Raw genomic sequence first — 144,179 nt, forward strand, 5'->3', positions numbered from 1 at the left:
TTATGTAGGTGTGTTAAAAAGAAACTCGGTGAAAATCAAGGGACATCACATACATTCTACGTGAGTCACGTAAAACTGAGAGGAGAGGAAAAATTGAGAGCTTACGTGATATTTCACGTAGCTTCAACGTGTAGATTATTTTGAGTGTACATGAAACGAGCCGTCGATCGTATCGGAAGCAGCTTTCAACAATCAAGGCCGAGAAGGTGGTACGATGCAAGTAGGAGTGGTGATCGGTTTGAATGCAATACCCCATCGTCAGTCGATCGGAGCACGGTGGAGCACTACCACTCACGATTTTGACACCAGGGACCAGCGATTCGTAACAGAAGATGGTGATGGAATGGAAGCTGTCAATCACATGACATCCCATGTAATCATAAGCATAAGTCCAACGCCTTATATCACATTTATTTCAGCATACATATTTAGTGCTTATAAGCCCTTAGACACCACTGCTAACGATAAGAAACCATTAATAACCATTGCTAATCTTATATTCCTTTAATCAGCACTGCTAATGCTATGGGCATTAAATCAGCATTATATGAGCCCTGCAAGGGCTTGTTAAATTTTAAAAAGTGAAACTACGTGGTTAGTATTTGTGTGTAATGACTTATATCACTCGAACATTTTCAACAATGGTCTAAGTAATATAAGAAGTTCAAAATGAAACTCAGTGCTTGCTACAGGGAAGCCGACCAGAAAGGAATAACTGAATAACAACATCATTATATAAACTCCTGTTATTATTAAAAAAAACTTGATAAATTTTGTTTCAGGGTCCCCCTACTTTCCCTATATAACCTATTTAATTTTTTTCCTTACGTGTAATTTTGCAATCCCTAAGCATATAGTACATCGCAATCATTAAATCACTGTAATTCTCGTTTTTAAGGCTTATCAATTACTTGGGTAATTCTACTCTTCGCATAAGTCTTTTAAGTTAAATCACCAGATTAATTAGTCCGATAAAATGCAAAGTGATTATTCAAATCTTGTGTGAAAAAGCATCCTTCAATCTTTTAATCAATCAATTTATTCAAACGCCAATGTTTGTATTCGTGAAAATGTTCACTACTACACACAAACGACCACGAGGTTTTTCTGTCAATACTGTTTGTGTGATAATGTTTGCACCATCGTACAAATAAGATTCCCGTTTCACCTGTGCATACAATGCCTTGGCTTTCTTTGCATGTACGAATCCTATAGCTCATACCGTAGTAGGCTGTGTATAAAAGAAAATGATTTACTTAGTTTGACAGTTGCACCATGACGAAGTGGCAGTGTATTCGTGATTTATCCCACGCGCAAATGTCGCAAAAAGACATTTCAATCGCCGTGGGAGTGTCCCGGTGGACCGTCAAAAGGGTTTTAGACCGAGAAAAGAAAGGACAACTATCCACGAAGGTGGCCACAGGTCGTCCGAGGTCAGCTCGGGTTCCGAGGGTTATTGCTGCTATCAAATGGAAGATTCGGGTGAATCCAGTGCGTTCAATAAGGAAAATGGCAAAGGAACACGGGATCAGTGACTTTACGGCACGGAAGATCGTAAAGGAAGATTGCGGGGCGAAGTCGAGGGCACGGAAAAAAAAATCACACGATTACCAACCGCATCCGGGAGCTTCGAGTCGAACGATGCAAGAAAATCTTGAACTTCCTTAAGTGAAAAAAATCCGGTAATCCTGTTCACCGACGACGGCATGTTTACCGTCGATCCCGTATCAAATTCCAGAACTGACCGGTATATTAGTTCCCTTCCGGTAAAAGACGTGGCCGACGAGCACAAGTACGTGTAACAGACCAAGCATCCTGCTAGCGTTGTGGTGTTTGGATTGGTGGCTTCCGATGGCACAAAAATGGACCCGGTGTTCATTCCAGAAAGCGACAAGGTCAACACGGAGGTCTACATCGGGATTTTAAGTAAGTATGTTCTTCCGTGGATCAAAGAACAGTACGGTCCGAAGCCAAATGTTGTATTTCAACAAGATGGGGCTCCGTACCACACCTTGAACCGCAGTGGTTGCAGGAACATCTTCCGTTCTGGGCGAAGGATATGTGGCCGACATCCAGCCCCGATCTTAATTCGCTGGATTGCTCAATATGGCGCGTCATGAAGGCCAAGGCCTGTTCTAAACGCCACCCGAGTACAGCAAGCCTCAGACAAACATTGACCCACACCTGGAGAGAAATGGATCCAGACTACAATATTAGAACCTGCCGTGCATTCCGGAAGCGTGTGGAGGCCATTATTGCAGCAAGTGGAAACTCGATCGATGTTTAACATAGTTTAAAACTCTTAGAAACATCCCCTCTTTGAAAAAATAAAAAAAAAACTGAAAAACGAAATTTTTGAGAATTTTTTTAAATTTGACATTGCTCAATGGTGCGGTATTTACAAGCCCTTGCCCTGCTTAAATAATGGTGACTAAAGGCCCTTAGCATTAGCAGTGCTGATTATAGGCTTATCAGCACTAGTTATGCTAAACGAAAGGTGAATTAAGGCTTTGCACTTATGCTTATGGTTACTTGGGTAGAGTACGGCCCCAGCGTAGTGGTTAACATCCATACCTCTCACGCCAAAGTCACGAGTTCAAATCTCATACCCGGACAAGTCACGAATGGAACCAAGCATCTGAAAGTGACTATGATAACCAAAAAAAAAAGCTCGGTTGGAGCCAATTCAAAATTCACTGCAGACTATCACTCACATAGCACATGGAATCAAAAACAACTGCCTAGAACACCTTATAAATGCCTAGTGTAAATCCGAGGGGTGAATCATTCAAATCATGGTCTGTGTAAAAAACTGCCCCTAGGGAAGCGGGGGTGATTTTTGTTTCCTTTCGTTTATTGTTTAGACCCACCTGTTTCACGCTTAATTCTACAAAGTCAAGCAACGATGAAAAAAAGCAATTGAATTAAATTTATTCGGACACAGTGTTTGATCCGATCGAGTGGGGTCTTTATCGCTTCTTATTCTTCCTAGGTGGCGATCTTCTGTTTTGCTCTGCTCTGAATCCCGTGCAGGGCTCTACGTTTCCGAAGCTCTTAAATGAACTCGAGTTTTGTTTCGTGCATGCAACGTGTTTATCGCACCATTTCTATAACGCCTAGCTAGACTATCAGCACGAAACAAAAATGAAAAAGAAGCACGCTTTGAACGAAAGACTTGCTGCTGATTTTATCGTCTTTGCTTTGGTCACCCCTTTCAATGAAAGTAACGTCGATGTTCGAGTTGAAACTAAGCCTCATTATGGCTTTCAATCCCTTTAATCGACACTGTCACCTGCTCTGTCAATTTGTTTAATATTCATTATGTCCCATTTTCGTTACTTTTTATAGATAAATATGCAGATAGAATATAAATTAAACATATTACGCGTAATCTTCGACTGTTTTCAGCTGAGAAATGCGTTAAATCTCGCGCAACACGAGAAAAGGGCCTATCATTGTTGATCGATTCTCTTCATCGATTTTCTTTTTTGCGAATAACCCGACTGCAAATTAATTTCTTATTGAGTGTGTTGCTTCAGGCGCCAGCTAACATCATCTTCTGTCGAATTGTGCTGTGACCTTAGCGAGAAATTCGTTTATGTTGGCGTGGTAAACCAAAGAGAAAGTCGATGAAGAGAAGCGATCAACGAGGATAGGCCCTTTTTCAAATGTTACGCGAGAAATATGTATTTTCATTTTCAGTTGATGTGTTTCATGAAAGACGAAACGATCAAAATCGGGCGCTTTTCCAATCGTCCGCTTCATCGAAGCTTGAAAGAAAGACGAACGAAGCGACGGGAGAAAGAGGTCTCTCTTTCTCCCGTCGCTTCGTTCGTCTTTCTTTCAACGATTGAAAACTTGTTTGCAGACGCCAACTGAGGTGCTAGAATGCAGCGAAGCCGTAATTTTTCCGAAATTTCAACAGGCAAATTGAGGCAGTTCAATTTGATGGATTACTATATGCTGTCAGTTTTAATCGCACCAATACTGGCAGCATGACGCCCTCTTCCTATGGAGACAAAGTTAACCAGAAAAATAATTTATCGAATAGCGTCGCCGGTGGTGTAGAGGTAAGCGTGATTGCCTCTCACCCCAGCAGACCTGGGTTCAATCCCAGTCCGCGCCGCCGGGATGTTCTGAACAGAGTTGTGACCTATCACAATCACGATAGTCAAACAGCTGATGGTAGTGACGCTTGGTACATTCCTATCAACGTGCTTGTCGAAGCACTCTCCATGACCATCCATCAAGTTGACGAAAGAAGTAAAAAGCAACTAGTGAATGTCGTCAGCGGTGGTGATTCATCACCCATCTGATCATTCCTGACAATCACGACACTCATCTGTGCTCGTTTTGAAGCAGTTGCTGCTTTGCATGCTTATCTGAGTGCGAACCCCTCATTTCATCGGTCAAACTTTCATAGCGAATCAAAACAAACATAGTGTAGTACGTTAATCGATTTGTTTGGGACCAATAGGCTACTCAAGTAGTGAGCCAATTTAAAATCGTTAGTTTCCACCGGTTGATCGTACTGCAGAAGTCTTCACTGTTTTCGTTGTGCTTTTCATCATCAGCAGCGAGTGTTACGTTTTGCCTGTGAGAAGCGACCATTATTGGTGATTGTTGTTTGCCATGGCTCTACCTCTCACTGCGTGACAAAACGTTCTGTCAGCAATAGTCGGTTGATGCGTTGACGAGTGTCGAGTGAGTTTCATGATATTTTGCATCACTGGTTGTGAGGCATAACATCTCTGATCACGTCTTCCTTCGGAAGGGAAGTAAAGCCGTTGGTCCCCGGTTCATGAGCTGATGGGTCGATATGTAGGTTCCAGGTGTGGAAGCTGCCTCCCTGGTGTCGGTAGCATTGGTGCACAGCACGGATTATGGAGATTTGCCAAAATTATCGATTTTGGAAGCGAAAACAGTAGCGCGTAAAAAAGTGACCCAGCACCTGTACCAACACATTCGTTCAGAAAAGGTCCATATTTTGTTAAAATCAACATTTTCCGGATTTATAGCTGCACGCAAACCAAAAATTTATTACATTCAATGTTAGTTGCATTTCCTATCATGCTACGCAGCGAATACCGCAGATAATGATATAAGATGGCCATTAGACTGATGCAAAATTTGACTTTTTCGCTCCACAGTGCTTAAATGGTTTCAAATCGGGTCCTGACTAGCCTCCCAAAGTTACAATTCATTTGGTTAGAAACAGACTTCGCACAAGCCATTTGAAGTTTACATGTAAATTACTATGGGAAATCTCAACTTTTTGTTCATTGCCTTCTAGTCTTTTTCCATATTGAGCTGCGAAACAGTTCGACAGCCATTCTTATAGAAAATTTTCTCAGCTACAACTTTGCTGAAGATCGTTTCTATGTAAAACGAGACAGGAAAAAGTTATTAATTATTTAAGAGATTGGTAAACTTATGACATGATCAAGCAGCTGCTCTGTAGGCAACACTGTATTTTGCAGTGTGACATAGTAGCCATGATTTTTGTGTCCTATTCAACGCCCCAGAAACACCAATGTTGCCTGCTGAGCAGTTGATTGAGCATGATCATAAGACATCAGCGCATTGAACCATTGATAACTTTCGATTCTTGCATTTAATCAAAAAGTGGTCTTCAGCTAAGTTGTAGCTGGGAAAATTTCTTACAAGTACATTTGAAAGCTTTAGAAGCAGACCTATATGGTGAATTATTAGATAGACATGAACAAAAATCTTGGTTTTACCATAGTAATTCCCATACAAACTTCAAATGGTTTGTGCCATCTCAGTTTCTCACCAAATGGGTTCAAATTTTGAGAAGTTATTCAGGATCCGATTTGGAATCGTTTAAGTACTGTGGAGCGAAAATTTCAAATTTTGCATCACTTTAATGGCCATGCAGATGATGCAGTGATTTTTAATCTTTTTATTTCATGTTCTGCACGGCGAATGAGAACGACTCAAATTTGAGTTTAGTGTCTACGCTTTCGACAATACCACCAAGCTTTTTATTTATAACATTGTTGAACGACGCACACACTTAATACGACACTTAATACGATTCTCTCCATTTCCCCTTAAGCAGAAAAAGCATGTGAAATCAAATGATCGTGGTATGAGCGCTTCTTATTCGCTTTTAGCCTATACATGATCCGAAGCAGTGGAGAAATCACAGGTCTGATAATCGCATCTTCCTTGGTTCGAGTCCAGTCGGCATCTTTTTTTTTCGTTATAATTATTTTCTTTCACTTATACACTTCACATTTTTCGGTCTAAAATTTTCTTGCATTGAACCGCAGCTCGGTGTATTTCATCCTCCGTTCATACGGTATCTACTAACATCCTGCGATGATGAATCCCGCATAATCGTAAGCAAATCTTACATCCACCAATTGGATGTAGGCGTGAAATTTTTTCCCAGAACCTGTACCAAATATTTGTTCATCTTTCGTTAAAATGAACATTTTCTGGATTTCTGCATACAACATAAATCGCCGTAACATTTTTTTCTAGCTACATCTGTTGCAAAAATCAGCCATTTTTTTTGATTAATTGTTTTAAAGCTACTTTTAAACTAAATCACCACTACAATTACATGAATTGATCAGTCGAATAAGATTGAACGTGTTTTGAAATGATTTTTGTACAAAATAGGCTTTAAAATTAAATTCAAAGTTTTACCAAACGTTCACTTGTTGAGATTTCAGTAAACTACAACCAAACAAGACAATACATTCTGAAAGTGTGGGTTATCTGTCAACTTTACGTCAACGGAACGTAAACATATCCATTGTGCGTGGCCCTTTAGATTATCTTCTATTGTTGCTCCTCAATTCCTGAGCTGAATTATAACACTGGATACTCCGGAACCTTGAGCACAAGTGGTTGCTTTTTCTTGGTTTTGTAAGCATATTAGCCTTCAACAACAGCTACGCTGGCTAGTTATTATTTTATTTGCTAATTAGTGCCTAGCTCGGTGCCGGGAAGCTCACAGTCCACATTCCGGAAATCCCAGAGTTTAATTAATAAAAGTTTAGAATTCCAGTAATCACTTATGAACTTCCCTTTCGCCACTACAACCCTACATTCTATCCTATACCGTATATCTTACGACCGGAACTAATCAAGCCATAAAAAGGCTTAATGGAAAATTCCCTTTTCATAGAACAAGCGTAAACACTAATATCTAAAGCGCAACTATCCGGAAAATATGCGTTCCTTTGTCGGCGAGGCATAGTGATTCGTTATCACCGTGGGAATCGTGCCGAATGGCTATCTGTATGCCAAGATTGCTGGCGCTTCGTTAGGAATTTAATTTTGAGGAAAACTAATTTAGATATATCCGCGTGCTTGCACCACCAACACAATTACTCACATAAAACAGCTTTATTGTCACGCTTTGAAAATGCCGTCGTATTTGTTGATCGGCAGAGTTATGTGTTGATTCATGGAGCAAGTTTTTATTGGGACTACCAGATTGATAGAAGGATGATTTATTCCGAAATGCCACTATGTGACGGACGAATACAGATAACCGTCAAACAGTATTTCATTCTGGTTTGAGAGACCATATGTTTTAATTCACAGCTGTAACGTATTTTTCCAAGGTGTGATCCGGTGGAATTCTGTGCGCATCTACGAAGGCGCAGGTCAAAACAAATGGTTCTTCGGATTGCTGCATAGCTGGTGCTAGTGGGCCCTAGCGGACCGACTCCAGCTTCAACAAGTGCAATAGTCAATCAGTAACGTAGGAGTAGCACACTTCAGTTTCGCGCTAGGTTCCGCCCGGTACGGATGTGCTTTCTTCTCATTTTGGAGTAGTTTGAAGTGGACTTGAAGCCGTAGAGGATTTCGGTTTGGATTTGTACCCTCGCAGCAACAGTCTCAGCGGATGAGTCGGTGCCTCAGTGTGGCTCGATTGATTGCGGGAAATCGAGGAGATAAAAGAGAAAAATCTAACACCACTGGTGACAAATGCGATTGTTATTTACGTCTTCGTTGGTAATGAGTGAGGGATAGAACTTTTGAGTTTAGATTGTATTTCGTATCCGTGAACAGCAGAACTCGTATTTGACGACCATTGGGATATAACGTGGCAGCAGAGTGTATGTTAATAGAAAAATCCGCAACGCTTCGCTATTTAGTACTACTGAACTTCGGTGGTTTATGCATTAGGCGACAATACGACGCCGACCGATGTACCTCCCACAGTGCGTGCAATTTAATATTTAGCTTCAGTGATGTGGTAGACATGGGAATTTCATAACCATGGTTTAGGAGTCTACCGTTGGAACGCAGCCTTATTTCGGAATGTGAATTTTATTGCTTGCTTATAAAAAAAAAATAATGTCACTCGAAGCAATGAAGCCGTCGAAGTCGTTGTGGTCGTGAAAAACGAGTGGAATCTCCCATCACCAGCACCAACTTCGCAGGATCAAAGTGAATTATGGGAAATCCTATATGCGATTCTACTCGTTGGCTCCCATGGGCTATATGATATATACTAGGAAAGCCGAATTCGGAAGCAACTGGAAGGAATTTTATTATCGTGTTTCTGTTGAGTGAAATAGACAAATGTTCCCGACAAGGATCTGGATTTAATAAGTGCGAGAACGTTGCCGTGGTGAAGCTGACGTGGCAGATGGATTGCAGTATTGTTTGAGGGTAAGCAATAAGCATACGTGATAGCTGTGATTTGTTGAGCGATGACGTAAATTACATCAAGACATGTTAAAGTGTATGATCCAACCAGATTCAAGCAAACCGTTGTGAACAAGTTCTTAACAATATGGAATTCATAACTTCATGTTCTTCTACTTATTATGTTTGACACGTACGAACTGCATCATTAACCCTATCCTCATTTAAGTAATTGAGAGCTTTCTAAGGATATACAGTAGACTGTTGCGAAATTTGAAATTTTCGCTCCACAATGCTATAAACTTCCATTGAGTGCACGAATATTTTGAAAATGTTATTAAATCACTTGAAAGAAGAGGAGTTGACCTTGAAATACAGTTAAAACCCGAATCAATAATGAAAAAAAATGTCTTTATTATTCAGTAGCAAAAATACCGCTCATTTTTCGGTGATTTGACGCGACTGCTCTTGGGTTAATGTTCCAAATCGGATCATGATAAGCGTCTCAACCAGGGGTTGAAACAGTTGACGTTTTTTTTACAACACTTGCTTCGTTGCCGTGCGTGAAGTCTGTTTGTATTCGTACACTCATGCTCTACCGTCGTCTCTATCACACAACACAACCGGTAGAATAAAATTCAAGCGAAATGAACATTATCGAATAACTATGACATGACATGTGTGACTTTGTTCTAATTCCGCAATTAAACCATTTCTGGTACAAAATGTTATTAGTAGGGCATCATTGCTTGCTATTTTCTGAATTCACACAAGCACAATATCAGCAGCTCTTATTATGAGAAAAACTAAAATACATACATTTGTGACTGTCTTCGATGACAGTGTCGTATGACAGAGCCTGTCATATTACATTTTAGTTTGGTACTATACTATGATAGCTTGTTTTGCAAGTGTCGGCAGTCGATTATCACAGAAAATGTGTCGACTACCGTGACCGCTTACAAGACTGGTCCCAGCATTTGAACTCGTTTGGTTAAAAACTGACTGTGCACAAACCATTTGAAAGTTGTATGGGAAATACTAGGGAGGTTCTTATAGACGCTCTCTAGGAAATACTATGGAAAATCTAAACTTTTTGTTCATTGCCTTCTACCTTTTTTTGCATTGCTCTGAGAGATTTAGCTGAAAATTGTTTTTTAAGTTAAACCATAAATTAGATAATTAAATTATTTAAGAGATGGGTAACCTTGTGAAATGTGACATAGTAGCCATATAGTCATTTCTGCTCTAGTTCAAGCGCCAATAACACCAATGTTGCCTGCTGAACAGTTGATTTAGCATAATCATAAGATAGGCAAGGAAAAAAATAAATAAATTACAAAATCTGCACAAATTTTGAAATTAACAGACTTGAATATCTAGATCACTGAGCTGAAAAAAAGTTAAAGTTTTAGTGATCCCGTCAACATCAAATAACCACTTCATTCGAGCAGTGAAAATGACTTTTACTACCACTCGAACTTCGAAATAAAACAATATTTTTAGTTTGACTATATGTTTAGTATTACTTCTGCGTGATTACCACTTTAGTCTGTTATTTGAAATTAGCATCTTCAACTAAATATTTTTAGATTTTATCTTCTAGAACTACGAGAAAAGCAAAATAGTAATTTGTTGGTCTAGATTTGTGAAATCGCTGGTAGTAAGTCACGCCAAAACTACTTGACAAATGGTCCATTTGCAACTCTTCGTGTCAGACTTTACACGCAAAATGAATGTTACCAAATCAAGCTAAGATTTTAAAAATAGTGACTTTAGTGACATTTTGGTGCAAAAAGTGACTTGAGTCTTGAAAAAAGTGACCTAGCCACTAGAAAAATACCTGCCTACCCAACTATCCCAACTATGTTGGGAATGCTATCTCTCCAGAAGAGAATCGATCAAAGTAGATAGCACCCTTTGCGATGTTCACCGAGATTTGTTAACAATGACTTCAAACGTCAATTTGACAGTCACAGGGTGACCAGTGAATTTTAATGTTGAAAGTCCCGGTTTTGCCGGTTCAAATCTAACAAAATTCCAGGTTTATAATGTTCTGTAAACATTAACTGTCATCAGAAATTTTATGCCTCTGAAAATCCCGTCGGCACCGACTGGGATTGAACTCAGGCCTTTTGGGGTGAGAGACAATCACGCTTACCACTACACCACCGGTTCCGCTCCCATGACTGAGTTGCTCAGTAAGTCATCGAGCTTTGCAAACATAAGAGGTCTCAAGCATAAAAAAAAGCTGCAAATTGATTGGTCATATTTTTTACCCTTCTTACAAAGAAGGGTATAGATATCACTTGAAAAACCGACTATCGATCCGAGGCCCGGAGGGCCGAGTGTCATATACCATTCGACTCAGCTCGACGAGATCGGAACATGTCTGTGTGTGTGTGTGTACGTGTGTATGTGTGTATGTGTGTGTGTATGTAACGAAATGAATGCGCTCACGTTTCTCAGCAACCGCTCAACCGATTTGGTGAACTGGTTCCGGAGATATGGCCGGAATAAGATCCGGTGAATATGGGCCTTCACGCTGGATTTAACGGAAAACGTATCAAAACCATCATGCGACACACAATAAGATCAATGCAAGTCGTGCTAAGTGTTCCAGACCACATTGGACACACTTGGACATGTTCCGGGTACCCCGGGGAAGTTGCTTGAATATGAATTGAATTAAAACCCATTAAATCACATTAAAATACGATGATAAGGTGATTGGTAGCCTCACCAAATAGACTACACCCGGATATATTCCGGGCACCCCCAGGCAGTGGCGTAGCGTCACTGGATGACACGGGGGTGGGGGGCTTGGTCACTGATAATGACAATAAAATAAATAAACTTGAATAAGTAAGAAGGGTCTGATCACACCATAGGTGGATAAATTCAGGTTTTTTTAATATTGGTTTACCAAAAATGAATGTTCCAATCGAGATAGGTACTTAGAAAAATTACCTAACAATCTATGTTTGCTGAGCCTGAGAACTACTGAGCAACTGCGTAATTGAATATTTTTATGGCGACCAGGCCGAACGCTATTAGACCGAATTGTAAACAGTGAGAGATTAAATTAAGAAATTGTTTAAGAAATCTGTAACTTGGTACAAATGAGATCTCGGAGTAAGAAAATAATTAAACACTCCGTAGCCTGTACCAACAGAAATCTTTAAAAAATTCCAAATTTCTAAATTTTCGAGATTTGTTAGGAGCATTAGACTATACCTTTTACCCTTCTTACAAAGAAGGGTATATATATCACTTGAAAAACCGACTATCGATCCGAGGCCGATTTTTCAATATTCTGGCCTTCTCAAAAACCAAAAAAAAATCTTCTAGGGTAGAGAACTACTTCGGCCTAATCGCCCATTTTGAGCCTATCGAGCAGAAAACATCAAATAAATCCATGACTTCAGAGCTAACAAGTCAATTATGCATTTGGTACGATACTTTAGTTAATAAGCTAGCGAACGAAGTCAATGAGAACGCTTGGTATGAAGGTTTGCACCTATTATTCCCAAAAACAAAAGGAGCGCTCCGACCGAATCAATTTTTATCATCATCCGATAGGCAAAAGTGAATTCAGTGGCGTTTCAATGGCTTTTTTCAATGCGTTAGGCCGAGTTTAGAATCCTTACGAACGGTACGTACGGAAAGCTACATAAATTTGGAAGCCATCAGTAATAATAGCATTCCGTTTAGTGCTAAACTGCGCTAGATTAAGAAAGACTAAGTGCGGGTTGTGCTTAATAGGCCGGAAATGGGGTAGTTAACCCTATTATTTTTACGCGAGAGTCCAAAGTGGTGTAAAATGCGCAAGTGGATACTCGATCGATGACTAACATAGTTTAAGACACTGAGAAACATCCCCCTTTGAATAAATATGAATTGAGAGAATTTTTACAATTTTGACATTGCTCAATGGTGCAAACGCATACGGTAGGTGTGGTGAAGACGTAATAGTTTTCTAGAATCAATCAATCGAACCAGTCATTTATTGCTTGGAGATCATATACCCCAGACTTCTACTATACGACAAGCATACACTAAGGCAAAATAACGTAAGAATTCCATAAGAACCACTTATGAATTTTATCCACAAGAAATCGGAATGAATTTCATTGATTTGCCTTATGAAAAATAATGTGAGCAAAAAATAATAACACAGACTAGAACCGAACCATAGACGATGAGGTTACGGGTCCTGTGCAGAGTTGCGACCGATCACAATCACGATCGTCAAAGAGCTGATGGTAGTAACGCTTTGTACATTCCTATCAATGTGCTCGTCGAAGCTCTCTCCATGACTATCGATCAAGTTGACGAAATAAGTAAAAAGCAACTGGTGAATGTTGTCTTCGGTTGTGATCCATCACGGATCAGGTCATTCCCGACAATCACGACACTCATCTGTGCTCGTTTTGAAGCAGTTGCTGCTATGCTTGCTTACGTGAGTGAGCCCAACAGCTTCCGTTTAAGTTTGCCTGCTTTGTTTGTAACTCACACAGTCGCGCGTGCCGAGACGAACTTGGAATGCGTAGGTATTGTTTTCATTTTTTTTCTGTCGTTTCGCTTTTTCTCATCATCGTAGTGCAGAAGTATTTACTGTTTTCGTTGTGCTTTTCATCATCAGCAGCGAGTGTAACGTTTTGCTTGTGAGCAGCAACCATTAGTATTGATTGTTTTGTTTGCCATGGCTCTACCTCTCACTGCGTGACAAAACGTTCTGTCAGCGATAGTCGGTTGATGCGTAGACAAGTGTCACGTGAGTGTCATGATATTTTGCATCACTGGTCCTGTGTATGCACCACTCGTCTGTCAACGCTTGGGAAAATGGAACGTATAAAGACTTACACTGAGTCAAATAGACCTAAGAATTTCATAAGGCTCGACTTATGAACAACATATATGAAATTTATAAGCGCGACTTATGAATGATTTTCGGGTAGCATGAGGTAGTTTTTATACGCCTTTAACCATTTCATTTTCACAAGCGTTGAAGGACAAGTGGTCAACATACGGGCCCCCTAACCTCAACGTCCATTTGCCGGTTCCAGTCTGCTCCGATTTATTATTTTTTCGTCAACATTATTTTTCATAAGGCAAATCAATGAAATTCACACTCATTTCTTATGGTTAAAATTCACAAGTGTTTCTTATGGTATTCTTACGTTCTTTTGCCTGCGTGTATAAGAGCTACCTCACGTTAGACGAAAATCTTTCATGAGTCGCGTTTTTGAAATTCATATGTGTCGTTTATAAGTGAAGCCTTATGAAATTCTTAAGTCTATTCACCCCAGTGTATAACGATCGACTCAGCTCGATGAAATCGGAAAATTATTGTGTGGATGTATGTTTATTTATTTATTTTTTCATTTATTTTGTATACGGTGCGTGTCACGATACACCAAACATTTTATTGCCATTAAAACATTGTATCTCTGTTGTTTGTTAACCAATAGTTATAACTTTTATGACTTATGAAATAACCAAAATGTCATTACTCCTCATAATTACAATTGTTCTGATACGCACTATAGTAAGGAGTTAAAAGGCCTCAAAAGTGTGACCTGCTTTATTAGTTAGTTGTTTATTAATTTATTTTAAAAGGCTCAAACGAATTAACTATTCAGAGCCGAGGCTTCTTGGGCACTATACAATACATCTTAAAACTACAGTCAAAAGGTACAACACAATAAACACTTTATCTTCCACTATGCAAAAAGTCTCCTCCATCAGAACTGGAGCCGCTTCCAGTGGTTTCATTGTATGGCAGTTACGCCATCGGGGAGCAGAGCGCTTCCATTGCAGAAATGGACGCAAAACGTGGTCAGCACTCACACACTCATCACGAAACGGTTGCTTTCCAAAGTCGACGACGCATCGACCGAAAGAACTGCTGATGAAGAACAATGAGGAGGACCACACAATGGTTGCTGCCAAGAAAACAGACGATCGCGTGGCACACATCGAGAGTGGCCTGCTTTTGTCGACAGCCGAGTGAACACTGGCCTGCTTTATTGTACTGTTAATCAACGTGTACCCCTGGCACGGTGTGGGATTCTTAACCACTTACCACTTAAAACGACTCGTTACGCTCTCCTCTAGCCTGGATTCTACCGGGATCTCGAGAAAGCACTACAGCTGTGCTCATGCACTGCTCTAGATCGCTGTTCGTCTCTCCATTTACGTTACAGCACCGATTGAATTTGCGTGAAATCTCTGAGCCGTTGGTTCCCGGTCCATGAATTGATGGGTCGATAGGTAGGGCCCAGGTGTGGGAGCTACCTCCCTGGCGTCGGTAACATTGGTACTCAGTACGGAAAACAAGATCGACGATGAAGAAAAAAAAAATCATATGCAGTTTTTCTTATTACCTAAATTTATAATAAAATTAAATGAACTAAGCAAAATAAATCCATGCAGCCGTTAAACTGTACAAGCATCGATAGCCATATCAACCTAGATAACAATAATGTGTATAAGAACTCGCGACATTAAATTAAACAACTTGTCAAGCCCTTTTCACACAAAACGAAGGACGCCCCGTAAACCAAGAGCACTATCGGAAAGGGTAGAGTTTACCTTACCTTGTTGGTTTGCGTGGGCGTACTTCGGATCACGTGAAAAAAGGTTTAACAAGTTGTTTATAAAAGTTGATTGGTCCTTTTTTAAAGTTACGCGAGCATTACGTCATGTGTTCATTTTTAGTAAACACGGTACCACTCAAATCTAATCTAATAATCTAATCTAATGCCAACACAGCCAGTTCTTGAAAGCATTCTGGAAAATAATATATATACCTACATCATTTTTCTTGTCTATTTGATAAATGTTTCACATCGAAGATGCGTCACACATATCAAAACGGCCAGGCCTACTATGCAGCATTTAAGGGGCAAGAGATTCAGAAAACATCTGGCCTGTTTAAATCGGCTATAGCGCCATTACTCGCTTTCTGACAAGTGAAAAGGGAAAGGAAAAAGAGTAGGACAAAGGGAAAAGGATTATGTAAAATCTATGAACATAAACAATATTTTTGATTTGAAATATACAATATAGAAATGCATAACGGCGGGGTGGTCACTATCCGAGTCTTGTCACTATTATCAAGTCATAAAAAGTAACAAGGACTAAAATGTGATCCTTTGATTACTGGAAAATTCTGTTTCCCTAGTTTGAAGGTATCACGACTAGGGTCCGGTGGTAGATCTTATACCAGTAATCAACGTTACTGGTTTGAAAAGATAAAAAAAATACAAAATGGAACGAACTCACCAAGTTTAGCCAATTGAACCTGAAGGCTCCCTGACACGTGTTTATGTAGAAGTCCAAATTGTAGACGACGTGTTGACGAAGATCAACATGCACTAGTCCGGTTTATGGTAGTTGCGCGGAATGTGTTCCTTCACATCCCGTAACCCTATTAGTTTTTTTTTATATAAAAATTCTAATAAGCTTAAGTCTCAGAATCGTTCTAAAAGCTAATTACTGCGTTTGTAACAGAGTAATTCGTAGGTTGCATACTGGCAACTGTCATGTATCTACTTTAACGTTCTTATTCTAATTTCTTAAGGAAAACTATTTGGGAGTGAATAGCTTTCCATTCAGAATTCAGAACAGGAAAAGCATGAAAATAGCCATTATGGCCAGCCCCATCTTCTCCGTTACGGGGAAGGATATTGTTGGTGTACCATCTACTTAACGAGAGGCCAGCGACTCACCGACGCCCCCATATATGCTACGGAGTTGGGCCAAGATTCGCTTAAGCAGGCGATGCGACATTAGGAATTGTTTTATTTTGGAGGAGCTTGGGAGTAAACCCACGATCTTCTACTCAGTAAGCAGCCACCAATCTTGCCAAGCTCCTCAATTTAAACCCTGGGACATAATCTGGTAAAGTTTTTATGAATAATAATATAATTATAATGCAAACAAATGAAATAAAAAGGAAGTCCACCTCTTCGTGAGTCTTAAGATCCATGGTTCTCGCAAATGGAGCTCCATCTCTTTGATCCTGATAATAACAAAATCAGTATCCTGTTGCTCTGGCCTCGGGAAGAAGTGCTTCGGAATAAACGCACCGTCATTGCAACATTGTCGATGAACCTCCAGATGTTGGCTCACGATCCCCGTTCCGATCAGTTCTAACTGTTCCACTCTCAGATTCAAACATTCCAATACGCAAAAAAAAAACACGGTGCCGCTCAAATGCTAATTTTTTTGTGAGTTCACTACGTGCATTGCTCAATTAAACCGTGTTTGTTTTCAAACTGACAGATGTATCTGTTCGCCGAAGTGAGACAACAAACTGCGTGAAATTTATTGGGTTTGGTATTGGTAGCATGAAGATTTATAATCTCACCCCTCGATCGTCCGAATAGTGATACCCATAACGATCTCACAAAATTGTCCCATGGTAGTGACGAGTTAGTACACTCGTACTTCTGTATCCTGTCAAAAGGTTAGTACACCTTTTTCCTCTGTTCGGGACATAAATCCACTGCGACCAGTTATTTGATCTATTGTGGTTTACCCTGTGTCCTTAGTTTAGTGCATGTCGTATTACTCCATTTCTATTGAGAAATGAAGAAGTAATCGGTTTTGAGACGCGATGATCCTTTGTCAGTCAAAAATTGATTTCTTCGCAACAAAATCAAGCAATTACACCGATAATAACCATGCATCAGAATCCTAGTCTTAACCAATTCAAACTAGAGAACAGCGAATAAAAAATTAGAAATCACGTTGGAGAAAAATAGCTACTCAACTCATTTTTTCCTTATTTCCTTATCCAAGCCATGTCATGTCACTATGAACAAGGCATAACAAGTAAAAGGGACTGTTCCTTTAATTACTAAACCAATCCTGTTTCCCTAGTTTAAAGTAGATCGGACTAGGCTTCAGTGGTAGAAAGGTTTGAGCAAATGTTGGAGTGCTCCCTTCAATGTCGAAATCCCACATCGATATTGATGTTGATGGTTACCCACAGGGCGAGGTGATTAATTCCAATAGCCCAATGTCCATTCGGTATAAGAGGAGTCCATCCATTTGTTTATCAGGAGAAATATATCAATTCAAAGATTACTTAAAACACTGATTTATTCAAAACACAGAACATTCTATTGACAATTTATTTTACATATTTACTATACAAAATATTGGATACATGGTTCCTTCTTGACCGCCTGCTTCGACGGGATGATCCATTCTGGTTAAGTATTAAAATTTCTGGTCACAAGTTGGCAGAGTTATCATCGGCCTTGATGACGTATATTTCAGGATCACTACTCTGTCTGTGATGTAACCATCTCTTCCAACCCCAGCTATTGACGTAGCAAGGGATGCTGTATTGGGTGGGTGATGCTAGTTCCAAACAGTAATAATAACATTTAGCTACTATTTCAAATAAGCCTAGAAATTGTTATTTTAAAAGCATTTTACTGTTTTGGAACTCACAACCTTAGAAATTGTGCACCGAAATTTATATCACATCTCCGATAGAGGAATATTTTTTTGTTTTTGCTTATACTTTTACATTTGTCAGCTCACGCAACAAGTAGAATATTGTTGAATCCATTAAATTTGGGTAAGAGTGGGTGTGACCAAACCCGATTATTCAATAGTTAAGCCTTCAATCAGGTGTCCATATTACCCCCACTGTTCGTCTTACCTTGAACACCCCTATACGAATTAAAAGCGGATCGAAATGCAAACGCGTCCACGCTCGAAGACAATTCGCGGCGAAAAAAGGTACGCAACATCGTCGGTTCAAAAACACCATAGTCATAGTCCATGTCTCGTGGATGGTCTTATCAACGTTTTGCGGAGCATCCATAATGCGTGTTTGGATGTCTCTACTGGTGTCATTATCGGCGGTCACCAGTGAGCCTAGATACAAGAACTCGTTGACCATCTCGATTTCATCACCGTCAATCTGAACTCGTGGTGGGAGGCTTATATTATCTTCGCATGAACCTCTTCCTGTCCTGTATTTTGTCTTCGATGTCACGAGTTAAATTCGATTGGCCTTTAGTCTGATATACGTTTTCGCTGTCATCTCAAAGTTTCATACCATGATGTCAATGTCATCGGCGATGCCAAGAAACTGGACGGACTTCCTGAGAATCGTACCACTCGTGTCTATCTCCGCTGTTTGGATCACACCTTTCAAGGCGATATTACTTAAACAGTAGACACGAAAGCCCATCAGCTGTTTCCCTCTTCGAGATTCGAAGGGACTCGAGAGTGTCCCCGACAAGGATAACGCATGGTCTTCTCGACCAGCCGCTTCAGTAACACGTGTAAATAGTACGTCCTACAATCTATTAGCAGCACAATAATGAGTCAAATTGTAACAAAACGGTCTACATCTGATTGGCGGCAAAAAATAAATAAATAAAGTTTATCCGGAAATCCCTATTCGCGCCTAATTTTCCACAGCTGGTCTGTGTGTTGTCAGTAGTGGTGAGATCAAAACTGGCAGCTTCAGGGGGGTAATCGAAATGTTCTAGTGACATGCCGTTTGTTGGATGAATTTATTGTTATTCTGAAATCAATCTTCTAATGATGAAGTCGGATTCAACATAATTTCACAATCTCCGGCTTCTGACATCCGAACATTGCGGAAATATCTAAAAAATAAGCAAATCATTATAAATATCCTTAAAATGGCTTCATTCAAAGTCAATGAGCTATAACTTATGCCAGAGCAAAGCAGATCCATCATTTCCAATCCAGCAGGAGCGGTTCGTTTCTGTTCGGTTCGATGGAAAGAAGTTAATCCCATTAATCAATAACATCAATCAAATAGGTGCTCCGTGGGCAAGGATCCCATGCATGCATTCAATGCCTAGACTATTGATATTAGAAATAATGTTGCTGACAGACTTCCGTGAAGCGAAGAACTGTTTATGGTACATTAGATTATAGGTTGACTTTTGCTATGAGCTTCAAGCTTACCGTAGCGCACCCCACTGACAGTCTCCTAAGTAAACCTATACATTTTGTGAAATATCGCCCTCGATTCAAGTAAACTTGTGCGTTTCATGTTCTTCATGCTCTGTCAACTGGATATGAAGAAACCATTTAGGTTTGGTGTCACATTCAAGGATAACCATGGTGCTGCGGTGAAAATATCAGCGTACTTCTCTGTGCTGATATATCAAAATACAGGAATCCCCCAAATAGCGCATTGGGTGGTGTAGTACACCTCCTGTTGTTTCCCGGTTGTCCTCCAATCGGGCGAATCCTGTACACGGCGAATGAGAACGACCTAAATTTGAGTTTAGTTCACTCATAATCGCCAAAAGTGCAGGAACTCAGCGATGAGTAAAATTTGTCTCATGGTTTCCTGAGGAAAACGTAAAAAAATCTGCCGGAAAATGAGGAAATTGACGAAAATTTTATTCAGTCTCGCAGTAGTACCAATAGACTGAGTGAATCCAATCTTTACATTTCTCAAATTCGAGAATTTTTCCCTGAACAATCTTGTGGAAAAACCTGGGAAAACATGAGGCAAATTTACTCATCGTTGAGTTCCTGCACTTTTGGCGATTATTAGTGAACTAAACAAACAAATTTGGGTCGTTCTCATTCGCCGTGTACCTAAATCATTCAAATTGATGCCAGGGGGTTGCAGAAAAAGTCGGATGGGATTTGCTTGCGGGAAATCTTTGGCCTGTTTGTTGGATTGTCTTTTTTTTTGCTTCTGTAGGTAGCTTTTAAGGGTTTTGTGTTTGCATTGCTTACAAATCCCCTATTCGTGGGAGGGCTGGTTGAGTTTAGAAAGGATATCGTGGAAAGCATCAGAAGAATGGAAAATGTGGAAATATGCCATGTTTGATGTACATTTTTTTTTAGGTTTCAGAACGTTTGTTCGGTTTCCAGTGAATTTATTTCCCATGCTCAACCAAGATTATTAGCTGGTGTCAGAAAATGGTGTACTCCTGATTTGGATATGCCGGATAAGTCGGATGTGTGTGAGGAGTGTATGTGTTATCCATCTATCGACAATGTGTGATCCAATTGCACATGGAAAAATTTCTCGATGTGACTGTTGAGAGAAAAAGGCGAGAACACATTCATCAGCTCTTCTTACTTTTGCCAGCTTATACCAATATCATTCAGATTTCGACTAAAGTGAAACTTTTTCTCAGTAAATTCATCATTTCCACGTCGTTAAATTACATTCTAAATTATACCCTCACACAAAATTGATTGCATAACTTCAGCACCGATATAAGCCGAACAACAATGTACAGATTTGAGATCATTGATACTCGAAGGTGATACTGAAACTTGGCTCACAAAGCATATACCAATAAATTTATCGGAACGTTTACTTGAGCTCAATGGAAGTTGTGCGTATCATATTAAGGCACGCCTGGATTCAAGCACCATCGAATGAGAGGAGACGGAACATTAATTGAAAAGCTATATGGTAGATGTACCAGTTATGGCTATACGTTCGTACACCCAACCAGGGGATGTAAGATTTGCTTACACTAATGAGGGATTCATCATCGCAGGATGTTAGTGGAGACCGCGTGAACGGAGGATGAGATTTACCAAACTGCGGTCAAATGCAAGAAAATGGAGAAAGAAAAATGTGGAGTGGTGTTTAGTGAGTGAAATGAATAATATCAAAAAAAAAAGGTTGCCGACTGGACTCGAACCACGAACGTTGCGATTACCAGTTCTGTGATTTTTCCACTAACTCACCGACGTTGTCATAGATGCCACGGAGTTGGATATGGTTAGGTAGGAGAAGGGTCATGATTTGCTATTAGTAAGTGATGCGACCATAATAATAATAAATGGCCATTCATAAGCGTTTAAAGCTTGACACTATTTCGTCACATTTTTTTTTATTCGTGCTCCGTATAGTCCACAAAGACGTAGTAGCATAAAAATCGATAATGGATAATTTGCAGCTCCTAACAATTCTAAAAAATATTAACAATAATACAAATAATAATGAACGACGTAAATTTCAAAATCCGCAAGAAACACCAAAAACACGTCAGATAAAAAAAAAACGTAAATTTCTAACTTCACGGGCAAACAAAATTCGCCACAGTTTATTTTTTCATTTTTATCTTCGAGCGCAGAGTGGGTCAGTATAAGCGCAAGTCAATCCAAAGCCCTCAAAACCACATTCTCAACCACAATTCATGATTATTTTTTCTATTCCAGACGTCCCTTTTCTATTTTTTGTTTGCAAGATATCCTAAACATCCCTGTTTATCATTCTATTTATTCCGATCTATTCTTTCCATCTCGCTCGCATGACATAGAAGCGCTTCCAAGTATTTTTTCGTATCGTAAAATACTTGGAACTGCTTCTATGTTATGCGAGCGAGATGAAAATAATAGATCGGAGTAGACTGAAAGATAATCAGGGTTGTTCAGGATACATATATTCGTAGACAAAAATCAACAATCACACTACTGCGGTTGATATTGCAAGCTGTGATGTCGCAACTCGGAATATCAAGCTAACAAAACTCGCAAGCTGCAAATCTTTCCAAACTGTGGTGAGATTGAATTTCTTGATTTTTGCTTTACACCCGAACGCAACCGAAACTTCCTTAACAGTTAGCAGCAGTCGCGTCGTGTCGGTGAAGATAAAAATGAGATAGCATTATTATACCTTCTCTTTCTAAGAAAACGAGTTGCAACGGAATCATTTTTGCGTCGATTCAACTCTCAGCTTCAACATTACACGTTGTGAATAGTCTCGCAATATCAAAAGAGCTTGTAAAATCAATATCAAGCATCATATTTTGCTCCAATATCACTCGTGGTATTGAGAGCGTATGAGAGCGGGAAAATATCAATTTGCTAATGATCATGCCATTACTGATTGAAATAATTATTTGAATTTTTAAGGAAATTTGTTTTAAAAGTTTCAGAGTTTGTAGATTTGTCTAACTTTACTAGGATGAACGAATTGATTAAGCATAGTTGTACGGAATATCCTTTGGATTTTCAGACTAAGAAAGTTTTTGAACATTACATGAGACTATTTTCAAGATTTCAAGGTTGACCCACTTCTTTATACATCGTCTTAAAAGATCTCAGATTTAAAAATAAAATCAGAGCTCCTGCTATTTAGCAAAATTTTAGCATTCAGGCACTTTGAAACATTTGATAATGAATTATGAAAAGAATGCAAAATAAATTGAGGAAAATTGTGGAGGAATTCAAGGGATAATTTTGGGGAGAATAGAATAGAATTTGACTTAAAATTTGTGGTTATTTTGAGAAATATTTCAAGAAAATTTGAAGGCAAACTATAGGTCAATCTTTGGCGATTAGGAGTAGAATTTCTTGGAATTCTGAAGTGAATCAAAAATAATTTTAGGGAGCATTCTAAGGAAATTTGGAGAAGGAATCAAAGAGAATGACCCCTACAACAAAATTAATGATGATATTACTATAATCCTGAAACTACGCCTAACGATGACCTACGGCTGGAATTCTCTTAAATGTTGATCAATAAATTAAGTAAAGAGAAATTCTGAGAATAGCTGCAAGGAAATATGGATAATAGTTCCAAGGGAATTTAACTCTTAACAATGTTAAAACAAATCTTTGCAGAATTTCAAGATAGTTTGAAAATAGTTTCAAGAGAATTAATAAAAATTTTTAGGGATATTTAAGGCGTTTCCGGAAGGAAATTTTGAACACATTTCAAAAGCTTTTTCAGTAGTGTTCCAAGAGATTCAGATGAAATCTGCAAGGGAACTCAAAAGAAAGTTTTAAGAAAATTCCATTTGTTCTAAATTCCAGCTCAAGTGGTCACACTTTCCATTCATGAATGAAACTGTCATGTTCTTTCATCGTACTTCTAAAGCATAACGTTTTGGCTGTATCCCATAGGAACGTATTTTTCACTTTTAGGACCACATTTAAATTATGGGCAGAAGTAAATAAATGAGCTTGTTATGATTTCATATAATGAGAATCCTGCCCAGAACATGTGTAAAATAACATAAAAATATTATTGTGCCATTGGCTTGAAGGAATTGAAGAAAAGGTTAAAATATTAAATAGCATTGATTTCCAACCAGAAATCCTCAAAACTACTACTTACTCATATGGTCATATCTCAAAAACAATTTGTCCAAATCATTTGCCCTTGGAATCCCATCTATTAGAAGAGTTTTCCAAAAAGTGGTGAAAATTTGAGCCCAAAATATTATCAAATACAAAATCCCGCCCATGGTGAAAATAGGCCATTTTTTGACAATTTGGATACCTGCCTGTAATTAGCCTGTTTACTGTAGTTACTTAAACAAAATCAATATTTGGGTGCATTTATAATCTACATTAAAAAAACCTTCAAATTGACGTTCTAAGATAACGAATACCTTATTTTGTTGAGGAGAAAAAATTGAAATTTTAATTTTTTTTAAAGTCCAGGGTTGTAGCCCGGAGGATCTAGGCACTCTAGAGCAAAATCAAAAAAGGCGTTTGTTCAGAATGCCAAAATAAGCGTTTTGGCCAAGTTTGGCTCAAATCGGTGACATCGACCACAACTTTTTTTTTTAATTCTGTGCCCACTTGAGCTGGAATGACCCATATGATATTGTTCTAACTCCGAGAAAGGACAAATTAAAAACCAACTAAAACTTAATAGAAATAATGCATAGCATGTAAAGTAAAACATTGTAACCGTTGTATGTAATCAACTTTTGCTTGACGAAAAAAAAAAATAATGTTATTGTTAAAAAACCGATTTTGGTTGAGTGACCACATACTATCATGAGTAACTCAATCATTCTGCAGCATGCAAGCAAGTTTTTCCATAATGCAATTTTTTGTATAAAACAATCACAAGATGAGTTCCTAAACGCAATGCAATTGGGGAAACAAAATTTGTTCGAAAAATAAGCTAACGTAAAAATAATAAAATTATTTTTAAAAACTTCTGGCTACCACATTACAGAATCTGTTCATGACGCGAAACATTACAAATTATGCATACTTTTTGAAGAATTTTCGTAGAATCACCCCAAGACGTCTTTAGAGTTTATTTCTTCAGGATTCTCCAGAACTATAGAGGGTCTAGTGTATGGATAGTGGGTGTAGAGGAGCGGGTGCCAAACAAACTGCCTTGGTAACATATGCCTAGGTGTTTTCTAGCAACACTGCCAATGCTATCAATATAGGCATTGCTCGATTGGCTCTGGCTTTGACAGCTTGTTTGGCACAAAATCAGCCAGTCCACTCTTCTCTTATACTAGGCCCTCTCTATCCAGAACCAGCTTATAATACCTTCTGGCAGTCGCTTGAAATTTTCGTGCATATCAACCTTATACATTATCTACATACCTCTTTAGGAAGCCCATCTAGGAAATTCTTAGTAATTCTGTAGTATTCTTAACAATTCTCGCAATAATTCCTCAGGATTGATTATTTTATATTGGAAAACTAACCATCATGTCCAATACTCTAATAGTCATCCGTTATCCACAACTTATGACCCGTCCAGTAGCCCTGAGCCATCACTTAATCAAGTGGTACATCAGATAACTTAAAAAAAATTTGAGTACGGAATCTCAGTTTATACATTTTATTCGCACAATAAAATTAATAATGATGATGGAAAAATGAACAAACGCCATTTGTTGGAAGGATTGAATCCATTTAGAAAATCTTCAAAACAGTAGTTGCGTTATACTCATATACCCTGGAGTCGCTTTTTACGCGGGTGATACGTCCCGCGTAAAAAAAAAACCGCGTAAATTCCGGAATCCGCGTAAAAAAAACCGCGTAAATTCCGAAATCCGCGTAAAAAAAAACCGCGTAAAAAAAGACAGTGTAAAAAAAACCGCGTAAAAAGCAACTCTAGTGTATAATGATAAACCGCGTGAATTCTGATATCCGCGTAAAAAAAAACCAAAATTCGTGTAAAAAAAAACCGCGTAACTTCCGGAATCCGCGTAAAAAAAACCGCGTGAATTCCGAAATCCGCGTAAAAAAAAAACCGCGTAAAAAAAACCGTGTATAAAAAAAAAACCGCGTAAAAAGCGACTCCAGTGTATAACTTGACATATGTTTTATATAGATCCCACCTCTTGCGCTTTTTTTTTGCTATAAATGACTTGAATATAAGTGACTAGATGTAAATTTTCACAGCTGAGATTGTCATAAATAAGTTATGTAAACCAGTTTATGACAAGCTGAGTTGCTTGGGTAATGATTCTCTGGAATATTCCCGTTGAGCTTTAATAAATAAACAATGTGAAAAAAGAATTGTGTAGCGTAAATATTTTTGCTGTTAAACCAAATTCACCGTTGAATAAAAAATCTCTAGGAAACTTATTCAGCAACTTTTTGAAATATGTTATAATCATAAATCAATGTTCGTTTGCACGGTATACGTAAACAACAGTACACCGTGTTCATTCGCTTTTTGTTGCTGGAAAGCAAACAACTGGAGATGTCGGTGGAAATAAAACTGACTGTTAGATTTAGCTTCACAGCTAGCTGTAAAAACCCGTCAATGGACGAAATTGCAACCTTTGTGAAAGCGGAGATTAAGGAGATTTTCAGCCAACAGGCTAGTTCATCTCCGCCTTTGTTAAAGCTCTGGATGCGGATCCCACTAAGATGATCCCTTCATACCTAACACACCAAAAAATTCTGAATTTTAATGGCGATGTAAACATCCATGCATGCAAACATTCATGCATGTAAGCTTCCTTTTCACGTAAACTAGCAGCTTGCAAGAAATGTTGCAAACAAAGGTGGAAAGTTGCATACAATGTATGGAATATTACATTACATGTCTCATAAATTTACACGAATTATAACGTAAATTTGTATGATATATGACGCTCCATTTATGTGCATCATAGTAACGGAAATTTACACTACTTTTTTTTAAGCTGTGTATAGCGGAGGAAAAATCTATGTTCATTTAGTTCAAATCAGAGAAATCCATGCTTTATTGCTTATTGCACAACTATGAACAATTAATTTTCCATTATGCCGATGGGAAGTCAGTCGAGGTACGCATGTCGCCTGCTGGGGGCACCGTTAAATACGTGAGAGTATACGACCTCCAACCAGAAGTCCCGGACTGCGATCTAGCATTGGTGCTAGGGAAACACGGTGATGTATAGCGTGTAGTACGGGATAAATTTCCAACTGCCTTGGGCTTCGATGTACTGACAAGTGTACGGAGATTTTACATGGACGTCAAAAAGGAGATTCCTAATTCATTGCATTTCCTCAATCGGAAGGGGGACATATTCTACCAAGGGAACAACAACTTGCTTTCCATGCGTCCCATGCGAAAGGAACGGAAGCAGTCAGTAAAGCAACAACAGATGGATTTAAATTCCACGGATGCCGACAAGAGAGGGGAAGAAGCAAGCGCTGCTGAGAAACAGCAGAGCCGACGCCGGTGGTGTAGTGGTAAGCGTGACTGCTTTCTAACACCCCGATGGGTCTGGGTTCAATCCCAGCCGAGGTCGGTGGGATTTTTCTGAGGCATAAAAATCTCTGGTCACGTCTTCCTTCGGAAGGGAAGTAAAGCCGTTGGTTCCGGCCCATTTGTGTTGAATGGATGCGATATCCTACGCAGGTGTGGAAGCTGCCTTCCTGCACATTCGATTGCCGTCAATGGATGGCAATCGATGTCCATCGGTGATTGGCACTAGATTGCGGAACAGAGACCGACGTTAAATAAAGGAAAGAAGAAGAGAAACAGCAGCCACCTGTTTTCAAACATTGGAACGACGCGTATTGGGATAGTGGTTTATACCTAGAAGGAACGGATAAAAGATGAAGAGGAAAGATTGACCAACAATTGGAAGAAGCAAGGGAGTAGAGGGCACGGCTGAAAGGAATATATGTTTTGTTATTCAAAATAATACTAGTTTTCAGATCCGTGGAATTCTTTGGACATTTGAGCCTAAAAAATAAACTAATTGAAAGAAAAAAAATAAACCATACGTAGCGGAAATCTCGTCAGCGCAAATTTAATTACGCATAGGTGAAGCAAAAGCAAAACTGCAGCAGTATCCGAACCGGGTTATAATTTATGGTAAAAACTTTCAAAATGCATTCAAGTTTGTTTCATTTCGTAAATGCATCTCCTAGTTTACATTAGGTTGCCATACCTCACTAACCCATTTAGTTGGCTAGCCAGGTTGTTAATTACCATACAATTTTGTTTACCCAATTTATGCTACTCAAATTTTATACTGATGGTTTTATCGTTCTACATTAATTGAAATTCAAATGTTTTGCTCCGGCTACGCCTACATGGTTGCGGAGCCATCACGATTAAACAAAAACTTTTCCAGTTTCATCAACATTCTCTTCACTTCAGACAGAAAGGGATCCTCCACCGTAAGAAGAGCCAGCCCACCAGCATGATTGATGGGATACATTTATTAGATTGAAGTTGGGTGGAGGTATGAATTAATCACTTCATTCGAGCAGTTAAAATGACGTTTCCTGCCCGTTGAACTTCGGAATAAAACAATGAGATTTTTTCTTTTAGAATCAAGAAAAAAGTAACCATAACTTTTTCGTTTCATAAAGAATAGTTAGGTATTTGATCGTCCAATTTTGTAAAATCACTGGTAGAAAGTCTCGCCTAAACTGCTTGACAAAGTGGTTCATTATATATCTAAACAAAGAACATAGCACATTACATACACAATCGTTTGAAATAGCCGGCGCCGGTGGTGTAGTGGTAAGCGTGACTGCTTTCTAACACCCCAATGGGTCTGGGTTCAATCCCAGCCGAGGTCGGTGGGATTTTTCTGAGGCATAAAAATCTCTGGTCACGTCTTCCTTCGGAAGGGAAGTAAAGCCGTTGGTCCCGGCCCATGTGTGGTTGAATGGGTGCGATATACTACGCAGGTGTGGAAGCTGTCTTCCTGCACATTCGATTGCCGTCAATGGATGGCAATCGATGTCCGTCGGTGATTGGCACTAGATTGCGGAACAGAGACCGACGGTTAAATAAAGAAAAGAAGACAATCGTTTGAAAAATATTGCTGGGAAAGACGGCCACTCAGGGTAAGACTTGAATTATTGAAAACAATCATTTATTGAAATCAAAAATGATGTAGAGTTGTTTGTTACATTATTATGAATGTTGTGAAACACATTTTAGCTACAACAGGTAAAACGTCAAAATTAACAACAAACACAAACATTATGTACGACAGCTTGATATTTTTTTAATTATTTATATTATTTTCTATTATTTTATTTGACATGTAAAAGTAAAGTTATTATTTGAAAAACACAAGCCTGTTCGATGTTCTAACAGAAAAATGTAAGTTTTCCAATATATATACACGATTCACGAAGTTCACATGTGCACTTGTGTCGTATAATGTGTAAACTCTAAATTTATTTGTTTATCATCTGGAAGGTCTGGGTCAGCTGAAAAACTCTGCCAAACACTGCAATTTTTGCAACGATCAGATTCTCGATATACGGTCTATACAGGAAGTTCACACGCTCACTACTGTGATGTGTAAATTGGGCAATCCAGATATTCCACGTGAAGTGAGACAAATGTGAACTAATCTGCCTACCATCCGGAAGCAGTGTTGGGAAAATATCAAAAAATCAAATCTCACCAACGCCCATGATCACGCTTGATTTTCGTAGACAAAAATCAACAAGCAAACAACTGCGATTGATTTTGCAAGCTGTGATATCGCAGCTCGGAATATCAAGCTAACAAAACTCACCAGCTGCAAATCTCAACAAACTGTGGTGAGATTGAGTTTCATGATTTTTGCTTTGCACCCGAATGCAACCGAAACTTGCATAACGGCTGGCAGCAGTCACTTCGTGTCTGCCATCGGTGAAGAGTAAAAAGAGATAGCAAACTATACTTTCTCTTTCTAAGAAAACGATGCGCAACGGAATCATTTTTGTGTCGAGTCAACTCTCAGCTTGATTTTTGCACGTTGTGAATAGTCTTGCAATATCGAAGGAGCTTGTAAAATCAATATCAAGCATGATATTTTGTTCCAATATCACGCGTTATTTTGCGAGCGCATGAGAGCGGAAAAATATCAATTGGTTACTGATTTTGCCAACAGTGTCCGGAAGGTTGGAATGACTTGCACAACTCTACCGAAGACGGATAATTTCTAGATGATCAGGATATCAAGGTATAACTTATACATTAAGTTCACATGCACACTTGCGCTGTGTGTATTCTAAACTAATCTGCCCTCCATTTTGAAGGCCTTCGTTAACTTTCCCCAAGACGGAAACTTACTAGATAATCAAAATCTCAAGTTAAAACTTATAAACGGAAATTGACTTGTACACCCAACCAGGGCATGTTAGATTTGCTTGCAATAATTAGGGATTCATCATCGCAGGATTAGTGGAGACCGCATGAACGGAGGATGAGATATGCAAAGCTGCGGTCCAATGCAAGAAAATGGAGAAAAAAGGTTGAGTGAAATGAATCATGTCGAAAAAAATATATGCTTGATAAAACCCCAACATAATTAAACTGGTGCGTTTAACCCCGGTGGTGCGTTTGATACAGTTCTCCTCTACCCTTCACCTGTACACCTCTCAAAATGGTCTCGACCAAAGTTCAAAGACAATGTAAATTATAAAAGTTTTTTTTTGCAGACAGACTCAAGCTTCCGTTGCTGCAAATCTGACAGTTAGGAAATAAATTTTGTTGTCACTTTTCCGTAACTGATCAGATTGGGATGCATTGAACGTGGCCCTTCTGTGGTTTAGGCCCTAACAAATGTAGGTTAGCTACGAAATTTAGATCATGTTGTTTGGAGTTAAGACATTTTTCGTTACTTTTTAGAGCTTATGTGGATGAAGTTGAAATATGTTTAGCCCATTTGAAAAAAATATAAGTAACAACAGTGGAATTACGGTTCCACATATATCACGATGCATTTCGAATGATTTGAAAACTTTTATCTATCATTGATTTATTTAACCACATGTTCAAGTAAAACAAGATCAAACATTGTTATTGAATGTTTACGATGGTTAATTGTTACATATTCACAATCAAACGCCGTGAAATGTTAGATTCAAAAGGAATTGTTTTTAAATTATTGTGTTTCTAGTCCCGTGGGGAATAACATGGGTATACCACAGAGAAGTGTATTACTGCCTTCTTTATTTATTATGTATATCAATGATATGTGCGATATGTTGATGATACTAAACATTTGGAATAACAATAATTTGGAAGATGTCACTTTGTCTATTGTTAAATGTCTTTATATAACGGGCGTTCAATAAAAAATGAGAATGATTTCAGTGCCGTCCAGCGCTCTTGTGAGAGCATAGCGACTATTTTGCGTCGTACGGCGGATCAGGGTCCCTTCTCCAATATTCATTGACGTTTTTTTTATAGAATAAACATTGTTTTTAATAAAAAATTCTGCATTCGTTGAAAAACAAATTTATTTTACTTTTAGCTATATGACTGAAAAAATTCTCATTTTTTATTGAACACCCGTTACTGGATGCTGTAATAAGAAACATGATTGAATTGTATTGATCACTGGGGATACTTAAGAAACATATGGAGTGTACCCTATTTTGTGGGAATTTATTGCCGTTATCCGCATAATTGTCCCATGTACTATTCAAACCTTATGGACCGTGAGACTGTTATGTATATAAAGGCAGTATATATCTGTATATTAAATCAGTTTGCAGTCTTTCCAACCAGATTAAAATTTATTCATTGAAATATACTTAAGATATATCATCTAGCTCAATCTTTACTAGCAGTGTAGGGGTAAGTAGCAGGACCATCGTCATCATCGTCAAAATTTGAGAATGCGTATTGCCTGTTATGTGATGTGCACCAATAGAAAGAAGGCATGATTTTCTTTGTATTCCAATCAATAGTTATGAATATAGTTATGAATATAATAACTGAGGTATATGCAACTTGCAAAATAAGAACCTTCAGACAAAGGGTGTGTCACCAACATGTTTTACTTCTAGTAGCACTTCCTTTTCTTATTCTTATTTTTATTGTTCATTTCTTCTTCTTCTTCTTCTTATTTTTTTGTCTTTCAAGAATATTGCTTATCACATATCAGCTTATTTTGGGCTCTAACTTAGTGTTATAGATGAAAATCCACAGTTATTACAATCATATTCTTTCTATGCCCAAGAAAGTAGATATTTTCCAACCCGAAAAATTAGCGGCGGTGGTGGTGTAGTGGTAAGCGTGATTACATTTCACCCCAGCAGGCCTGGCTTCAATCTCAGACGGTGCCGCCGGGATGTTCTGAGGCATAATATTTCTGATCACGCCAGGGAAGTAAAGCCGTTGGTCCCCGGTTCATGAGTTGATGGATGAATAGGTAGGGTCTAGGTGTGGGAGCTTCCTCCCTGGCGTCGGTAGCATTGGTGCTCAGCACGGAAAACAAAATCGACGGAAAACAAATGATAATGATGATGGTCCCACCTCTTACCCCTACAAAGGTTTGAGCTTGACGATTTATCTTTAAGATAATTAAATATGACAATTTAACCAGGTTTGCAAACAAAATCGAACTGGTTACAGTTACAGATATAAATCCCCTCTAGAGTTTACAGTTGCTTCACAGTGATATGTGAAAAAGCTCAGGCGTCCACCTCTTAGTTCGCCTTTTTGTCCACCTAAAATATTCATAAGTATTACAAGCAATCAAGAGTTAATGCACAATCGAAAAAGCATCCTATTGCACTAGAAACCCCGCAATCTGATCTTCCCGTCTCGAATGAACTAAATTCTCCTCTTGTAGGGGAACAGTTTAAAGAGACGTTAATAGACGTATCCCCGCAATCTGATCCTATCATAATTTTCAGCAACGTTAGGAATGCTCATGAACCCCCAACCTTTGCCAGAAAACTTAGTACTAACTCAAGGTGTCTTCCAAATAAGCTTCAACATTACATTTTTTTTTATCAAATGTTAAATTCAGTCCTTTATATCCGTAATACGCACGCGAGGCTCAATCCTTTGTAGAATACTTTTTTTTAAATTAATCAACTACTATTAAATCAAATATTAAAAATCTATCATCACCATCGTGGTGAACAAAAATAGTATTTGCAGTGATACAATAATTATTTAAAAGTCATTATGACAGCTATCCATACAAAATAATCCGTTATAGATAACTTCGTCAAGATACATAATTTGTTTATTGATAAAAAATCCCTCGATAACTGTTCAAACGACAGTTTTAACGTGTAAAATGCAGTGTCTTTTAAATTCTGTAAGTGTTGCTGATCGTTTGAAATGTGTTGAAACGTTTTGAAAACATTTATTCCTTTGAAATATAATGAATTTTGTGAAGCACAAGTCAAGAAATGTGGTGTTCGTATTTCAACGGCGTTTCTAGTTTTATATCTAAGATATCACTTCCTCTTTCAATTCAATTTAAAAATCAACACCATAGTCAAATATAAAATTTTTTGCTTCACCGACAACCATTTTAAGGCGTCTAGCATCAAAGTTGAAGAAGTGAATCTATTACATCTCAAAATCAAACGCATTATTTAACTCTGCAAGCGCTGTAATCTCGATATTTGTGTTGCATTGGCCAGAAATAAAATAGAAGAGCAAAAGTCTAGGTTAGGAGAGATGATTGATTTGTATAGCTGTATTTTACTGGCAATAGTTAAATCGTTTTTCAGTCGACATAGAATTCCATACTTCTTGGCAATTTTCTTAATGACATTTTCAATGTGAGAGTTAAACTTAAGTTTGTCATCAATAATCACGCCAAGATATTTAATCTCCCAAACGTGATCAATAGTCTCATCATCAATTACAACAGAGACGTTCTCATTTAATCGATTCCGCGAAATTACCATTAATTTAGTTTTACTTGTATTCAATTTCAACTGCTTACACTTCAACCATCTACTTAGAGAACGCAAATCTTCATTCAAGTGTAAAACGGCATCATCTTAATCCTTAGCTGCAATGAATAACACAGTATCATCTGCAATGTCGCAAAATCGTAAAACACGTCGCAAGTCATTAATATACATAATAAATAACAGGGGCCTTAATACACTTCCTGGAGCACTCCAAGGTTATTCGCCACGGGACTGGAAACAGAATCATTAAAAACAGTCCGTTGAGTTCTGTTAGCTTTCATACTATTTATATGCAGTACTCGTAATTCCAAAGCGCTTGATTGATCTTAACAGTAAGGGCCTAGAAATTGTTTCAAAAGCGCGTTTAAGCTAAAAAAACAGAAACAATTGTATCTTTACACTACAAGTTATTTTTCCACTTCGCTAATACCAAATTCAACGTGGTTTCACAAGAATGACCTTTCCGAAATCCCGATTTTTCTGGTATCAACAAACTATTACTATTTAAATACTTAAACAGCTGGCCTTTAACAAGTTCTAAAATTTTCTCTAATGTGTGCAACATGTTGATGGGACGATACTCTTCGGCTTTAATCGTTCCAGCAACTTTTTGAATAGGGGCCACTAAGGATTCCTTCCTTGTGGCACATGTCCAGTTTGCAATGATTCATTAATAAGGTTCAGCAAGATGTGGCCAATGACATGAAAGAAATCTTGAATAACTCTAGAATTAACATTATCTACTCCAGCCGATTTTCCTAATTTAAAATGAATAACTATAAGTTCGTTTAAAGGGTGAAGGGTGAAAACCTTCAAATCTACAACTTTTATTAACTGGCAGTTTTATTTCGTCAGGTTCATTGACTAATTCAATGGATTGATTAATCGATGAAACACTGTCTACAAAATAATCATTAAACTTAGATGCAATTACTTGTTCTGACTGTTCTAATGTGCCGTTAAAAGTTATGGACCGCGGTTTGCAATTACTAGGTTTTAATAAAGATTTCAAAATTTTCCATAACTCTTTGCAGTTGTTTTGATGCTGATCAATCTTCCTTTGAACATATTCACAACGAACGAGTTTTCTTTATCGATTGTGAATACTTATTACGCGCGATTGTGTACCTACTACAATGATTTTCATTATTTGATCTACAAAACTTTTTGTACCATTTGTCCCTTTTTTGTTTAAGACGCAAAAGATCTAAATTGTACCAGCTGTTCGAGTTTTTTAAAGAATCAAAATTTTGTTCAACTAGTTGATTGGTACACGTTTTCAAAGCGTTATTAATAACAGCTGTAGATTCATCTAAGTTACCGGCCGCGAATGGAAAATCCACGCTCCTCTAAACAAGATTCGAAACAGCTTGCTTCGAATATTTCCTCCAGCACTTCAATTTTCCGAAATTATCGTTATCGTTAGTATAATCTAAGACATTAAACACTAAGGTCTCATGATCGGTTATTTTCAAATCAGTATTCGTAACTGATCACATGGAATCAATATTGGAATAAACGTCGTCAATTAAAGTTCTAATGTGCCTGTAAATACGCGTATATTCATCTACCGTTTGTTTTAAATTCAAAAAAATCAGTTAAAGTTACTTATTCGAAGTATGTTTATTACACCAATTACCATGAAAATTACCAGCCAATATATTTAATTTAGTAGAATTAAGGAATGTCTCGAGCCAGTTCTCTAAAACTTCAACAAAACGCTGGTCACTATCAAATCAAAGAAAGAAAAAAAAAAACCCGAAAAATTCCTCGACCAGGCTGGAAATTGTACCTAGCCACCTGTAGCATGGTCTTGCTTTCTAGCTGAGCCTTTACCGAATTACGTCGATCGATATTACGTTTTTTTTGCTGCGAATAACGTGTGGTGGCCTCTAGGCGTTTCTGCTTACTGAGCAGAAGATCATGGTCCCAAGTACCTTTGTTTCTGGGAATCCCCAAAGTGCATTGTACGTTTGTAATCTATTACTCCAATTGACATACTAGATTAAAGAAGTACAGTGATACATCTCATCATATCTGTCATAAGCATAACTAACACGATATTAAAGTAAAGAAGGAAAATCTAAGGAATTCTTTAACACGGAAAAATCCTCATGGCTTGGTATAGCTAGCATAAAGTTTACACCTCAAATCACATGAGAAATAAAAAAATTTGAACAAAAATTTCTTTTGTATCTTATGATTACTGAAAAACATACTCTAACATGTTCAAATAAAGAGCTGGACAAAAATCCTCAACTGTTGCTAAAAAATGGATAATTGCGTATATCTTTTATGCAAAACTGCAAGAGAAGCTTTCATCCTCTGGTTTGGTGCGCAGTACATGTTAATGTTGACAGCAGCGAATGTCACCACACGTTCATGTTTTCAATGCTAACATCAAACGATCAATCAGTTATATTAATTCTGCGAAACTTCATGTAGATTTTATTTTTTTTCTACAGGTTGAATTCTACATAAATATCATAAGTAATTCCCCGTCGTGTTCCGCTTTGATCTTCACCTGTCAAAGAGCATTTCATCCAGTATTAAATATTGTAGCATATTGCATATGTATCCAGTATTTTGTAGATGGTGAATTATTCCAGCGCAAAATAAAGCCTATTCGTGTGTTGACAACAAATCTGCAATTCATCGTCCATCGTGGACAACTACCAACTCTGTTCATGGATTGATATTTGACCCAGAGCCAAGTATGGTGTGCTGTGCTTTGGGTATCCAGTAAGGGTATGCAATACATCGAGTTATACCGTTTATTTCGCTTCGAAACGGAATGCCGTGGATTTTTTCGGAATATTTTCAGGAGGCAAATATTTTTTCTAATTAGCTAGCCTAATTAATTACCTAATAAGCAGTTGATATCAAATTAGAAGTTTTTCAAATGGTCAATTCGAAACCTTGGATGCTTTTTTTCGTGCTGAGCACCAATGCTACCGACGTGCCAGGAAGGCAGCTCTCACACCTGGACCCTACCTATCGACCCATCAACTCATGAACCGGGGACCAACGGCTGGATTTACTTCCCATCCGAAGGAAGGCGTGATCAGAGATGTTATGCCTCAGAACATCTCGGCGGCGCCGACTGGGATTGAACCCAGGCCTGCTGGGGTGAGAGGCAATCACGCTTAACACTACACCACCGGCGCCGTTCACCTTGGATGCTTGAAAATGACCTTTGATCATAAATGCTGGAATCATGAGGTTAATTAAATCGAAAATGTTTGGAAGCTCCATCGGTTGCATTCGGAAGTTTCTTTTGCAATGTGTGGTACCTCCGTCAAGAACGTCTGGAATCTAAGCCAGGCATATCTTTTGGATTCCAAACGTTCCTGACAGAGGTTTCAGACATTCCTGAAGGTACTTTCAGACGCACACAATGCTTATTTTTAACATATGGGTCATTCCAGCTCAAGTGGGTACCGAATTTATAAAAAATTGTGGTCGATGTCACCAATTGAGCCAAACTTGCCCAAAACGCTTGTTTTGGCATTCTGAACAAACGCCTTTTTTCTAAAGTGCCTAGATTCTTCTGGGCTACAACCCTGGATTTAAGAGATTTTTTTTTAAATTCCAACTTTCAGAAGAGATTACTCCACCACCAAATAAGCTATTCGTGATCTTAGAACGTCAATTTGACTGTGCTTTAATTTAAATTCACATAGGTGTTATCACATTTTGTTTTTATTATAGTAACTACAGTAAACAGACTGATTACTGAAAGGTATAAAAATTGTCAAAAATGACCTATTTTCACTGTGGGCGTTAATATTCAAGTAGCAGCTGTTATGCACAACTGAAATTTTATATACCTGCTAATCTCCCTGATTTCATCGTACTGTAAAACGGGGTATCTTTGATAATGCGGGTAGCTTTGATAGTACAATATAAAGATTAAATTAAATAAAGATTAAATATTAAGAAACAATTTTCGTATTTTTACCTGTTTGGAAAAGCACTCAAACCGTCACTTATGAAATGTATTTCCGATATAGTCATCACAAATTCAATGTTGTAATCTTATTGCCTATGATGTTTTCTGATTATATACTCATTCAAAGTTTCATATTCAAAGAACTAAAATGTTTAAGTTTCACGCATTTTCTTCTACATTCATCGAGCATTATCAAAGTAACCCCAAATCAAAGTACTGATGTTCGGTAACAAAGCTAAAAAAATAGTGCAAATGCTTTAATTTCCATTAAACAAATTACTATCGAAGTTACTCTTGGATCCTCAGTACTTGTTTTAAAAATATAAAATTTGAAAAATATTCATTGCTGCAAAAAATATTTAGAATATACTTTAAAAAAAATATCAATGTTACCCCGTTTTACGGTACTTCTAAAGCCCAACGTTTTGGCTGTATCCCATAGGAACGTATTTTTCACTTTTAGGACCACAATTAAATTATGGACAGAAGTAAATAAATGAGTGAGTTATGATTTCAAATATTAAGAATTCTACCCAGAACATGTTAATAATAACATAAAAATATTATTGTTCCATCAGCGTGAAGGAATTCAAGAAAAAATAATAAATATTGAATGGCATTGATTTTCCACCAGAGCAGTTTCACACAGATTCGTAAATCGTTTCGGATCGACCTTTTACGGTTATGATGAAACTTTGCACAGTTGTTTGTTATTGCCCAACATGCCATTTTACATATAACTAAAAGACTAACACTTGAAAAGGGCTTATGCAAAAATGATACGCATCGATAGAAAAATATATATCTCGTGAACGATTTGTTTGATCGAGTTGGTGTCTTAGAAGAAGTTGCGGACAAATATTGTACCTTCCAAGAAAAAATATACACTGTAAAAAAAAAAATTTCACAAAAAAAAAAATCAAAATTATCAAAAAAAAAAAAAAATTAAGATTACTCAAATTGCATATTTTTTTAAAATTATTTATTTTGTAGTTTAGATAAAGTTATACCTACTGACACTGTGTGTTTGCTGGGCAAATCATAAACAAAAAAGTTATGAATTATTGAAAAAATAAGTATTTTCCAAAATTCCACTTACAGTTATTGAATATCTTTAAAATAGTGTTAATATTAAAACACATTAAATTTATAACAAAAAAAGCTTGTAATGCTTGAATTGCCCAAAGTTGTTATTTTCGAGATACTCGTAGGTTAAAATTCACCTATCGCATATTTTAAGAAATTTTTGCCCTTTTGAGATGTTTACTTAAATTGCATATCTTTTTAAAATATTTTTTTTATATTTATTTTGTAGCTTAGGTACAGAAATACCTATTGACACTGTGTATTTGCTTGATAAAATCATGATTAAAAAAGTTACGAATTATTAAAAAAAAATAAGTATTTTCCAAAATACTACCGATAGTTATCGAATATCTTTGAAATAGTGTTAATATTAAAACACATTAAATTTACAACAAAAAGCAGTCAGAAAAGCTCAAAACCACCACTCACTCATCTGGTCATATCTCAAAAACTATCCATGTCCAAATCAATTTTCCTTGGAAACACATCAAGTAGAAGAATTTTCCAAAGTGTGGTGAAAATTTGAGCCCAAAATATTAAGAAATAAAAAATCCCACCCATGGTGAAAATAGGCAATTTTTCGACAATTTTGATACCTGCTGGTAATCAGTCTGTTTACTGTAGTTACTATAATAAAAACAAAATGTGAGTACACCTATGTGAATTTAAATTAAAACACAGTGAAATTGATATTCTAAGATCACGAATAGCTTATTTGGTTGTTGATTAATCTCTTTTGAAAGTTGAAATTTAACATGCTAGCCTAGTAAATCATTATCACACTTTAATAATGAGAGAGAGAAGGATTAGTATTTTCCATTTAATTCAACTACTTTATTTGCTTATTCTTGACAGATACGCGTATTTCGTCTACAATGTGCAGACTTCTTCAGTGTCTTGTACTAATCGACTCGTGTATTAGTACAAGACACTGAAGAAGTCTGCACATTGTAGACGAAATACGCGTATCTGTCAAGGATAAGCAAATAAAGTAGTGGAATTAAATGGAAAATACTAATCCTTCTCTCTCTCTCTCTCATTATACAGGTATTCCACTAAGACGCCCACATTCATCAGGATCACACTTTAAACTCTTTTTGTAAATTTAGAATATGTAACGCTTTTTGCGCTTTATAACTATGGGCTGAACAATAGGAACGTAATTTTAAGACGTGTTCCTAACTATGGCCTACGACATTTATTTGATAACTTAGTTTTGGTATTGGTGAAACCATTCGCATTGACAACGACTCTGCAACTATTCACTCCTATAGGAAAACCCCATAGGCAAATGTCCAATTTCGCTATGTGATCGTTTCCACTGAAAAGTCCCGTTGGAAAAAAGTAAATTTTAACGTAAAAAGACGCTTTTTCTTAACAACCCAAATTTGAGTAGGATCTACTCATATTCGTCAAAAGTAGGGTATCAAAAATTGAGTAAACAAAGTTGAACCTGACAGGATGACGAATGGATAACATCGACCTGCACACCACGAAAAATTATTGTAAATTTCTGTTCCCTGAGACCGACACAAGTAAGCGGCCCTTTTGACAAAAGAATCAGTTGAAAGAAACGAGAAAATCAAGTCAATCAAACGTTCTCTTCGTCAACTTGCTTATGTTTCGGTTTAAGAACACTTAATTTTACATGAAATGTTTGTTTACGTTCCATGATTTACGTCTAATATGGATTACGTCTCGTGTAAAATTGGTTATTTCTAAGTGTGTGGATCAACCGTGACGTGACAGCACCATATTTTAGAGTTTTAATATGTCATGAAGTGAGTCAAATTTGCTAAAAGTCACAACTTTTTATCATCGATTGTATGTGAAACATTAATTCCTTTACATAATGCACAGATAGCTCATGTGGTTTAAAATGGCTAAGTTGTAATTATCCCGAGAGTACGCAAATGGAATAACATAGTTCCATAAACTAGTTTGGGTAACGTAACGTAACGTGGGTAGATCACCTTTTCGTGGTACGTTATGGGATGTAAGATCTACCACCGATTCCTACTGTGTTACCTGACTTATAACGAATATACGTTGTATACGAGTACCCTGAATACAACGTATGACTCGTCTAATTTTGCATAGCATTTGCAATGTAAAATTAGACGAACTATACGTTGTATTCGGGGTACTCGTATACAACGTATATTTGTTATGAGTAGGTAACACAGTAGTCTTGACTACTTCAAACTAGGGGAACAGGATTTTTCAGTAATCCAAGGAACACATCTTAGTTCTTGTTTCTTTTTATGCCTTGTTGATAGTGACAAGTCCTCGGGTGGCCTGAACCGAGGATGATCTTGAAACAAGGAAAAAATGAGTTAGTTAGTCTTCATCTATGTGATTCCTAATCTTCTATTCGTTGATATCTAGTTTGAAGTGGTTAAGACTAGGGTTCTGAATCAGAAAGGACACCGATAATGACCATGCATCAGAACTTCTGATGCATGGTCATTATAGGTGTCGTTCCTTAATTTTGTTGCTAAGGAATCCAATTTTGACTGACAAAGGGGCGCGCCTTTGGAGGGTGTTTCAACACTCCAAGGGGTATAAATAGCTGGACCTTTCACCTAGAATCGATTCCTTGCGATGAAGGCAAGAATGACAACTGTATCAAAACCGAACACTTCATCATTTCTCAATAGTGGTGGAGTAATACGACATGCACTAAACTAAGGACACGGGATATGTCGTTATGTACAGTAGATCAAATTACTGGTCGAAGTGGAAGTTTGGAAAAAAAACCTTAGAAACATAATTAGTAAAAAAAAACGCAAAAAACCGAGAAGTCCATAGAACTTCCAAGAAGTCCGTAAAACTTCTGAGAAATCAGTAAAATTTCCTAATTTTCTGTAGTATATCACTTCCAGAAAGTCTATATAATTTCGGAGAAGTTTCAAGATGTCTGTAGAGTTTCCGCAAAGATCGTAAAACTTCCGAGAATTCTGTAGAAGTTTAGAGAAATTCGTAAAACTTCTCATTAGAGGAATTCATAGACCTTCCGAGAGGTCCCTGGATCTTCCTAAAAAAACCTTTGAACTTCTGAGAAATCCGTTGAACTTCTGTGTAATTCGTAGAATACCCGAGATGTCCGAAGCACTTCCAAGAAGTCCGTATGACATCCAAGAAATTCATAGAACTTTTTTTTCAGCGCTCATTTCCTCGCATACTCGACTTCGTTTGCTTTTTCTGCTGGAGAGAATCGAGTCAAGTGTGTGCGTCGTTCTACCATGTTATACATAAAAATCAAGGCAATTGCTTGCTTGTGTAGGTGAAAGCATATATTCTTCATTCCTTTATTTAACGTCGGTCTCTGTTCCGCAATCTAGTGCCAATCACCGACGGACATCGATTGCCATCCATTGACGGCAATCGAATGTACAGGAAGGTAGCTTGCACACCTGCGTAGGATATCGCACCCATTCAACACACATGGGCCGGGACCAACGGCTTTACTTCGACGTGACCAGAGACCTCGGCTGGGATTGAACCCAGACCCATTGGGGTGTTAGAAAGCAGCCACGCTTACCACTACACCACCGGCGCGGGCTGGTGAAAGCATATGCAGAACACGGAATAAAAAAAAAGATTATAAATCATTGCATCGTCTGCAAGGTCAACTTTTTTTTCCTTGATTTGTTTTCCGTGCTGAGCACCAATGCTACCGACACCCGGTAGACTATACGGGGGCGAAAACGAACCACTTTTCTGTCAAACGCGATCCAGCTCGTGATTGGCCGAATTGAAGTGCGTAAGATAGAGATAGATATAGATATAGATAGAGATAAAAGAGTAAGAAGCCAGTTATCTCCTCTTCCTCTTAGGTTTAGGTGTAATAGCTTATTTTGAAATTATGGTGAGCCTTCGATAATCCCGCGAAAAATTCTGAATGGAAATATTACGTTCCGTTTTTTATCATCTACAAAAAAGTGATTTTTATTTAAATTCCGCGGAATGTTTTAAAGCATTTCGTTAGGTTTCGTGAAGTTCCACTTCCTATTGCATTTCGTTTCGGTAAAGAATATCAACAAATTTTCTTTCGCAAATGCCGCGGAATTTGTAGCAGTATAAAAATTTCGTTTCGTTTCGTACCGGAATGAAAAAAATCTTATATCGCATACCCGTAGTATTCAGACGTCAACCGCAGGTGCACGTCTAATGTTGCGAAATTTCAACAATGTAGGGGAAATGCAGATAATGTCGGCCTAAGTGTCCCTAATTTGGGCCCATACATTAATTCAGCAATCGACTAAATTTTCAATAGCAACCAAAAATATCCATTAGTAACGTCCCAATGAAGCGTTCATCTATATAAAATTGATAAATAGCAGATTTTTAGCGATCTTAGATCCATAGGCCAACATTAGAGACATTTCCCCTATACTATGAATTATCAAAAGCTTCCCGGAAATGAAGCTGGATTCTTTTGCACTTCCCACATCCCACGATGATGAATGACGAACGCAAAGACTCATTTTGAACGGTGGTTGGTTCCTTATTGTCCTTGATGATGCACAAACAGGCTGCCCCTGAATAGTGCGAGAAAGGTGCTTTCTCTGGTGTTTAGTGCCAACAGAAATCACCTCAGTTGTCTGGGAGATAGGTTGCCACAATATTCATGTGAAAGCTGTTTATAAGATACCAGATACTATTCATTCACGTTTCTCTCATCACTGAACAAAAGGTTGGTATGAGATTAGAATGCGTAAATGCGTTTGATATGCGAGGCCAGAAGCATCTTTACTTTCTTTTGATGAATATCGGTTATTTCGCAGTAAAGGCCTAAGCACGATACGGTTGCGGAAAAACAATAGTTGTCATTTTGTCGAAACGTATCCCTAACTACGAAATAACCACTGTTCTGCAAAGGAATCGAATAGGTACATTAGCAATTTGATATTGGTAGCGAAGGGGTTCGTAACATACATGAACCATGAACTTCGACAATCAACTTATATATTGTTCCTCTCGTAACGAACAGCCATAAACATGATTTACGGTAGCATGTGCTTTTCCTTGCAGTTATACTTTTTCCGAGATCTGGATCACACTTCCTAAGCTCAGATGAAAATAAATTGGCTGCACCGTAATATAAATCAACGCCAATCCCGTTCTACACGGCAAATGAATCTAACTCATATACGAGTCAAGTTCATTCAAATTCTAAAAAAACGAAGGTCACTCATAGAATGAGTAAATTTTTACTCAAATAGGAATAAATGTCACTCATGAGAGTACATGTCATTCAAACATGAGTGACATTTAATCATATTTGTGTAAAAATTTACTCACCAACGCTTTTGTGAATATTTGTCAAATATGAGTCAGATACATTTGCCGTGTACGAAGCGATGTAGAAAATAAATTTTATAACTCCTTAACCCGTTTCCACATTCTTACATACATTCATATATTTAACAAAGTATGTTTAAGGTTTTATTGCACACTAGAATGGTGCAACCATTCTACTCAATGCGGCAATCTCCGATGAAAAATTTTGATTTATACTCTTTCTGGAGTATGTTACGGCATCGTACGGTTGCAACGTCGGGGTTTTTCGAAGAAAATTGGATTCATACTTCAAGAAGCTGTATGCTTCGAGATTGCACGAAGCCAATCCTAATCTACCTGTATGATTTACGATAAACGCAGGTTGGTAGCATGCTTGTGAGACTTTTATGAGTGTTATATATGGAATGTACACTGTTCGTTTACCATGTTTGTAAACAATTTGAAAGATGAAGGATTGTTTGTTGTGTTCATTGAGACAGTTTAATCCTTCCTGTGAATGTTTCAACCCTTTCTTTTAAATGGTTACTTGAAATTAGTAAGAACATTTTTTTTATATTTTTCTCTGTACAACTTTGTCTCAGACGTCATTTCGATCAGAAGAGTCGTTCCCATGCTTAAATTTTATGAAAAATGTCCAAGAAGCAATTTTGAAAATTTTACAAGCTCCAAAATGGCAGACTTTTAGCAAAAATGTGAATCATTGCCCAACACCAACAATTATGCAAAGTTTACTGAAAATCGGAGAAGGACGAGTTTTTTCGATTCGTCATTTGGCGTGGAACTGCTCACATGCAAGTTTTCACTCTTTTGTGGGAAACATATGCCAAATAACTTTTTACAATCCTTGCTTTTTAAACACCACTAAAGTGTTTGTGTGGTTTAAAGGCAACCCTCTAAGCACCTTACAAAGATTTTTATACCATTTATCCCTAAATATCAGTTCCCACAGTCATTCAATTCAATGAATCAAGCGCTCAAAAACTTATCAATGCATTCATTTTCTCTTTCGCAGATAAAAATGTTCCTGTCACTAATGGCATCGTGCGCGATGCGCTTCGGAAAAATCCTACGCTTTCAATGCCTTACCATCCGTTTTCATTTATAAATAAAGTGTTGTCCCCGCACAGACTTGTGATAATAAACTTACCTGAAACGTAACAAGTGACAGTTCCACCATAGAAACATAGAAACAGCTAACCAACCAAGCGACAATGGATATCATGCTGTCCAGGCTGAATATCAGCCTGGAAAATGTGACGCTTAGTACGAGCACGTTCCGGCAGGGCCTCATCGAGCAGTTTAGCAACAACCGGAAAGTGGACGACCCCGCGTACCATATACTGATTTTCCTCTACAGTATACTGATCATATTCGGTGCAACCGGAAACAGTCTGGTGGTGATGGCGGTGGCACGGAAGCCACAGATGCGAACGGCGCGCAACATGTTCATTGTCAATTTGGCCGTTTCAGGTGAGTGACTATGTGGTTGGCGTGTGTGAATTAGTGGTTTGCTATAGAACTCCGTTTTTATTTGGACTGAGAGTGACGAATTGCAAACTAATTACTCGGAAATGAGGGGGGGGGGCGTATTTATACGTTTTGGTAATATGTAAGCATGCAGCCGGCATTCTATGGTCAGAAAATGAGTCTGAAATTCAGAGCAAATGCCATTATGGGGTGTTTACATCTCTGCGAATCTGCTAGCGCTAGTGTACTAGTCAACTAGCACGAGTTTCAGTTGCTCCTGAAATCTCATGCTGGTAGACGCTGATGCCCTGTTTACATTACGATGTTGAGCTTTTTAGCTAGCAGCTGGCTCATTAGCGCTAGTGAAATAGCATAAGTGTAAACACCCCATTATGGATTTACATGTTACATTTTACAGTTATTACTTGCAACTGGATATGTGGTAACAAACGAGTGGTTTTGTTGAGTTGTGCTGTGATATAAAATCTATAATTTCGTGTTTCGCCGCGGCACTATACACGGAAAGGATTATTCCAACGCGTGCCCGTTGCGTTTTTTAACATGCTAAATAGGAGAACGGTTGCCACAGCAGCTCGTTCTCGTTAACTTTGCATTTTCCCCCTAGGATGTTGTATAGTGAGCTGTGGCGGTAAAATTTCATTTTGTGTTCTCCTACTCTGTATATGTCTGTTGCTAGTAGTGATCGCGTTTTATTTGCTTGATGGATTTGTGGAATGCCTGTAATGATTCTATTACTATTAGTGGGCTCCCAGAAACATGTGTAATTCCGTGCAAGGCACAGTGGCGGGCCTCCATACAAACGTCGGACAAAACCTCATATGTTATCCGAAATGGCTTAAACTCACAGGTTAAGATGATTTTGGTATCCTGAATGTATTTCTGATATGAAACTTTTCATATATTTCGGTTTTATTATATTAGGGTGGTTCTAAATTATGAAAATCAGCTCATTTTGGGTTAAGTAATAAGTAATCAATAATAAGCTATCACGATGTGTTAGTTGAATGGAGATTTTGATTAAAATGGTTATTAAGGGGTTCTGAAATCATTATTGATATTGAAATTAACTTTACTTGTGTATTTTTTGCTCTTAGGGTGGTCCAAAACCTATAAAATCATATAAATTATTAAAAAAGTTCGATAACCTACGTTTTTCATTCAATGGATCGATTCAGCTACACACACATGTTAGCTGACAAAACTGATTGGTATTCTTAGGGACCGTCCATAAACCACGTGACATTTTTAAGGTGCGAACTCAGAGCTAAGTTAATGCTGAAGTTGATCTTATATAAGGATTCATTTCTTTTACGATTTACAATGGGATCAGATAGTCTCAAAATGTGAACTACGTAAAATGTGAACTGTCCCTTACCAATCTCATTTCAACGCTTTCATAAATACATGCTCCTCTGAGTGTGGGCTATAATATACATTGATCTTTTTTTCTCACTTGTCGAAGAGATACCATACAGCGCGCTGCAGCGAACAACAGAATGATGATACCTCATCTCATTTTACTTGTCGAAAGTGAAACAAATGTCAATATACATTCGCAATACCGAACGGAGTTGATAAACAATCATCAGTGATCGGTAAAAAGTAGAGTTCCAGCAAATACTTTCAAATTGTTAATCACTCTTTGTGTGGTTTAGTGGAAATGTGCTCTAGGAAAAACGGTATAGATAACACACAATGAAATTTCTAGTTATATTAGAAGTAATATTTGTTTATATTTTATAGAAGTTTACTTAAAAAGAAAAGACGTATTGGAGGGTGCTCTGAACTGTAGCGATGTGCGTGTAGAGCAGAAACGCAAAGCTGTCGACCAATATGTGTCGCGGTAGAAGGTCGTTTCCAAGCTTTTTAAGGAGTTTCAACGTAGATGGCAGAGTGTGAATCGAAAAAAGGATCAGTTTTTGAAGACCACTGAGCAATGGTTTGTAGTTATTGTTTCATGTTTTTTACGGTTGATTATTTTTTGCTTTTATTTAATTTCTTAGGTTAGAAGAGTTCGTCGTTTTTGGTGAAGCAACATCATCTTCAACAATGCGGAATGTAGGTGGTCGTCCTTCAAAAGATTTTGAAGACGTTTGTGATCGAACCAAGCGGCGAAAAACAGAAGTGTTGCGTAAATCATTTACTCCGCAAGAACTGAAATTTGCTGCAGGAATGGTTTTGCAAGCAGAAGGAAATACGGAATTGGCTTCGTTACTAAAGAAAGGCACCTGCACGACAAGCATTCCGATTGAGCATGCTTTGGCAATATATGTCGACGCAAAACTTTCGAAAAGAAGATACAATATCATTCGCGCACTCGTTAAAAATTTGTATCCATCTTATGAAAAAATATCTTCTTCGAAAAATGAGTGCTTTCCATCACTTGAGCACTTTGAAATTACGGAGACTGTATGTAACATTCAATTACAAGCATTGCTGAGCCACACTTGCTCTCGGTTGATTGTACTTGATAAAGATAAATTTGAAAATCTAGTTCCTGAAGGTTTCAACGATTTCAGCCTTTTACTAAAATGGAGCTGTGATGGAAGTTCTGGTTTTAACGAATACAATCAAAAATTTATGGATCCTAGCTGCTCCGATGCTCACATTTTATTTAACATCGGTGGTACCATTAAGATTTCTTACCGACCGGAAAGTAGTTTGGGATAACCCTCGATCGTCCTATACGCGATACTGTCGCCCTGTTTCATTGAAATTTGCAAAAGAAACTGTCGAGTTAACAAAACAAGAATTTGAGCGCATGAATGACGAAATTTCTAATTTAGAACCATTCGAATTAGAAATTTCAGGCATCAAGGTGTTAATCATATTTGATCTTATGTTAACTATGATTGATGGAAAGACTGTTAACGCCATCACCAATACAAAATCTTCTCAGAATTGCTACCTTTGCTATGCTAAGAGTTCCAATTTTAACAACATTGAAGAAATGTTCAACAGAGCTATCATCTCGGATAATCTGGAGTACGGTATGTGTAGCTTACATTGCTGGATCAGAACATTTGAGTGTCTGTTACATATAGTATACCGACTTAGCTTCCGAAAATGGATAAAAACTGCACATATGGAGGAAAAAAGTTTCTTCCAGCAACTTGGATTACACGTCGATAAGCCTCGTGCTAAATTTGGAAATAGCAACGATGTTAAGATGGCATTTTATAAGACTGAGTTTCTTTGATTTGCACGCTAGGATTCTTCAATATTAATACCTTTTACCTGTTAATATTCTAATCGTATCGTTCTTATTATCTACAGGTAACACCGCGAGACGTTTCTTCAAAAATGCTGAGATTTCATCTCAAATCACTGGAATTGATCTTGATCTTATCATTCGATTGAGAACGATTTTGCAAGCCGTTTCATCTGGAGAATCCGTTGACCCAGAAAAATTCCACCAATATGCAAAAGAGACAGCCAAACGCTATGCTTCTTTATATGGATGGTATAATATGCCTACAACGCTCCATAAGTTGCTTGTCCATGGGTATCAAATAATAAATAACGCATTGCTTCCTATTGGTCGTATGTCCGAAGAAGCCGAGGAAGCAATGAATAAAGAAATTAGGCAGCTTAGAGAGCATCACGCGTGGAAAGGTTCACGCAAGCAAACAATGAAAGATATATGTTGTGGATTGCTTGTTGCATCCGATCCCATTGTTTCAAGTTATCGCCATGGGCAAACGGTAGTGGCAGATGAATTGCCTAAAGAGGTGCAAGATTTGTTGATAGTTGAAGATTGCGATGAATAAATGTTAGTTTGTTTATAGAAATAAAAGTTAAATTTTAATAATTTTTTGGTGTCCCAAATTGATTACGTAATTGACTGTTTAAACGCTACTCAAACTGTTTATCAAAACTCTCAAATCACTTTTTTCTGGAATGAAACCTCTCCAAAAATAACTGTCTTAACAAATAAAGGCTAAATCATTCTTAGTCCTCCTCTCCACCTTACTGTTTTTTTACCTAATATGAAACACTCACCTCCTTGTGGTCTTTTGTCCGTAGAAAAATTCTAAAATTTGTTAGGGCCGTGGTCATGACCCCCTCCCCCTCTGCCCCTCCTCCTCCCCTCCTCCCTAAGACCACGTGGTTTATTGACGGCCATTTACCTACCAGAATAAGGATTACACTAAATAGTCAGTATTCAGATGGTAATTTTATTTATGTTAAGATAAAATACAATCTTCAAACTATTTTGCTTCCTCCACAACCATGCGTCTCCATAGTGACTTGATAAAAAAAAAAATCGCGCTTTGCGTAAAAATGCACAAAGAGTGGCCTATATACCCAAAAACTAGACAAAATTTCGCGTCAGATCCGAGATATGGCATCGTTTTCTGATGTTTCCTGTAAAAGTACTGGCTCTCCTTAATACTAAGTATTTCTCCAAAATTGCATATAAATCAATATTTTTGCACGCTGGAACTTGTTGCACTATAATTTTGCGAATGGATATCAAACAAACCTTGAAATGTTTTGGTTATTTATGCCCAAAAACACCTACAGTATTGTCAGATTATCCAAATTTTCCAATGTTTTACAACGAGCTCATGAAGAAAGCTCATAAAATAAAGAGAATAAAAATTGAAAAACTATCACACAAACCTCAACTTTGAAAAAATCCCCAAGACTCAATTTTTGACCAAATTACTTGAAAATTTGGGATTTTCTTAGTTGAACTATCTGTATTGAGAGAAAAATATAAGAAAAATAAAATAATGAAGTCAATTTTTGAGGTTTTGTCCGACTTCCGGCCACTGTACAACGGAACGTTCAACTTCAATTGTACGGAAATCACTAATAGCGAATTTGTTTTTGAACCTGGGCTAGCTTCAACCTGAATTCTGAACAAAAAAACGTTTTTGGGTTTAAGCAGAGACGATGTAAGAGACGAGCGAAGACTGAAACCAAAAATTCCAATCGAAACGTCAAACGCGGTTCCAATTGAGCAATGTAAATAAACACGAGCGCTTGACGAAGAAAAGCGTGAGGAGTATTGAGATTACGGTTTAATTTAATTGTTGAGATTTAAATATTGATAATTAAGTTTGCGTATGAAAAGTGAAATTGGACAGGGCTGGAATATTATTGTTATTCACCAGCTGTATTCTTGTTATTTCCTCACGAAATATTAGCACAAGGACAACGAAATATATCTACACAGGCTTTGTAACATAAATCAAGACGTTTCCGGTGTATTTTTCAAGATATTAAAATTTATAACGAGATAATCCGCATACGACACAATCGATCGAGATCAGCTATGGCAGATTATGCACGAGTACGGACTTCCGGATAAACTGACGCGATTGGTCAAGGTGACGATGGATCGAGTGATGTGCGTTGTTCGAGTATCGGAGACACTCTCGAGTCCATTTGAATCTCGAAGGAGGTTACGGCAGGGTGATGGACTTTCGTGTCTGCTGTTCAACATCGCGTTAGAAGGTGTGATCAGAAGAGCTGGGATAGACACGAGTGGCACGATATTCAGGAAGTCCATCCAGCTCCTTGGCTTCGCCGATGACATTGACATTATGGCAAGGAACTTTGAGATGATGGCGGAAACGTACATCAGACTGAAGGCTGAAGCTAGACGGATTGGACTTGCCATCAACACATCAAAGACAAAATACATGAAAGGAAGAGGTTCTAGGGAAGACAATGTTAGCCTCCCACCCCGAGTTCAGATTGACGGTGACGAAATCGAGATGGTCGATGAGTTCGTGTATTTGGGCTCACTGGTGACCGCCGAAAATGATACCAGCAGAGAAATTCAAAGACACATTATGGCAGGGAATCGTGCCTACTTTGGACTCCGGAGGACGCTCCGGTCGAGTAAAATTCGCCGCCGCACGAAGTTGGCTGTCTACAAGACGCTGATTAGACCGGTGGTCCTTTACGGCCACGAGACCTGGACTATGCTCGTGGAGGACCAACGCGCCCTTGGTGTTTTCGAACGGAAGGTGTTGCGTACCATCTACGGTGGACTGCAGATGGATGACGGAACGTGGAGGAGGCGAATGAACCACGAATTGCACCAGCTACTGGGAGAACGATCCATCGTCCATACTGTAAAAATTGAGCGACTACGATGGGCTGGGCACGTCGTAAGAATGTCGCACGACGATCCAGTGAAAATGGTTCTAGAAAGCAACCCAACAGGAACAAGAAGAAGCGGTGACCTGTAGACCCTTCGCAGACTACGAGGCTGGCGAACTGTGGCCATGGATCGAGTAGAGTGGAGACGACTTCTTCGGACAGCAGAGGACAACAAGGCCTTAGCCTGATTGGTAAGGTAAGTAAGAATCGGAACCAATCTAACTAAAAATAAGATTTAAGTAAAATAAAGGAGAAATTGTATTCAAATCTTTTATGCTTTTTTATGCAAATCTGTTATAGAATCTTACATTTTTCAGCTGGGTGTGCATACCGTTAGGTTTGATCATATTGCCTACAAGTTTTAATTTTGTCCTGACGCATTGAAATACCATTGGATTTTCTTCATTTCTGTATGATTTTATGTATGAAGGTAAAAATGAAACGAAAAAATGCAGTGTTCCTTATGTTTTTTGAGAAAAAAGGGTCTTATCATTTATACTTATCGTACCACACATATAATTGACTCGTTAACGCCGAAATCATAGATGTTTGTGATGTTTTCTGCTAGATAGGCCCAACATAAGCGAAAATGTCAAAGTAAATGTTTACCCTACATATGTTTGATCGAATATAAAGTCTGGAACGCGCAAAAATTGGTCAACTTCAAATTGGTGTATTTCTGTTTAAAATGCATAAAAAACCTGATATGCTGCATTTGGAAGTTGAGTGCATACACAATGGTTGATATGATGAGTTTTCACCAGTTGCTCTCAAGTTTTCAAAATGACGTCCAAGCAAGAGAAGCAGCGTGTTAAAATTTTGCTCGCGCGGCAAGAGAATCCAACGTTCTCTCACGCCAAGTTGGTAAAATTGCTGGATGTGGCCAAATCGACTGTGACAAACGTTTTAAAAGTGTTCAAGGAGCGTCTGTCGACCGCCAAAAAGCCTGGAAGTGGAGGCAATCGTAATCCAGACGTGGCACCGACGACGAAAAAACTTGGCGGTGAAATTTAAGCGGAATCCTAACCTCTCCATCCGGGACGTCACTGGCAAGCTCAATGTCTCCCATACTACTGTGCAGCGGCACAAGAAACGAGCTGGGTTGTCGACGCTTAAGAAGGTTAAGGTGGCGAACCGAAATTACAAACAAAACACATCGGCAAATCAGCGGTCCCGAAAGCTGTATACGAATCTGCTCACAAAGTTCGACTGTGTCGTCATGGACGACGAAACTTATGTGAAGGCGGATTTCAAGCAGCTTCCGGGACAGGAGTTTTATACCGCATCACGAAAAGGGAAGGTGGCTGAAATGTTCAAAACCATCAAACTATCGAAGTTGCCGAAAAATATCTCGTCTGGCAGGCCATATGCAGGTGTGGTCTAAAAAGCGGCATTTTAATTACTGCGGGAACAATCAATTAAGAGATCTTCGTCCAGGAGTGCCTGAAAAAGCAGCTGCTACCATTCCTAAAGCAACATAATAGACCTGTGCTGTTCTGGCCGGACTTGGTGAACTGCCACTATGGGAAAAAGGCAATCGAGTGGTACGATGCGAACAAGGTGGTTGTGGTATCCAAAGACCACAACCCTCCAAACGGCCCAGAACTCCGCCCTATCGAACGGTATTGGGCCTTGGTCAAACGGAATAAAAAATCTAATAAATCCATGGAAAACGAGCAGCAGTTTAAATATATCTGACGTTCGGCGGCGAATAAGGTCGATGAGACCACTGGGCAAAATTTAATGGAAGGGGCTAAGCAGTTCAGATTTGGCAAACCAAAAAGAATAAACGTTAATATATGAATTGAACTACCAAAAGAAAAATAAGAAGATTTTTGTGATATGAATTTCGACTGAAAGAAACGACATTTTTGTCGACCAATTTTTGCGCGTTCCAGTCTTTACTTCCGGGCAGTGAACAAGCATTGGCTTTAAAGGGCACCCTGGCGTACACAAAAGGAAATTTTTTCCCGACAGGAGCGATGGTGGAACCACCCGTGTGTGTCTACCTATTATAGAATACAATGGGGAAGCTCAGAAGAAAACTTTTTATCACGAACATTTTCTTCTGTTCCAAACCGATATAGCAGAAAAATTTCATTCCCGGAATTCAACACCATCCTTGCAGAAACTTAGGTATCTATATGTCACTAGGAAGCGGATGAAGGAGAGGGCGGCTGAGAGGAATTTTTCGAGAAAAGTGACGTCTATTATAGCGTCTGCTTTAGCTTTAATACACTGTTGGAAGTTGGATGGGAACGTGACACGTTTCAAATTAACATAACTTCATGGGTACTGCGGAAAAGGATTTTTATCCATTTTTAGGCCAGGCAGAAAACCTTCGTAGAAGGCCAGACGCGTTCATGAGGCCACTTAGCAGTTATGAATATTCAGATTATAGGTCTGGTTTTGGATGATTGTTTACCTTCTCAAGTTGTAACGACTTAGGTATCATCTGTTCTGGTCGGTTGGTCTAGGAGAGCAGATTTCCGTTATTTATAGCATCACCTGAAGATGAGCTTCTGCATGCATTTGGCCGAAGCGATGAAAGCAGTGGACCAAGTTAATTGGCTTGCCACGCCGATTTCACACTCTCGCATCTATTTTCCTTTAACCGTAAATTTCACCAGTAGAACGTGATGTTAGAACATGCAAACGAAATATTTTATCATTCTTCATTGCTCAGGCTTGGCTGATTTATTGTAGTTAAAAATATATACAAAAGGGGTGGGTGACACAACCGAATCCGCTGTCTCCCAACTTTTTTCGGCGCTCCGTATTTACTAGTCTTTTCCATTTTCCTTCTTTCCAGATCTACTACTCTGCCTGGTGACGATGCCGCTAACGTTGGTGGAAATTCTCACCAAATTCTGGCCCATGGGCCGGTTGCCATTGCTGTGCAAATCGATCGGAACCCTCCAGGCCACTAGCATCTTCGTATCGACCATTTCCATCACGGCCATCGCGCTGGATCGATATCAAGTAGGTTGAGTTGGGGGGGTTTGCTTGGGAATTTATTGGTTTATTTGGTACCAAGGTGGGTACATATAGGTGTTCTAATGTGTCAAATTCACGATTCAGCCATGTTGGATTTTTGTATGAAGGAGCGGCTGAGATTGTTTACAATTTGCTCTAAAACCACACTCCCTCCCCCCGTGATTTCCTCGTCCATATATAGACAAAGCTGTATCACCTTGTTATACCCACCACGGTTGGTACTTCGATGGTTCCACGTGCGTTCTCGCCGGGTGTTTACTGGTCTGGATTCTGTTGTCTTTGTAGAAGGATGAGTAGAAGATAAAACATTTACTCAATGTCAATGGTTGGGTGTCACAAGGGGAATTTTATTGAGGTGTGTTGCTTTTGGTGTGCATTTTCCATGACACTTGACTCAGAACTTTTCTATTGATTGAAATTTATTCAATTTGTAGTTCACTGACATAAATGGGTGCGTGATGTTAGGCATACACATTATGTGCATAATGTTTGATAATCATAATGGACACAAGTATTCATTCATTGAAAAATCAGAAAATAACCATTTCTTTTGCTCATGAGAAGTTAATTAAGAACAATCTTGTTCTTCGATTTTGACACAAGTAACACAATTGTACTAATAAATGAAAATAAATGCGTGATTTCTGTGATGCTTAGCTTATTTACCGAAGCACATTTCGCCAAAAAAAAATTTACCTTAAGCGCCCACCATACGAGTTAAAAGATTGTAAACACTGTTTTGTCAATAATGTTAATGCAAATATTGATGATGATGCCAATATTGCCGCAGAATAAAAAAAAAAAATCAGTTTTTCAATATTTTCCCTCATTTTCCCCTTCTCTTTGACTACAGCAGCAACTTTTGTCAGAAAGGTTGTTATTTGGCTCGGAATATTCCATCGCTTACACCAATTTTAGTGAGGAGCGGCCCTGTAGAGATGACCCCGTCAAAATATTGATGAAAATATTGACTTATTTTTTTTGTTATCAAATCTTTTAAAAGGTACTGTTATGTATCGAATACCGGACAATATTTGAATCCAGACATTTCATTTTTAATTCACTAGTCAACTTGATAATTACATTCAAAGAGTTTTTCTGTTACTTCATAAAGGGTGTATTCGATAAAAATGGCACACACATATTTACTCACCAAAATCAAACCGATTATCGGATTTTCTAGAAATTTTCAGGGAATGAAGCACTACTAATGAGTTATGATTTACAAAAATTGTTTTATTCAATTTAGCCTTCCATCCCAAATGCCTACACCTTCCTTTTCACTCCACCCATCAAATTTTGTACAACCGGTTTTCCCAGTGTTTTTGTTGTTTTTACCCATATTTTCTTCAAATCCAGCTCTGTTTTAATAGTTTTGGGATTCTTTAACTATATGTTTTGTTTTACTTCTGCGTGAAGTCAACAATTTACATAGTTGAAGATGCTAATTTCAAACAACAGACTAAAGTCGTAATTTTTATACGCTGAAATGATGAGGAGATGAAAGTATAGAGTTGATAGTTCTGTTAGAGTACGGCAGTGTGAAAATTGTATATAGAGAGTAGAAAGCGAGCAAGGAAAACTTTTTAGGAAGGTACAAATCGGTTTGATCATCTCTCTTTACCAAACTCCCCCATTGGAGAGGGAGGGTGAGGGGTATTCTCCTGGCAAAAAAAAGATGATCGCCGACTCGCTCATGTACCGATGATGTGTTTGAAACAGTTCTATCTATTTTACCGCACTCAAGTTGTTATCTGAAAGAAGGCATCCAATCGTAGGTTTGGAAATTGCAGGTATTGTTCCGTCTTCATAATTTCCCAGAATTTTTCAATTGGGCGAAGTTCCGATGAATTTGGTGGGTTCATATCTTTTGGCACAAAATTGACTCCGTTGGTTCGGTGCCACTCCAACACGTTTCGAGCGTAGTGGCAGGATGCTAGATCTGGCCAAAACAGAGTTGATCCGTTGTGAATGACAAGATACGCTTCTTAAGGCACTCTTCCGTGTAAATCGCACCGTTGATTGTTCCAGAAGTGATGAAGGGAGCGCTTATTTCACCACAACCGCAAATCGCCTGCCAGATCAGGAACTTCTTTGCAAATTTCAAGTTTCCGGACGCGGGTTTTCTCAGTGATGTTTTGCTTTTCATTCCGGTTTGGGGCTTTTTGCATATTGTTAACATGTAACCCAGCACGCTTCATGGTTTTCTGCACAAAACCGACTGACACCTTGGAATTTTTAGCGACATCTCGAATTGACATGTTTGGACGGTTCTTGAACTGTTGCACCACTTTCCTGGCCATTTTACTGTCCATTGGACCACTTTTACGATCACACCCTTCCTTCCTTGGGCCACTTAGACGCTCCTTGCAGGTTTTTGTCACATGAGACACAGTTGTATTTGCAATTCCAACCTTTTTAGCGATCCATCGGTGGGACGCCTCTGGATTTTGATTGTAAGTGCACACATTTTTTTGACGGACAATTTCTTGTTTCTACGACATGACTGGAACTACTGTTTGAATGACTATGAAACTTGACAGATGTAAACAATACACTATGAATAAAATTTACACAAATTGTAACCAGTTGGTTACAATCCGTGGATTTTCTTCTGTATGAGTTATTGTTGGTTGGGAAAATTCACGTTTTATTAAACCTAAAACAGTAGACACACACAAGAGCGAGAGGGTTTGTGCCGCTGCAAAGAACGAGAACGTTACTGAAGGGAAAAAAAATATTATAAAACATCTCGCACAAAAATGGTTGTGCGAAAAGAGGGAGAATGATAATTATTGGATAAAATGGGGAGGCCATCTTTCAGTGAAAGATTGTCCACAAGCAAACAGGCGTCCGTGTGCAAAAGACCGGTATTTTTAAGTGCAGTGCCATTTAGTGTACCTCCCTCCCCCTTGTGGGGTTTCTGGAATGTTGGACTGCCTCCGTTCAGGTAAATAGGCTTAAATTATTGTTATCAGCCAACCTGACGGAAATATTACCCTACAATAGGACCTCGTACCGTAAATAAAACGGTCTTACACGGCTCGGCTCGGAAGTCAAGATGGCTTCCGAGCCTAATAGTAAATTATCCTCAATCGTCCGTCAGGGACGATTCCCTCACACCGGTGGCCTTAATTGCCAAGGAGGGTCCCGTCTCGGCTCGACCAAGGTGGCCATGCCACGGTCAGTCGATGCCGTCAACGACGGAAGACGCCTGCCAGCCAAACGAGCCAGCAACGCCTGTTGAGCCACCAGATCCACCATTCTCCCAAAGTTGCACACGGTCTACAGCCCGCGCCGCAAGTTTCTGGCCACACGGTAGTGCAGGAGCAGCCGTGTGGGCCAACGCCAGCGTTGCGACGCTGTAGGAGATCCCGCTACAGCAGTGACTACAGTGCAAATTTTAAACCCTAGCATACATGCCACATATATGTGAAAACCCACACCCAAACGCCAAAGAATAGAAAAATAAATGTTAGAAAATGTGAATATTCCTGTGTGTTTCATACTTTGTCCGCGTAGCCCCTCCGAATACCCAGTAACATGCCGGCCCTGCGACACAGTTCAGGGGTCTCATGCAACTGAGTTAGTTACCCGGGAGTGTCTGGTCATGCCAAAGTCACAAAATTTTCAGGTTTTTACTCTTACGGTTAAAAAGTTACAGATGATTTTTGGTGTGCCAATTTCATCGAATACACCCTTTACGTGAAGTTTACAATATTCAGAGTTCGTTGGAAATGCTATTCTAATATTAACATGAAGCTTTAGTGTGATAATTTATTAACCAGACAAAGTTCTGTAGATGATAGGTTGAATAGAATTTGAAATTGAGTGAAGGGCCATTCGTGTATTACAGTATTAGTCAAACGCACACTCTTTTACCTAACACATACATTCATACATGATGAGGGGACTTGTTTTTTTTTTCCTAAAATCTACAAGGGGGCTGTTAATTGACTATGTAGACAGTTTATTGGAATTCTTAAACCCCCCTCCCCCCCCCATGGACAATTGCCCATTCATTTTTTTCGAATTTGTATGGTCGTGGTAATAGCCAACTTACGACCTTGACTGTCTACAAAGTTAATGAACAACCCCAGGCCTGTGGATTTGAACAAAAACTTTAAGGGCCCTTATTTATTAATGTATGGGTTAGGTAAAGGACTAGTACCACTAGTACTGTCGCATTAATGACTTCTATTGCATTTTCACACTACCGTACTCTAGCGAAACTATCAACTTATCCTCTTCAGAACTTTCTGTAGTTAATAAATTATCACACTTAAGCTTCATGTTGATATTAGTATAGTATTTCCAACGAATAATAATTATGAACTTGAGCTTGAGCTTGATTGACCGCCCACGGTTGCTACTCTGTTATTGCCAGATCAGCTGTAATTACACAGAGAACCAATAGACGATGCTTGGGACTAGCAATCATCCTCAATGTGTAAAAACTGGTGATCTTAAATTAGGCAATACCAGCGCCGGCCGCGCCCGAACACAGGTCAAGAAAGGAATGCGAAGGATTGTGTTGACATGACACTCGCTTTGATGGAAGCCGAGAACACCTCTGCACTTCCACGAGGAATCACTGGGATGTTGGATAAGAGGGTTGGGTTTGCAGCAGGGTTCGTTTTGGTAAACGATAAGCTGAATTGATGTCCTAACGATCATAAAACGCGAAGGAGCTTGGGACTAAACCCACGGTCTTTTGCTCAGTAAGCAAAAACGTTTGCCACTAGGCAGACGAGCACCTTTTTAATCACCGAGTTGCTGTTATTACCATGTAGTCATATTAACAAATAAAACGATTGACGAATCTTGAATGTGGATGGACCTGAGATTAGACTCATGATGTTCTGCTCAGTAAGCAAAAACGGTTGCTCTAAGGCCACCGAGCCCCTCATATCACATAATACCGTTGCTCAAATTTTTGTAGCCATTCAAACCCGGAACCAACGACAACAACGAGTTTCGCAAAATACACGATACACAAGCGATTTTACCATAATCTCTTTGATATGTAAGGACCTGGGACCGCGTTTTTCTGCTCAGTAAGCAGGCCACTGTAACCGACGATCTTTCAAATTCGAAAACTAAAAACTACGAAAAAGTACTTAGGCCTTCATTAAGTTCCACTTTCACGCGACGTTCAATGTTTCAATTTGCTCTTTACGTATTGTTCAGGCTATAAATAGGCTCTTTTCAAAAGTTACGCGAGAAATACGCACAATCGTCGCCTACCTCGCAAAACTGGTTCCAAACGACAACAAAGGCATAAGCAACGATGGATTGTTGAAGTTTGCTGGCTGGTGTAGTGCTGCTGAAAAAAGATAAGTCTATTATTTTGGTTAGTGATCGTTTGGATTTGGGTCACCCCTCGTTGTGTTTAGGTTAGTATAAATAAATAATACTATTTAGTCATATAAATCACCACAGCTCATAATCTTCAGCGTTATCGGTTTTTGTTTCTGGATCTTTAGTTGCCTCTGTAATATACTTACTTGCGGCATACTATTTTGGGAGTGTATATGAGCGTGTACCATGTACGGTAGCTCATCTCTCATCGTGATGGTGGGACATAGTAGACAAATTAGAGAGACAATAAGGAGGTATTAGTATTATTTATTTTATTTTATTTATTTATTTACTTTCGGGATCATTTCAGTGTTAGAGTTATGTTAGTTTTGATCCGTAATCAGCCCTGCTGACCCCTCCAACATTAGTTGCAGGCAGTGGTTGTTAGATAATGCGGCACTGTAACTACTACTATTTTAGAGGTATGATTCGTCAAGTTTATACAACTCAATGTTTCAATTGAGCCAAACTATCTATCTTACAATTACAAAAGCAAACCGAAACTTACAATTATATGCAAATGCAAAATGAAACATGACAAATCATCGTCAATCCCCTTATTACAGGGCAGGGCCTGACGATTTGAATCTAATTTAATTTTGATCAGTGAACGGGCACCATATGGTACATTTTCTCAACATGAACCTATCATTTCCAGCCTATCTGAACTTTTTAATAAATGGAAGCCATAACATGGGTTACGCTCCCGCTAAGCGGGCCCTCCGCATCCTGTCTCTGTCTTATCTCAAATACAAAATGCCAATGGTATGAATGTATCTATATATATTGGTCAGGCTTCAGAATCGTTCAGTGGGCAGTGCGCTCTACACTCCAAGTTACCTTTTTTTTCAAATTTACCGCAAATTTGATATTTTACCCATTGAGTGTTGATTAGTCACCATGAAACATTGTGACAGAAGTTGAGGTTACTAGTGTATTAAATAATCTAGGTCCTATTTAGGATTATATCTGAAAAATCAAAATCTGGCCAACGCCCACCCTAAACCTAAACCTGTTCTAATCCACCTGAAATGACTAACGTATGGAAGACTTTGACTACCCAGCCATGCAATAGTCTCATTCCGTGCCTTATGGCAACTTGATGATTCTATTGCGCTCATCTTCTTGCACCACCCAGGGGAGACTTGGTCCTGTACCCAATGCTTAACTTATCTCCTTTCCACTCAGCTACTCGCAATTTCTTGTGATATAGTGGGCGGAATATTATTATATGAGACAATTCAATGCAGACGTCTTTCCAAATTTGGCAGATCGACAGGTAATCGGTGAGTTACCACGATAGTTGCTATTCCACAACTCGACAACGTCCCATCGTCAACGCCTGCTATGAGAATTTCCCATTGCAGACGCCAACGAAATGACGTCATCGAGCTATCGATCAACTACCCTGGTTATCGCCTGGTACCTTATAGCACGATGCTAGGAGGCGAACCGGAAGAATCGATGAACTACCTCCCCCAATTTCCAACAAATAATAATTATGTTAGATAAACATGGACGACACTATGCGATCATCATTAACTTAACGTGGCATTAAACTCATATTTGGCCTTGATAATCAACATTTAAAAGTATCCGGATTTCAATGCATTATGATACTGGTCCTTATCTTGAAATTTATTAGAATCAGCTTCTTAATTTTATGATTTTTTTTTCTTTCTGTAAACATACTTACCAATCAGTCTAAGGCCTGGTTATCCCTTGCTGTACACAGAACACAGAAGTTGTCTCCATTTCACTCGATCCATGGCGAACCTTGGGAGACAGAAATAGAGGGAGATGCCTCTTTCTAATTCATCAGTTGGTCATCAGTTATGGTCATTTGTGACTTGTTCTTTGATTAGACATAAACTCATGACCATTTACGTGAGAGGCATAGACAGTGTTGGCAAAATTATCAATCAAATGACATTTTTACACTCTCATAGGCTCTCAATATCACGCATGATATTGGAGCAAAATATCATGCTTGATATTGATTTTACAAGCTCCTTTGATATTGCAAGACTATTCACAACGTGTAAAGTTGAAGCTGAGAGTTGAATCGCCGCAAAAATGATTCCGTTGCACGTCGTTTTCTTAGACAGGTCACCTATGGCAGACACGAAGCGACTGCTGCCACCCGTTATGCGCCAGTTTCGGTTGCGTTCGGGTGTAACTTAAAATTCATGAAACTCAATCGTTAGCTTGATATTCCGAGCTGCGGTGTCACAGCTTGCAATAGTAACCGCAAATGTTTGCGTGTTGCTTTTTGTCTACGAAAATCAAGCGTGATCTTGATTTTTTTGATATTTTTCCAACACTGGGCTAAACACTATGCTAGGCCCTTTTGCTACCTAAGAAGAATATATTTTCATGATTTTGAATATTTTATAAATACAAGGGTCTTAGTTTTGTGAAATTCAATTACTAAATTTTTTGTTGAATGTTACTTATCCCGCACTTACAATCCCGATCCATATTCAGAGTTACAGGACAGCATGGGATTTAATAACAAACGCTTATCAAAATTATCAAAATTATTGTATCCCTAACGTTCATTATGCCGTATTATTATTAACAACTTGTAACCTTTATTCATCTTCTTATTTTCCGTCTCTTCAGGTTATCGTCTATCCCACGCGCGACAGTCTCCAGCGGATGGGTGCCATTGTGATACTAACCGGCATCTGGATCATCTCGCTGATCCTGGCCTCGCCGATGTTCATCACCAGACGGTTGATTCACTACGACGTGAATTTCTCCAGCCTGGGAATCGAGTATGTCTCCTACTGCATCGAAGACTGGCCAATGGCCCGCGGTCGAGTGTACTACTCGGTGTTCACCCTGTGCGTCCAGTACGTTCTACCTATTCTGATAGTTTCGATAGCCTATCTTCGAATTTATCTCAAACTTAAGCACCGCCTAGTGGTTACAACCACCACCATTAGTACCAATGCCAATTCGAAGGACTTACAACCCGTCCGGGAACGAGAACGGGGCCGGCGGATGCAACGAACCAACTATCTACTGATTAGCATAGCCTTGATCTTCGGAATCTCGTGGCTTCCGTTGAACCTGTTCAACCTGTTTGCCGACCTGTACCTGAGCGGCATCACTCAGGAGATCATGGTTGCATACGCCATCTGCCACATGATGGGCATGAGCTCGGCATGCTCCAATCCGCTGCTTTACGGTTGGCTAAACGATAACTTTCGTAAGGAGTTTAACGAAATCCTCTGCCGAAAGGACACGAACACGGTCGTTGCGAACGGCGGTGGAAATACCAACTCGCGAAAAGTTCGAACTACGGGAGCCGCACCGGAAGTAACGCAGGTGGGCGACATGTGTCGACAATCGACCACAATCACAACCGTAGTAGACTCGGGAGACCAAACCGAACTTACCGAGCTAATGCCGTGATTTGAGTAGTGTGCGTGCACGTTTCCCAAAAATTAGATCTTCTACTACTACCCATACTACTACTACTACTACAACTGCTCTACTACCAGCTACAGTTGGACCGAGGTGTGCACTTCACATTAGATGACAATATTGGGGGGTTTGAAATCAAGCTACAGTTCCACACGATTACGCAGCCCACTAGTCATTGATTCAATGTTGGTAAATTATATATATTTTTTCAAACACGTACACATTTGCCGAGTCAACCTTCGTCTCTCTCGTAGCTTTACCTGTTTTCATGTCCTAGCTTTGCTTGATTTCCTGTACGCTGTACGCTTCTATCGACTGCCGTGGATTTATCACCATTTTGAAATCTGTACATCTGAGTTGCCGAGTTTAACTCCTAACTAGGGAAGAGCGCTACTTCGTCGTAATCGCCTATTTCCGTTCTATCGAGCAGAAATCATCAATAATTTCAATGATTTCACAATGCACAAATCAATAATACGTTTGTTCCGATGCTTCAGTTCATTAGCTACAACATAAATCCTATTAGAGCGCATTGTATACATATTTACGCTCATTGTTCTCAAAACAAAAGAAGCTTTCCTAGCGCATCCCCTTTTTCTCCGTTTATCCGTAGGACGAAGAAAATCTAATGGCGTTTCAATGCGTTTGGACGGAATTGAAACGCGTAGGACGAATTTAGAAGCAAGAAGCAGTGATAGATTTTTAATAATATCTCAACATTGTTTGACTCTTTATCAAATCCAATGGTACGTATGGAAAGGTGGATAAATTTAGAAGTTATCTTTGATGTAAACATTCCATGTTTTGTTCAAACCCTTTCCAAAAAGCGTGGTAAAGTCCGCGATGTCCTTAGTAGGACTCTATATTCACTATATTCATAGTCTGGCGGATACAAAATCCGGCAATCTGGCAACTGAGCTTTTTGCAATAACAATTTGGCTAACCCGTGAAAATGCTCATGCCTTTTCAGGACGTTTTCGTATTACGCAAAATAAACATTTTTTATCTTAGCAGTATCGATATCATTCTTTTAATTTAATTCGGAAAAAGAGGCAATAACATCGATCAACTTTTCAATGCATTTGCGAAATTGCCATACTATCCGTACACAAAACTATCAAAAACTATCTTTTCTCGTCTACCGCGTCGATCTTCCTCGTAAAAATGCCAAAATAGTGCATTCAGGAACGCATTGGGTTTGCTTTTTTTTGCTGTAAGTTGCTGTAAGACAATAGTACAGGAATCTCCGATTTGCGCAGTGGCTGATGCCATATACCCACCGTCATTTATCAACAGTCTTTAAACCAATTAAGCTGACTTTTCATGAGTGTAAAGTTTGTGGTTAATTCTAATTACAACCAAAAAAAAAAATCATCTCAATTGTTTGAAAGATTGTTGAGAAATGGCGGTGGGTAGACGGCACCACCCATCGCGTGAATCGGGGATTGCTGTATTATTTTCTTACAGATACTTACAGCAAAAGCAAAAAAGCAAGTACGGGAACAATCATATTGATAAACAACAGTAATCCCTCCACCCATCGCTATCTCTCGGCTGTCTATCAAACAATTGAGTTGATTTTTTGTAGATAACTGGCTAATGGTTGGGACTAAACACATACAAAAAATCAGCGTAATTGGTTGAAGGAGAGCCGAGAAATAGCGGTGTTACCATAACTTAAGGGATTACTGTTGTCCCAAAATTGGTTTCATCGTTGATCGATTAAATTATCGTCACGATCACAATACTTCCACCACATCAATCTTAATAAAATATGGTCATGATCGGTTGGCTCCCGCTAGTGAAGAGTCAAATTGGCTCCCGTTATTGTCTCCGCCAGACTATTAATATAGTGACTATACTCCTAACCAGTACTGGCAAATTTCCTATTCGTCATGATAGAACAGTCAAAATTAGAGTTGTGGTACCAGTTTTACCGGTAATACCGGTTAATTTTCTGGTACATAAATACCGGTACTGGCATGTGAATATACCGGTATTTTCGATGTTGGTAATTTCTTACAGCATTTTTAGTAGCACTGTCAACGAGTAATGATTTTGAAATATTTTATAAAACATCCGGAACTGTCAGCTTCAAAAACCTATTGTAGGTATAAATCTTCTTGAACCAACAAGCTGACACAGAACAGAAGTGGAAGTGCGAAAGAATCTATGAACAGTGAGCGCTGTGCTCAACAGGGACTTAAGCTTTCTTCAAACATTAGCGTTGGTACGCAGCATCCAGGCGTCCAGCATCGATTTTTGATCTCTAAACCTCTCTACAGTCTACACCCCTGCTTCTAAAATACTCATATTGTACAACAACATCCTACTTTCCAGACTTAACATATTCAGGAAGTTCGCATGCACATTAGCGTCACGTAGTGAAAGAGTTGGTTACCCGAACAGCTTTGCTCAACTTTCTATATGGTCATGATCACGAGAGTGTCCCGCCATTTGGTCGAATGCCGTTTGGCCGAATGTAATTTGGCCGAAGCCGTATTGCCGAATACCGTTTGGCCGAATGGGTCGTTTGGCAGAATGCCGTTTGGCCGAATACTTGAAAAGAGATTTCCAATTTTTGAACACTACTTGAACCTAAATAGCAGCCCTGTGAACTTTTTTTTTTTTACTTTCCACAATTATGGTTGTCGATGAATTCATTATTCTTATAAAGATGAACTTTTAGTTATGTATGTAATTAGTATTTTTTTAGCAACCCTTTTTAACATGAGCAGCTCCTTAGAGTTTTGATGATCTTATTATTTTTTACACAGTAAACGCAGGTTGTTAAAAAATTGAATTAAAAATTATTTTAACAATTTTAAAAGATGTTTCCTTCTTTCAAACATGAGCAGTTATTTTGAGTTTTGTTGTTCTAGTTATTTTGTGCACAGTGAACGCAGCTTGTCATAAAAATAAGGCTAATCAGAATTTAATAAAAATAGGAGGTTTTTCTCCTATTCCTTCTTTGGAGTTTTGTTGTTCAGCATTCGGCCAAACGACCCATTCGGTCAAATGGCATTTGGCTAAACGGCATTCGGCCGAATGACCCAAAACCATCACGAGATATATAGCTCCCCTCATAAGTAATATAAAATGGAAACGCCTCTAGCGCACAGTGGCACAAATCTGCACACTTAGAAATACTTCATTTTAAACGTGACAGAATCCATCTTTGACATAAAAGATGAGACGTAAACAAACATATCATGTAAAATTAAGTGCTCTGGGACTAAAAAGTTCGTTACTCGACGAAAAGTACGCTTGATTGAGCTGAATTTCGCGTCTATTATGACTCAATTTTATATAAAAATTGACGCTATGTAAGTCTCAGAGCACCTAAATTCACATGAGTGTGTGCATAAAGACGGTCAAAAACATTTTCTACCGTTTTTTATGATTTAGAGACTAGGTATCTTGGGAGAAGTTGCTCAAAATGATATCCCGCATTTTTTGAAATACACACCTGAATAATCATTAAGCTAGTATTACACATCCAAGTTAATTAATTAATTAATTTAGCTTTATTTAGGAGGCTTTCAGCCTTAGGCTGGTTCGCCTCCAATACACATCCAAGTTCTAAATTTTTGCAGTTACGAGATAACGGGTCTATGTCTTTGACAAAGTTACAGAACAGTTGATTTTATGAACATTTGCTGAAGACACAGGTTTCTACATCCTAACACTAAAGAGATATAATTGATTTCCTTTTAGGACTACTTTAATATTTGTTTTTTGAGTTAATTAGTGTTTTTTTTTTTTTTTTAATTTTATCAATTCATTATGTTCTAGGAAATTCATCAAGCGTTTTTGTGACGTAATATTTAACGACGCGAAAATAGGGTATGTGGGCCTTGGTGGGGTTTTATTGCTCCTGAAAATTTCAGCGTTGGGTATCGAGGGGTATCTAGTAAAATCTCAATTCGAAATAGTCAATGTTATATATAATCCATCAATCGTCTTTTGTGACGTCCTATTGAACGGCTATTCAAAGGTCCAAGGGGTACTTAACTCTGCACACTGTGCCAAAACACAGTATGCCACATTGAGCGGCACAGTTGGGCGCACACTGACAAGCAGGACACAAACAATATAATACAAAACGGCATCACTGTTGAGTGATGACGTTTCGCTAATCGTTGCAAAGGTTGACTACTTTGTTTACCTCGAAGTGAACCTAGTACTAGAAAATTATATTCCACACTTAAAACTTAAAACTGGTGAAACTGCTGTTTAACCAAGGATTTAAAAATGGAAAACGGATGCCCAACGTGTTCAGGGATCGTTCCTTGCAAAAGTTAGAAAAATACTGTAAGTATTCTCTGAACCATGATCTCTTCACAACAAGCAAAACTTAGATCAACTCATCCGATTCACAGCGAAAATCCTAGCGGCTCTTATTCAGAACAACTTCAATTTAGGCCTCACACCTACCGAGTCCTTCTTCCACACGATGGCCGGACGAGAGAGTCTTATCGATACGGCAGTCAATACGACCGAATCGGGTCATCTCCAGTGATGGTAAAATACCTGGTAGATCTGATCGTATTGATCTGATTTGGTTCGAAATGCGATCGGTGGAACCGTTGAGTGTACCTATGGTGCAGACGGGTTGGGTCTTGTGTTCATGGAAATCAAAAACAATTCGGTAGACATTCAACGTCAGTTTATGCAAGATCGCAATCCAAATCCCTGTATGGACGAAAATTCTCTGAACGTTATAAAAATTGTTAGGCCTGTGGATAAAATTTCGAGGAAGTTTGATCTCGTATCATCGTAAATTGCTCATACATACCGACTACACTGGATAATGCTATAATAGGATTCCTATGGCTATGGAAATAAGAAGCTGGTCAAACCGACCAACACGGTTTCGCCAGTGCCCGCCCGCCCCTTGCCTTTGATGATTAATCCGCAAGGAAATGCAAACAACATCAATATCAACATCAAGGAAATAAACCCTATGTACCGGAATGGAACTGTACACCGGGGATGGCGGAACACTTATATTTTGCTGTTATCCGTCCGAATTATAGAATATCCTGTCGTGGGTATCCGATTTCGAAGCGTACAACGACAAATCAAAGCAGGATCTTCAAGAGTTGAACTACATTTACAGTTTTATTGTTATATAAAAAACAATAAAATAAATAAAGGTTAAATAAAGAATTGGGCACCATATTCAGATCCCAATCTTGCGCAGGATCTTCCGGAATGGGTGAACTTGATAGCTTGATAGGCTGGAACGGTTGGTGGATCAGGTATTAGGCATCGTACTCAGTGACACATACTTCCGACTCGATCAGAAAAACTGGATCGAGGATGTTACTCTTAGGGTGGAATGAGGATTTGAACAACTACTTGTTTTTATTCTGGGTTTGCTTTAGTCGAAGAGGTCTATATTCGATTGTATTTGGAAAATTACCTACCTAGAAATAACTAGGAACGTGTAATTTACCGGTATTACCGGTCCTGAACCTTTCAGTACCGTAATACCGGTACTCACAAAACGGGTCTTGGCTGACATTCCAAAAAAAAAAAAAAAAACTGCTGCGTCTAGAATGAGTTTCCAAAAGAAGTTTGTATAATAATAGTTATAAAATGTCGATAGCATCCAGTAAGATAGGGAAAAGGAATGTAATGTTGACCCAAATGCCCCTAATTTGGGCCCATACATAAATTCAGCAATCGACTAAATTTTCAATAGCGACCAAAAATATCCATTAGCACCGTCCCAATGACGCGTTCATCTAGATAAAATTTATAAATAGCAGAATTTTAGCCATGAGCCCAATCTTGGATCCATAGGCCAACATTAGAGTCATTTCCCCTTTATGAATTTTCTTTAGAATATTCAGAAGCTATTATCAATTCTAAAGGTACATACTTAGAAATTGTTCAAGGAATCATTATCCGTAGAACTTTCAAAGCTCATTCATTTAGAATTGGACATACAAATAAACAGATGTTTACGATTCATTATAATTATAATATGAGACATTTATAATGGTTAAGGTACACCGGAGTAAGTTGAAACGGTTTTTGACGTAGGTATACGTCTTTGTGAACTTTACTAGGGTGCAAATCAAAAAATTGTGTAACGAAATAGTGTTAGGTTTAAAACGCTTATAGCTTGGCCATATATGGATGGATTCAAAAGCATTCAATCACACCCTTTGATTAAGAATTGATTTTAAGTTTACACCAAAAAGGTTATAGAAATTTATCATTAGTGAACTATTGAACATCGATCAAACTTTTAGGCTGCAATCAGCCTATCACGTGCTCGCTTGCTATGAATATCAAGTGAACAGAGAGCGACGACCGATTGCGAGGTTATAAAAGAGCTTACCTGTACGATTTGCTTCAGATCGTCTGGGGATGTGACGGTTGTTACATCGTTAGACGCCGTACACGGCCGATGAGACTAACTCAAAATTGAGTAGGAATTCTCTCAAATTAGTAGAAAGTGAATAACATTTGCCTGCCACGATTTTAATGGTGGTTAGAACTGGTGACCCTTTAGGTTAACCAGTTATTGCAAAAAATCTTTATTTCCTACAAAGGGTAGTTTCTAAATAAGTAACCAGTTGCAAATTTGCCATGATATCACTGGGTATCAGTCTTCATCAAAGCTGTTCAGATGCCTAAGGCCTATTGGAAGATTGAGTTCAGGTTTCGTCTTCCAGGTGGCACTGGGGCTGTTCAAAAACTTCACAGACACTTTATGGGGGGGTGGTGTTGTGGGGGTGTTTTAAAAATTATCTACGGCCTATATTTTTTTTAAATAAATTAGTATGGAAAATTGTCTACGCATTGAGGGGGGGGGGTCAATAATCCCAAAAAACTGTCTACGTAGTTTATCAACAGTCTCCAATATTTTATTTACTTAACTTGACATCTTGACTAGATAGAATACTTCTGTCCTTGGGAAAAGTTTTTCAAGTAAAAGAGATTTATTGGATGTACAGTCAAGATTCCAATAGTACGGATTCGATCTTGCCGGATTTCTTAAGTACGGTTGCCTCTGGATTCCTATAGTACGGTCGATTCGGCATTAACGAATACACGTAGCATATGAGATTTGAGCTTATTGGGACCAAACACTGATTGTACGGCAATTTGAAGAGATAACTTCCTGATTTCTTTAAAGAAGTGACCAACTACCTTTTAGAAATAATCAGTTCCCGGTAAGTCACAAGACTGGTTCTGTGGAAGATCCGGAACATCCGTGAAAGTGGTAATTTTATGAAACTGATCCTAGGGCTCCACGGTTTTTTTTAAACCACTCAAAGACGTCTTACAAGAATGCATTTGGAGTTGGGATGGCCCACCGGAAGATCCGGAACATCCGTAAAAGTGGTCAATTCATGAAACTGATCCTAAAGCTCCACGTTTTTTCGAAACCACTCATGGACGTTCTTATCAATATGAATTCGGAGTTGTGACCAAAAAATGGATGCTGGGGACTACGAAATGGTTCATTAAAAGATCCGGAACATCCGTAAAAGTGGTCAATTCATGAAACCGATCCTAGAACTCCGTGGTTTTGTCGAAACCACTCATACGCGTCTTATCAGAATTAATTCAGAGTTTTTAATGGAATATGAACTCTGAGGACTATGCGATGGTCCTCCGGAAGATTCCGAACATCCGTAAATGTGGTAAATTCACGAAACAGATTCTAGAGCTCCGTGGTTTTTTCGAAACCACTCAAGACGTCTTATCACAATGAATTAAGATTTGTGTCCAGTAAATGGACCCTGGGGACTGTGCGATGGTTTTTCGGTAGATCCGGAACATCCGTAAAACTGGTCAAGTCACAAAACAGATTCTAGAGTATACTAGTATTACTTTTTAGCTGGTTATTGCTAGTATACCATTTCACTTCTCATTGTTTTAACTTGCGACTTCGACTAGATAGAAGGTAGCGGCTTTGGACAAAAATTTTCTGTACCTATTGGATGATGGACGACAGCTCAGTTCAGAATTCACTCACCATGTGATTCTATTGTGCAATTTGACATCTTATTACTTGCTTTAACTTGATAGATATAAGTTTGCTGTCTTCAGTTCTGAATGACAAAACCTATCGTATATCACTTGAAAAAATTATTGAGCCTCACGTGCGAATGCGGTAACCAAAATTTACGCTTGAGATTCTTATACATATTCACGCACTAACACTCACAGCGCCGAAAAATCATTCCAGCTTTAAACTCATAAAAAGCACTCAACAGTAAAGTGATAGCATGCTTATTATTGTGTTACCCCTGATGCCCAAACAATAGTAATAGCAATTAATAGCGCCAATGTATAAAGAAATTAATGTTTGAACCTGAAAACTCATCGGTGATTTTTGCGACACTGAATTTTGGACGGCAAAACTCATAGGCGAATAAACTCATGCATGAAATTTGATTTTTTGAGTTTTTCCTCCAATTGGACATTTGCTTTTGTCTTCAACTTTCAGTTCATGTGCTGTTTTGGGGCTGCTGTCGTTACTTGTGAAATGGAGAATTGTTTACTCGCTTCAACAAATTCTTCGTATCGGTGTCTATGATCATAAAATGAATACAATAGATCTGTTCCCGCACTTGCGTTTCTGAAACAAGTTGTCCAGAAAAAAAGCAAACGCATGTTCGCGTACTTTTTGCAGCATATGATTTTCTTACAGTAACTTACAGCAAGCTGCAGTAACTTACGGACAGCACCGTACTCAGCAAGTGTCGATAGTGCCATAAAAAAAATCCTAAGAGGTGGAAAAATCGCTCTAATGTTCCTTAAACATTTACAAAGTTCCCTAATTTTTACTTTATGAAAATTCTAAAATCTACGAAGTTACTGGAACTTCTTCCAAGTTTCATAATGATTTTTTTTCCCTTTGGTTTGTTTTCCGTCGATCTTGTTTTCCGTGCTGAGCACCAATGCTACCGACGTGCCAGGAAGGCAGCTCCCACACCTGGACCCTACCTATCGACCCATCAACTCATGAACCGGGGACCAACGGCTTTACTTCCCTTCCGAAGAAAGGCGTGATCAGAGATGTTATGCCTCGGAACATCCCGGCGTCGCCGACTGGGATTGAGCCCAGGCCTGCTGGGGTGAGAGGTTATCACGCTTACCACTACACCACCAGTGCCGCTAGAGTTTCATAATGATTGTTTTCAAGTTCTTTCAATTCGACCAAGATCTCAGAACATCCATGACCTTCTTCAAGCATCAGGAAAGACCACGAAACTTTTCTACAATTTTTTTTTTCTAAACATCTGGGCGAAGCTAAGTGCACAAAATTCCCTAATCAAACCCTGAAGTTCTAAGAAGTATGCTGAATTTCTACGAAGTTCACTGAGTTTCTGCGAAATTTTTTAAACTTCTACGAAGTTTACTGAGCTTCTATTTTTTTGCTGAATCCTACGAAGTTCCTTGAACTTAAAAATATGCCAGATCAAACGAAGTTCCTCGAATTTCTACGTAATTCGCTTGAATTCTATGCATTTTCAGAATTCTTATGAAGGTTGTTGCACTTCTTCAAAGTTTCCTGAACTTTTTAGAATTTCGATGAGTTTCTGCGAAATTCCCTGAAGTTAATAAAAGCTTTCTGAATTTGAACGGCATCCTGATCTATTTTAAGTTTCCAGTTGTACATAGTTTATTCGAATTTTTACAAATCATCCTACATTTCTTCAACATTCTCTGAAGCTCTGTGAAGTTCCTTGCATTCATATTTAATATTTCAAAAAATCCCTGGTGTTAGAAATATCTAATGTAGTTAAATAAAAAGCCCGAAGTTTTGATTTACAAAATTTGCTGAAGTTCTTCAAAATTTTCTTAAGCTCTATGAAGTTCACTGAGCATCTAGGAAGTTTCCTGATCTTCTACACAGTCCAATCAATGTATATGAAGTTTTCGAATGTTGTATGATATTCCTTGAAAATTTATGAAGTTCCTTGAAATTCTACAACGTTTCTTTTAGATTCAAGAAGTTCTCAGAAATAAAATGTTGTTCTCTCCACTTTAACGAATTGCTTTTCACTTCTGAGATGGTCCCTGAACTTTTGGGAAGACTCTGTTATATAAATATGAAATATTGGACATAAGCATCTTTTCCCGCCCGAAAATTTTATGTGAAGACATCTCGTCGATATCGTTGAAGACTTTTTCTAAATGCACCTCGGCCGAATATGTCAGAGAACAGATGCAATAGTGAGAATTTGTTGTGATATTTCTTTTTCTTTAAGCCTACGTAGGATGTGATTTTTTTCCTTGATTTGTTTTCCGTCGATCTTGTTTTCCGTGCTGAGCACCAATGCTACCGATCGCAGGGAGGTAGCTTCCACAACTGGACCCTACCTATCGACCCATCAACTCATGAAACGGGGATCAACGGCTTCACTTCCCGTGATCAGAGATGTTATGCCTCCGAACATCCCGGCGGCGCCGACTGGGATTGAACCCAGGACTGCTGGGGTGAGAGGTTATCATGCTTACCACTACACCACCGGCACCGATTCCTAGGATGTGATGATAGACCTATTTTTGCTAACAAGAAATTGTATCCCAACGTTATTTAAGTGCATAAAATGAATATAAGTTTCATTGAATAACGTAGATTTCCAACGTTTCTAAGGTACTATTTATAAATGTGCAATTAAATTTATTGTTGACCATACATTTTTATAATACGCGTTGATACGTATGAAGTATCTTCCTATCTTCTTTCAAATTTATTTTCAACATTCTGCTCGGCATCCCAGTGGAATCACATTGACATCAAGTACAACCGGTGTTTTTCCTAATGAATTTGTGTAGTTTTTCTGCATTAAATTAAATTCCTGTTTCTGATTCGATTCTGATCAAAGTAAATTACATTGCCATTTGCAACATGCACTTCGATGATCAAAGCTTTGCGTTTATTTCAGCTTTTGAAAAAGTGCATTGCAAACTTGTATTTTATTTATCAGTTTAAATTGCACCATGTGCATCTTCCAATCTAATTGGTCTTGATATCAATTGGTGAAACATGGCAAGACCGTTCCGCTGAAAAAAATATTTCTTTGTTTGAATTCAATGCAGATAAGATATTTCTTTACCAAATCAATTGATCAAAATGCCACTTTATTTTTTCAAATACATTTGTCTTCGAAGGACGTCGGTAATGCTCACAACGCATCGGTTGCACACTATCGCCTTCTAGCAGAGCACGTGCTGTTCCACTATATCGTTGGTTTTGCACAGCGCCCTCTTCAAAGCGTAACCAACGAACGCTATCTTCACAGACTGCCATGTTCGCTAGATATACCTACCTAAATGTTTCGCAAATCTAATTTCTGTTTTCAATTTTCCATCATTTACTTGAACCCTGCAGAACAACGAAAACTGGAACAAGCACACGGAACAACTGGATCGACAGGACCGCATGAAGCTGTGCGACGGCGACGAGGATAGCGTTTGAGTGAGGATGCGACCGCTTTGCAGCAAAACCGTACAGTGTACGGAAGCGTGCTTTCTGCAGGATAAATACGTTAGGGAAATGCAGTTGGTAGGTACATATACTTATACCGGATAAGGTTGCATCCGCCCACGTATTTTGCTGCAGTGCAGCCAGGTTGTATGTATCAGTGCAAGTATAATTCGCGGTCCACAGGTTACAAACCACAGCGAACGCGGCGAGTGCTGTGTGCGCCTGCATGTATGGAGAGAAGAAAAAGTTCACGCTGTTATGCACGGCCGATTGAGCCAACTCAAATTGAAATTCGTTGACTCAAATTCGCAAAAAAACGTAGGTAGTAAAAATTTCCTGGAATTTTGCACTCAGTCTATTAGTAAACTCCTATAAAGTGTAAAATTTTCGTCGATTTTCCCCGTGTTCTAGCACATTTTTGAGGAAAAGCGAGGAAAATTTTACTCAGTCTATGAGTAACGCACGTTTTTGCGATTTTGAATGAAAACCCACTCAATTTTGAGTCGATCTGATCGGCCGTGTCGATAACGTGCGAGAGAGGATGTTTCTTTAAAGGCGACGGATAAACGATGCAACATAATAATTCATAGGTGGCATGAAATAAGACAAGCTCGGAATAATTTTAAACCCCATCTAGGCTAGGAAAACGTGAGTTGGGTGAGGGATTGCGGAATGTTGTCTCATATTTGTGTGCTGCTGAATGGTTTTATTTGAAATTACTAAATCATGGAAGGTTTTCGAAAATTTCGAAGTAAGTTACTATTATGGTGTGTTCCAATGATGACTTATGACATTCCTATAGACCATAAATGGAACACACCATAATAGGAACGTATAGCCATAACTGATACACCTACCCTAATTGTTACTTTTATATTTAAAAAAACAAAAGTGTGTTGCTCATGCTGAGCACTGCTTTCACAATTTAAATTTAGGGATGGTTCAAATAATGCTTTTAGCATAAATGGTTTGCATCATTATAACATCATTATAACTCAGGACATTGGAACGTAACACATGAATCAGATGAATACAAACAAGAGATAATGAGGAGCAATCCTATGTAGGGTGATAATTGTCATTATATGGATTGCCCCGAAAAAAAACGTGCATACACATAAATAGCTGTAACTTTTTTACCATAACACCAAATTACTTTTACCCGTTTTTTAGCCAAGAAAACCTAATTGTGTCTTAAACAAATTGAAAAGTTTCGAAAAAATCACTTTTTGCACATTTTAACTTATTTGTTTGCAGATAGTGATAGCCCAAGTAGCATTTCTGGTTTTATTGCACTTTATTAGTGGTTTTTTAGATCAATTTTATAAAACCGGTAATAAAATTAATAGCTTCAGCACAACCTTTTGATAACCGCTATAAGATCGTCTTCCAGCTTAGTGGACAACTCTTGATAAGGTTTATAAAGCATGCTTGAGAATCACAATAAAGTTGTCTTTAAACCTTTTGTAAGAAAGCCCCATACTCTACAAAAGGTTCTCATAGCCTCTTTAAGAGTAATATTGTATCCAAGCAGTTTTATTACGCTTTGGTGAAAATCAGTTATAAATCCAATTTAATTTTTATTTGCATCAAAGCAACCGCCATAAATTAGCTTGTTGTTCTGTTCTGCTGAAACTTTTTTTCTCCATATGGCGGTAAAAATAGGTTTGAGTATTAGTGTCAAGATCACCATGCAATCAATTTTGTTTCATGGCGACAATAGTGAAAATCTTAAATCATATATTTTGACTTTTTAGAAGTTCCAAAACATATGCGCTTGAAATTTTATCGTGTATATTTGGGATAATATGAGCGTTAAATAAATGCGCCTCCAAAATAATTCAAGTTAACAAAAGAGATTGTTTCAGAAATCAAATGAATTTGATGGAATCATCTTAATTTTAAAGAAAATAGATCTCAATAAATAAATTCATACCAATGCACACTGGAAATCATTTCGGATCTCTAATTTAGCCATTATTTTATTGAAATTTCTTGGATTTTATTCCAAGGCTAATGGCATTTTCATATTGACAATATGGCGACAGAGGACAGCAGGCAAGAAAAACACCAAGCGCAATTTCTTAAAATGTCTAATGCTTACATTTCACACTGGGTCAGGAATGCAACCTAGCGGAGCAAAATTAATAACTCCGAAACGAAGCATTTCCGCGACTTGGTGTCTCAGGCAAAGTTTCTCAACATAAAAGGACCATCTATTGACATAAACAAATAGTTCAAAACTCTTCCGCAAAGATGGCGCCAGAATCTTACTTCTTTCTCTGACGTTTTGGAGACTTGATGTCTTCGGCAAAGTTGTTTATCCTGACAAAATGAACAGCTCTTTCAATGACGTTTATTTTCCACAGTCTACTAGTTCCAAGTTATATGGAGTTAAACATTAGGCTGTGAAGTTTTATTTATTTATTTTTTATTTATTTATTTGTCGTCAATCAGTGTAGACCGTTTTACAATAGTGCTGTTGCCTTACATGCTATTTTAAAACATACGTTTTATTTGAAATTGTCAGCAAATGTAGACTGCATATACAAATATCTAAAAAATAAAAATTGTTTTAAACTTAACGAGATGAAATCCTAGCAGTTAGTGTTCTCCTTACTGTATCTTTAGACATCGTTAGATCTATATGCTCACAATAATTATTATACACTCTCATCATTCTATTAATTGGTCCATTTTTACCATAATTCGTTCTGTGAGGTGACAGTTGAAATACATTTCGAGTTCTTAACATGCGTGATGGTACGTAAAAATTGCTAATATTTTTTCTGATTTTACGCGTTGTGAGATAATATCATTGACAAAGGAAATCATGGAAATTTCTCTTCGTTTCTTAAGTGTTTCAATGTTTATCAACATGCAACGGGACTCATAAGAAGGAAGGGGATAAGAGGTCCAGCCTAGTTTCCTAAGAACAAATAACAAAAACTGTTTTTGAACTGATTCCATACGATTTATATAAGTTTCATGGTATGGAGCCCAAACCACACTGCAGTATTCGAGAATTGATCTCACGTAAGCTATATAAAGTGTTTTGATGGTATATGGGTCTTTAAAATGATAACTAAATCTTTTTATGAATCCCAACATATTATTTGCTTTGTGAATTGTGGTATTCACATGATCTACAAATGTCAACTTCGAGTCAAGAATTACTCCTAAGTCCCTAATTTTATCGCACCTTACAACCAGCTGGTTTCCTAGAGTACATGTAAAATCTAGAGTAGTGTTTTTTCTGGAATATGATATAATATTGCATTTTTTAACATTAATATCCAGCAGACTTTTAACGCACCAGTTGTAGAAAACATCAATTTCATTTTTAAAATGTAGCAAATCAGAATTGTCAAAGATTTCCATGTACAGTTTCATATCGTCAGCATATATGAGCACATTTAAACGATTTAACACAAACTTCACATCATCCACAAATAAAATAAATAATAAAGGACCTAAATGAGATCCCTGTGGAACTTCCGAGGTAACATTAACTGGCGAAGATATTTTTCCTTTAAAGCGGACCATCTGTGTTCTTTCTGTCAAGTATGATCCAATCCATTTTAAAAGTGTACTTGTCATACCTAAACGTTTTAATTTAAAAAGAAGTAAGGGAATGTCTACTCTGTCAAAGGCCTTACTAAAGTCAGTGTATAAGGTTTCAACGGTATTACCTCTATCCATTGCTTCAATAGAAAAGTTTACAAATTCCAACAGATTAGTAGACGTTGACCGACCTTTAAAAAAACCATGTTGATGATTTGAAATGCGATGCTTAACCTGGTTAATTATTTTCTGGTTAACAATTGCTTCAAACATTTTAGGAATGCATGACATAATTGCAATACCTCTATAGTTTTTAATATCTGACCGTTTGCCAGATTTAAATATTGGAACTAAAAATGATTTCTTCCAAATTTTTGGAAAATCACCTGTTTTGAGAGATAAATTGTAAAGCCAAAACAATGGTTTAACAAAACTTGTTGCTATTTTTTTCAATAAAAATGGAGGTATTTCATCAGGACCAGGTCCTTTGCCAGCATCGAGACTTTCAAAAGTCATAAAAATTTCTTTAACAGTGATATTTTTAACTGATACGTCATTTTCCCCTTCATGTAGGTAAGAAAAATAGTTCAAATCGAGAGCATTACTGGATTTCTTATATGTGTTTTGGAAAAAACGAGCAAATAGGTTACAAATATCCTCACTATCAGTGCTATCACACTCTTCAAACTGCATGCGTGATGGGAATGTACATGACTTCATTTTTTCGTTCGCGAAGTTAAAGAACGTTTTGGGATCTGATTTTATATTGTTCTCTACTCTTGAATTGTAATTCTCATATGCTGACGATATTTCTGCCTCAAGTGCTCCACAAATTTCAACGTATTTTTCTAAATTTTGTGACGTTTTAAACTTTTTATACGCCTTGTGTGCTTTTTGCTTCCTGTTTTTAATATTTCTGATTTCTTGTGTATACCACACAGGATATTTGGTGCTGTTCACTATTCTCTTTTGTCTTTTAGGAACGAATTCTTCAATAATATTGTATAAGTTAGTATAAAATATGTCAACAGCCTTGTCCATGTTGTTTTCATCTTTTAAAAGGTTTTGCCAACTGATGTTATTCAGTCTGTTGTTAAATTCAGGAACATTTGCATTTTTAAAATCATAAACTAATTCAAAATCAACAACGCATGGGCGTGACCGATGCGAGTCTGTGAACACTGAGTATTCAATAGCCGTATGAAATTTTTCATTCTTCCATAATGGAACTGCTGCTTCTACAATACAAAAATCTTCTGTACAATTAGTAAACATAAGATCCAAATAGGAATTGAGCTGGTTACGAACATGGTTAATTTGATGAAGTCCCAAGTGGCTGCTTTTATCAAAGATGAATTGCAAAGTATCGTTTTCTCCTACAATTGGTAACAACAGAGAATCATTATCACTATCCTGTATAAAATTAACAGTATTCTGGTTAAAATCTCCATAAATATGAATTTTGGTTCTTGGATCTTCTCTTTGAATTTTCAGTTCTGCAGCAGTGAAAAGCTTTTCGTAAGCTGGTTTTTTGGAAAAGTGTGGAGGAAAGTAGACAGAAGCGAAAAGATGTTCTTCGCCGTTTATTAAAATTTTAACCCACACATCTTCAAATTCTTTTTGGCTTTCACTAACAATTTGTTCAGCTTGAAATATAGCATTCACAGCAATAAGTACACCACCACCTGATTTTTTACCTGATAATGATAAATCGCGGTCACATCGAAAAACACAATATTTACTACCAAAGACCTCTTCGCTATTAATGCTATCAGACCAACTAGTTTCTGTTCCAATTATTATATCATATGTGCATCCGCTTATTTTATTTTGAATTTTATTTATTTTATACGCACTACGCATACGGTTAAAATTTTGGCAATAGACTGTAGTTTCACTTAAAAAAGAGCTACTTGATAAACTAGCGACATGGTCACTTACGTCGTGCTGGTCAGGGGGTGAAGTGGCTGCATCCTGTCCGAAATCCCTCAAGTTATGTGAGATGCCATGATCCTCGGGCTCAGCTATGTTGTCATATTCTACCTCAGGTGAGTGCGTCAGTGGTGCCGAAAACACGCATGTCTACATGTGCACGGCTGACACGATGTAGAGGAAGAATTCCCCGGAGCCATACCATGTGAATTCTGAAGACCGCTTACTGGGTACGGGTTTATAGTTTCCCTTTTTTCAAACTGCATCGTAGGTTGATAATTAACCGGTGGTTTGTTGAAGACATTTTTTGCTGCTGAAAGCAGCTCTCGATCAGGTGGAAGAAAACGGGGGTTGCCATGATTTCTGATGTGGGACTGGTAGGAACTGTTGTTTTTGTTATTGCTATTAATGTTATCCTGTTCGTTATGTCGAATGATGCTCCGGTGACCGAAAATATTGCTGTGATTGGTACTGTAACCGTTGTCGGAATTCATGTTTCGATGATTACGATGCTTTAAACTGTTGCTGTGTATGTTGTTCCTTACGTTAGAATAATTTCGTGCTGTATTTTGTTTCCTTTTCCTTCTAGCTTTTTCAGCATGTTTTTGTTGATTTAGCCGTCTTTAGCAGCAGAACAGAAAAGCATCATGTATGATTGTATTACGAGCACTATTTCCTTTTTACAAAAGCAATTCATTTTTTTATTTGAGGGCAAATTTATATTCTTATTCTACGGGTGCAACCGATGAATTTTACAAACATTTGGAAAAGTTTTGAATGGTACATTAACTTTTATGAAAAGTTATGCGTGATTTCAACTTTTTTGTCCTAGAACTGTCACCATTCCATGTATTTCGACCAAGATTCGACAGTGTCACCCCATGTATATGCGAGCGAGAACGGAAGAATTGTAGAGATTGCTGACGTTTTTCTTAAGCACACTATGTTGCGTATGCGTATACACGAAATGTTTTCATGCTCATGCTAACAATTTTGTTGATTTTCTTTGCACTCCGCTTGGAAGTACCGGAAAGTTTTGATTCTTTTCTATGTTGTAAAAATAAACCGCCTATGTACCCTTCTGACAAGTTTCAACTGAATGCTTATAATAACTGTTTCATGGACAACTAGCTTTATTGCGCTTACTTATATAGCAATATATAAGGATTTATTTTTGGGTTTTATAAGAGCAATTCATATTGGTTTTTTTAATACTTCAAGGCAATCATAAAACCTTTTATAAGTGAAAATAGCATGAGCATCAGTTGGTTTTTTATAAGCTTTATAGGGGTTTTGTAGATAGCTTTAAAATGTTCCATGACTTGCATTGTATATGACCATCATAAAGCTGTAGGTAATGGTTGCAGCTGCAATAAAACCTTTATAAATTTTGAATATAGCCAAGCAGCTCTAGATTTGTTACTTGGGAGAAATCCCATATTTTGTAATGTTTGAAAGAGTTGAATTTTAATGTGCTTAGGAGGGTTAAGAATTTGCAGTGACACACTGCAAAATTTGTCATACAAATTGGGTAGGCCACGTGTAGTAAGCAGATCGAAAAATTTCCTTGCTTAATCGCTGATTTCATATTTAAGATAACACTCCAGTTTTATAGAGAGTATGTTGTATTATGACTTGACTGTTACTAAGAATATATCAACTGTGAAACCTTCATTAAAATCAAGGTTGCTGATCCTCACAGCGAAGCAAAATTCGTTATATATTCCTCTCGCTGTTGCTGAAGCAGTGCTACAGTAGAGCGGCTCTCTTCTTGTGCACGAGAATATTTCTCCCACGAATGATGTTAAATAATTCGGTTTTGCGCTTCTTTTACATTCTCTCGTCGTTCGCTGAGTTACGGCGCTTTAGGCAAAACAACAATCGTCACTCATCCGCTTGTTCGTTACTGGACGAGTATAGCGGGGTCCATTCAATTCGATTGCTATTCGTTTCTGGGTAATCTTCACAACGAATGCAAGATTCCACTCGCCATGAGCGTTTATGGCGATGCAATGTACTGAGCTGGACGCTTGAGTGGTAGCTTGACGCTGCACTGGAGTGAATCATTTTTATCATTCAGCAATCGCACTACTGTGGGCGAGACTGTGGGTACAGTTCAGGTGTATGCGCGAGAACATAACTTTGAGTTAGCAAAAATACGTCATTAGCCTTTGCTCCTACAGTTCCGGATTCAAAACATTGGCACAATTAAATATGCGGTTGCAATGTGTAGTATTGAATGAAAAGTGTTGGTCATTGCCTAAATTGGTAACCGCGTGACACTAAACAGTCGGTAACGCCACTGAATATAAAACGAAGATCTATTAAATTTTAAGCAATCTAAAAGCAGTATGTGAACACTTTTTGATGCGTTTCATTAAGAAAAAAATATAAGCATAATCGCATGTGGTCGGAAGTGTAGAAAAAATCTTCCAACGAACTCACTATGGCGATTTCTGCTAAACTGTGGGTAGGACAGGAGTTATGATCTGCGAAGTCACATATACCGGTTACAGTAATGACCAGAATTTGTCAGTCTCTGCACGCATCAGACTTATCGGTAAATCCGTAATTCAAAATATTTCTCATGCCTTTCTTACTGTGACTTAAGACCACTGAAAAGAGCATGGGTTTTAAAGTGTATTCTAAAATATTTTCAGAAAGGGAGCCAGGTTCATTACTGCATTACTAACCCAGGGAAATATTAGCAGTGCATTTGTAATGCAAATTTTTCTCTGGATGTACATGGAGAGTAAATAAATAAAATGTATTACGAAACAAGCTTCACCAAATAACAAATTGAGGGGGGATCCCATAGTGAGATTCATGGCTCTCGAACTTAAGTCAAAAATTTAAATCTCACAAATTACGAATGATCCAAGACTGTTAAACTGGTCTACATTTGGTTGACGACGAATAAATAAACAAATAAATCCTGTTAAATTGACCATAATAAAATCAAAAGTGTATTCTTTTCACAGGTTCTAAAGGGTGTCCACGATGAAATTGCCACACACAAAATTGATTCGCAAAATTCGAGTTTTCATCCGATTGCCATCAAATTTTCAGGGATTGAGAAATAACTATTAAACTTCATTTTACCATTTGACTCGTATTTTATTTACAGTCCATACGCAAATGCCCGCACCTTGGCCTTAACCCCGGCCATAAGATTCTGCACAACCTGTGAATCAACCGTTTTTTGCATGTAAACCCATACTTTCTTCAGTTCCTCGACTGTCTTCACTACCTTAGGTCGTTTAAGAAGGTGCTGCTTCATAATCGCCCAGTACTTCTCGATGGGGCGGAGCTCCGGAGTGTTGGGAGGGTTGAACATTTTCGGCACGAAATTGACCTTATTGTCCGCATACCACTTCAGCACGTCCTTGGAGTAGTGGCATGAGGCCAAATCCGGCCAGAAGATTGTTGGGACGTTGTGGGCCTTCAGGAGAGGAAGCAGCCGCTTCTGGAGGCACTCTTTTATGTACACCTGTCCGTTCATCGTGTCCTGGGTCACGAAAGGTGCACTCCGCTTCCCGCACGTGCAGATGGCTTGCCAAACCAGGAATTTCTTCGCAAATTTGGACATCTTCTGAGTGCGGACATGCTCCGGAACGCTGAACTTATCCTTGGCCGTGAAAAACAGGTTGCCGGGGATCTGTTTGAAGTCGGCCTTCACATATGTTTCGTCGTCCATGATACAGCATTCAACTTTCGTCAGCATGTTGAGGTACAACTTCCTGGCATGGGTTTTGGCGGACTTGTTCTGCTTCTCGTCGCGATTAGGTGCCTTTTGTACCTTGAACGTTCGAAGCCCAGCCTTAGTTTTGGCCTTCTCGACAAAACTTCGGCTTAGGTGCAGCTTCTTAGCCACATCCCTAACGGAGGCGTTCGGATTTCGGTTGAAGGCCCCAACTACGCGGTTGTGATTTTTGGTGTTGTACGGAATACTTTTTCCTTCACTTCTGGGCTTCCGATCGGTGGTCAACCGTTCCTCGAACCGCTTAATCACTCGCGACACCGTGGAATTCGCGATTTCCAACGTTTTAGCGATGGAACGATGCGAGAGGTCCTTGTTCTCGTGATGAATGCGCAAGATTTTATCACGCACGAGCTGTTCTTTCGACTCCATTTCCGCGAGTTTTGATCACAGGACTTTAAAATTTGCAGGATGTAAATAATGCACTATGAACTAAATCCACCCAAATTTTCATTAAATTCTACCCAACGGTTAAAAAGTTAGAGCAATTTCATAGTGTGGCAATTTCATCGTGGACACCCTTTATACCCATTTGTCGATAAAAAATCGATTAGCTTGATTCGCTTTCACGATGGATGTACAATACAGTATCTTCCCGTTTTTGGTAACGCATAATTTTCGACTTTTTTATTTTTTAGAAAGTCCATCCTATGTTAAATTCTTATTCTGATTTCACTAGACCATGGATGGATTCTTTCTACTTGGTATTGTATGATAAATTGCCCAGAAAGTACCAGCAAAAAAATGAGGAAAAATTTAGCTGATAAGGTGTTGCAAAAAACAGGAAGGCACACGGTGTATTAGTTGGAATAACTTTAAAACAAAAAAATCAGCGTTAGGAATAAACCTGGTCGACTCACCACCAATAGAAACCTTTGGCGTGCAAGCCAAGTGCAACATGTGAGAATCTGTGGTCTCTGGGCTGATCTGTCTCCGAATTTTTTGCTTAAAGATAGAGTTCATCGTTTTGTGTACGAAAATAAATTTCAAAAAATTTGGGTGGTTGATTTTCCCTAAAGTTTTAGTTGAAGTTTCCGGACATCACGTACATTAAAAATTCATAACACACTATCCAATCATTGTAGAATGAATGTTATGTAAAAATATAAAGAAGTTATCTCAGCAATCCATAAAAAAATGTAACCAGAAAAATTAAATCCACCAATATTTTCATAGTATAGGAAAATAGCAAGAAAAATGAGGAAAATCCATAGATGAAAATTTGTCAAATGATTTTTGTCATGAAAGAAAACTTCTTAGCTTTCAATGGTGAAAATTTCAGAGTGGTGTTTTTGACTGGTAATCACATAAAAACTTCACCAACTTTTAGGCAAATTACCTTCTGCCAACATTTTGCAGACACAATTTGCCGCCTTATTTCAGAGCCTTTGTAGATGAACAGAGGCAGAGTATTCCGGGAGATTTTCAGACCGCACGCCTTCCACAGGGGCTCCAAAAGCAAATTGGCACATCCCATTATGGATAACTTATGGGAAGGTTGTGCTCCGTTACCATTTTCAACGTACCCAGGAGCACATCACCGCTAGTCCGCGTCACTTATCTTCCTTTTTAAATTTCCATGATTAGTCTTGCTCATATCGGCAAGTCATAGCACTCGCCGCGAGTATTAAACTGACTCACCGTGAACGTTCACTCTTATTCGATCACACCAGTTCGTAAAGAACGATGAGAATAGAACGAGAATGAATGGAATGCAGCACGAATACTCTTCGCACACAGGTCACTCACGAAGGCTCACGTTAATGGTATCGTTCGGTTCGTTCAGGAATGTATGCTTTGCTTTCGTTATTCCAAACGCGTTCGGAGACGGAAAGCGTTTTTGAGTCGTACGATGCGAGTATCAGTAACCTTCATTAAAATTACTCGTTTGTAATATGAACTTAATAATTTTCACTGAAAATTTCACGTTATTTGGTATCATAGTTAAAAAGTCACAGCTGTTTACGCGGGTATTTTTTTCGAGTTCATTTTTTATGATTCCTTTGGATTTTTTTTTCAGAATTCCTGGGACTCTCCTCAGCAGTGCTGTGTTCCTAAAATTTGAGCTAAGTAGTCGCACCCAATATGGATCTGCACCCTTAAAATATAGATCTGCTAGTTTGTATAGTACGTTGCAAAACATTTGCACTTTATCGATGCTGCATGATGAGCTGCACCGTACTCTACAGGTGACGAAGGTGGCATTTGCCACACAACAAAATCCTGAGGGGCGAACATTTACTAAGTCCCTTTAGCCTTACTTCTTCAAATTATGATTAATTTCCAAAAGTCCCGTCAACTTTTTCCATGCACCATAATTTCCGTTTTCTTATGAATCATACTAAACTTTCTCAAAATTTCAGGAAAAACCTTGAACAATTTCTAGAATTTCAATTCCTAAACATTCGTGGGCAAAACCTCGAGTAAAACAAAGATCTCAAAACTAGCAGTAAGTTACCAAATCAAAACCTCCACATTATGAAGCCCTTATTGCACCAAACCCGCTTCGAAGCACTCGGTTGCCCTTTTTAAGTCACATGAACGAGGCTAACTAAGGGGAAAATTATGGATATGATGATACTTAGATTCAAAAAATAAACGAAAAATAATACGAAGATACCTAAATATGGATTCGCTTGACAAATCATTACCAATTTGGTTTCTACTTTGCTGTTCAATTCATTCAGCATGATGGATTGGGATTTGTGATATCTTGAGTAAATATAAATTATGACTACTGTTAAGATAGCATAAATTAATCATCAAAAATGTCACATCCCATGTGGCTCTCGTTTAAAAACCTTTTATCTAGGAAACTTCGTGAACCCAACTTTTCCTACTTTTAGCAAAAGTGGAATGCCAAACTCCTCGACCATGCGTCGTAGGTACCCAAATTTTTGAAAAAAAAAACAAGTAGCAACCAAAGATGTTTGTGCTGTTACAATTGATTTTACTAGATAAACAGGGTGTTCGGTATCTTAGTGCAAATAATTTAAGGAGCGATAGAAGATCATATTTGAAGTAAAAAATTGTTCTACGCATATGATCAAATCTCAAAGCTTACTTACTTGAAAACTATGCCATTTAGAACAAAATTCTTGTCTCCATTGGACAGCTTGGTAAATTTCCTACTTAATAATGTCATTACTTTAAGTAAGCTGCATTTAGGCACATTCTATGGATAAATGAGTCCAAATCTTGTGTTTTCCTACGGGGTTTCCCTTATTATTTCAAAAAAATACGTAATAGTGTATTTTTTTGTCTACCCAAAAGATGCATATTAATGCGCTCTACAACTCTTTCTTTCACACCAATTTTCTATCTTGTTTAGTTTTGTCGCAATGTTGTACTAAACACATCATGTTGGGTCGTTAATTAACGGTTGCGTAAAACACGAATCCATCACACTTAGAAATTATTTTTTTTACACGAGACGTAATTCAGCTTTGACGTAAATCATGGAACGTAAACAAACATGGCATGTAAAATTAATTTTCCTGAAACTGAAACATATGCAACTCGCAACGCGAAAAGTGCGTTTAATTGAATTGATTTTCTCGTCCTTTTCAACTGGTTCTTATGTCAAAAAGGCCGCTTACATGTGTCGGTCTCAGGGCACTGAAATTTACATGTCTTTTTCGTAGTGTGCAACCCCACCGTGCGTGTGTTGCTGTTGACGTCTGTTTGCAGCGCGCATAGCACATTTTATCGCCACGCGGAGTGTTATTCAGGCTGTGAACCGTTTGCCAAGTTAAATTTAACTCGTGGTTAAAAGCGACATTTCGAAAGTTATTTTCTATGTTCGAAAATCCCCGTGCTGTCGATCAACCGGTTTTCAACCCACGTTTGTCAAAATTTAACTTCTTGTCTGTCAGATATAACAAAGCTCAGATAGCAGGATTCATCGATAACTTTCCATCTGTCAAATTTTAACAAAAAGCTAAAATAATCCACCAAATGGTTCAGAGCCTCAGTTGTGTGATAAATGGCATAGTTTTCGAGTTAGACCCAATTTATGGCAAGCATAGACCAAAACAGAAAAAGGTCAATAACTCAGTAATCCTTGAGATTTGAACCTATGCGTAGAACAATTTTTTACTTCAAATATTATCTTCATATTCGCCCCTTAAATTATTTGCACTAAGGAACCGAACACCCTGTAGATGTTACGTTTATAACAGGTTTTTGTTTCAGACGTTCCCAAGAGCTCGTGGTCTTACCATAGACGTAACTCTAAGACTAGAAGATCCCGAAGAAACGTGCCCAACTTTTTGGCTCAGCTCTGGTACTCTATTCGGTCCCAAGCTAATCGATGCACCCCTCGAAACATAGGAAAATCCACGAGCCCCTAATTTTATCTGTCAAATTTTCATAGCGAATCGAAACAAACATAGTGTAGTACAAGAATTTTGACTAGAATAGGGTACGTTAATCGATTTGCTTGGGACCAATAGGCTAGTCAAGTAGTGAGCCATTTTAAAATCGTTAGTTTCCACCGGTTGGTATTACTTCCGAACAATGTTGGGAAGATATCAAAAAATCAAATCTCACCAATGTCCAAGATCACGATTGATATTCGTAGACAAAAATCAACAAGTAAACAACTGCGGTTGATTTTGCAAGCTGTGATGTTGCAGCTCGGAATATCAAGCTAACTAAACTCACCAGCTGCGAATCTCACCGAACTGTGGTGAGATTGAGTTTCATGATTTTTGATTTACACCCGAACGCAACCGAAGCTTCCAGAACGACTGGCAGCAGTTCTTTCGTGTCTGCCATCGGTGAAGAGTAAAAAGAGATAGCAAACTATACTTTCTCTTTCTAAGAAAACGATGTGAAACGGTATCATTTTTGTGTCGAGTCAGGTCTCAGCTTGAGTTTGGCACGTTGTGAATAGTCTCGCAATATCAAAGGAGCTTGTAAAATCAATATAAAGCATGATATTTTGCGTGATATTGAGAGCGTATGAGAGTAGAAAAATATTTTTTGATTTTGCCAACACTGCTTCCGAAAGTGTTAAATAAGTCCAGAAAATTTAACACTTTCGGAAGTGAGCGATTCAACATTTTGCGCGCCGTCATGGAAAATCCGACTGCGACCATGAGATGAATCGGAAGACAACTGGAAATCACCCATACAACTGTGTCTCGCATGGTAAAATCGTTTAAGGAGTCTCAGACGACCGAGCGGCGGGCTGGAAGTGGAAGAAAATCGAAGACAGCTGACCCTGTGCAGGCCCGGAAGGTGCTGGATTATTTCAAGCGTAATCCGAACCTTTCGATTCGCGACGCGGCTCTGAAGGCAAAGTGTTCCGCCTGGTTCGTTCAGTAAACCGTGAAACGAGCTGGGCATTCAAGGTCTGGAAGGCACCGAACTGGCGTGATTAACAAAACATGGCGGCCAAATCCCGCGCAAGGAAGCTGTATGGAGAATGGTTAACGAAACCGATGTGTGTGGTTAAGGATGACGAAACCTACATCAAGGTAGACGCAAAACAGATACCGGGTCTGGAGTTCTACGTTGCCAAATCACGGTTTGATGTTCTAGAAGACATAATGAAGATGTAATGAGGGGTCTTAAGGGAAAGGTGAGGGCTTTCAGCTATGGAAAGGAAATTGAATAAAGTAATTATGCCAAAACATAATCCATATGTATTAGTTCATTTCCTGAAAGTTTCAAGAAAATCCGACTTAAAATAATTTTTTGGCGGACACTTTTGTCTGGTGCATTTTTTTCGAGTACAGGCCTTATCTGGAATGATTCAGTACTCTTCGGAGTGATTACAAACATTTATGAAATGATTTAGTGCTTTATGGATTGATTCTGAGTTTCTCTGAAGTGATTCAGTACTATCTGAAATGACTCAGTACTTTCCGAAGTGATTATGAACTTTCTGAAGCGATTCAGTACTTCCGAAGTGATTGCGAACATTTATGAAGTGATTGAGTGCATTTCTAGCTGATTCAATTATTTTCGAAGTGATTCCGTCCTTGCGGAAATGATTACAAACTTTCTGGGATGATTCAGTACTTTCCAATGTGAATCCGAAATTTTCTAAAGTGATTCAATATTATCCGAAGAGATTCCGAGCTTTTCCGAAGGGATTGAAAACATTTCTGAAGTGATTCAGCACTTTCCAAAGTGGGCAAAAACTTTTCTGGAGTGATCCAGTATTTCCTGAAGCGATTAACTACTTTCCGAAGGGCTTCAATTATTGTCTTAAGTGATTCAGTACATTGCAAAGTGATTCCTAAGGGTATTGAAGCGATTCAGTACATTCGAAGTGATTCCGAAATATTCTCAAATGATTAACTACTTTCCGCACGGGAACAAATCCAATCTCCGAAATGAGAAAAACTATTCATGAATTCATGAATTTTCTTGTTATGAAAATACACCATGAATAATATTTATGATATGATGAGCTATGTTTGCGTAACGCACCCAAGATTCCCGAAATCATGAATCATTCGAGTTAAAATCAGGAACTAAATTCATGAATTTAACTTTTAGCTTTTAAGCAAAAATGTAAAAAAAAAATAAATAAAGCATCAGACTGGACTCGAAAACCAAGAACCTTACGATCATTAAACCCATACTTTGACCACTAGAGTATCAGTACTTGTATAATGTGAAAGGCAAAAGGCGTATAAGAGATACTTATGTAGTGCGGAGGACACGGTTTGTCATGTAACGCTTGTAGCGGTCATGATACCGCTGCATTATGAAATCATGAATTTCCATCCCGAAATCATGAATCATTATTATGATTTCATGGGATGGCAAGTTTTTCATTTCATGATTTTTTATTCATGAAAATGGAATCGGATTTTTTCCCGTGCAGTAACGCCGAACGGATCGAACGTATGGAGAAAATACTCGCGGGTTTAAATGACGCCCTGGACCGTTTTCAATCAAATTCTCGACCGACGGTGACTGGATATCCCGATAACAGCTGGAACTTCTCTAGCGAAGTAAACGACACATCACACTGAACAGGGTGTATCATAATCAGGGTGGCCAGACCTACCGATTTTTGGGATACCTACCGATTCACAGACGAAAGGTTAAAAACTATTGATTTTTCACTTTTCCTACCGAGAATCACAGATTTTTAATAATCTTGAAAAATGTTCAATACCTATGTTTTGTTTTCCGTGTAGTCTGAATAAGGCTGTCGACGAGAAAGTTGTGATCAGCTGACTTTTTTATTTACCAAGAAGTTTTGAGAGATCACAGTAGAACAGGCAGTTTATCCTCATATGAATTACTACTTTGTTTATGTTTACATTCATCACCAATAACACCAGATCACTCACACACTCTAGATTTCTATCTGTCAGTTCCACTGAGAAACGTCTTTTGGATCACCAAATTATCAATTAGAATTTTAAATATTGATTTCAACACGTTTAAAGCAGATGAACTGAAAGAAAGTGTATTGTTCTGGAGCACATCCCCCCCGCTCACAAAGGTTTCAAGTATCGGGAAAACCTTCTTAAGACGGCCTACCGATAACTACCGATAAAAGTTTTGAGAAGCTACCGACAAAAAAAAAATAATCTGGCCACCCTGATCATAATGTATACCACACAAAAGCGAAGACCATGCAGGAGGTGGCTGGGTTCGATTTCCGGTCCGGTCTAGGATTTTTTTTTTTGGATTGGCAAATTATTCGACTTCCCTGGGCGTAGAGTATGATTGTACTTGTCACACAATTATACCAATGCGAAAATGGCATTGAAAGCTCTCAATTAATAATTGTGGCAGTGCATCTAGAACACTATGTTGAGAGCACGCAATAAGCAATAAGATTGAAATGCGAAGAAGAAGAAGAAGAAGAAGCTGAGCTGCTTTGTCAAAGTCCTCGTAGCACACCCTAGCAGCACACTTGTCACTGAAAAGTCGTAGTAACTTGTTTGCAACTTATTCTAGTCACAGTCAAGTTGCAGCAACCTATTGTGATGGAAGTGTGTTGCTTGGGCACCCGCCGTAGCAGTTTTGACAACGCTATCAGGTTCGCTACCGGGCTAAGGGGTAGGAAGTGTACATCCCTGCTGCGTCATAGATTGTATTCTTCAGAAGCATCTCGACACGAATCGCTTCTAGATTATTTTTTCTCCTGAGATTTGTTTTAACTTTTTAAAATGCTGTACATTGAGAGCCTTATGTATAAGGTTCCCAGGATGCGACAATCCTTTTCTTATTTTAGCATACCACCCATTCAGCAGTAACGCGCAAATTGACTAACAATTTCTCGCATCATCACCGCCGTCAGTATCATTTGCCTGCAGCTTAGCGAGTTAATAAATCATAATTCCCAAGTGGAACAAGCACCACCGTTTTCACCCAAAACCGTCACTAACAATGCGATTTGAGCCCAGCAGTGAATTTATCGCAATTAATGACAAGCAACGGCCCTCGAAAAAGGGGAAAGCTATTCCTACTATCGGCACCGGGTGGAAATGCTCGAAAGAGGGCGTTCGGTATTTAATTAGTGTGCAATAAATTCAGTGTTTTCTACGTCAACGAGATCTTCTCCCACGGAAACGGTGGCCTTCTTCTACTTGGATTCCCTTCTGCTTTAGAATTAGGTCTACAAGAGGCGTTATGCATACCTATATCAATCGAATGTAGTTTATGAAACTGTGAATACCAGCTGTGCAAAGATAGCAAATACACAAACCAATTAGGGGCTCTCGAGAGAAGAATTACTAGCATAAAGTCTTGTTTTATTGATGCAAGCGATTTCTAAACTAATTTTAGGAACCTTTCACCCTTGCTATCCATTTGAGCAGTTCCAGGCCAAATAGCAAAAATCAACTCCTTAATAAAATAAACCTAACGTAACCTAATAGAAAAAAGAAGAATTTTTGACTCGACCTTCTCCGATTTGCGTGAAAATTTGCATAATTGTTTGTTATGGGCAATCATTCACATTTGTGTCAAAATTCGGCCATTTTGGTACATGCCATTTTTTTCAAAATGGCATATTTGACACTTTTTCAATGAATCGTAGCATGGAAACGTCACTTCTTATCAAAATGGCATTCGAGACAAATATGATAAAGGAAATTCTAGAATTCTATGAAAAATATACACGGACAATTTTTTATCGTAATTTTGAGAACACTTTTGATAAATTGAAAATATTTAACACTTAAAAATTGACAAAAAGCGTACAACAAGAACTTTTGGTCGAATTTTTTTATCTCTTTTTCACATCTGTGATTTTTTGTTTTTGCACAGAAAGTGATTTAAAGGGTTTAGCATATTGTTTTCTGTTAAAAAATAACACAATAAAGTGTACTAACAAAAAGTTAATAAAATTTACCACAAGTTCTTGGTTTACATTTTATGTCGTTTTTTAACTGTCCATGGTTTTCAATATTTGAAAAATTTGCATTCCTATAAGCTTTATAAAAATAAATCAATTTTTGGGATGGACATTTTGAGTTATTGAAGTTTTTAAATGGCCGATTTTTTGCACAAATGAAAATGATTGCCCATAACAAACAATAAGACAAATTTTCACGCAAATCGGAGAAGCTCGAGTCTGATCGATCCATCATTTAGCGTGAAACTGCTCATTTTCCATGTGTACAGAACAGACCGAACCAAAATGAAAACAGCCTATGTAGTTTGTAAGTGCAGTTGATCTTGTCCGTCGAATGATAAATACTATTATATTTGAATTTTAAAGCAAATGGACAAAATTTCTATCATCGTTGATGTCGAGAGAGAGAGAGAGTTAGCAAAGCGAGAAAGAGTAAATATATCGAAATTTAATTTTAATACAAACTTTTCGTGGCGTTTCACTTTCATTTCAATATATCACATCCAAACCGCACGATAGGATCCGAAATGTAATCCACCCGGAACGGTTGACCGCTATAATCTTGCACACATGGAGTAAATGTATGCCTACCTAATGAATGTGAGCGGCTGGTTTACGGTCGAATCCATTTCAACATCTGCCATTTCCATACGTATCGTAGGCATATCGCCACCAGGGCTCGGGTCGGGCTAGCCAATATTTGTCAATCAACTGAACCGTGGCGGTTGACCTCAATGGCTTACGCGGGGTAGGCATCCGGACTCGTTAATCGAATGTCACTTATCAACGGGGCCGAGCGTGTACCTGCGATGACGTAGGGCATATAGGAGTTCATCAGAGTGCTTGTAATTATGCGTGAACGCAACCAGACGAAGGGTTATTGTAGGGATTGTGTTTTGTGCTGATTGATTTCTAGGAACGGGCTCGGAATGTAATATGAAATCGTTATCGTCCGATCATAAATTACATCGTTAGCGTTTCGATTTGCTTATATTAGCTGGTTCATATTGACAGATGGAACCGGGGAAATTTGTGGTTTATGAGGGCAGATACCAAGTAGCTTTGGGTAAGTTTCATGCCGAAAATGTGTGGATGTCGTGGAATAATGAAGATAATTGTTAAGATAATAAGTTGGTTCGATTATCTAAAGGTCAACAATAGGGTGGGTCAACTTAACAGCCTTCAGCTGCCCACTTATTTTTCGATTTATATTGATGCCCTCAGCAACTGTGCGAAATTTGAAGAAATGTGGTTGCGATCTGAATTTGTGACAAAATTAAAAAAACAAAAAAGGAAAAATGTACGAGAAAGTGAATAAAAGATGCAGCCCCACACATAGGTACCTAAAAAACAAGTTTATGGAAGACCGCATATTAATTCGTCTTCTTTTTTATTTAATTAGTTTATTTGGACAGGGTTAATCAAGTTATACGGAACAGAAAGTCTTTGAAAACAGTTGTTCAATAATTCGGCTCCTGGTTTGTTTCCGTATCCTAGTGCTGCTGATCGCAGTATACCAGAGTCTGCAAACTCCGTCGTAATGAATATCGGTCATCACACCAATCAACATGCTGAACCAGAACGCACTGCCGGTCGCATCATGGAAGCCGCTGATCTCCTCAACTCAGTCGAGCTTGCTGGTTCCTGTCATCATAGTCGTTTTGATCCTGTTGTTGAGGATAGTGACTTCCAAGCTTCTACCTCAGGCAAGTATGAGTCCAATCGAAGCAATCCGGCGCCTGATTCGTTTCCGTGTTTCAGCTCGAAGTGATGCTGCAGTGATTTAAACTCATCAATCAACAGAGAAAGTACACCCAACTCGATTGTCCCTCCTTGTGATCCATCAAAGTCTCAACTACGTTTCTATTACCAAAATGTTCGTGGGCTTAAAACCAAAATCACCGCCGTCTTTCTAGCAATTTCGGATAACAGTTACGATGTGTTCGTATTCACGGAAACATGGCTCGACGATTCTTTTCTTGTCAATTATTCGGTGACAGATTCACCGTTTTTCGAACCGACCGTTCTGCTTTGAACAGTTTCAGAACGCACGGTGGAGATGTTTTGATAGCAGTTTGAAGCAACGGTAGTGCCGACCTCTTCGGGTACGAGGGTGGAGAATATCTGTGTAAAGATTTTATGCGAATCAGAGTCCAATATTTTTTAATGTTTGAATATCAATGATGGGTTCATCTTATTCGGAAACTTCAACCAGCCTCGAATCGTCAGGAAATCAGTAAACAACGTGTATGTATTTGCCGACCCTCTAGAATCGAGTTTTCTCAAGCTTGCCACACACTTCTAGACAGTCTTGCATTTGGGGAATTGCGATGCTTGATTTAATATTCTCGAATGATTTCATCACATAATGCAGCACAGTTGACGAGGCCCCGGATTCAGTTGACGATACTGACCCTCACTATCCAGCACTCGTTTTCACGGTGTATTCTTTGGCGGTCCATTCGTTGAAGACATTGCCGAACATGATCGTGACTTTAGTAAAGTTGATTACGACGTACTCTACTCTATGCTTTCGCAAGTTAATTGGTCCACTGTTTGTCAATGTAGCAACGTAGATGATGCTGTTACCTGCTTCAATGGAATACTACGCGATGGCTTCACACACTGTATTCCGTTGTCAAAACCTCGGAAGAAACCTGCTTTGTCTAACGGTCGTTTACTGTACCTTCGACGTATTCGATCCAAGATGCGATGAAACGATTCTCAACGCGAAACAATGAGATCCCACATTCAACCGAGCTAGTCGCAGTTGTCGTAACTACAACCGTTACTTACGTTACTTACGTTACTACAACCGGTAAGTAAGACGTGTTCAGGACAATTTACGCAGACATCGCAGCAGTCATGGAATTTTGTAAATTCTAAACGAAACGAAAGCGACATTCCATCTACCATGCGCTTAGATGTTTTTGACATGGGCATTTTTGACGTTAGTCAGACGATGGTGGAAGATGCATTGAAGAAGCTGAGTTCATCTGTAACACCTGGTTCGGATGGCAATCCTGCGTGCATATTAAAAAGAAAGCAGCGACACGTTGATTACACCACTGCAAGCGATATTCAACATCTCTCTTCGAAGCCAGCAGTTTCCAGTCGTTTGGAAAATGTCATACACACTGTGTCGAACTTTCGTGGAATAACTTTGATACCTATTGGATCCATTGAGATAATCATTAACTACATAATGTTTCAAGCCTGTAAACTATACATCTCGTCATCTCAGCATGGATTCTTTCCGCAACGTTCAGTCATTACTAATCTGTGTGAATACACATCGTTTAGTATCAACGAAATGGATCAAGGAGGTCAAGTCGACAGTATCTACTCTGACATAAAGGCTGCCTTCGATACAGTTGATCATGATATCCTGTTAGCCAAGCAGAAGTGGTTAGGAGCATCGTCGAGGATTTGCAGGCAGTGCTGCAAAATCTCGACAGCACACGGTGATATTGACAATTCTGCTTTGGTCACTCATTTGAGCTACCAGTCATAGTCAAGGCAAACCATGTCAATTGTCAATGACAATGGTGTCAGTGACGAACATGTGCAGATTTGTTTATTAGCTAAATTTATAACGAAATTAAATGACTTGAGCAAAACAATTACATGGATCCATTTTAGTGAACAAGTATCTACGTCCTGAGCTACTTGGATAACAATAATGTGACACAGAATGTACTAAATTACACTTTTTGTTTCCAGGTGAATCTTTGTCATTGACGAAAAATGAATGAGATTTTGACGAAAGTTTTTTTGAGGATCAAGTCTGTCAGTGACTATGTGACGAACAATTTTGTCAATATCGCGCGAAAGTCTGTCAATGACAATGACAAATCTCAACACTGCAGGTGGCTGAGATCATATTTAACTGATCGTCGATTGTTTGTGAAAATTGTGAAAATTCCTCGATGCGGGGTGCCACAAGGTAGCAACTTGGAGCTGCTGTTATTCGCGTCATGCTTCAATGATGATTTCCACGTCCTTGAAAACTGCTGCTTGATGTTCTACACAGATGATTTGAAACTCTACTTAGTTGTAAGGAGCAAAGATGACTGTCGTCAATTGCAACAACAGCTAGATGTCAGTTGGTGTGCGCTGAATCACATCACTGTCAGTGTGTCCAAATGTGGCGTCATATCTTTCCGAAGAATGAAAAACCCTTTCCTACATAACTATACTATCAAAGGTACTGTACTGAATCGAGTTCATAAAGTAAAAGATTTGGGTATACAGTACTACGATTATCAACTCACATTCAAAATGCACTATTCGGAAATAGTGGTTCGAGCAAATCGAAAACTAGGATTTATATTCAAGATAGCTAGTGAGTTTGATGACCCTCTCTATCTATGAGCATTGTATTGCTCGTTAGTTAGATCTATTCTTGAATTTGCTTCTGCCGTCTGGACACCATATGATGTTGTGTGGATTTCACGAATAGAATTAGTGCAGCGTAAATTTGTGAAAGTGCCCTGCGTAGCTTACCATGGTCAGATCCATTACGGCTGCCTCCTTACGAACTGTGCATTGCTTGGTATTGAACCGCTAGTGGATAGACGCAAACCATCTTTGGCGCCAAGATTTTACGCTCCGAAGTAGTCAGCTCTACATTGCTGCCCTCAACATCTACGCCCCTCAACGTGTGCTGCGATCAAGACAGCTGTTGCGCCAAACACCGAGACGAAAACTGTATGGATCCAACAATACTATCGATGCGATAAGTCGAAGACTTCAACATTTCTTCTGACGGTGGGTCAGAAATTCATTATGTGTTTGCACAAGAAACACTTGTTCTTCATCCACTCGTAGAAAATGTTCCCTTTCCGATTCAGGAAATGAAGCGTCGAAAAAATTTCCTTCTCCTCTTCCATATAAACACCTCGCACACCTGCGTGTATGTCGAGGCCCAGCTCAGCAGGAAATTTCTCAATGATGAAACGGTTCACTTTCCATACCTCCCCAGCACTAACGTAAGATCACGATCCGGAACCACTGGTGGTAGATTGTACACTCGAACTTATTGGACGTTGCCCCCCGCAGGTGACATGCTTACATGCATCAATTGCCTTTCCAACAGCATAATGGAAATAACTGCTCCTGGTTACGCAGCAATGCAAACTGATCCTTTTGTTTTTAACTTAATGAAACACGCCTTCGCCCCTGAAGCCTGTTTTAATGGAATACGCATCCAGTGCCAGGGAGTATCATTGAAGTTCAGGTAATTTCATAGAAGTTTGAAGTATTCCATAAAAGGTCGGGGAACATCATGCATGTACTGAGAATTTCATAGTAGATTGTAGAACTTCATGTGAAAGCATGGATATTTATAGAATTTCATGAAAGAGCTTGTGTCTTTTACATCAAATAGATATTCTCTCATATGATACAAAGCTGCTCAGAAATGATTCCAACGATATTCAGGTGCTCTTAGATCTCAATAAAGTCCTGTTGATATTTCCAAGACTTCAGGTTGATCAGGTTCTAAAGATTATCCAACAATTCAAATCACGTTTTTTTAAGATGTTCTCTCATGACACTACTCCGAAGACCATCAGCTGATCAGAGATCCCTATGATGACCTCAGGCTTTTCAAGACTTCAGGTTCATCAGGTATCAGGTTCTTTGATCTCAATAAAGTCCTGTTGATATTTTCAAGACTTCAGGTTGATCAGGTTCTAAAGATTATCCAACAATTCAAATCACGTTTTTTTTTAAGATGTTCTCTCATGACACTATTCCGAAGACCATCAGCTGATCAGATCCCTATGATAACCTCAGGCTTTTCAAGACTTTAGGTAGGTTCATCAGGTATCATCCTGAAAATATTCAACTATCCAACTATTCATATCACATCTCTCAGATATTCTCTCTATGATACCTGGCAGCATAGAAATTATTCCAAACGCCTTCATATGTTTTAGGATTTCCATAGAGTCCTCCGGGTAGTTTTTCAAGACTTTAGGGTGATGAGGTACTATTCTGAAGATCTCAAATTGTCCAGCAATTCAAATCACATCTTCCAGATATTCTCGCATGATACCAGGTGACACAGAAAATATTCCAAACACCTTCACTGCCATTTTCAGCATAGTTGTCCCATTCGCTAAAACAGCAAGTTGAAAAAAAAGCTGTTTAAGATCTTATGGATGGGACAACATAGTTTTGGTATTTTTCGCGGCATTTTCTGAACCAAGTAGAAAACTTTAAATGTACATTGTGTGGAGGCGAACCAGCCCAAGGCTGAAAGCCTCCCTAATAAAGATAAATAATAATAATAAATGTACATTGTATAGTGATGGTACTTGAAAATCGATTCCAATGTATAACTCATTTTCGCCAAAAACGCTAATGGGACTATTATGCCGAACAGGGCAGTTCCTATGACCAGAGATCTTCAAAAACTTATCATGATATTTTTCCAAGTCTTCAGGTTTATCATGTATTATTCTGAAGATCTTCAACTGTCGTCAATTTAAGACACGTCTCTCAAATATTCGCCCCGATATCAGGTTGCTTAGAAATTGCTTCAAAGACCATCAGAGGTGGTCAGCATAAATAATCAACAATCCAAACCACATCGCTAAGATATTTTCTCATACGAATACAAGCGACTCAGAAATTATTTCACAACATTATGAAGATCAGAGATAGTACTCAGGATATTTTTGAAATCTTCAGGTTATTCTGATACTATTCACCTGAAAATCCCAATGAAACAATTCAATTAATATCTTTCAGATATTCACTCTGGAAACCAGATTACTCCTAAGTTTTCCAAAGATCTTCAGGTGACCTGAGCGTTAGCGTTAGCGTTGTTTTGATATACTTCGTAGATTTGATACTATAGCGACACTTACGACTCTTTTGAAATTCTCAGTCAGACTACTTTCAGGAATAATGCTGGGGACTAAACATTTATTCCAATCTAAATAAAAATACCAGAAGCTTGACTGCCACTAATCCCGGCCACGCCCATCTTTACCATAACTAAGGATAGGGAAGTAGTTGTTGATGTAGTGCTTACTTAACGAGAGGCCACCGACTTAGCGACACCCTCATAAGTGCTACGGAGTTGGAGGGTTGGGTAGGGTATTCGGTTAGGATTCGCCTCAAGATGGCGATGCAACCAAAAGTGTATATTGTTCATGTTCATTTAATCTCTCGATGGCCGACTTTCGAAACAAAATGTTCATTTTGTTTAGTGATCATGCAGTTTAAGAGTCATGATGGATAGCTTGGGGTTAAACCCATGATTTTCTGCTCAGTAAGCAAAAACGATCCCTCCAGGGTCATCGGGCATCCCGGAACCATAACGTTTCACGACTAAACGTGACTACGTTTTCGCTTGGTATGTAACGAACGACTGAAATACGCAATAATGGAACTATTTAGTATCCGAGGTTGATGGTTAATCTTACGATGGCGATTTATTGTGCTGTGGAAGAGCTTGGGAATAAATCCATGATTTTCTGCTCAGTAAGCAAAAACGATCCCTCCCAGTGATGCAAAATATCATGACAGTCACTCGATACTCGTCAACACATCAACCGACTATCGCTAAAAGAACGTTTTGTCACGCGTGAGAGCCATGACAAACAACAGTCACCAATAATGGTCGCTGCTCACAGGCAAAACGTAACACTCGCTGCAGATGATGAAAAGCACGAAAACAGTGAAGACTTCTACAGTACGATGATGACAAAAAGTGAAACGATAGAAGAAAAAGAAAACAATGCCTACGCATTCTAAGTTTGTTTCGGCAGGCGTGACTGTGTGAGTTACAAACAAAGCTGGCAAAATTAAACGGAAGCTCACTCACCAATACACTCACATAAGCAAGCAAAGCAGCTTCAAAACGAGCACAGATGAGTGTTGTGATTGTCGGGAATGACCAGATCGGTGATGGATCACCACCGGTAGTGAATGTTGCTTTTTACTTCTTCCGTCAACTTGATGGATGGTCATGGAGAGTGCTTCGACAAGCACATTGATAGGAATGTACCAAGCGTTACTACCATCAGCTGTTTGACGGTCGTGATTGTGATAGGTCGCAATTCTGATCCCTCGAGGGTCATCGGGCATCTCACAATCCACAGCGCTTCGCGTCAAAGTACGATTAAGTTCTCTTTTGGTATGTAACGAACGATTAAGATACGCGATAATTTATGTATTTTCTACGGTCGATGGTTAATTTAAAATATACGAATAGTACTGCCAACGACGACGATAATAGCAAATTTGGAGCTTACCTTTTGCCTAGGATCAAAACACTTTGGCACCTCCAATGGATCCTCATGTGAATCTAGTTCCAATTGTTGTTCTTTGTATTGCGCCGTAAAATCAGTTCGTAATCTTTCTCTGTTGGTTTCTGTCCTCTGTGGTGGACGCTCGGGTTCCTCTAACGCCATGCCACGGTTACCGTGTCAGTGTTCGCGCCGCACCTCCTCACTTTGCTATTGTCCGATTGACAACATTGCCCAGGCTACGCCAGTTTCGATGTTTTAGCTCGTAGTCGTTTGTAATCGATTGACTCGTGGAGACGTGAGGTAAGGACTTGTGAGGACCGGAGCTAGGTACCATCAATGAAATAAAGAGAGAGGGGTGAAGCAGATCGTAAAATATTGTTCTATTAGTAAACCAAAAATTCAACGTAAACGCAATTAGTGACGCCACTAATTGCTTGTATCGTACAGGGGTTTTACTCACACAACTTAAGCGATTGCTTCCCCTCGGTTATCCATCTCATTGAGGTACCACGCTCCTTCCAGGTTGTCAATTCACCATTTTGTAGGCCAAGATCATCAGGTGACCTGAGATCTCCAAAAAAATCTCTGGATATTTTTTCAATACTTCTGGTTGATAAATTATACTGTCCATTAATTTAAACCACCTCTCTCAGATATTCTCTTATGATACCAGGTTGCTTATTAATAATTCGACATGCCATCAGGTGATCAGAGATCTTCATTAAATCCTCAAGTTATTGTTCAAGCCTTCAGGTTAAAGCCTGGTACGCAGCTGAAAAGAAATCGGAAAAGTAATCTTTGAGGATAGAAAATTTGACAGCTATAGGAGTCTTTTGCTAAATTTTGAGATCATAGCGAAGTGTTGTCAAATTTTAAAACCAACCATAATTAGTTTTTATGTTGTTTAAATGCATCTAAAACATCAGTTTTGCAACAAAAGCCTGGTACGCAGCTGAAAAGTAATGACGTTTTAACGTGCTACGAGATAGGACACGGAATGCTAAAGAAATTATTTGTCTTTAGCATTTCTTGACCCAGTTGAAATGAAATCGGTAAAGGAAAGATCGATTACGTTCGTATGGTGGTCGACATGAAGGTGGCACATTCTGATTGAAATTTAATTTTCCTTGCGGAATAATGATCTGATCAATTATTACGTTAGGTAATGTTGGCGTTTATTGCAAAACTGATGTGTTGGATGCATTTTAAGAACATTAATTGTTAATTTTATAATTTGACGACACCTCGCTATAATCTCAAAATTTAGTAGAAGACACTTCCCTATAGCTGTCAAATTTACTTTTGTGAGTATTCCTCAAAAAATACTATTCCGATTTGAATATGAATTATAGAATTTCTGTATGAAGCCAACATTTATGAATTTTTTTCCACTGATTGTTGAGATAATGTATTGATTATTTTATTAGCACATTGTATACCAGGAAAAAGCAGCCTCCTGGTCAGTTTTTGCCCGTTTTCAAGTAAGTAGCTACTATAAAAATACAAAACGGCTGCTGATATTTCCCGGATACTTTACAAAAGCATACAAGCAAGAGCAATCATCATGCAAACATATCTAGAATCTGCTGTACCTCATATTTCACAAATTTGCTTTCGACTGCTATGACGTCGTGGTCATCCTCTCCAGCAATGTTTACCTTTTTCCCTCTACCAACACATACGTGAGGGCTAGATCTCCACACCTTGTATAGACCAGCTTGGGGTTTCATGTCCACCATCTGTCATTGAATTGCCATGGTGATCTGGGACGAGGCTCACGTCCAAACTCGCGGTCCATCGAGCGCTCCGTGTGCGAAAAGAGAATGAAAGAAATACGAAAGGGATCGGTTTCAAGAAGTGACAGTTTCATCAGATTTCACAACTAACCAATAACCATACTCTAGCAAAGTAAGAATATACAAGTTATATTGCGACTATATGGTTACTTGGGTACCCATATGGCCGCCAGAATGGTTCATCGGTTGCGAAGTGAAGTATTTCTGAAAGTGATGCGTTATATTTCTCGATGTTTTGATTTTATCCTAACGTTACCTCAATGTTATATCACAGACAAGCAGACACAACACATTGAACATTTATCATTGTAAACCCTACCGCCTCTGTCGTATATACTTTGATGTATAAACACACAATACACTCAACAGATGGTTGGAGTATGTAAACGTCAAACGCAAGGGAATTGATTATGTGCACCCAAGTGGTGGTACTACCAACTAAGAAACATTTAAATTGACCGTTTAAAATGATTTCAATGAACGTTTTAAGAGTGTTATGTCTGCTTGTCTGTGATCATACCTTCACTATCGCAACTTCTGGTAATCTGCGAAAGTACTTGCATTTTTTCTCAGGCACTTTTGATCTAACTGCAATTACTGTCTCATACTCGAAATGTGCTATGACCAAATTGGCACAACGACGCCCTATACGCTCTCTGACCGAAGCGCCGGGCGAGTCAGTACCCATTAGAGCGGTGCAAAATATCGATTTAGCTCCACAAAGCTCAATCGACTTCAAATCAGGTCCTGGTCGTTCTCCCAAAATTTGAGCTCATTTGGATGCAAACTCATATTGCACTGGCCCTTTGAAATTTATGGGAATTACTATGGCAAAAGTGAACTTTTTGTTCTCATTGCTCTAGCCATTCGCTGTAATTATCTACGGAAAAGTTTGCTATATGTTCTAATGTGAAATTTTCTCAGCTGCAACTTTGCTCAAGACCGTATTTAATTTGAACGTCAGGATAACAAGTTGAAAATTTAGAATAGACTTAAGATCAATTGAGCCTGGTGGAGCCAAATCGTTATTTTGAACTACTCTAGTGCCCAAAGCTTTGAATATTATGGCCACCAGAATCTCCTCCATCAGCGAATCACATGTCAGATATAGTACTTTCTATACACACTCTACGAAAAAGGAATGTAAATTTGAGTGCCTTGAGACCGACACATGCAAGCGGCTCATTTGACATAAGAATCAGAAAACGGCGCCGGTGGTGTAGTGGTAAGCGTGATTACCTCTCACCCCAGCAGGCCTGGGTTCAATCCCAGTCGGCGCCGCCGGGATGTTCTGAGGCATAACATCTCTGATCACGCCTTCCTTCGGATGGGAAGTAAAGCCGTTGGTCCCCGGTTCATGAGTTGATGGGTCGATAGGTAGGGTCCACACAGCAAAAACATAATTTTGATATCACATCAAAGTGGATGCACTACAATCATGTCGAAAATTTCATGTAATTTTTATGACCACATAAATAAACAAATGCAGTAAAAGCAGCGTAATGTCAGTTCATGCATTGTATTAATGATAATTTTGTCCTTTTTAGCAAGTAATATTACACCATATTTTCGACATGATTGTAGTGCATCCACTTTGACGTGATATCAAAATTATTTTTTTGCTGTGCAGGTGTGGGAGCTGCCTTCCTGGCACGTCGGTAGCATTGCTCAGCACGGAAAACAAGATCGACGGAAAAAACAAACCAAAGAAAAAAAAAAGTATCAGTTGAAAAGGACGAGAAAATCAATTCAATCAAACACACTTTTCGTCGAGTTGCATATGTTCAGGACACTTAATTTTACATGCCATGTTTGTTTACGTTTCATGATTTACGTCAAAGCTGAATTACGTCTCTTGTAAACATAGTAATTTCTAAGTGTGCATGTTCATCATTGGATTACATTGTTGTAGTCATCTTGTTCCAAGAAACATGTTCTTGCATCAGATTCACTTTCGCTGTTCGTGCTAAAATCACCGAAGCAAACAAACTTTGTCCACGCACACATAGGGGAAATGGATGTAATGTCGGCCTAACTGCGCTAATTTGGGCCCATACCTAAATTCAACAATCGACTAAATAGATACCAAAAATATCCATTAGTACCGTCCCACTAACGCGTTCAACTAGATAAAATTGATAAATAGCAGATTTTTAGCGATGGGCCTAATTTTAGATCCATAGGCCAAAATTAGAGCCATTTCCCCTATATAGAGACGAATACCTTTAAAAAATGTGCGTTGCACTAATCATGTTGCAGTTTCATTTTTGACAGTTTCAAATTTTAGAACTGTCCAGTAGTTTGAAACAATTTTGAAACTCAGCATTGCGAACGGTTGTAATTTATTTTGTTTTAAATATTGTGTTATGATCGTCAAGTGTGTAATGATTATTGCAGAATATTGTACATTTATTACTCGTCGTCATATTCATGCAGACGCCAATTTCGAAGAAAATGACTGGGCTTATCCCTGGCAAAAAAGGTCATCAAAAAAACATCCTGTGTTCATACACGAGTATCGTCGCTTGCAATACGATACTGATGAACGCAGCTCAAATTATTAGCAGCTGAATTCTCAGTAATAACCATCCAATGGTGGTAGTTTTTTGTCGATCTCATTTTTTTTCCTGAACAACATCATTGTCACAAGAACTAAGTTCATTTTTTCTCAATTGCACCAGAATCTGAAGTTCATCCACCCGCCTCGTAATAATGCGACGGCTGCGTTTCTCGTTTCAACCATGCACCGCTGAGGCATATGCGTGCATGCAGCTGGATGCATCATCTTCCGCTCGTATTTTGACCCAAAGCTACATACACGGGAGCAGGAGCAATGAACTGTTGTGGGTTGCTCGTTGGCGGCACGGAATGATGCCAAAAAAATAAAACGGCAATATTCTCCAACATCTCTCTTCTTTCTTCTCCAACACGTGAAGGCAGATAGGAAGAAAGCTCTTCGCGTTTGCTCACAGTGAAACCTCGCACTGAACCGGTTTAAACTTTCGGTACCTCGACCGTGGAAGGCACAAGTTTCGTCCGGATCGAAGCCTCCAAGCTATCAAGATCTTTTAGCTACCAACTATGGTTTCTCAGACGGTATGTGCATCCGGAACTCAGTTCGTTTCTTCCAGCATCGTCGGATCGTTTTTCCTTGGTTACCAGTCAACTCACCACACGCACTCGTTTCGATTTTCAATCTTCGAAGCAGCATCCATTCCGCCAGTGGAGGAGAAATTGTTGAACTTGACTTTGGTTATGGATTGGGTCCGCGAGTCTATATAGGGGAGAGCAGTCCATAATGCATACCTGGGGTAAAATGGCCCCACGTGGTTTTCCGATGCTTCCCCATAACTAATTCTGGGATTTTATGTGCCGGACCAGCAATACTGACATTTACCGCAGGGGTGCGTTTTAGACCATCCTAACCTAAAGATTCACAATGCTGTGGATGCAGACAATGACGAGTGGTGTTGCCGGTGAGGCCGGAGATGGAGACTAATGTGGGTCAAGGAGATTAGTCGGTTCCCGCCCGTCGTCGCTGCGATTGCAGCTGTTTAGTCGGGCGTGGTGTGAACTAAGGAAGATGACTTGTTTTGACTGGTGCTACTGGTTTGCAGGGCTCATTCATGGCATTTGCTTCGATGTTCAGTTGTTGGTCTACAAGCAAGCCGCGGCTGATGGTTAGCTTGGAGGTAATTTAGATGATTGCCTCTTCGTGATTATAATCAATCAGAATTGATTGAGAGCTTCGCTACTAGATGATGGGGAAGTCGGGCGTTTACATGTAGTGTGTTTATTTTTCTACATGAGCTGAATGAGCGGTTTAGAAATTTAGATTAAATGGAATTGAATGCAGTTGACTTGTTAGCACCTTGGGTGAAGGTAATTGGAAATCCAATCTAAATCAGTCTCAATTGAATGGCATTTGAATCTATCAAATTAATTAGCGGAAATACATTGTTCTATAACGGAAGCCTATCGGAATTGGATCAATAGGAGTATTTTAAGCGCAACTGCAATACATTATCGATTCAATAAATTTCTATATAATTTATAATATTCAAATGGATCATCGTGGTTTTTCGGAACTCATTAAGCGCAGTTTAAATCCTAAAACTACAACTAAATCTTATCTAAGTATAAAGGGAACTTTGCAACGATTTTTGCCTGACATTATTAATTATTTTGTTGGACATTTGTTCTAAAGTATCAACATTCGTAATTCTATGTATCTCGGTAGTACTGTATGAGGGAGGCAACTTCAAAATCATCTTCAGATTTTTTTCTGAATCATTTGAAGTGCTGTTATCCTCGTATTACAACAACTAGACTATAGTTGAAGATGCTAATTTCAAATAACAGACTGTAGTGGTAATTTTTATACGATAGATGGAGTAGATGAAAGCATAGCGTTGATAGTTCCGTTAGAGTACGGCAGTGTGAAGATTGTATATAGATATTAGAATAGCGAACTAGGACAACTTTTATGGAAGGTACAAATCGGTTTTTTCATCTCTCTTTACCAAACTCCCCCTTTGGAGAGGGATGGTGAGGGGTGTCCCCCCCCGCCACCACTGGCAAAAAGAGATGAAAACCGACCCGTTCAAGTACCAACTGTGTGTTTTGAAACAGTTCTACCGATTTTTACCGCACTTCAATTGTTATTTGAAGGAAGGCATCCAGTCGTAGGTTTGGAAATTGCAACTATTGTTTACCCCTACCACGATATGTGCTCCTGTCATCGTCGACTTGACGATCTCGAGGGGACACGGGTGGGGTAGGTGTTGCTACTGTACCTTTCGACCATTGACAGTAATTGATGGTGTGCTCCCATCCAGAGTTATGTACTTTGACTATATGTTTTTAGTATTACTTCTACGTGAAGTCAACGATTTACATAGTTGAAGATGCTAATTTCAAATAACAGACTGTAGTGGTAATTTTTATACGATATATGGAGTAGATGAAAGCATAGCGTTGATAGTTCCGTTAGAGTACGGCAGTGTGAAGATTGTATATAGATATTAGAATAGCGAACTAGGACAACTTTTATGGAAGGTACAAATCGGTTTTTTCATCTCTCTTTACCAAACTCCCCCTTTGGAGAGGGATGGTGAGGGGTGTCCCCCCCCGCCACCACTGGCAAAAAGAGATGAAAACCGACCCGTTCAAGTACCAACTGTGTGTTTTGAAACAGTTCTACCGATTTTTACCGCACTTCAATTGTTATTTGAAGGAAGGCATCCAGTCGTAGGTTTGGAAATTGCAACTATTTTTTACCCCTACCACGATATGTGCTCCTGTCATCGTCGACTTGACGATCTCGAGGGGAGACTAGACTATATTAACACAGCATAGAGCATGGCCGGTCTAATAACTTGTTTAAATATTAGAAGTTTATTCTTCAAGCAAAATTAGAATTTCCTGTTTATAAGAGGATACTAACAATTTATATATTTGTCACATTTGGCTTGAATGCCCTCAATGTGATCTTTAAAAGTTAATTGGTCAAGTTAAGATATTTCAATGAATTGACCAAGAAATTTGAGCTCTGTTCATAGTGACTATGTGACTACTACTAGGTTTCAAAAAGGAAGCTCTATGGTTATTTGGAAATATTATAAGTTGAGTTTTGGATGCGTTGGGAGAAATCTTCCATTTTTGTAAGTAAGAAGAGAAAATATCTAAACTTTTCTGCAGTCTGCTGCAAATATCACGAAGACCTCTTCCCGAGGTTCGAAGTGAAAATGTTATACACAATATAGGCCCAAGAATGCTACCCTAAGCAACTCCTGCTATAACAGGTAGTTGTTCAGGTTTGGAATTTAAATAATTTACCTGCAGAGTTCTGTCTGTTAAATAACTTTGAACTTATTTCATAATATAGAGAGGAAAATTAAACTTTTTTCAATTTAGCAATCGAACCTTCATGCCAAACACTGTCGAATGCTTTTTCTATGTCTAGAAGAGCAACTTCAGTTGAGAAGCCTTCAGATTTGTTTGAGCGAATTAAATTGGTAACTCTTAAAAGTTGATGAGTAGTTGAATGCCCATGGCAAAATCCAAACTGCTCATCTGCAAAAATTGAGTTCGTATTGATGTGAAGCATCATTCTATTTAAAATTATCTTTTCAAAAAGTTTGCTTATTGAAGAAAGCAAACTTATTGGACGGTAGCTGGAAGCTTCAGCTGGATTTTTATCTGTCTCCAAAATTGGAGCAATATGCCAAATGTAATCTGTTTAATAATTTTACCAAGAAAGACAAGGTACTCTCTGGGAGTAATATAGTAAATTCCATCATCACCTGGAGCTTTCATATTATGAAACTTTTTAGTTATAAATCTTACTTCATTCAAATCAGTCCCCCAGGCATCATCAAAAATATTTTCCTTAGACAAAATATTCAGACAATCCCGAGCAACCTGATTCTCATTAGGACTAGTAAGACCCAAACTGAAATTAAGGGAGCTCTCGATTTGCTTAGCAAGTATATGAGATTTTTCCAAATTTATGATCAAAATTTTACCACCTTCGTAAAGCGCTGGAATATTTTTTTTTTTTTATTACTTTATTATAGAGATTTTTAGCCATAGGCTAGTTCATCTCTTAAGCGCTGGAATAGGCTTTTGAGGTTTTTTTTTTCAAAATTTGTGTTAGTTTCCAAATGGGTTTGGAACTCGGGTTTAATTTTAAAATATTATTTTCAAAAGATTTGTTCCTCAGGGCAGAGAATCGCTTTTTATTTGATTTTTGCAAATCCCGCCAGATCACTTTCATGGCAGGATCGCATGTTCTTTGATATTGCCTCCTACGGACATTTTTCAGACGCATCAAGAGCTGAATATCATTTTCTATTGTAATTGAATCGAATTTAACCTCGTATTTTGGTACTGAGGCAACTCTTGTTTCAACTATTGAAGTAGTCAGAGATACAAGAGCATAATTAATTTCATCTTTGGCCCGGAAAGGATTCAAAATCCATTGCTGAATTTCAAAGTCATGACGATATTGTTCGCAAATTCAACTCCAGTTTAAATTGAATCACGCATGGAGCGACTTTTTAGCATACCAGAATCATGTCAAATAATGATTTTTGTTAAAATTACATTTTAGGAGCAGTAGTGCTTCCTAAGTCAGAATCGTTAACATCAAAAACATCTCACTGCGTCCTAGCAAGAAGTACGGTCGACTTGTTTCGCGCTTCGTTGTTTTGGAAGTTTTATCGGTATTAGCTTGATATAAATTATCAAAACCCCTGATGCCCCAATTTTAAGAACAGAAACCCCTTCTTCATCTGGGTTGTTCTCATTTGATGACATTGTGAACGGTATTCTCAAATACCTCAACATTTCTGATCCTCAGAAAAGCATTGTCCTCACATTGCTTCCCACTGTGAAATCCTTCTTGAAGCAATTGACTTCAAAATGGCCCCTTCTTGCAGCTATCATCTCCTTCGATGGATAATTTTCCAAACGAGGTCGGGGATTTGATCACTGTTCTACAGTGGAATTGTCGAAGCCTTATTCCGAAATTAGATTCGTTTAAGTATTTAGTCCATAACAATAATTGCGATGCATTTGCCCTCTGTGAAACATGGCTCTCTTCAGAAATTGATATCCCTTTTTACGATTTTAACATTATTCGATTGGATCGTGAGGATTCACGTGGAGGAGGGGTACTTTTGGGGATCAAAAAGTGCCATTCCTTCTATAGAGTGAATCTTCCCGAATTCCCCGGTATTGAAGTTGTCGCATGTCAGGCTACCATTAAAGGTAAGAGCCTTTGTATTGCTTCTGTATATGTTGCTCCTAGAGTCTCTGTTAATCGTAAACAACTTTTCGACATATGTGCGGCACTTCCCGCTCCATGGTTGATGATGGGAGAACTCCCACGGTACAGGCTGGGGGGAGCTGTACGATGATAACCGTTCTACTTTGATTTATGATCTCTGCGACAACTTCAACATGACAATACTTAACAATGGAGAAGTAACACGTTTGGCTGGTCCATCCTCGAATGGTAGCAGATTAGACCTCACCTTTTGCTCCAATTCACTATCATTGGATTGCACTTGGCATGTAATCCAGGATCCGCACGGTAGTGATCATCTGTCGATCAAAATTTCGATTGTGGGTTCAACTCGTCAGAATCCTGTATCTGCCGCGTATGATCTAACCCGTAACATCGATTGGACTAAGTTCCAATCCGCGATAGGCGATACAGTATCGTCAGTGGAAGAGCTTCCGCCGTTGGAGGAATATAACTTCCTCTCTAATCTCATCGTCGACAGCGCACTTCAAGCTCAAACACGATCGGTGCCGCGATCGTCAATTCGTAAGAAAACACCATCGCTCTGGTGGGATCAACAATGCACGGAGGTTTACCGTAAAAAGTCCGACGCGTTTAAACTTTTTTGAAAACGCGGAACACGCGAGCATTTCGACGGATACACATCCCTTGAACGCGAACTCAAGAGCCTCATCAAGGCCAAAAAACGGGGTTACTGGTGGCAGTTTGTAGACGGATTGTCGCGCGAAACGTCTATGAATACGCTTTGGAGTACGGCGCGAAGAATGCGTAACCGGTCTACTAACAACGAAAGCGAGGAATACTCGGATCAATGGATTCTTAAATTCGCGCGAAAAGTGTGTCCGGATTCCGTGCCGTCGCAGTTGATTCCTCGCGATACCGCGAATTCGGTAGACGAAATCAGTCAGCCTTTTTCAATGGTCGAACATTCACTCGCTCTCCTTTCGTGTGGCAATTCTGCCCCGGGATCTGATAGAATCAAGTTCAACTTGCTGAAAAACCTCCCATACGTCGCCAAGAGGCGCATGTTGAACTTGTACAATCAGTTCTTGGAGCTCAATATTGTTCCCGACGATTGGAGACGAGTGAGGGTGATAGCCATTAAAAAGCCTGATAAACCCGCGTCGGATCACAATTCGTATCGGCCCATCGCGATGCTGTCGTGTATTCGGAAATTGATGGAGAAAATGATCCTTTTTCGCCTCGACAAATGGGTTGAGACGAACCACCTTCTTTCAGATATGTACTCAATTTGGTTTCCGTAGGGGTAAGGGAACGAACGACTGTCTCGCGTTGCTTTCCTCGGAAATTTAGTTGGCTTTTGCTAAGAAAGAGCAAATGGCTTCTGTGTTCTTGGATATCAAGGGGGCTTTTGATTCAGTATCCGTTGAAGTTCTTTCAGAGAAACTCCACGCTTGTGGATTGTCTCCATTAATGAATAATTTTTTGTACAATTTGCTGTCAGAAAAACATATGAGCTTTTCTCATGGAAACTCTACAGCTTTTCGATTTAGCTACATGGGTCTCCTCAAGGCTCATGTTTAAGCCCCCTTTTGTATAATTTCTACGTCAGAGAAATTGACAATTGTCTAAGTGACAACTGCACGCTGAGACAACTTGCAGATGACGGAGTAGTGTCTATGACAGGGCCCAGAGAGGTCGACCTGCAAGGACCCTTACAGGATACCTTAGACAATTTGTCTACCTGGGCTATTCAGCTAGGTATCGAATTCTCCACGGAGAAAACTGAGTTGGTCGTTTTTTCTAGGAAGCATCTAGCCCAGCACAACCGAAGCTTCAACTTTTGGGTAAGCCGATCACTCATTGCATGTCTTTTAAATATCTCGGGGTCTGGTTCGATTCCAAATGCACCTGGAGATCCCACATTGAGTATCTGAGACGAAAATGCCAACTAAGGATCAATTTCCTTCGATCAACTACCGGAACGTGGTGGGGAGCCCATCCACAAGATCTTCTGACGTTGAACCGGACAACGATTTTATCGATTCTAGCATATGGTAGCTTTTGTTTCCAGTTGGCACATCCTACACACTTAGAAATTATCGCCGACTTCGGTAATTTTTACCGAAATCTGAACAGCTGAACTTTTCGGTAAAATTTATGCAATTCAATTCAATTGCTTTTCAGCTACTTTGAAACTAAATCTCCACTAAAATGCCAAGATTTTATCATTTAAACAAGGTTGAACATGTTTTGATATTATTTTCAAATTCAATAGCCTTTAAAATGAATGTCAAAGTTTTACCGATCGTTCAGCTGTTCTGATTTCGGTAAAATTTACCGAACACGGAAACAAAATCTTAGTGTGTACACAAGCTGGAAGGGATCCAGTATCGTTATCTTCGAACCGCGATAGGATGCATGCACTCGACTCATACTATGAGTCTCGAAGTGCTGGCGGGCATGTTGCCACTATCCGTCCGTTTTTCAGAGTTATCTCTGAGGCTCCTCACCCGTTGCGAAGTAATGAAGCCACTGGTGATCGAAAACTTTGAGAAACTTCTGGAGCTAAAACCTCAAACATGTTTTATGACTCTGTACTACCTATATTTAACACAGGATGTCAGCCCTTCAAGAAATATTCCCAATCGTGTAGTCTTCTACGATTTCGGAAATTCAGTGAATTTTGATTTATCTATGACGCAGGAAATCCGCGGAATTCCAGAGCATCATCGTCCAATGATTGCTCCATCATTATACTCTGCAAAGTTTTGCCATGTTGATTCTGCATGAATGTTTCTCACAGATGGATCTCTAATAGAGGAGTCCGCTGGTTTTGCTGTATTTAATGAATTTCATAGCGCCTCTCGAAAACTTGAAGCTCCTTGTTCTGCATATGTGGCTGAACTGGCAGCCATTCACTACAATTTGGAAACTATTGCTTCACTTCTTCCAGACCACTACTTTATTTTTACGGATAGTCTCAGTTCTGTCGAGGCTATCCGTTCCATTAGGCCGGTAAAGCACTTCTCGTATTTTCTCTTGAAAATTCGAGAACTGCCTAGTGCTTTATCCGTGCGCTCTTTCATCATCACTTTCGCGTGGGTCCCTTTGCATTGCTCAATTTGGGCAATGAGAAGGCGGATTCACTTGCGAAGGTGGGCGCTATGGAAGGCGACATTTATGATCGACAAATCGCCTATAGTGAATTTTTCTCTATTTATCGTCAGCAGTCGCTCGTTAGCTGGCAACATCAATGGAGTGAAGGGAGCTTGGGACGATGGCTACATTCAATTATCCCTAAGGTGTCGAAGTTTGCATGGTTCAAAGGGTTGAACTTGGGTCGAGACTTCATACGCGTGCTGTCTCGTCTCATGTCCAGCAGAGAAAGAGACAATGAGCAGAGAAAGAAGCAACTGATCGGGAGCGTCGAGCATTTCCTACCTGTCGCTTAGAACGAGATTGTAGGATCGCTTTGCGAGTCTTATACCCGTTCACATTACAGCGTATATCACGTGATATACACTGTCTTGCAATGAGCACTTCTACATCTAGTTTTCACTGGAAATCCTATGTATGAGTGCTTATTGCAAGACAGCCTATATTACGTGATATAGGTTGTAATGTGAATGGGGTATTACATTCACAACAAATGGATTTGTGGTTTTAACCACAACTTGAACATTTAAATTTCTTAGGAGCTTCTTTCACAGGACAGGCGTCCTTTGGGTGAGAGGAATCACCACAATTCATGCATTTAGCTGGTATGTAGCAATGTTTTGTTCCGTGACCCCATCCCTTGCACTTACGGCACTAGGTGAGGTTTTGGAAATTTCCTCTAGTGCTCCTGAAGTGTTCTCACTTCACTCGGACATGGAGGATAAGATTAGCTTTTTCTAAGGCATTCTTCACTAGACTTGAAGTAGATAAATACATACAAATCATTGGAAATCCCGTTGTGCGAATCGCCAGGGGGGGGGGGGGGGATATCATTTTTATTTCGATTACTTGGATTGATTCAGCTGCAAGTAATTTAGTCAATTAATCTTTGATCTGATCCAGAGATTCACCACTGGGTAAACTTTCCAAAACAACCATGAAAATATGTTCAGTAAGATGCATGATAAGACGGTTAAATCTGTCCAAGGTTTCAGCTTATACACGGCATTCACCCCGACGGCCAATTTGAAGTGAAAGCTTGAATTTCACGAAGTTCAAAAGTTCCTTGCGAAGAGCATGGTAATCGGAAGTGGTTATCACAATAGGGGGAATTTTTCCTTCTTAGCATTAAGCTGGTTTAGTGTAATTTTTCCTGGATGATGGATTATTATATCATATCAAATTGATTGCATAAATTTCATCTGAAGGGGGATCAAGAGATTGCCCTTTTCTTTTGCGTTTAGGTGCCATGGCGGCAGTGAAACGGTCGAAGAGGAATTTTCCAAATCGATGTCCAAACAGGATTACCTTGGGGTGGGTCCAAACAAGGATCGAAGAAGAAAAAAAGTTGAACAAGGTAGACATTTTCCAGGTAATACTGAGCACTGAAAAGTGCTGGTTAAATTTGTTGTAGCTTTAGGTAGCGGTAACACTTTCTTCAGCAAAAACTTTTTTACTTTCCTTTTCCGTGTGTTGAGGTTAATCTGTTGCGGTGGTACGTCTGCTCTCCTCCCCTCTCCAACAGTGGATGTTTTTATTGACAATAATCGTACATTATTTATTGACATCAATACATCGAGATTGGCAATATTTATGAATTTACATCCTTAATATCATTGTCAATAATTCCCCTTCACGTCACACCTCACACCTCAATACCTAGTGCACTGGAGCGTATCCAGAGGTTAAACCATTTCCACACCTTCACCCCCTCTTTCACCTAAAGGCATACTTGAATGGACCGTCGGTTGTTTTCTTCCCTCGAAATCAAAAATCTTAGAATTTTAATCAGTTTTCTATGGACCTGACTGAATAAAATTTTGGCCGTGACCGACTTTTTGCAGGTGAGGACAAACAAACTGTTGCCTTTGAGCTATTTTCGATGGAGCGTCGAGTCAGAATCAGTTAGTTGTCACCAAAGCGAGTATACCTCGCTGGGAAGCTTGCTCATTAATGTCTAAGGGTTACTAATGTTTCAAAACTGCCTGGTGTTGTGAGAGTTCTTGCTCTTCTGCCATTGTTGGAATCCTGCAGTTCTTGAAATTAGGGAAGATTTACGGAGTGATTTGAGATTTGGGCGTAATTGCTTTTCTAAACAAACACGTCAATCACCGATTTCCCACGAATAAAAGCTCAATCTCGTAAACCAAACTATACCAAATGACAGAGCAATCAGATAGTGTTATTAGTTATTCGCGAGAAATCGGCGATTGACGTGTTTGTTTACAAATGTAATTATGCCCAAATCTCAAATCACTCCGGATTTATCACAGTTGTTGAAGACCTCATCACAGACACACATCGAAAAAGCAGCGGAGAGCAGAGGTTGTAAAGTGTGCTCACCTACCCGTTGTAAATTAATAAATTAAATTTTCCTGGTACATCTTCATCTAGCACTTGGTATCACCCATGCTTCTCCGAACAGAGTTTCCCAGCATCAGCGATGTTAACCTGAATGTGGGTGACCGTTTTAGAGCTTGTAATCATAAACCAAGCTGACGACAATTGAATGTGCATTCATGCTACCCATCTCGTTTCGGTCCACCGGGTGAGTTAACCATTCGTTTTGCGGTAGTACGATGATGACATAATTATAAGACGATCGGTAACCAATGGTTTGCGCTTTGCTGTTGTTGTTATGGAAACCCGGTAGACATATTGGAAAGACGAATGTTCGTTCCCTCCGTGAACCAATTCAAGTGCATCCTTGTTGATACAGTGTATTTAAACATTGCACGCAGTTGAACGGGCAATTTGTTGATACAATTTAGATAGGGGAAATGGCTCTAATGTTGGCGTATGGATCTCAGATTGGGCCCATCGCTAAAAATCTACTATTTATAAATTTTATCCAGATGAACGCGTCATTGGGACGGTGCTAATGGATATTTTTGGTTACTATTGAAAGTTTAGTCTATTGCTGAATTTATGTATGGCCCTAATTAGGGACATTTAGGCCGACATTACATCCATTTCCTCTATGTTGTTTGCAGGTTGATCAAATATTCAAGATTCATCGATATAATTTCGGGTTTGATAGGCTTAGTCTGAAGGTAGTTTGAAGTTGGACTCTTTTTCAATGTATTCCAATATAAAACTGAATCACTTGTTGAGTTTTGTTCCTTTAAAAATGACTTCCACGAGTTTTGCTGCCTTCCCCTTAGTCGCGTTGCTTTTGCCCACTTACTGAGTTACCTGCAAACTAAACGAATCTTGAACCCGTAACTTTTATTACTGATGGATGTCTTCATATCCACGCATGGGCATAATGTTACTGTTTGTGTTGAACTGCAGAACTCTTACGGTTTTCCTAGAGTTCATACCGGTTCCACAATCAATTTTTTCTCTTCACTGGCACTTTCCGAGAAGGTACGACGAACGAGAAAGTTTCTATTGATAGTAACGACTCCTTCAACGAAACCTATGTGCCGGTCTGACGTGATGGCGATTGCGTGAAATACAGCAGAGAAAAAAAAATTGCAGAAATGTCCAAACTCTTACAACTGTCTTCTTCGTTGGCTTTTTTACGTCCCTACTGGGACTTTACGCTAGCTCTCAACTTAGTGTTCTTTGAACACCTCTACAGTTGTAAATTTGATTTACGGTTTAGCGACTTTGCAGTCAATTTAATTGTTTATGAGAAAGTTTGAAAATTTAGAGCTTTGCAAGTACTCTATGCCAAGGGAAGTCGAAGATTTTTTTTCAACCCGCAAAATTCCTAAACCGTGCCGGGAATCGAACCCAGCAGCCTCAGCCTAATGTTGCGCTTTTACCGACTGAGCTAAGGGAGGCCCATTGCAGCTGTATGGGGCTAATAAAAACAACAATCGACCGAATCATACACAAGAAGATAATTGTTATTGCCCATATTTTGAGGAAAGTGATTTTCATTCTCCGCCCCAACCACCTCCCCGGCACGAACGCTCTACTCGGTAAGGAACTTTATGGAGGGAAATCGGTTCGCATCGTTGCGGTCCGACAAAACGTTTCCGTAGATTTCGGTAGGTATTGTGATTTTCGATTGCACACACTTTTGATTGCTCTTCGGTAATAGTAACGGTCGGAATAAAGTGCAAAATGTGTGCCCGATCGCTGATTGTTTTGATTGAAGTGCTATTTTCTGGTTTTGTTTTGCAAACTCACCGGCACACATATTCGATCGGAACAAAACCCAATTAACTTAACGAGCAATTAGAATCGTGTTACTCTAGGATAGGAAAAAAGTTCTGTGTGCCTGTGAAAACCACGTAAGAGCGATAAGGGGAAATCCAGTGACCGTGTGGCGGTCTGCTTATTGCTCGACCGAAGATTTGATCTACATTTCGGGAGAGGAAGGAAATTACGAAAACAATAAGCCTGCAACATATCGGGTAGCAAAATAAAAAAAAAGTTACGAAATTGAAGAGTATGTCGGTAGTTTGCGAGAAAACGAAATGCCATAAAAAAAACAAGCGCTGCTACGGTAACCGCAAGAGTTATGGAACCGTTAGATTAAAAACCGATAAAAATTTTGTATCACTTCATGGAAGATGCGTGAAGTGTGGAATTTAGCGGCATTGCTGTTGGCTGTGAAGTTGTTTCTAGGTAGCGATAGAAAGTTGCATTCTTGGCGGAGGTTTCTAAAAGACTGGGAGAGCGAAATTTCTTGGCGGTAGCACCAATTAGTTAGACATTTATGGAAGCTTATCGAGGAAAACGGTATGCTAGAATAATCGATAATTTGATGAAATAACAATCGCGTTACACTACGGAGGAAGCGAAAGTAAACACTAGAGTCAGTACCAGCGAAAAATATAGGCGTTGAAATTTGTTGCTTTTTCATGCTTTGCAGATCATCCTTCATATTTGATTCTTCGTATTTTTAAACCAATGTTTTAAACGGGGGTGTGTTTTTGCTTTTTTTTAAATTGGAAGCGTTGTTAGAGGAATCAAGATTGTTGAGTTCAATTTGATAGACTATTTTGAAAATCCGGTATTTTATTTGATGGTATCCGTTCACAATTTTATATTATTTGTGTGTGTGTCATTCTTTACACCTCACCCACCTGAGTGTGTTAGACAAATAAATAAAATAATTTGATCAAATTTAATGCTCCGTAATGGTGGCCTTTATGTTGTGAAGATCAGTACTTTAAAAAGGATAACTTTTGAGGCAAGACAAGGCGTCCTCAAAAAGTTTAAGGAAAAGGTTGCCCACAATAGGTACATAAAAACATCACATTCTCCTTTTTTTTCGCATATCAAGTTTATTGCTTATCGCATATTAGGTGCGGTATTAGGTATTGCGTGCTCTCAACTTAGTGTTCTAAATGCACTTCCACACGGAAACAAATCCGATTCCATTTTCATGAATAAAAAATCATGAAATGAAAAAAAACTAGCCATCCCATGAAATCGTAACAATGATTCATGATTTCGTCTTGGAAATTCATGATTTAATAATGCAGTGGAATCAAGACCACTACAAGCGTTACACGTATTTTGCAAACCGGGTTCATAAACTACACTATATAGGGATCTTTTACACACCTTTTGTCTGCTATATTATACATGTACTGATAGTCTAGTGGTCAAAGTATGGGTTTAATGACCTCAAAGTTTTTGATTCGAATCCAGTCTGATGCTTTATTTTATTCTTTTTACATTATTTGGTTAAAAGTTAAACCCATGAATTTAGCTCATGATTTCCACTCGGATGATTCATGATTTTGGGAATGTTTGCTGCGTTACGGAAAAGTTGCTCATGATATCATGAATATTATTCATGGTGTATTTTCATAACATGAAAACACGCTGTGTGCATGAAATCATGAGTCATTTTTTCTCATTTCGGAGATCGGATTTTTTTCCCGTGCACAGTTATTAATTGAGAGCTTTCGATGCCAATACCATTGCATCAATTTGTATATTGTGTGGCAAGCACAATGTTATCATAAAGGTAACTCTAAGGTTAGTAGGTTCCGAAGAAACGTGTTCAACTTTTTGGTTCAGCTCTGGTACTCTCTTCGGTCCCAAGCTAATCGATGCACCCCTTGAAACATAGGAAAATCCACGAACCCCAAACTTTCACAGCTAATCAAAACAAACATTGTGTAGTACTAGAATTTCGACTAGAATGGAGTACGTTCAACAATCAATACGAAACTAACGATTTTAAATTGGCTCACCACTTTAGTAGCCTATTGGTCCCAAGCAAACGATTAACGTACCCTATTCTAGTTGAAATTCTATTACTACACTATGTTTGTTTTGATTCGCTATGAAAGTTTGACAGATAACATCAGGGGTGTGTGGATTCATGAAGAACATGCAGGGGTGAGTGAAATAGCTTGGGACTGCTTGGGACCGTTGTTCTGGTACTGAGTGAGCCAAAAATAATAATGATTTTCTTCGGGACCCAGTGGTCTTAGAGTTACCTCTATGGTACGTTCATCGATTTGCTTGGGACCAATAGCTAGTCTTGGTGGCGCCACTGAAGCACCTTATTTCGAGCTTCTCAGTGATGCCAGTTCTTTTTCAGGTCAATCTAGTAGATGTCAGCTCTCGAAAATGATAAGAGGGCCAAGGTATCCCCACTGGAGACACATACCACTTACTAATGGCACGAATACAGAGTTGATGAATATTACATCCAAACAGCTGCACAACGGTCGTTCCACTTGTTGTGTAATTATTGCAAGGTTATTTTGATGACGTTTTATTTGTTGATAATTATTATAACACCCTTGTAACATGTTATAACACTGTAGTTTGAACCAGGGGTTGAAACTGTTGACGTTTTGTTTACTACACTCGCTTCTTTGTCGTGCGCGACAGTCATTCACACCCAAGTAACAGTTTGGGTTTTATGAGGGTTCTGAAGACTATGATTTAGGCTTGAAGAACCCTTTAAAACCATGATAAATCTTGCAATGTTACTTGGGTACTCTCATGCTCTACCATCGTCTCTCTTACGCAACACAAACGGTAGAACAACATTCGAGCAAAAAGAAAATGTTCAAATAACTATTATATGACATGTATGATTTCGTTGTAATTCCTCAATTCGGAGTAAATTAAACCATTTCTGCTCAGAAATGTTATTTCTAGGACCTCGTTGCTTGCTATTTTCAGAATTCACAAAAGCACAACATCAGCAGCTCTCATTATGAGAAAAACTAAAATACATACATTCTTGACGGTCTTCGGCAACAGTGTTGTATGACAGAGCCTTTTTTCTCTTGATTTGTTTTCCGTACTGAGTGCCAATGCTACCGGACTCCCACACCTGGACCCTACCTATCGACCCATCAACTCATGAACCGGGGACCACCAACAGCTTTACTTCCCTCCCGAACTGATCAAAGATGTTATTACTCAGAAAATCCCGGCGGCGTCGACTGGGATTGAACCCAGGCCTTTTGGGGTGAGAGGCAATCACGTATACCACTACACCACCGGAGCTGATGTATGACAGAGCCTGTCGTATGCTATTTTAGTTTGGTACTGGTATCATAGAAAATATGTCAACTACAATGACCGCTTAAAAGGCTGGTCTGAACAAGACATTACATCATTATGAGTAGCATTGATTGATATACCTATATTATATTTGTTTGCTGTGTCCACATTAAAGTGATGAGCGGTGGTAAAAAGAGCACGTATTAGTGATTCATTACCACGAGTTAAAACTTTTCGAATAAATCAAATCTACGGATCCATATTTCGGCAAAATTCAGTCTTCTTCTTTCCTTTATTTAACGTCGGTCTCTGTTCCGCAATCTAGTGCCAATCACCGACGGACATCGATTGCCATCCATTGACGGCAATCGAATGTGCAGGAAGGCAGCTTCCACACCTGCGTAGGATATCGCACCCATTCAACACACATGGGCCGGGACCAATGGCTTTACTTCCCTTCCGAAGGAAGACGTGACCAGAGATTTTTATGCCTCAGAAAAATCCCACCGACCTCGGCTGGGATTGGACCCAGACCCATTGGGGTGAGAAAGCAGTCACGCTTACCACTACCACCGGCGCTGGCTATGTGCCGCAAATTGAGCGGAGAAAGTTGATTATCTGCTGACATTTTTGCTTCAAATACGTAATATGGGTATTCCAAGTGCACTTTGAATCAAACCAGACCCAAGGTACTTGAAAGACAAGGATTGAGTAATGTTCCTGCCCAAAAGATTCAGCTGCATTTTGGATAGGTATCCGGTCGATGGAATCAGGTAGGCACTCATCCTATTTCCTTTCAAAGATAAGGGAGCAGATGAGTGTGCTGGTCGAAAGATCATATATGATTACCTTTGTATGGGTCCCCTCACATTGCTCAATCCCAGGCAATGAGAAGACGGACTCTCTCGCCAAGGTGGGCGCGCAGGAGGCGAATTTCACACGATGAATTTTTCCATTTAGTGTGTCAGAGTACCCTTTCCAGTTGGCAAACCGATTGGGACAATGGAAATCTTGGACGGTGGTTACATTCAATTATTCCTAATGTTTCTTCGAGAGCGTGGTTTAAAGGCTTAGACTTAAGTCGTGACGTCCAACCAACGCGCTACGTATTCGTGATTTGTCCCACGAGCAAAAAAGATATTTCAATCGCCGTGGGAGTGTCCCGGTGGACCGTCAAAAGGGTTTAAGACCTAGAAAAGAAAGGACAATCCGCGAAGGTGGCCACAGGTCGTCCGAGGTCAGCTCGGGTTCCGAGGGTTATCGCTGCTATCAAAAGGAAGATTCGGGTAAATCCAGTGCTTTCAATAAGGAAAATGGCAAAGGAACACGGGATCAGTGACTTTACGGCACGGAGGATCGTAAAGGAAGATTGCGGGGCGAAGTCGAGGGCACGGAAAAAAACTCACATGATTACCAACTGCATCCGGAAGCTACGAGTCCAACGATGCAAGAAAATCTTGAACTTCCTTTAGCGAAAGAATCCGGTAATCCTATTCACCGACGAGAGCATGTTTACCGTCGATCCCGTATCAACACGTCTACATAGGGATTTTAAGTAAGTATGTCCTTCCGTGGATCAAATGTTGTATTTCAACAAGATGGGGCTCCGTGCCACATCTCGAACCACACTCAGAAGTGGTTGCAGGTACATCTTCCGTTCTGGGCGAAGGATATGTGGCCGCCATCCAGCCCCGATCTTAATCCGCTGGATTACTCAATATGGTGCGTCATGAAGGCCAAGGCCTGTTCTAAACGCCACCGAGTACAGCAAGCCTCAGACAAACATTGACCCGTACCTGGTGAGAAATGGATCCAGACTACATTTTAAGAACCTGCCGTGCATTCCGGAAGTGTGTGGAGGCCGTAATTGCAGCAAGTAGAAACTCGATCGATGATTAACATAGTTTAAGACTCTGAGAAACATCCCCCTTTGAAAAAATTAAAAAACCCAAAATGGAAATTTTTGATATGGCCGTGCATTCCGGAAACGTGTGGAAGCCGTAATTGCAGCAAGTAGAAACTCAATCGATGATTACCATAGTTTAAGACTCTGGGAAACCCCTTTGAAAAAATTAAAAAAACCCGAAATCGAAATTTTTGATATGGTAAAGCATTTAAAATTTCTATAAATTGCCTTCATTGTTTTCGTGTGACTGAAATTTTCACAGAAAATCAAAATTTCAGTCGCATTCTGTTTATGTGTAGAAATTGTTAGAAATACGTCGTTTGATAAAATATTTGCATTATTATTATTAATTACCTCTTTCTCGTCGAAAGTAGTCATTACTGCCGAAAATTCGGGATGCGAAATTTGTCGGCGCTTTCCCTTATACTCTGCAGGTGTTGAATCCTTTAATTGTTAAGATGACGCCGATAGGATTCCAAGTCGTCAGATGCCACCTGTTTCGGTATTATCATATTATCATAAAGGTAACCAGAAGGTCCCGAAGAAACGAGGTCAACTTTTTGGTTCAGCTCTGGTACTATCTTCGGTCCCAAGCTAATCGATGCACCCCTCGAAACATAGGAAAATCCACGAACCCTTCATTTCCTCTGTCAAACTTTCATATCGAATCAAAACAAACATAGTGTAGTACTAGAATTTCGATTAGAATAGGCTACGTTAATCGATTTGCTTGGGACCAATAAGCTAGTCAAGTAGTGAGCCAATTTAAAATCTTTAGTTTCGAACTGATTGTTGATATTATTCTTGCACCTCGAAAACAGATTTTCCGAAGTTGCTCCGCTGAGGCCGGTTGTCCTTCGGATGCCAAATTAATTTTGATACTGGTATTCGTTATTCCTTTATGGCAAAACGGTGGCTCTGTGTCCTGCATATATGCCAAATAAAGGCGAACGATAGGTGTTCATTATTTTTGTGTCCCGTAGTCGTGCTTTCAGGGAACGCCCGTTTCCATCATCAGATTTCTGCGTCAAGGTTACCATTCAGGTGTTGAATTGAATGGCGTCCAGAAATGGTTACGATTCAGCCTTGTTGTTATGCTGTGCCTGCTTTTTTGTTCGGCTTGGGTTGATGGTTTTCCCCTTGCTGAAGATGATAAATTTTTGAACCAAGCGGGCTGCAATTGGGTGATCGGTGGTAAATGTTGGACCGGCAAATTGCATATTTTTGTTTGGATTTGTTTTTGCTTTCGTAGTTTTCTGCTGCGCTTGGATTTTTCCTGGAGCCTACGAGAGCGTTGTTTGGCGTCAAATTTAGACCTGTCCTGCTTCTAGTGCCATATTTTTTTGCCTAAAAACCGCCATCCAGGAGATGAATAGTCAGTTTTCAGTGAAATTGCCTTTCTTTGTTCTGGAGGGCTTTCATGAAATTTTTCCTCCAGGGTCAGAATTTTCTGAAGGCTAGAAACAGCCCCAGATGTCAATATGACAATTTTCAGAAGTTTTGAGTCATCATAGTTTAAATTATGTGATGATGATAATGATAGTGATGATGATTCGGCCCCTTTTATTGAAAGTACCATGTCGCTTGTTAGGCTTGATAGCCGTTCGTCCAGAAATTTTATAAATTTTTTTGAGACATCATCGAATTTGTTTCGTTTTTACCAGTTATTATCGTGTGTATTTGTGAGTCACACGAATTCATGCCATTCCATAGCAAAACGATATAATGGTTCTCAGAATTTCGTAAAAATTGGTAGTGTTTTTATCGCATTTTTTTTTACCCTTGGCTAGTTTTTGCATCTTGCTACTGGTGGGCGGGCCTAATTTCATGATTTATAGTGGAGTATTGGAGACGGTAGGTTTAGGGCCGGCGTTGCTGGCAAATGCCACGATAGAATGGCGCCATGGGCAGGCAATGGGGATTACTAAGCTTCTCCTCTCTGATGAACCACTGCATGAGAAAACCAAAGATCTAGTCTACCAGTGATAGTATCACACTTGTTACTCCTTCGATTGAGAGCCGCGTCGTAGTACGTAGCGAATTATACAATTGAAATAGTTTAGAAAGTGCCCAACGGTGCTCCTTCTATTTAAGTGACAAGCTTTCATTGTTGTTTTCATTGAGGTATTGTGTAGGGAACAATGTTAAACTCCATTTTTGTACATGTTATTGTAACTACATAATCTTATATGTGCTTCATTTTGATTTGGAATAAATGTTTGAACTATGGCTCGGGATTTCCACTGTAGCGTGCTTCTATTGTGACATGCCCATACGTATTTTTGTGGTGCGACATAGTGGAAACGTGTGAGCGTAGTTGGAGCATATACCCTATATAATTTAAAAGTCAGCTAGAAAACTAACTTCAAAGTGAAGCATTTTAGTCACTGGAAGGTGTCACCTGTGTCGAACTAAGATATAATAAATATAGGTCAAAGTCAAAAGTACTTGAAACACGTTTAATTTTAGATTGCAAGCACAAGTGCAGGTACTTAACAAAGCATGGGTTATGATTGATTAGGTGCATTAGAGATTTCAATAATTTATTAAATTAGACTAATGAGATATCATAATCATCAAATGAACTTAAATAAGAAATTTCAGAAAGTCTGATAACATTAAGTAGATTAACAAAATAATTAGGATGTGGGGTCCGCAAAGTTGTAGAATAAATCTTCAATAAGAAAACGCAAGCAGACCAATAGCATTAAGCAGATTAACAAGGAGAGGAATAGTTTAGGAAAGAAGTAAAAGTGGAGGTGTGTGACAATTAATAACTTTTAATCTTTTGTAGCTATTGTTTTCCCCTGAGTTCATTTGTACTCGATAACTATATTATTCTCTCAATACGCGAATTCTCTGATACATGCGGTTAACGCATTTGAGTTAACTTATTTCTTAGTGTTCAAGTAGGGGAAACGCTCCTATAGTTGCGGTACGTTAGAAGTGTTAGGTTCCTATAGTTGTGTATGGAGACTCAATACACAACTATAGGAATCTAACGCTTCTAACGTACCGCAACTATAGAAGCATTTACCCTACTTACATTTGTAAACAGCAGTCAATGTTAATCTATGAAAATCGATATTTCCTTATGTGGTATTGATGCATGTTTAACTTTTCGTCGCTGTCGGAATCAACGCGCCTACTTCTACGGATCTTACGCAGAAGTGATTTGCAATTCGGTAGAGCTTACAAAAATTTTTTTTAGCTTATGTAGTTTAAAATTTGTTCGGTACGGTCACGAATTTTTGAAATGATTGATACGTTCTTTAAATTAACTAATTTGATACAAAGCTCACTAGTAAATAAGTAGAATATCTAGGGAGGTAATCAAAATCAATCAACTTGTCAACACAGGCTATCATATTTAGTTTGGTGGCACTCTTTAAGTGATAATAAGCTGTTTTCCTCTACGGTTGTCTCGCACGGTTTTCGGTTTTCGTAACTTACATAATTTAGATATTTCGTTCGAAACGGATTTACTTATTCAATCGGTTTACTACGCGGATGTATCGACGCGCACATGTCACAGCATTTTACAGAACTACCTTGAAACAATACACACGAAATCCAGTGTTCAAGCTGCCAACATAGGCTATTCCTTTTGCTGTATTGTCAAAGATAGAAGCAAAATTTATTCAAATGGGTCAAGTCTTGAAAACTAAGCTGTCACGCAGCTCCAGCTTGATACCCAAAAATAAAAAAAAAAGTGGATGCTCTTCAATCGTGTCGAAAATATTGTGTAATATTCCTTGCCAAAAAGGACGAAATTATCATAGAAACAGTGCAAAGGCTGACATTAGGCGGCTCTTACCGCATTTGTTTATTTTTATGGTCACAAAAATTACATGAGATTTTCGACATCATTGAAGTGCATCCTCTTTGATGAGATATTAAACTTCATTTTTTGCTGTGAAGTTTAAAAAGCAAAATTATTACTTTACTTATAGATTGTCCTTAACCGGTGCTTACTAGAAACGGAAAAAAATTAACCGGGTTTACACCAAATACTCTTTTTGGTGATACTAAAACATCCTCCCATAAATATAAGTTAGTTTACGTTAAAGGTTCTGCTATGGACCATTTTGGTGTTCCAAGGCACATTTGACATTTTTTAAATCATTTTGGCCTTTTTGAAACCATTTTATTGATTTTAAATATATGTGAAAGGCGATGAAGGGAAGTTGTGTGGATCACAAATATTGTCATATTTGAGAATGAATCTATAAAAAGTATTATTTTTGGGATTACAATTTAAATAATAGCAAAAAATTACGGCGAATATTCATTTTAAGTTTGCATCTAGTTAGTTAATATTATTCATGATTCAATTTTATGCAATGATTATTTTGTGGATGCAAATTTTGTAACTTTTTCATATACTTTTGGTAGGCAACTGTCAACCTCGTCTGATGCATTAAGTTAAAACATTGGAGTTTAAATGGTAAGATGTTCCGTTTGTAGTTTGACTATGCGATTTTTTTCATAAAATTTTGTACTTTAAACTTCTTTAAATGCCCCTGATAGTACTGACAACAGACACTTTAAAACAGGGACCAAGTATACACAAGCTTTTAAGAGAAGCTTATGTGTAACACTAATAACAATATATCTTAATTACAATTTCATCTCTTCTAAAAACCACTCGCCAAGACTTTCGTAATTGCGATACTCGGCATTTCTACGACAAAAATGGCTTATCATAATAATTATGAGAAACCGATTGTTGTCGTGGAAATGTCTTCCACTCTCTTTCCATCCGTCTGAGCTGACCCTGACTGCCTCTCTCTCTCATTAGGCAATCGTCCGGTAAAAACAACCATCATCAGTTAGCGTAATTTTCTTATCGCATCGAATATCGAATCTCCCTGAGGTGATGGTGTAATGATTCCGCCCGGTGATTTTGGTTAACTACAATGAGAAATCGATTTCACAACCTGCCAAACCAGCGAAGATGACCCACAGTAACCGACAATGACCCTTGCTCTAGCGAACGGGAGCTGCTACCTGCTTGATGCTGATTAATCTGATAAGCAAGGAAAAAAAAAATCTCAATTTCACTGCCGTGATGCCATTTCTCCACGTGCTCACCCAATCCAATACCCCTGTCCTGGTTCAAGTTCACTGTTGAGCGTAGTGGAAGCACGGGCCTTTTTTTGTGGCGGAGAAGGAAAGTGTTTTTTGTGAGTTTTCTTTGTTCAATCTCATTATAATTTGTCGGTCTTGTAGTTGTTTTTGAGCCCCATGTTAGTATGAGTAGCATTTACGAATTTATTTTTGGCCGTATTCATTTGGCGTCATCGGGGCTCTTCCCCCTCAAGGTGTCGGTAATGTTCAGGTTGGCTGGAAGGGTTAGCGTCTAATTAGCGATTTTACGCGCATTCAGTGTATTTCCTCTTTTGAATGCCTTCGTTGAGTGCATGCGTTTCTAATTTACATCTCTTTTTGTCGAAATACCTACCTCCACACATTAGGATGGGAGAGACAAGCCACCCTTCGCTTCGACAGACACTTGTTTGACTTGTGAGAGGCCTTTAGGAACATTTCACTTTCGTTTGGAGCGTGAAATATGCGTGAAAATTTCACCCTCATCTTGCAATACAATCCGTTCCACTGAATTCGCGTCACCCAAACAAACAGAGCAAAATTGAGAATTAACTCGAATCCATCAACGTCAGCTGACACAACAAAAATATTTCACGTTGCGGAAATAAATTCTGATTTAGGACAGAGCGTACGAAACAGATTCGACGACAGGTCCAAAAGTGTCCAATAAGCGAAACAGTGCTAATCAAAGAAAGTGAGCAAAAGTAAGCAGCACGGGTTGAGAAGGTATAATTCCGGATAAATCATCAGCCTCTTTGAGCCAATGTGTCTGGCGAGAATATGCACCGTCAGCGGAAAGTGACACTACAGAAAACACAAAAGCTGAGCCAAGTTACCTTTTGTCACGTAGCACGTGGTGGAATTCGGATTGACCGAAAGCTCACACTCTGTGTACGGTATGTTACGCTCGGAAACCAACAGTGGACTACACCTTTTGGCAGAGACCATCATCGAGCTATGGAAGCTGACTACCGGAACATGACTTTGTTTGAAATAGACTGTCAACAGCTGAAAATCCAAAAATGGACGCGACATACAAATGCTTTGTCATATGTTCTGTTTGGGATTAAAAAAAAAGTCGGTAAGTATCAATTTGGTTAGGTTTGTGGGAATTCCGCTTAACAATCGTTTCATACGCCGATGAAATGAGATTTGCTATGAGGTGTTTCAGTTTATGTTTGGCAAATAAAACATTCCTCACAGAATAATGGGTTGGAAATCTGATACATCTATCTGTATAAACAAATAATTGTAAAATTGAATTTTGGCTTAAAAGTGAAAACCACTACTGTCATGATCTGAAGCGGTTTAGTAGTGAAACTACGTTCATTTCTGTTGATTATGATTGTACATTGATATAATATTTTAATTGATTAGCCTACCTGACTTGTTTCATTGGAAATTCTAATTTAATATTTGCGTTTTTCAACTAAGTTAGTTTACAAAATACCCCTTGAGTTCTCTTATCTTTTCCACGATGAATACACTCCGTTCTTCTAATGTTCGAATTCCAGCCAGGATTTCAGAGTTTTGAGTCCACGGGGCACTATTAAGGATCATCCTTAGGATCTTGTTCTGGATCATTTACAGTTTAAGGTGATGGCATTTGGCAAGCTTATTTTTCAGAGATAAGATGGACATCCTGTTGATAAGCGGATCTTATCAAGATGTTGCACTTGGTGTTAGTTTTGTTAATGTGCTCCCTGAAAAGATGCCTGCTATCTGAGGTACACAACCTCTTTAGACCATGCCACCACTAAGCCGTTCAAGCAGATCTTATTATTCTCAGACGGAACAAGTCTTGGTGATTGGGAATGTGGAAATATGATGATCAGGGTCTTTGCCACGTCCGGATCGTCCATTGATTGAAATACTCAGACAGGACATCCAAGTCTCCCTGAAGTTTGGCAGTAAAAGCTCAGTTAACTCTTCCACCATTTCGGAAAGCCGGAATGTCGGAGGTGAACAAGTTGAAGAGGATGGGCCCAAGGATCCTCCCTGATAGAACGCCTGCGCCAATGTTGAAGGCAGAAGTGATGCCATTGAGAGAGACTTGGAATGCCCTGTCTGAGAGGTAATTTTTGGTGATCTTCACAAGGAAGATTTGAAGACCATATCGGTGTAGTTTTTACACGAGCCCACCATGCCAGACGTTGTTGAATGCTTTTTAAACGTCCAACGATGCCATCCCAAGTAACATTGCAGGCTTTATCGAGGTTTTATAGTATTCTACAAGTCTAAATCATGGTCTACAGAACCCTCATAAAACCAAAATTGTTACTTGGGATGGCAGATGATTTAGATACAGACTTGGTCTGTCTGAGAATATTGCTTACTCGAATCAGCTGGTGAGTAGTCAACCGACTTTGTCAAAAACCAAACTGCTCCTCGAGTAAGATATTATTATCGTCGGCAGTTGATAGAAGACTTCAGTAAATCGCTTTTCAAGAACTTTGATAACCCTGAGAGAAGGCTGATAGGCCTGTAGCTGGAAGGAGAGGAAGGATCCTTCCCAGGTTTATGGATGGGTATGACTTCCAGCACGAGGGTAAGTAGCCAAGCCTAAGGCACTGATTGAAAATCATAGTAATTATAGAATCTAGATCTAGAATTCATAATACGTTTGAGCTCTAGATTCAAAATGTTATCGAAACCGGGGACCTTCATATTTTTGAAAGATTTGATATCTAGGCCAATAGTTCGTCAGCTGAAATCTCTGAAGCTTCAGGGAAGTTGTTGGGAATCAAATGGATGTTGGCTGCATTTTTAGCAACAGCAGCTTAATGTGGACTAGTCATGTTTTGTACAAGATTAAGGAGAAGCATACCGCTCCGAAAAAAAGAATAGGTTTCGATTTTTCTAAAATTTTTGGAAAAAGATATAAAAAATCTAAAAAAATCACATTTTTTCGTATTTTTCAAAGAAAACTCAAGTGCAAAAATATTTTTTGTAATTTATCATGGCATAAAGTTGGACTCAAAAAACCACAAAACATCAACTTTTCGGTTTTGCTGAGAGTCCAATCGCTGAAGCGCTCGATGTCATCGTTCCTCTTGACAATTTCCACCCTGCTTTGGATATATCTATCGCAATTTGAGATCCGAAATTCGTTTTGATGAAACCATGACTGCCACTCGGCTCAATTTCCGGAAGACCGATTTCCGTTTGCTGAGACGTTCCTTGTCCCGAATCAACTGGAACGTGTTGAATGACATTGATATCGATACAGCAGCCGCTCGCTATAATAGCCTTTTGCGCGACTGTGTTTGTGCTTCAGTACCGAAGTGCCAACCTCCAAGAAAACCGCCTTTGTCTAACGCTACTCTCCGCAACCTGAAACGAGTGCGATCTAGAGCTCTCCGTGCTCTCACTCATCGACGATGTACCCTTACCAAGCGAAATTTTTCAATTGCCAGCAATGATTATCGCCACTACAACAAGCTTTTTTACAAGAGGTATGTAATTCGTACTCAACATAATCTGCAATGCCACCCCAAGAGATTCTGGTCGTTTGTGAATACTAAGAGGAAGGAAACTGGACTGCCGTCAAAAATGTTTCTCGGCAATGACGTAGCATTGACAACTGAGGACAAATGCAGCCTATTTGCTAGGCACTTCTTAAGCGTATTCTCGAATGACTCCCCATCGCAAGCAGAAATTGAGCGAGCCGTCCGTGATGTGCCAACCGACGTCGTAAACATGGATGTTTTTGCCGTAGATGTACATATGGTTCTCTCTGTGATGAGTAAAACCAAATCATCATTTTCACCAGGTCCGAGTGTTATTCCATCTGCAGTCCTAAAAAAATGCTCCGATATCTTAGCTGCTCCGTTGTCCTTGCTCTTCAACCTGTCACTTCGTCAACAGAAATTTCCCGCACTATGGAAACGGTCTACTATGTTCCCTGTTTTCAAGAAAGGAGACAAACGCAATGTGGAAAACTACCGTGGGATTACCTCGCTTGGGGTTGAATCTAAGGTGTTTAAGTCGCTGATAAATGAGAGATTGTTTGCTTCCTGCAAGCATTACATAAGTACATGTCTACATGGTTTATTTCCTGGCCGCTCCGTGGAAACTAATCTCGTCAGCTTTACGTCGTTCTGTATGGAAAATGTATGCAAGAAACTTCAAGTGGATGCCATCTACACTGATCTTAAAGCTGCGTTTGATAGAGTTGTGCACGACGTTCTGCTAGCAAAGCTTGAAAGAATTGGATGTTCTGTTTCCTTCTGCAGCTGGCTTAGATCGTACCTCGTGCAACGTGAAGTTACTGTATGCATTGGGAACTACTCATCGTACTGTTTCTCGAACAGATCAGGAGTTCCACAGGGTAGCACTTTGGGACCAATGCTCTTCTCTTTATTTGTGAACGATGTAACGTTTATTCTACTACGTGGAGGTAAATTGTTTTTTGCCGATGACTTGAAGATTTATCTAGTCGTTCGGGGCTTTGCCGACTGTTTAGAACTACAAAACCTTCTTGAAATCTTTAATGATTGGTGTGAACGTAATTTTATGGTCCTGTGCGTCTCAAAGTGCTGCGTAATTAGTTTCCGTCGAACTAGGGCTGTCATTTTGTTTGATTATAACGTTGCTGGAACTGTAGTTCAACGTGTCGATCACGTTAAAGACCTCGGTTTCATGTTGGATGAAAAGCTCACATACACTCGCCACTTCTCAACCACGATCGACAAAGCTAATCGACAGCTTGGATTCATGTTCAAGATATCTAAGGAATTTCGTGATCCTCTGTGTTTTACAGCCCTTTACTGTACATTGGTACGCTCACTACTGGAATTCGCGTGTGTTGTCTGGAATCCCTACCAAGCTGTATGGAGTGGACGATTCGAAGCTGTTGAACGCAAATTCGTCAGATACGCACTGCGCTATCTTCCATGGAGTGACCCGCTGAATTTACCACCGTATGCTGACCGCTGTCGTTTACTGGGTTTGGATACTCTTGCTAAGCGACGAAACATATCGCAGGTCGTCTTCGTTGCTAAAGTTTTACTCGCAGAATATGATGTTCCTGAGTTACTGGCCAAAATTAATCTGTATGCTCCTGCCCGAACACTCCGTCCGAGAACCTTGCTACATGAAGTAGTACATGCAACCAACTATGCTGCAAACAGTTCCTTTGTCGCCATGATTCATCAATTCAACGAAGACTCTGACCTATTTGACTTTGACATCAATGCCTCGAGGTTTCGTCATCGTTTGCTGTTGGCCAATTTTTAATTTTTAATGAGTGACTACATTTAGATTTAAGTGTTTCATTGAAACTATCAAGTCAGATGGACTATAATAATAATAATAATTATAATAATACTTTTTCATGATGAGATAGAAAAACTATTTTTACATGTAATTTTTTCAGGAATCTAAGAAAGAAACTGATTTCCTTGGATTTTTGATATTTTTTCCAATGTTTTTAGAGAAATAAAAACGTGCCGAAAATATGTTTTTTTTTATTTTCGGGGCAGTAATCTTCCCCTTACGGGAGCTGATGAAGTGTTGGCCAGCAGCCTTCTCAACAGGATTTATCAGATGAACCACTGAATCATCGGGACGATTCAGTGGAACCAGTGTTGGGAAGGGTCTGGGATTATTATTAAGATTCTGGTTAGCTTCCAGAAATTGTTATTTCTGAAATCCACCATCCTGCCCTGAATGTTAATCGATTACAATTGGTCTTCAGCTTATACAGACCAGTACGCTGTTATTGCCTACGAATGGTGTTACAGAGTCTAATGAGTACAGACACCGGTTAACGTCTTCGGAAGTCTCCGGTTCGACTTCGTAGTCGATGATTGTGTCGACGCAGTGTTAATATTGATCCCAGTTGACACGGGGAAGCTTCGAACCAATTTTGGAAACCACTGTGGTCCGAGCTGAGTTCTTGGTAGACAACCGGTTGCAAGATGTAGATGTTGAAGGTGGCGTAAGCACCGGACCGACTCAACCGGGTGGGAGTGTCCGGACACAAGCTGTTGTACTGCGCTTCCTGCAGGTCGTTCTTCAGGATGGTGCCGTTTTGATTGCGCTGACTGTAGCCGCAAGCTTGATGTTTGACGCTCAAGTCGCCAGCGATGATGAAGTTTTCCCGCCGTCATGTTAGCTTGACAATATCTCGTCGCTTCTCTGCTACCGACCCGTCCCTGATGTTGACTTGTTTGGGGCAGTAAGCGCAACGATGGTAATGGGGCCGACAGGAGTAGAAACTTCCATGCTTCGATGATCTTCAGCTTAAAGCTCGGCCGCAGCCGCCAGCAGATGTTTCTCCTTAAGGCGATGGCCACTGCTCCTCCTCTAGAGATGGTTCGATCAAGCCTCACGAGCCGGAAATCGGGATTTCAGTTGATGGCAATGTCGATGTTTCGTTCATTGAGAAGCGAGCGAGCAAGCGTTCCACTTGAAGTTCCAGGGAAATTCTGCCCGTTGTTTTCCGGTACCCTTCTGTGGCCTGGTTGGTTGCTTGTGGAAGCCTTTTTACGGATTGCAAGGAACTCCGCTCGTTCCGGCAGCTCTTGTTTGTGGCCCAGTGTGCCACCCCACAGATAGCACATATGGGATCAGATTCCTCCACCATCTCGCAAGCGCCGGAGTTGTGTTTTTTACGTAGAACTACGTCTGTGATTTCTATATGGGTGTACACTTTGTCAAAACCGAAAATGGAACATGAAACAAAATTGTGAAAGATTTTGAACGTTAATAACTCAGTTGCCCCTGGTCCAATTTCAAAAATGTTATCACCAATCGATCAGCAATATTTCTATGCATCGAGAGCACTACTTCCGACTGTTGATTTGGAACAAGAAACTATTGAAATGTTGGTAAATGTCCAGCATTGTCCAAAAGCGTCGCATTAACTAATAAATCGACCAATTACGAACATCCTTATGCTGCTTTCCCAACACAGTCATCAGATAATCATTCCTAGATGAAACATGTCGATGTAGCATTACGACGAAGCTCGGTAGTTCAGTGGTTACCGTTTCTGCTTACTGAGCAGATGGTCGGGGTTCAATCCCATTCCCGTCCCCATCCTTGCAATTTTTCACTTTGCCTTATCTTATCCCCACTAGATTTAAATAAAAACAAACTCTGCTTTAACCGACCGCATCACTTACCACATGAATCCTGATCGAAAAATAACCTACCTCACTAACACAACTATCCTTCTCGAGACAGCCGTGGAGATGTTGAGGAATTTCCGGTCTCTAGAAACAACCACACTGTGCAAATTGATTAGTTCTGATCATTCACGGAGGAGCAACTAAGAAGGTCGGATAACGTTAGCTCGATGGCAAACATTCATTGATATCATTGTTGTTGTGTGGATGATAGAAGAGAATAGCAGAAATAGTGCGAAATAGGTTAGTGAAGCCATGGTGATCACAAAAGAGGAAATCGATAGAGAATTGGCTTTCATCCTTCTGCTTCTAAGCCCCTTACAGTCGTCGTCACAGCAATGAAAACACTATCATCACACCGCTTTTGGTTCTAGGGCACTTGCTGGTTGCAATTTTAAGATTAGGATTCACTGTGATGCTATCAGTGAAAGCAGCAGAAATTTCCTACCCGACTCTCGTGTGTAATCTTTTAATGGCTCTGAAAAGAGCCAGTTTTGTTAGATTTCGACGGAGAAATTAAGAGCGTTCACCACGAATACGACGAGCCAGCTGAATGTCCTTTGGCATAATTGTGACACGCTTGACGTGGATGACGCACAAGTTGGTATCTCCGAACAGACCGACCAGATGGCCTTGCTGGATTCCTGCAACGGCCGAGCTCTGATAGTGCAGATCGATCTTGAAAGTCCTGGGCAATTTCAGGAGGAGCCTTTCCTCCGGTGGAGAATTTAGCCTTCGAGTAGGTTCTTTGTTAGACCGTTAAGTAGGTCAGTATGTATTGAGTCCGCTCTCTAGAGTTATATGGAAAGTTTTTCGCATCCATTTCCTGTCAACCGTACCCGAAGGCAGCTTAAACAGCATAAACATTGCCTGGACGTGGCAAGGGAGGCAAAGGACTCGGCGATGGAGGAGCCAAGCGTCATCGTAAGGTGTTGCATGATAACTTATAGGGTATTTCCAAGACCGTCGTCAGGCTCGTCGTGATAATGCGTATCTCCGGTCTGATCTACGAGGAAACCCGAGGTTAAGCTTCATTCATTTTCCCTATCTGAAACGGCCCTTTTCAGGGCCAATAACTAATTTCAAAAGAGATGGTTTAGCAGTTCTACTAAACTTGGCATGAATGAAATTCCTGGAACCAGCAAAATGGTAGCAACCAAGCTTCTAATCCTGAAGCAACTGGGCCGACTTTCAGAGTGCCCATTTCTCGTAGCGAAGTTCGCTGCCTTTCCAACCACCGGGTCAACCCGTGTCCAGCAGTAGCCGTAAAAAGAAGTATTTATGGTGATCATATCATATGGTTGACACAAAACTGCAGGACTGCCTATTCTTTGCTGCATACAGCATAATAATTTACGTTTTTTTTTTTTTATAAAACTCAGGTAATCATGACAGGTTCTGACGCAGTAGGTCTTTTTTCTTTATTCACGTTGTTTTCAAAGATCTAAACGTCATGAATACCTGAGATTTGTCAATGATGTAAATATTTACACGTAATGCATTGAAGAATTAGATTGAGAATATGGAAATTCAAATTAACTCTTAAGCCAGAAATTTTTTGTGACCCTGAAAAGGGCCGTGTGATTTGTCAGATGAGTTCTGATGAACGCAGCATGGCTTTGTTGTTGGCTCACACTCCGGTACGGTGCAGATTGGCAACGATGATAAATGCCCTGAGTTAAAAGCCTACAACTCGAAAAGTGACAAAATTGGGCGATGGTTTAAAGTGTAAGAGCTATACTTTTTACTGTCAAGGCGAACGTTGTGAACGAAAATTAAGTCCTCGTACGATCCACCAACACTAAATGCCTCCGAAGAATTTAAAGCCATGTCCAGGTGCAATCATAGTCATACTAAAGAGTATAAACAGAGAGAACCCTGTTCAAATTCCTATTCCTACACAAAACACAAGCTCCTGCTGCAGTTAACAAATAACATTTATTATATAAGACCACGTAGTCCTACGTCATCATTGCGTACAACCCCATAGGGCTGTCCCTTGTAGTTTTTTGCCACATTTGTTACAGTGACTGGCCATGTGGTAATTTTTAGTTCCATGCCCGAACAGTAAACAGTTCGTGCATTGGATGACGTTATGATGGACCGGCTTGTACCGTTACCATTTTATCACGATATGGAATAGAGCTCGAACATTGTGCAGATCCTTCATGCACGTTGAATTCTTCTCGAGGTGGACCTAGAGGGGAATTTAGCCATTCTACGTGCATGAGAAAATATTGTAAGTTTTTAGTTGGAAATGTTAACCAAATTTTTAACGGTGTATTGGGTTTAACCCAAAATTATTTCCTTTTGAGATTACAAATATATTGTATTGCTTCATCGGCAATCTAGATGCTCTAAAAATCTTAAGTTAGCGAATCAATCTACGAAAAGTCTTCTGTCGATTCTTACGTCTAAATCCATATACTCTTATCGAGTGGCTGAAAATCTCCTTAATAAAGACAACCAACCAACCTACTCTTTTCGTGGTACATCCATTTGTAGGAAATCTTCAAAATCTTCATCATTCTTATTTCTATCGAGCCGCGCATCTTGCGAAATCAAATCAAAATTTTTCATGAATCATAGCGAGAGTCGTCTCCCTTGGATTTATTCCGTGGTAATATTTTGGAATTAACCTTGCGAGTGTTTCTGATCTTCGTATCAAGTTTTATGTGCAGATCTGAACTTTCTGCAATGGTTACTTTACTAGACTAGACAACCACAGGTCCAAGGATTAAAACGCTGGGTGAAAGTGTTCAAGTACAGGTTTCTTATTGACTTTTAATTTACAAATTCAATACGGGTTTTCACATCGCGCATCGTAAACGTATAAAACTACTTTACAATTTAATGGACTATATTTTTTGGCAGTGTATACAAATCTATATAAGGGAAATGGCTTTAATGTTGGCCTATGGATCTCAGATTGGCCCCATCGCTAAAAATCTACTTATTTATCAATTTTATCTAGATGAATGCGTCATTGGGACGGTACTAATGGATATTTTTAAACGCTATTGAAAATTTTGTCGATTCCTGAATTTATGTATGCCCCAGATTAGAGGCATTTAGGCCGACATTACATCCATTTCCCCTATTGCATCGCGTGTTAATTTTATTTGTCTTATATTAACCTAGGTATCTAACTTTTTACCCTTCTTACAAAGAAGGGTATAGATATCACTTGAAAAACCGACTATCGATCCGAGACCCGGAGGGCCGAGTGTCATGTACCATTCGACTCAGCTCGACGAGATCGGAACATGTCTGTGTGTGTGTGTGTATGTGTGTATGTGTGTATGTGTGTGTGTATGTAACGAAATGAATGCGCTCACGTTTCTCAGCAACCGCTCAACCGATTTGGACAAACTCGGCGCCAAATGAGAGGTCTTGGGGTCCCATTGAACGGTATTGAACGCTATTGGAATCGGTGAATCGGTTCCGGAGATATGACCGGAATAAGATCCGGTGAATATGGGCCTTCACGCTGGATTTAACGGAAAACGTATCAAAACCATCATGCGACACATCAAATTACTACAGAATCCAAAAATAAGATCAATGCAAGTCGTGTTAAGTGTTCCAGACCACATTGGACACACTTGGACATGTTCCGGGTACCCCGGGGAAGTTGCTTGAATATGAATTGAATTAAAACCCATTAAATCACATTAAAATACGATGATAAGGTGATTGGTAGCCTCACCAAATAGACTACACCCGGATATATTCCGGGTACCCCCAGGCAGTGGCGTAGCGTCACTGGATGACACGGGGGTGGGGGGCTTGGTCACTGATAATGACAATAAAATAAATAAACTTGAATAAGTAAGAAGGGTCTGATCACACCATAGGTGGATAAATTCGGGTTTTTATGATATGGTGTAATTGGATTTCTGATTTGGAATTAACCGGTTCCCACTCACCTGGTTGATAATGTTTTAGTTGACGCCCAACGTGAGGTGTTACTCATTGACGTCAGCTTTTCCCAACGTGACGTTCGTGGCAATTAAGAAAATAAAATCTTCATCTGCTGTGGCACCGGATGGTATATCATCATTAATGCAGATAAAATGCGCCGAATCACTGTGTGTTCCACTCACCGTTATCTGAAAATGATCGATAGCCGAGTCTACATTCCCAACACAGTGGAAAGAATCCTTTGTGTTCCATTTTAATAAAAACAAAAATATGATACACGGAATGTGATTAATTATCGGGGAATAATAACCTTCCTTTGTGCTGCTTTCAAACTGCTAGAGATTCTGATTGGGGATGTATTGTGCTTCAAAATCATGCATTTCTCCTGTGCTGGCCAGACTTCTGTCCCAGGCGATCTATTGATACAAATCTCGTACAAAACACGATCCCGGAAGCTGTACACGACGATACTGACGAAGTTTGATTGCGTGTTAATGGATGACGAAACCTACGTCAAGGCAGACTTCAAACATCTTCCTGGGCAGGAGTTTTATATGACAATTGAAAGAGGAAAGGTGGAAAAATATCTGGTTTGGCAGGCTATCTGTTTCTGTAGCTACCATGGCAACCGGGACCGTCAACCAGAAAATTTACGTGAACGAGTGTCAGGAAAAACGTCTGCTGCCTTTCCTGAAGCAACACGATTGTTCCGATTTTTACGAAACTAACGATTTTAAATTGGCTCACTACTTGACTAGCCTATTGGTCCCAAGCAAACAATTAACGTACCCCATTCTAGTCGAAATTCTAGTACTACACATTGTTTGTTTTGATTCGCTATAAAATTTGACAGATGAAATGAGGGGTTAGTGATTTTTTTTCTATGTTTCGAGGGGTGAATCGATTAGCTTGGGACCAAAGAGAGTACCAGAGCTGAGCCAAAAAGTTGAGCATGTTATTTCGGGACCTTCTAGTCTTAGAGTTACCTCTATGATTGTTCCATGCTATTTTGACCGGATGTGGCATCTTGCCATTACAGAAATAAGGCCATGGAGTGGTATGCCACCAACATCTTGCAGGTGGTGCCCAAGGACAATAATCCTCTTAACACGCCAGAGCTCCAACCAATCGAAAAATATTGGGCCATCGTCAAGCCTGAAGAAGACCAAAAAACTATTGGAAGCGAGAAGCAATTTAAAGCAAACTGGCGTTCTGCGGCGAACAAAGTAAACGAGGTGGCTGTACAGAATCTGACGACAGGAGTTAAATGAAATTCAGCTTAGCTGAATATTCTTTCTGTATTTTAAACTAATTAAACTTGTAAAAGAAAAATAATTTGATTTTCTATTTACACTCATTCTTGTTTGACCAAGTTTTGATCGTAACACCCTTTAGAGTCATGTCAAGTGACTGTCACTGTTGCTCATCACAGGAAAAACGTAACTATTAGCGAATTTGTTTATTATCCAGGTTGGAACCAGTTCCAACCCGTGCGAACCCGAGCTTATTGTCAGTGCGAACCTCAACCCGAGCCAGGTTACAAAAACAAACGTACACACTGACGTTTGCTAAGCAACATGCAAACCCAATCTTGATACCCGATCCAGGTTGGAACTGAATCAAAAACAAATTCGCTATATCACTGTTGATGATGAAAAGCACAACAAAAAGTGAAGAGTCCCGCAATACGATTATGTGAAAATGTGAAATGACATTAGAAAATGAAAACAATGCCTACGCGCCTACGCATTCCAAATTCAACTCGGCAGCCGCGACTGTGTGAGTTACACACAAAACTGGCAAAATTATGCTCATGCACTAGCACACTCACATAAGCAAGCGTAGCAACAACTGCTGCAAAACGAGCGCAGTTGAGTGTCGTGAATGTCGGGGATAATCAGATCGGTGATGCATTACCGCCAAAGGTAACACAATAGAGGTAACTCTAAGACCAGAAGGTCCCGAAGAAACGTGTTCAATCTTTTGGCTCAGCTCTAGTACTCTCTTCGGTCCCAAGCTAATCGATGCACCCCGATGTTTCAATAGGAGAATCCACGTACCCCTCATTTATCTATCAAACTTTCATAGCGAATCAAAACAAACATAGTGTAGTACTAGAATTTCGACTAGAATGGGCTACGTTAATCGATTTGCTTGGGACCAATAGGCTAGTCAAGAAGTGATCCAATTTAAAATCGTTAGTTTGCACCGGTTGGTAACACTCTCCAGTTGTTTTTTACTTCTTTCTTCAACTTTATGGATGCTCATGAAGAGAGCTTACACTGAGGCAAATTAACTTAATAATTCTATAAGACACGACTTATTAACCTGGACAATTTTTATTTCATAAGACACTTATGAATTCCATAATTGTGACTAATGAATGATTATCGTGCTATATGGGGTGTTGCCTATATACGCCTTTAGCATATCTGATTTTCCAAGCGTTGATAGACGTGAGCGCAAATCACGGACTCATTAATCTAAACGCTCAAGGATCGAATCCAGTCTGCTCCTTTTGATGATATTTGCTTAAATTTCATAAGCTGACTTATGAGTTTAATTGTTTTAACTTACACTGAGACAAATTATCTTAAGAATTTCATAAGGGGCTCGACTTATGAACGACACAGATGAATTTCAGAAGCGTGACTTATGAATGATTTTCGTCTAACATGAGGTGAGTTTGACCATTTCATTTTCCCAAGCGTAGAAAGTCGAGTTGTCAACGCACGGGCCCCGTAATATCAACGTCCGTGGTTCGGTACCTAGTCATTGAAATTTATACCGATTTCTTATGGCTAAAATTTATAAGTGGTTCTTATGAAATTATCATGTTCTTTTGCCTCAGTGTATGAACTACGTTTCATAGGAAAAACTTATGATTTCCATAATAAATCCTTACGGCGAATAATCATAAATAATGCATATTGAATTCATAAGTTTATTTGCCACAGTTGCAGCGTAGACAAGCACACTGATAGAAATATAACAAATATGTAGTGATTGAAACAGATTGGAACTCTGCTGATATGCCCTATCACTTCAAGTTTTCTAGAGCAAACATCTCGGACATTGTTGTGACATGGCTTGTGGAGGTACAGTTTCATTGTTGTATGTTTTTTGGGAGATAGAAACCAGAAATGGCCGATTTCACAAGCCAAATATGCCTGAGTGGAGCTTGGATGAATAAGTTTCAAGTTTCGACGTCCAACCAGCCATCAACATCTCGGCATGATTCGTCAAGGGTACAGCGCATCACTCGTATGCACTCCGAGGCTCCGTCACTGCAGGAGATCGAAGCAGCTATCCGAAGTATGAAATCCAACAAGGCTCCTGGGGTCGATCGCATATCAGCAGAGATGTTGAAAGCTGACCCAATGCTATCCGCACAAATGTTGCATCAACTATTCTGTAATATCTGGGACACTGCGACTTTTCCGGCCGACTGGATGCAGTCTTAGTGAAGGTTCCTTAGAAAGGGGATCTTACTGTGTGCGACAACTGGCGAGGCATGATGTTACTGTGTGTTGTTTTGTGCAAAGTTATCCAGAATCGGATACAGGAGAACATCGACGTGACTCTTCGGCGGCAGCAGGCAGGATTCCGTTCCGGAGACCATATTGCCACGCTCCGCATATTCCTGGAGCAGATCAACGAATTCCAAAAGTACCTTTATTTGGTATTCATTGACTACGAAAAAGCTTTCGACCGACTCAATCCCGAAAATCTGTGGGTCGCCCTGAGACGCAAAGGAGTCCAGCATAAAATCGTCAACCCCATCGATGCGCAGTATGAAGCTTTCACAGGTATATTCCTTCATAACAGAGTTTTGTGTCGCAGGTGTGATGCATACTACCATCGCTACTGTTTCTCATCGCAATCGACGATATCATGGCAGGTGCAATTGACCGTGTACCGAATCGGTGGCTGCTTTGGAGCCTATCACTATAGAGCCCCTCAATGTCTTCAATTTGGCTGATGACGGCGCTCTGATATGTACCATCAACGACAACAAGACCAAATCGTTGGATGTAAACACGGACAACCCTTTCAACTTTACGGTAGCGGGGCAAGCAGTGAAGTGAGCCAAAAGTTTCCAATATCTTGGCAGCCAGACAGCATCAGATGGTGGGGCCAAGACCTCCCGTCTGAGTCACCGCGGGGCGGGGATTTCTGGCGGTCACACCATTGGAGCTGGAACAACGAATTTTTTTGTGGTTATTCTCTGATAGATGACTCAGTCTCGTACGTAGCCGTTTTTGATTTGGTTGAAAAATAAAAATTTGGCGTCGTTTTTGTACCCTAAAATTGGAGATAAAAGCTTGCACCAAAAATCTATTTTT

The 144,179-nt window shown here is 39.1% G+C and overlaps 1 protein-coding gene across 3 annotated transcripts; it reads left to right on the forward strand.

Moving 5' to 3' along the window:
* The first annotated feature begins 7,831 nt into the window (after positions 1-7,831).
* On the forward strand, positions 7,832-75,047 carry NPFR (Neuropeptide F receptor). Of its 3 annotated transcripts, none has more exons than XR_010518403.1 (5): positions 7,832-8,661; positions 44,880-45,337; positions 54,288-54,457; positions 62,459-63,361; positions 74,640-74,696. XR_010518403.1 is itself a non-coding variant. In XM_065232727.1 (5 exons), the coding sequence occupies exons 2-5, from the start codon at positions 45,079-45,081 to the stop codon at positions 74,724-74,726; spliced, it is 1,227 nt and encodes a 408-aa protein (XP_065088799.1). In that variant the 5' UTR covers positions 7,832-8,661; positions 44,880-45,078; the 3' UTR covers positions 74,727-75,047. The 3 variants fall into 3 exon arrangements, 1 of the variants encoding a protein (XP_065088799.1); XR_010518402.1 differs by having other exon boundaries at positions 62,459-63,457; positions 74,640-74,690; XM_065232727.1 differs by having other exon boundaries at positions 62,459-63,169; positions 74,640-75,047.
* The last annotated feature ends 69,132 nt before the right edge of the window (positions 75,048-144,179 follow it).

The sequence above is a fragment of the Ochlerotatus camptorhynchus genome, unplaced genomic scaffold (genome assembly GCF_037179485.1).
Source record: "Ochlerotatus camptorhynchus isolate MF236.1 unplaced genomic scaffold, CSIRO-AGI_Acam_v1.1 ptg000371l, whole genome shotgun sequence".
Lineage (NCBI taxonomy): Eukaryota > Metazoa > Arthropoda > Insecta > Diptera > Culicidae > Ochlerotatus > Ochlerotatus camptorhynchus.

Excerpts from the sequence above, each read along its gene's own strand:
- NPFR (XM_065232727.1), top strand. The coding sequence starts at position 45,079 with ATGGATATCATGCTGTCCAGGCTGAATATCAGCCTGGAAAATGTGACG. Across the intron at positions 54,458-62,458 it reads TCGCGCTGGATCGATATCAA|GTTATCGTCTATCCCACGCG; the intron begins GTAGGTTGAGTT and ends CCGTCTCTTCAG. Across the intron at positions 63,170-74,639 it reads CCGCACCGGAAGTAACGCAG|AACAACGAAAACTGGAACAA; the intron begins GTGGGCGACATG and ends TGAACCCTGCAG.